This window comes from Tamandua tetradactyla, chromosome 15, assembly GCF_023851605.1.
Source record: "Tamandua tetradactyla isolate mTamTet1 chromosome 15, mTamTet1.pri, whole genome shotgun sequence".
In the NCBI taxonomy this organism is placed as follows: domain Eukaryota; kingdom Metazoa; phylum Chordata; class Mammalia; order Pilosa; family Myrmecophagidae; genus Tamandua; species Tamandua tetradactyla.
Genome location: NC_135341.1, coordinates 41,694,878 through 41,839,056, shown reverse-complemented (window position 1 = coordinate 41,839,056; position 144,179 = coordinate 41,694,878). Strand labels below are relative to the sequence as shown.

Here is a 144,179-nt window from a genome sequence, read left to right as displayed (position 1 = left end):
TTCCTCTGTGTAGGGGTCCATATTCTATGCTGAACATATTGGCCAGGAAATACCAGCTCTTTTCTTAAGATGCAAATAGTCCACTTTGGTGCTTCTCACTGAGGCTTCAACATCATCTGGGGATACGTTAAAATCCAGGTGTCTGGGCCCCAGCCCTAGAATTGCCAGCTTTGGGGTGAACCCAAGCACCTGCGTTTTGCATAAGTCTCCCGTGACTGTGACTGAAAATCACAGGAACAACCTGTTTGGAGACTGATGTACAAAAGGCGTGTGTGTGTGTGTGTGTGTGTGTGCGCGTGTATGGTGGGTGGGTAGGTGGTGGAAGGGGCTGGCCATGCCCTTGGTGCTTGAGCTGAGTGGTGGGGAACAAGTTGGTGGGACTGGTGAAAGGAGAAAGAAGAGTGTGTGCCCAGCCCCCGGCCCCTGTCACAGTCCCGAGAGTGGGTGAGCAGGGGAGAGCCCAGGGTGCTTCTGAAGCATCTCTTGTGATGCCAGGTGTGGCCCTAGCCAGTGGACGGGGGACAAGTGGAAGTGAGGCCTGCAGGAGGACCGGGGGTGAGGAGAGCCTCAGGATCCATGTGGCCGCTCCTGATAGAAAAGCAGCCACAGAAGGTGGCCAGAAGTGGGTAGGATGGCCACGTGGTGGGGGCGGGGATGGGGGTCATGGGCCCTCAGAACAGGGGACCTGAAGAGTGACCTTCCAATAATATGCTTCAGGAATCCGTGGCATATTGTGGACACTATGGAATTCAGAATTCACTTGTTCCGTTATTTTTTCTGTGCATTAAGCATCTCCTATGTGCCAGGAACTGGGCTAGGCATATTTTAAAAAGTTCTACTGACAGCAAAACTTTGGACATTATTTGGTTAACAGGTTAAAAAGATAAATGCCACATTCAAAAGAAAGCAAATGTAAAGAGGGAGACAGGGCCCCTCCCCATGTTCCAGAGAGCAGGAGGGAGCACTGGAAAGGCCTTTCCTTCATCTTCCTCCCCAGGGGTCCGGGATCTTTATAAAGAACTGCCTGGGGCCTGCAGGAGGGAGGGAGGGATGGGGGTTGGGGCGGGGGTGGGTCCCCAACAGCAGGGAATGCTGAGGACAGTGAGGGCAGCATGAGGGCTTCTTGACTCCTAGCCCAGGGTCGTACAACATGCCCCTTGGGGGTCCCCTCCCTCCTCCCTTCCAACGGCTGTTAGTATATTGGTCCTTAGCCAGTCCCTGGGAGACCCTTGGTACAAATGACAAAAGGTGCATCCTTTGAGTTGACAAGTTATAGAAAGACCTGGGGGGAGAAAGCATGGGCTTCATATGGGCCCCTGCTTGGCCCCTCAGTTGGGTGCCCTTGTGCAGTGCCCAGTGTGCACAACCGCACATGGCACCCCATGCTGGTGCACGTGGCTGGGTCTTGATGCTGTGACCCTACTGAGACAGAGCCCCGTTGTGATGCACACATGGCCCTGCAAGGCTAGTTTGCTAGCCCAAGCCCTCCCTGCTTTCTCATCTGGGTGTTGTTTTTCTCATACTTGATAAGTTACATCACCATTTTCTATCCCATTACTGTGAAAAGTATGTTTCTTGCCCCCCACCCCCACCCCTCCACCGTTTGTTGCCTGCATTTCCTTTGCAAAGTCAGCTCGGGTGGATAAAGGCTGTGATCTCGCCCCCTGTGAATGTGGGCCTTACCTGGGCACAGCTAAATGGGCCAGAGAAGCGTCCCCCCCCCCCACACACACCTCTGAGGACAGCCCTTCCTGAAGCTCCCGTGGTTTCGGAAAGACTGGGGTCCTCTCGCACAGCTCCCTCTATTCACATACAGAAATGTTTCCCCACCTGCCTCCGCCTCGCCTCGTGCACAATGCGGGCTCCCAACAAGGGCACCTGTGCTCAGAGGACTGCTCAGGTTAGGAGTGCGTGCTCTCCCGGAGGAGGGTAGGGGCCGGGCTTTGGAGCCCCGTGGACCTGGGCTCCAGGCCAGCCCTGCCAGCCACTGCTCTGTGATCTGAGGCAAGTTGCCTAAGCCTGGCCTCAGCTTCCTCATCTATGCAGCGGTGGTGGTGTGGACCCATTCCCCGTGTCAGAGGGCTGATGATGAGCATCAGATGTGAGGGCAGGTGGAAAGGTGCAGCCCAGGGTCCAGCCTGCAGGGGATGCTCCATAAAAACCAGCAGCCGGGTCCCCTCCTTGCTCCCATTGTTGGAACTGAGGCGGGTAGGCACCCTGCACCAGGCACTCAGTCCTTACCAGGGTCTTTTGAGACGGGGCTGTGATTAGCATGTTTTTCAGGTGAGAAAACTGAATTTAGGGACCTCCTTGCTCCCAGTCACCCACTCCTGGGCTGCCCTGTTGTGCCGCTTGGCCCGGCTGGAGCGCCCACCCTGCCACTCAGAGTCTTGCTCCTCCAACCTGGGGAGGGGGACCTGTGGGGCGTCAGAGGCCCCCTGGTCCTGCTTCCTGTGCTCTGCTCTCCTTTGGAGCTCAGTGGGGGGTGTTTAGGAGTCACTGAAAAGTCTGCCCCCACCTCCCACTGCACCCCTACCAAATCCCAGCCCCATCTGACCCCCCAGCAACAATCCCAAACAATCGCAGTACAGGGCTCCCTCTAGTACGAGCAAGTGAAGGATGGGCCCCCCTGGAAAAGGAGAATCAGCAGCGATTAGTGAGACTACCACCAGCTGGACAGAGAGCGAAGGCCAAGATTTCGAGGGGAGTCCTTTCCCCTCGCCTCTCCGTGGCTGCCGGGAGGGAGGCCCCTCCCCACTCAGTGCCTGCCCCGCCCCAATCCCTATGGCCTTCCTCATATGTTTGTGATTGTCTCCATTTCCCCCTGACTTCATCCCAGATGTGGTGAGCCCTAAGATGTTTGAGGAGCTCAAAAGCCAGCTGGACAGCCTGGCCCAGGAGGTAGCCCTGTTGAAGGAGCAACAGGCCCTGCAGACGGGTGAGTGCTTCCCAAGGGGGTGAGGGGATGCACGGTGCCTCTTTGGGTGATCAGAGAGAGGGGCTCAGGTGGATGGGTGGGCAGCAAACTGGTGCCGGGGCCCAGGCCTCCATAGGCCGGTCCACCTGGGCCTATTCCTCTCAGGGAGATCCTCTGACATGTGTCTGCAAACCGCACCCAGGTGTGCACAGTCAAGTCTCTGGCCACAGCTGGGTGGTTGGAAGTGGGAATGTCCCAAGAGGACACAAGACTCTCCGACAAGAATCTGCCACAGCCCACTGGAAGCCTGAGGCCCGAGGGTGCTCCAGGGAGCAGGGGTAGCGAAGTTTCCAGGGGGGAGCCTCTGCTCCGTTACCTCCTGCAACCCTGCAGGTCACGTTAGCTTCACACCTGCCCTGTGTGGCAGCAACTTTCCTGATGCTGACTCACTTGGTCCTCATAATTAAGCTGAGGCAGGACTTATCAATCCTAATTTTAAAGACGGGGAAACTGAGGCATAGAGCAATCCTGTACTTTGCCCATGCTCAACCAGCTGGTTAGCAGCAGAGCAAGATTTGAACAGACAGCCTGCCCCATGCTGTGTTGGGTGTTGAGAGAGCTGGACTTCATGCTCCCTGTTTCAGTATTAACCAGCTGAGGGAGGCTGGACAAAATCACGCAGCCATGGAGTCCGGGTCGCAGAAGGCCATGGCCAGCTGCCCCCAGCATTGCCTGGCCAGCCCACCAGGCAACTTATTCTCCTGTCGGTCATATTCCTTTTTTATTGTCTCCATTCTGCGTATACCTCAAACTCACCTACCCCTACAACCCCTTGCCCTCCAGCCCCTGGGGAGCACAGAATACCCGCAGGATTACTTCCACGTAGTTTGCCAGTACCTGCGCTGTTCTAAGTATTGTATGTTAGCAGCAGCCGGTGCAGGGGATCCATCACCGCATCCCACCCCATTTTCCACCCAGAGCCTAAATACTTTGCCCTCTGCTGTGCTCCCTCCTAAACCCTCGGCCAGGAATACCCTCAGCTCCTCCTTAGAAAATCGACAAACCTCCTTGAACCCACTCCCACCTTCTCACCCTCTGACCACAAGGTGCACCCTCTCCCCAGCCCTCCCCTCCCTTTCCTGCCTCCTCAGGAACCTCACCCAGTCAGAGATCCTCTCTCTTCCAGCATTCACAGATCCTCAGGCCTCCTCCCTCTTCAAAAGAAAAACCTCTGTGGAGGGCTCATCCTCTCCTCGCCACATACTGAAAAGAGCTGTGGGTACACACGGTCACCATTCTCTCCCCTCCCACTCAATCCCTGGCCCACTTCAGGCTGGCTTCTACTCTCTTTGATGCACCCAAAGGTTCATTTGGGCCCCCACCCCTGGCCTCCGTGCCACCAACTCCCATGACTTACTTCTCACCAGCATCTGCTCGTGACGCCCAGTTCTCCCTTCTTGAAACACTCCATCCTGGGCCTCGATGGCCCCGGATGCTTTCGTTCATTTTCCCGTTGCCTGGCCATCCTTTCTCAGCTTTCCTGCAGGTTCATCTTTCTCCACCTGGTCATGAAGTTTTGTAGTAACCCAAGGCTTTGTCCTAAGACTTCTTCTCCCTCTACTCTAAGCTGGTCTTCCCAGATCTTATTTCCATGTCTGGCTTCCATTGTTTTCCACAGACCCGTCATCCCTAAGTTTGCATCTCTGTGGAGCTGCAGGATGTCTCTTCCCCACTTCCTCCTAGATATCTCAGAAGCAGCTCAAATTCAAACTATTCAAGGTCAAATTCATGACCTTCCTTCTCAAACTGGGCTGCTTCCAGCATCTGTCATCCACCCTGTTATGAAAGTCAGAAACCTGGGTCAGCCTTGCAGGGCCAGGACTAGGGTGAGGAGAGGGCGGTGTTCACTCCCAGGTGCCAACCCCACACTTGCTTACCCTGGAGGGTGAGTGCCACCTGGAATTCATGCCCCAGGTGCCTCATTTGCCTCACTTTGATCCCAGCCCTGCAGCCCTGACACATCTTCCTTCATCCTCCAAATCCAAGTACTACCAAGCCCAGCTGAGTTTCCTTCCTAATTTTTCTCAAATCCATCTATTGCTCTCCATTTCTACCATAACCATCCTAATCTAATTGACAATTCTCTTTCTGAAAGTGGACTGTTACAAAAGCCTAAAAATCTAATTGACATTCCTGGATCTATTCTTTTAGAAAAAATCATCTTTAAAAATATAATTTGGATCACGCTTTTCCCCCATCTTAACTCTCTCAATGGCTTACCTCTTTGCTTTTAGTATAAAGTTGGATAAGGTGCTGCATGGTTTGGCCCATTCTGGCTCTTTCCCCTTTGTTCGCTGAGCTCCAGCAACACCGGTCATCCTTCTGTCCTCTAAAGTGCCACAGTCAGTCCCTCCCGTCATAGGGCCTTTGCACATGATCTTGTCAGCCTGAATCACTCCCCCAGAACCCACCTAATAAACGCCTCTAGCATCACCTTCTTGGGGTGCTGGTGGGGGGAGGTTATCTCTGATCCACTATCTGAATCCCCTGTCTGGTTATAAGTTCTCACAGAACCATGTTCTTTCCTTCATCATATTTATCAGATTTATCCCAGTTTTAAATGATGTACTCATGTGTTGATTTATGCCTGCCTTCCCTACCCAGTATGAGCTCCATGAACACAAGGACCATACTTGCTTTTGATGGTCACTGTCTCTCCCATCACTCTGCCTGGGACAGTGCCTGCCACATACCAATGCTCAATAAATTTCTGTTAAAGAAAGGAAAGGAGGAACAGGGAAAAGGAGAGCGGGAGAGAGGACAAACACATGACAACTCTGGACATCTTGCTTAACATGGCAGGTGTGAGAGTGGGGAGGACTCTAGAAAGGGAGGGTATACCAGGGATGTTTTTGGCTTCAAGTAAAGAAAACATAACAATGGCTAAATAAAACATGAGTCTGGACGCAGGTAGCTGTGAGCTTTTGCTCAGTAGTGTCATCTCGTGGTCCCAAGGTGGCTGTCCCAGCTGCAGGCATTATGACTGCCTTCAAAGCAAGAAGGAAGAAGGGCGGCCCACTTATCAGGAAAGCAAAGGTCTTCCACTTACATCCTATTGACAAGAACTCTACCATATGGCTACCTGTAGCTTCAAGGGAATGCAAAGATGCAGCTTTTCTAGCCCCTGTAGTGGAGACAGACAAGGGAGAGGGGTCTGGGAAGGGCAGCTGGTTGGGTCAGCCAACAGAGTCTGCCACAGAGGGAATGTTTAGAGTGAGCACTATGCTACGCTAGGACTCAATTTCCTCAGATGTAAAGTGGAAGGGCACAGGGATAGACTGGCAGGGTAAGCTCTAAGTTCCCTCTCATATCTAAGCTATGTGTTTGTGCAAAGTTAATGCAACCCAGAGGCCACTTGCCCCTGGAGGTGGGGTGGAGTGGTGTGGGCCTCCTTGCCCGATGTGGTATGTGGAAACCCAAAGCACCTCCTTCCGTGTCTGCTGATTCCCGGGAAGTTCATGGTTACCTTAGAGATTATCTTCCTTTCATCGTCCTCTCCAACCCCATTAATCACCTTGTCAATAAACCCACCCAAAGCATTTCTGAGCTCTGTTGACCTAACCAAAGGGATGAGGGAATCAGGGATTGGGGGAGGGTTGGGTTATTCTGCTCCACGCACAGCCTCCCTCCACCTGCCCTTTCCCTCCCCCAGTCAGCAAACATGTGAAGTACCCACCCAATACATCTCTGCCAGGCATAAGGGAGGCAGGGGACTTAGCCTGCACCCTGCTTTCCAGAGCCTCATAGATACATGGAATTGATCTGTTCAGTTGAGCCTTTGAAGGATGTGCAGGAATTACAGACGATAAAGAGGGATTCTGAGTAGAGGGTATGGCAGAAGGTAGGGAGGTGGGCATGCATGAATCAACAAGATCATGAATAGTTGCAGAAAGAAAATGTTGGTAATGATAACTTAATGATAAATAACATTCACTGAGGACTATGGACGTATTAGAGGGAGTGTTGCAGCTGGGGTTCCTGAGTAGCAAGCCTAAAATGGAATTTAGCTGGCATGCAGTTTATTAGGGAGTACCCTTGGGATCAGCACCCCTGGAAGGGAAAGGAAAGAAGAAAGCAGGAGTAGGCAGAGAGAGCAGCCAAGCTGCACAACAATCTCAATGAAAACCTTAGCCGAGCGCAGACAGTGAGCTGATGATAGGGTGATGATAGTCTGGAGTTGGGGCAACAGGGCTGGTGGGCCAGACTGTGAGTGCAGGTTGCCCTGGGAAGTGGCCCTGAGAAGGGCTCCCTCCACTGAGGCCATCCCTGAAATAAGCTGACAGCAGAGGATGTCTTCCTTTTCCTTTGGCACTCCCAACAGCTAGGGTAGAAAGTTTGCATCCTCAAAAAGGGAGTCGACAGCAAGTCTCAGTGTCTGGGGCAGGAAGGAAGGGCAGTGCAGGAGAAGCTCAGATAAGCTACAGGATAGCACGAGGAACGGCCTCCTGACTTGGGGCGCAGCGTGTAGGAAAGGATGCCCCTGGAATGCTTTCAGTTTACACTTCCAGGATGTCAGATGCCCACAGGAGCACGGGGGTGTTACCCCTTCCATATTTCTGGAGTGAATGCGTGAGATGACGGATGGCAAGGTGGAGTGCAGGCTCACCCCTAACATTTTCAGGGTATTTCTTATAAATCAAGCTAAAAAACAAAGTAAAAACATGTTCTAGCCTCTGCCACCCCCCTCCCCCAAATTGATCAAATAAACCTTCATCACAACCTGTGAGCCAAGGTACAAATTGAGAATTCTTGGACTCCTCAGAGTTCCATGCCTGCAGAGCTGGCCCCATAGCCTGTCCCATTCAGTTACCATCTCCCTCTGTCTGAGAAGCCTTGCAGTCTAAGCTCCATCCTCACACTCTACACCTCAGCCAATCCTCTGGAGCAGCCGTGGGGAGCCTGCTTGGGTCTCTTGGGCAGGGAATCTGGGTCTCAGGTATCTGTGGGCCCAGCAGACTGTTTTTCCTTAGGGAGGGGTGTGGTCAGAGGAAAGTCAGAGTGGTTGGCTCCAGTTGGGCTCCCTGGAAAGCTGACTGGGGGGTGGAATCATTAGGACATTTATTAGGGAAAGCCCTCGGTCCACACCTGTGGAGGGGAAGCAAGCAGGAGTGGGCACAGGGTTGGAGTAGTTGCAGTGTAGGCCCAATGGGGCTGGGGAGCTAGAAGGCCCCTTCAGAATTATCCAGCCTTGGGCAGAGATGATCCAGCTTTACTCTTCCACATCCTCGGGCACCGGATGGGGCTGCCCTGGGAGAGTGCCCTTTGGACTTTGGACTAGGCAGCTCTGCAGCCAACAGGGCTGACCTCACTCCCAGCAGCTGCTGACCACCAAGACCTCCATTGAATACCCCTCAGCAGGGTCAAAGTGGTGGCATGGTCAGGACCTCTCTGGCCTGGGTTAGGGGCTGTCCTGGACCCCTGGGATGGACTGGGTGGGATGCAGGATGGTGGGTCGGTGGAGGAGATTGGCTCTTTGGCTCCTGAACCCCAGGGGTCTTCACTGATGGCCATTTCTTCTCCCTCCCTTTCAGTCTGCCTGAAGGGCACCAAGGTGCACATGAAGTGCTTTCTGGCCTTCACCCAGGCTAAGACCTTCCACGAAGCGAGCGAGGACTGCATCTCGCGCGGGGGCACCCTGGGGACCCCGCAGACCGGCAACGAGAACGATGCCCTCTACGAGTACCTGCGCCAGAGCGTGGGCGACGAGGCCGAGATCTGGCTGGGGCTCAACGACATGGCGGTGGAGGGCTCCTGGGTGGACATGACCGGCGGCGTCATCGCCTACAAGAACTGGGAGACGGAGATCACCGCGCAGCCGGACGGCGGCAAGGCGGAGAACTGCGCCGCCCTGTCCGGCACGGCCGCGGGCAAGTGGTTCGACAAGCGCTGCCGCGACAAGCTGCCCTACATCTGCCAGTTCGGCATCGTGTAGCCCGGGCCAGGGGACCGTGGAGGAGGGAGGGAAGGCGGGCCCGGAGGCAGGGCGGGGAGGACCTTCCAGCCCCGGCCCCTCGCTCCACGCCCTGGCACCCTCCGCGCACCCGGAGCCTCCTTATGCAAATAAAGTAGCTTCCGGAGAGTCACTGTGGTCTGTGCTGGTCCGCGGCGGCGGGGAGACTCCCAGGCGCCAGGTCCGAAAGCCCTAGGGGGGCATGTATAGAAGGAGGCACGCTGGGCATACGCCCTCACACCACCAACGGATGCTGGACGGGAAGAAAGAGACGGGGACTAAGGAGAGGGAGGAGGAAAAGAAAAAGTGAGAACTCTGGCCTTTTTTTTTTTTTTAAATTATTTTCACATAATTTCATAACATTTTTCCATATTTTTTTCTGAACCATTTGAAAATAAATTGCAGACGTGATGTCCCTATTGCCCCCAATACTTCAGCATGCATTTCCAGAAAACAAGGGCATTTTCTTTCTTTCTTTTTTTTTTTTTTTTTTTGCATGGGCAGGTACCCGGAATCGAAACCCGGGTCTCCAGCATGGCAGGCAAGAACTCTACCTGCTGAGCCACTGTGGCCCACCCCAAGGCCATTTCTTAGTAAGCACAGCACTGTAATCAAAATAGGGAAATTAACACTGATACAACCAAACTACACAGACCTTATTAAAGTTTCTAGGTTTCTTTTCATAGAATCTGCTTCCATCTGTTTGAACCCCAGCTCCAGGGGAGGAGGCACCCCATCCCTTGCCCCCTCCTGTTGTGAGATGTGCTGGAATGGCGGTTCCTGCTGCTGGGGGGTCATGGGGTTCAGAGCAGAGGTTGCCCACAGGAATTCAGGCAGATAAGCCCACCCCTGCTTCGCCAGTGCACCCTGGGGACTGGTCTAGGAACCAAATCTGACAGGTGCCCGACTAGTGTGTTCCAGTTTCTTCCCCTCTTCATAGAAAGCCGCCTGTTCCTTGTTAGCAATAACAGCTACTATTCGTTGAGTCCACTATATTGCAGGAACTTTAAGTATGATGTCTTATTTAATCCTATCTACCCAGGACAAGATGTGTTATTATTCCCATTTTAGAGAAAAGGAAGTCAAGGCTCAGCGGACTTAAGGACTTCCCTCTGTTACTCATCAGGAAGTAGCAGAGCCAGGCATTAACTCAAGGGCGCTGGTCTTTCCACAACCACTGAAATGCTTGCTTTACATTACTGGAACTTTCCTGAAATAAAACATCAGAGAGGTGACCTAGTAATCCCCAGAGGCAATTGGCTAGTCCCCCAGTTTCCTGGCCCATTCAATCATGTAGATCCAGCCCTAATGACACCTCCTCGGGAAATCTTTATCCCATCCACCACGGCCATCTCTGCGTTTGGACTTCTGCAGCACATTTTCCTTCTTGGGTATCCTTTAGTGTGTCTTGTCTTCTGTAAGAAATTGATGATAGATTTTTTTTTTAATATTTTTAATTATTTTTATTTTTTTACATGGGCAGGCACCGGGAATCGAACCCGGGTCCTCTGGCATGGCAGGCAAGCGTTCTTGCCGCTGAGCCACCGTGGCCCACCCATGATAGGTTTGATGAGGATAGCATGGGCCAGGGAAAGCAGCTTGCTGTTGCAGTAATGAATTGGGCTCATAGTTCATACCAGGCTGTTTGCTCGACATCGTCACAGAAAGCACCTTGTGTAATTCAACAATTACGGGAGGAGTTGGTGAGGTTCAATTTGTAGGTGAGGAAACAGAGACTTAGAGGTTGATCAATTTCTTCATGGTGGTCCAGTTAGTGAGAGGCAAAGCTGAGATTCAAATCTAGGTGTTGTTAACTCTTAGTCTTGGGCCCTTTTTACCCCACATTCCGCTTTCTAGCAGGATAAAAGTGGCCAAGGATTATTCAAAGTCCCGGTAGTGGTGACTGCCAACAAGAGAGCATCCATGCTTCTGTGTGTGAACACGGGTTCTGGTGGAGAGGCAGCTGCTGTGGTACCCCTTGGACAGGCAGCGAGTACTGCCCACCTTCCAACAGCAGGTGGCAGTGTGAGCAAAAGAACTGTTACCTACGTTTTAGTCACTAATGCGCTTATATTTGAGACACACAAACTTACAGACTTCAAACTGGAGCACACCTATCCTTGTCCATATTTTAAATTTTGACATTTTATTCATCATGGATTTGTTCTGCATTAATTTTGATTTAAAAAATATTACTTTCAAATATTATTTATCTTTACTGAATTTTTTGGCATCCCCTTAAATTTTGTACCCCAGATGACTGCCCCACTCACCTTACTGGCCTCACCTTCATCCTAGCCCAGTTTGGAGGTACCCATGAATTTTCCAAGGGGAATAGGAATAATGATAGTCTTAAGGGGCTCACTTTCTAAATCCTCAACCTTTATCTTAGTCTCTACTGGAATTGACCTGCTTGAGCACAGGCCTGGGGTTGAGGCCTCCTTTCCTATCTCCTCTTTCTCAATCACCATTTTCCTTCTTTAAAAAAAGAAAAGCTGATTCTTATCCATCTGTGCATTGCGCTGGTGTGTAAAAAGCTTTGGGGGTGCCAAACGGACAATGTGAAATATTGATTTAAGTGTGGAGAAGTGAAAGACTGGGTAAAAAAAAAATCCTTCAGAAAATACAGTGATTTCCAGTTCTTTGCTTTTAACAGCCTAATCTTTAGCCTGGTAGATATGTAAAATAATTTTCAATAATGAGCATTTTTGTTCTGTAGCTTAGAAGTTCAAGTATTGTGACAACACTATAACAACTTCTTTCAGTCTCCTCCACTTACTTCTCTGAATAACTCTAAAAATAAAGGATAGGAATAATTTTGATGCCAAACCCTACTTCAGGTTAGTATGCATGAATCAATTGAAAAAAAAAACCCATCCATCTGATTAAGAGATTCATGTTTAAATGTGTTTATAAAAATATGTAATATATTTGTGATATTTTGATCAATTGTGTACTAACAATAATTGTGTTGGGGGAATGCAAGCAAAATAAGTTTGAAGAGCACCGGCCAAAACCCTTTCTCTGAGAAAGTGCTGATTCAGCATTTGAAAGGTGAGACCCACTGAGCAAAAGCAGGTGGTTCTGTCAAGGAGGCACTTCTCTCTCCCTGTCCCCTGTGGTCCTCGCTAATGTTCTGGAGCCATGTGCTCGGACCCTAGTGGAGCCTTGCTCTCTCCTCTTCCCATCGCCTCTGCTGCTCCTCTTCCTCTTCCTTTCACATCTAGCCATTCCTTCAGCCTTCCCCATCTTTGCCCATCCCAGGCAACGAGAGGTGGAGGGAGAAGTACAGATGGAAACACCCAGTGTAGTGAGGGTGTGCCCTGGGAGACCTGGAGCACTGGCTATGGCACTCGGAGCAGGCAGCTGCAGCATCTCAGCCCCCAGTTCCTTCATGTGCAAAATGAGGTTTCAACTAGGTCTAAGACTTCTAAATTCAGGATTCTACCTATCCATAGGAATGGTTTTATAGAATCTTTTCCAGTTGAGAAAGCTGGTGGTTGTTTCCTCTGTCCAGGCAAGTTTCATCCCCTGCATTGCCCATCTCTTTTTCTGCAGTGCTAACAGATTTTTGCTCTCTCTCTCTCTCTCTAATCTTAGACCTGTACAAATCCAGATGCCTGGTGGACAATGCCACCTACAGGTACTCAGGCACCTAAGTCAACATGTTCAAAAGGGAAATCAGTGTCTTCCACTCAAGTCTGCTCTTCTTTCTGAGTTTACCATCTCCACGGGAGGTCCCCATCTACCCAGACACCCAAGCCCTAAACCTGTGAGGATCACAGCACTTCAGTGTTTGTCACACTTGAGATCTAAATAGTCATGAGGGCTCCATGATTTTACCTCTGTGGTAGCCAATTTCATGTGTCAACTTGGCTAGGTTACTGTGCCCAGTTGTTTGCTCAAGCAAGTAATGGCCTGATTGTTATTCTGAAGATGGATTTAAATTATTAAGCACTTGAGTGCATCTATGGGTGATTATACCTATGGGTGATTACAACTACAATCAACAAAGGAGATTGCCTCCAGCAAGTAGAGTCTCCTCATCCAATCAGCTGAAGGGAGAATGGAAGATTTCAGCAATGAGAGAGAAGAGTTCCTATCTCGACTTCAGCCACCCAGCTTCTCCTGAGGAACTCAATGTCACTTTCACTGGAGCTTTCAACTTGCGGCTTCTCTTGGGAATTCAATTTCACCTTCATTGAGTTTCCAACTTGTGGCTTGCCTTATGGAATCTGGATTTGGTAATCTCCACCATCATGTGAGCCAATTCTTGTAATAAATCTCTTTATATTTACACATATGAATATGTGTGTGTGTGTGTGTGTGTGTATGCCAGTTCTGTTTCTCTGGACAATTCTAACACAATCTTCCAATTAACTCTCCAATCTGTCCCCTCCTCTCTAGTTCCACTGCTACTGGGCCTAAGTCTCTTGTTTCAACCAACGCAACAGTACCCTTCCTGGTCTCCCTACCTTTTCTCATGTCTCTTCCACCCACCCTAAAAAACAACCTGTAGTACATAACAGTAGTTGTATGGTAGAGAAGGGCTGGTTCAAGCCTTAGAGTTGGACCATGGAATATGATCTGAGGGATGTCAACCCTTCCTCCCATACACACAACACACATGACACACACATCTCTGCTTCATCTGAAAACATTTTCTCAGTTGTGTGTCCCTGATGCCTTAAATCTCCAGCTGATCACTCCCCTCTGCCCCCTATTTTTGGTTTTGGCAATCAATTTCTTTTCTTTTTCTTATTATTTTTTAAAATTTCCCTTTAAAATACGGAAGACTTCACGAATTTGCGTTTGCTCAGGGGCTATGCTAATCTTCTCTCCAATTCTAGTATATGTGTCGCTGAAGCAAGTTCCAATTTCTTTTCTTTAAAAAAAATGCTATTGTGGTAACATACAGCTATACATAACAAAATTTCTATTTTAACAATTTTTTTTTAGTATTTAGTTCACTGGCATTAACAGATAATTCTTCCTTTGATTTTTACTGTGCTAAGAGAAAATGGAGATATTAATAAAAACAGAGAAAAACTAACCAAGTTTAATCTTACTTAACATGTGCTGGACAGCGACCCAGAAGCCCCTTATTGCTCGGCAACAACCCAGAAGTTATCTCATTTAGAATTCATAATAACCTAAAAGGGAGGTACTACAGAGAGGTTGATTTTTCTGAGAACACTCAGTGATGGGGCTGGACTTCCAGGGCAGGTCTGTTGAGCTCCAAAGTCCACATGCCATCTGCTATAAACTGAGTCCTTCTGAATATGGAAGAAAGTTTTCATAAGTTTCATGATGTGATTGTACAGCTGATTGGCATGGAGGTAATGAAAAAGGAAGCTTTGTTTAAAAAAAGGAGTTGACAGAGAGGTGTATTGGGGTGTGTTTGTAACTGGCTGGGGTGGGGGCAGGGGGAGTGATCCTTTAAAACACATTTTGCTTTTTCTCAAATTTTCATGAGCTATTTCTGAGGCCTACTGTTAGGTTCTACTTCTCTGCTTTTCATGGATGACTCATTTAAGAGCATGATTTATCGATGCTTCTCTCAAGCTAAAATTCATGACACAACCTACAAAACAACTAACCATTTTTCCACTAGAATGCACTGTTGTTTCAGGCAATGTGAGAATGTTGAGAACACAGTCAGGCGCAACATCTCAGATTAATCCAATCTTCAGATGAAGAAACAGGAACAGAGGACATTAAGTGATCAGCCAAGAATATGCAGCATGTTAGCGAATGAACCCAAGAATTTCACTTTCCTTATAAGAAATCCGCTTCATGCAAATTCAAGTTTACCATCCCTTTACATAGCTAACTGGTTAGTACTAAGTGCCTACCATGTGCTGAGCACTCCACCAGGATTCTGTCTCAAAGCACTAGCAGGACACCTGGCATTTTAAGGAACTCCAGGACAAAGGGCGGGGCCTGGTTTTGTCCCTCAGAGCACCTCTCCTGTTTTGCAATGTAAATTGGGAAATACTAATAGGAAAATATGTTTCAGATGAACAAATGCAAGCCAAACAGCTGGGTCCAGGTTAAATTTGGAAATTAAGATTTTCTTCAGTTAATCACCAAGTTTAACCAGGAAACCTGAAACCAGGTCTAAGTTATTAATGTCAATGACACAGGGTCAGGAAGAAACCCTAGAAATCCCAGCTTAATCACTTTCTAGTCCTATGGCCTTGGGAAGTCACATGCTCTGAATTGTGGTCTCTTCATCTGCACGATTTGAAATGGGAGAATGGAGCAAAAAAGCCAAGATTACAGACAGAGAAGCTGAAGACAAATTTCATGGCCTCACATGTCAGCCATGGCTGCCTTGTCTGTGATAACCATAGTCTCTTCAAATCACATGTGAATTATTCTCTCCAAGTTTTGGAGAAGCTGGCAAAATCACTGGGAACTGGTAGTTTCTCCAGTTGATCTCAATGTGAGGTGTAGAGAACTGCTGGCTTAGGTGAAGTCAATTGCCTATTAGCTTATCCTATTAGGATTATAGAAGAAACCCATCAACTGGAGACCAAGTCCTTCAATGGCTGGCCTTAGTCTGAAATTCTAACTACTGAGCAGTAGTACCATGCACTATACTCAGGACTGGCTAAAATCAGATTGGTTATTGTTTTATATTAACTTTGAGAAGAAGGAAAGGTTGAATTTGAGGGACATGGTATAACAAGTTAATTATCAGTAGGAAGTAGGTGGCTGTATCAGTTAGGATTAGGTTTGACTGCATTTAATGGAAAATCTAAAACAATAGCTTAAACAAGATAAAAGTCCAGAGACAGATAATCTAATGCTGGGATGGCATCTCCATGATCACAAAGGATCAAGCTTCCTTTCATATTTCTGTGGTATTATCCTAGGATGGGGCTTCCATCTTTGATGCTACTTTATGGTCTATAATGGCTGCTGGAGCTCCAGCCATTATATCCACATTCCAGGCATGAAATAAGAGTAAAGGGAAAATGGGCCAAAAAGGTCTAGTCAAATTCTTTTAAGGAGCCTTTCTTTTTTCTAACATCTTGTAAGCTAGAATTTGGTCAAATGCCTAGCTGCAAGGAAGGCTAAGTGCAACCTTTTAGATTGGTACCTGACAACTCAAATAAAATTAAACTTCTTTAAGGAAGAAGAGTTAAATGGCTTTTGGGTAGGCAACTAGCAGTTTATAACATGGAGCCACTGCAGACCCAAAGCCTGAATGTGGGAGAGAGTTAGAAGATAGGGGGCTGAAAAAGGAAAAGATCTTGTAGAAGGAATGATGACTTGTTCACCTGATTCCCCAAAACCTGCTGTGATGAATCTCTCTGTAGGAGAAACTTGTTTTCAACTGAGTAGCTGGGTCAAGTGCTAGTTCCTTTTCAACAAATTCCAAGTCCCTGGGCCATGGTGTCTTGTCCTTTGTTTTGGCTCAGTCCTCTCATAGGCTAGCCCTCTTTTTGGAGAGCCTGTACTTAGAAGGGTACTATGCCCCATGTGCCTTCCTGCCTGCCTATTCCTATGTGATGGAATAACAGCTCGCTGGCCCTGAGTCAAAAACCACAGAGCAAACCTTTGTCAGACCTTCCTCCAACTCTGCAAAGACTTCTCTGACTCCCCTGGTTGCACCCAGAATCAGTTATGATCCCATACAGATCCCAAACAGAATCTGCTCTACCCATTAGATGTTGGTAGCATCCCTGCCCCAGTAGTGATGATCAAAAATGTCTCCAGACATTGTCGGATGTTCCCTCGGAGGCAAAATCACTCCCAGCTGAGAAGATAAGAACCACTTAGTGATACCTAAGAAGTCCCTCACAAAAAGGTATTGTGCAAAAACAGACAGTACAGGCAGACCTTTGTTGGTTTGGTGCTTCAAATTCCAATTCTGTCATTTAAATGGATATATAAATAAACCATATTTGCCAAATCAGGACACACGACTTAACAAAGGCCTTTTTTTTTTTTAAACTCATGTGAATTTATTCATTAGCTATAGACAGTTTAAATCACATTTATACAGGTTTTTCTCCTGCTCTTTTCTCCCTTTATCCTTTATAGGCTTTTACTTTGACAAGTCTCTTGCATGTCTAATCCTTTCTTGGTCTCTGCTTCAAGAGGACCTGAACTGACTCCAGTGATCAAAAATAGAGTGGTACTGGCCATTGCAGAAACATATGACTGTAGTGGCCATGAAGTGTGCCAAGTGGCCATGGAGGCTGCCACTCAGATCACTTTAAAAGAACCTGCTGCAGGGAGCAGAGTTGACTGACAGCTTCAGCTGCCACCCCTAGGGATGCTGAGACCACTCTCTTCCTGGCTACCTTAGGCAACAACCAAGCATGGGAGGGGCCCTGGTGCTGAACCAACTCTCTAATGGGAAACTTTAGCTTGGGGATACCCAAAAGTCTTGACAAGCCTTTCTCAGAAGTATAGTGAGGTCTGAGGTTCTTCTTACCCAGTTCCTTCTTTCCTTCTCTTTTCATAGTTATCTGACCTGTAACACAGACTAAAGACTCACCCTGCCTGCTCTTGTCCCTTGAAACTTTGAACCTTCACAGTTGTATTCCCCAACAATTTTCGTGTACTTCTAATTCCATCTTATAGTCTGTTTTTCAGAGAACCAAACAAGTAATAAATTCCTTTGCTAATAAAATTATATAAAATACAGTATTTAGCAAAACTATATCCAAGGCAACTGAGTAAATATATTACTTAAAATCAGGGCTGTATCAGAAAACTGTAATGTACAACCACCCTATCTATGTTTTCCTCAGACAATTCTCCTAAGAATGGACTGCAAGTCTGATCATCTTTACCCCAATGGAAAGTTATGAAACTTGGGTACACAGCAGGCTGGGAACTTGAGGCTCAATCAAGTCTTTGCCTTCGTAGTGATATAGAGAAAAGGAGTCCTTGAGAGCTAGGAGTGGGCCTGGCGCTCCAAAGTTGGTTGCAATATTCTCCTGTTGAACATCGTCAATCTCACAAATTACCAACATCAGACAAGGTCCCACAAAAACAAGACTATTCTATAATCATGTATGAGCACAGAAAAAAACAAAATCACTGGGTAAACCGCAAAAAGTCACCAAACATCCTCCAGCTAACACAAGTGACTATTTCTTTATCAGTCACAGTTTTAGGCCTGCTGCACATTTCCACCTGCTATATAAAAATTAAGATAAATAATCAAAGAATTGCCTCTGCTTCCCAAAAGCATCCAACTAGAACAAATTCCTGCCTCTTTGAGAATTCTCCCAAATCACCTAACACAAGCCCAAACTCTTTTTTAAGTCCCTTCTAATACCCTTTTACCCCATGTTTTCCCATAGTATACAGACTCCCTCATTGCAACAATTCAAAACAGCCAACTTTGTCTGACTACAGGTAAGTCCCTGACAGCCTCTGGCTCCAGGGCACAGACAAGTAGGTGGTCGATCCTATCCAGTTCCATGACTTCAGCTTCTGAGTCTGCCTCCAAGGTGCTGGATTCTTCCTAAGACTGGAAAAGAGCAGAAATTAAAGACTCTAAGACAGTGAATAGAAAAAGGGAGAAAGAGAAAAAAAATTCAGTACCAACAGCTGAGGCATAGGCAAATCTCCTCACTCAAGTTCCACTTCTGATTCTAGTTATGCTGTGACTGTGAACAAGTCACACTGATTCTTCATCAGTGTGTAAAGTAGAAACACACTTAAATCTCCATAGGACTGAAAAATAAGTTTTAAATGAGTCAAGGATGACTGAGCATATGAAAACTACTTGCATGGATAGGAGAAACTGGCAGGTTTGAGGGAAAGATAGAAGTATGGAAAATAAGAGGAGGAAATGAATTGAGAGAGTGAAAAACGAATCATTTCAAGGAGAAGAAAAGCTAAGAACATCAGAGTTGGAAATAGGGTGGCAGTACACCAGTTAGGAAAACCAATGCTTCTAGAAGGGACTGGACCTAAAAGTACTTTAAACTCAAAGAGGAGAAACGAAAAAGGTTAGAAAAGTTTTCTAATCTTCTTACCTGGGCAAGTTAGTTTGTGCGGCATGGAGGCTGCATTTGAACGCTCCTGACCCTATGACTTTTAAGCCATGCTATCCTATCACACTGAATACAATTTTTAGCTGTGTACTTTAAAAAAAATTGAGAAATCTTCACACACATACAGTCCATACATGGTGTACCATCAATGGCTTACAATATCATCAAATGTGGTGTATTCATTACCATGATCATTTTTAGAACACCTGCATCATTCCAGAAAAAGAAAAAAGAAAAACTCATACCTCCCATACCCCTTATTCCTCCGTCTCATTGACCACCAGTATTTCAATCTACCCAGTTTATTTTTTTTTACCATTTTCTTTCTTTCTTTCTTTTTTAAACTCATCTGTCTATAATCCTGCATAAAAGGAGTGGCAGACAGGTTTTCACAAGCACAGCCACACTGTAAAAGCTGTATCGTTATATAATCGTCTTCAAAAATCAAGCTACTGGAACATGAGCTGTGCACTTTTATACTGCGGGAGGAACTGAGGACCCGCTTGGGTTAATGCTCCAAAAAAGTGCCAGAATCGTGATGGGAGGATCGGGGTGAGGGGCATCTGACAGAATAAACCGTTTTTGCTCTCAGTGGTAAAAATGTTAAGCAGAAACTCACTTGGCAATTCCTTGGCACAGTTTCAAGAATAAACGGGGCTCGTTCTCCACCCCACTTTGCCCTAGCTGTTGAGGTCCTAGCAGAGTCTTCACTTACATACTGCAAGCATCAAACCCGGCTTTAAGGAGCTTCTGCGCACTGATTAAGGGCTGAAGGTTCCCCACTACCGAGCCCAGGAGACCTTTGAAGGTGGGCGATTTTCCACACGGAGGCCGCCGTGGATTAGCCCTTGGGAGTAATTCCTCGGGAGTAATCCACGCAAGGCCAAACCTACGGTCTCCCCCTCCCCGTGCAGTTCCACCGCGTGGGCCTGGGACGTGAGGGAGGCCGGTCGTGCGGGACTGGCTCCCGACTCCCGAGGGGGAGGCCGCAGTTCGGGCCGCCCAGCCGCCCCCTCTTCGCTCACGGCATCTGCCCCGGCCCCTCAGCAACTGCACAGCAAGAGCGCCACGCGCCTCCAGCACTCCAGCACCGACGCTCCGAGCAAGCGCAGCCCGCCGCGTTTTCCCAGGCTGCCGCGGGGCTCCTCCCGCGCGCCTGTATCGCCGCCCTCGGCCATCGCGAGACTATCGGGAGCGGGAGACAAACGGCCAGGAGCGCCCCAGTCTCCGGCTGCTGCCCCCGCCCCTCGGCGCGCGCCACCCCTGCCCAGGCCAGGGCCTTCCTCTCCATCAGCTCTCCTCAGGCAGCGTGGCTTTTCCCCCCCCGTCTCTGGCCAGCGCATCTTTTGGCCTGTTGTTCACTCCCTGGCCCAGTTTTAGCCTAGTTTCAAGTCAGTGTTTGGAAATGGGAAGCAAGGTTGAAAGGAGGGGCAGCTGGTGTGAAAATGGGCTTCAAGATGTGCCTCGTTGTCCCTTGTGGGAGGAGATGGAGGTAAGGCCGGGATGAATCTGGCCTTGGGGCTTTTGTCTAACAGCCTGCGACTGAAGCTTTACCTTATAAACTAGAAACAAGCTCTGGGAGAGATTGGGGCCTGAGGTTAACCAGAATCTTTGGATGGGCCTTTTGTTTTGGGTTGCCGTATTTTGGGTAGCCCTTGAAGATGCCTGAGAGAGTGATGTCCCCTGAGCACCAGCAGTCCTTTATTTAATGTTCCCCTTGGGGCAAGAGTTCTTCCGTGGAATTTTCTAGAAGAATTTTGACCAACTGAGGAGACAAAGCTCGTTGACCTCCTCCTCCCCTTTCCTCCCTCCATCGCCTATGCAGCATCTCACTGACTGTTGAGAGAGGGGTCAAGCACAGTGGGCAGTTTGCCCTGTGGAAACTCAACCCTAGCATGCCCATGATCTTCAAAAACCTTCTCCTTTACTCTTTAGATCCTCAAGGAACTTGGGAAAGGGGACCCAGAAAAATACCTATTCGGAAACTTGAGTTGGAACTAAAACATCTAAGACATGCACACTGCTCTTAGCTATGATGAGATAGATCATAAATATCCCAGAGTATGTTGTGTGACAGTGCTACCCTTCTCAAATGAGTTTGTTTGGTTCCTTATATTTGCCTCTGGCCCTGATGTGGAGTTCCTTCAAATGAGAAAATATTAGGTTGCTGTTCCTAAAGAAACAGTAGTTCCCTGCAGAAATTTGGGCTCAGTCTCTTACAGGAGCAAAATATATAACCTTTAAGCTGCTCAGAACTTGCAATCCCAAGGACAGTGATAGAATGTAGGTTTTTCTTTTTCAGTATTTAAAATAAAAGTTATTCCTTAAAGAATATTGCTGAGAAATCATTACAATATGTTTTAATTTATAGATTGATGTAGCTTGTTTGTAAATATAAATAACTTGCAATATAGTCTGTTGCTTTGGGAGATAGAGCTAGGAACAAAAACTCAGAATTGGGAAAACTGAATAAAAACTGACAAAGAACCCTCATCACATCTTTTTTTTTAATTAGAGAAGCTGTGAGTTCTCTAACAATCACACATGAAATACTGGATTCCCATATACCACCCTATTATTGACACCTTGCCTTGATGTGGTACATTTGTTACAATTTGATGAAAGCACATTTTTATAATTGTACTGTTAGCTGTAGTCCATGGTTTCACTTTGGGTTTACTGTTTGTATAGTTCCATGGATTTTAAAAAGTTTTTATTCTAGTACCATATATCTAACCTGTCATTTCCCTTTTAGCTGTTATATATGTTATATATATTCAGATATATATTTCAGTGCTGTTATGTTTCACAATGTTGAACAACTATCATCTACATCCATTACCAAAACATTTCCATCGTTCTGACTACTGCCCTTCCAGTCACAGCTCCACATTTCATTCTGCTTTCTGGTTTAGGGTACAAAGAAAGCATTGAATGGAATCGAGATATCTAGCACCTAACTTTGGTTTCTGTTTCTATACATGCTTGCTGAATGAATGAGTGAATGTTAGCATCTAAGACTTGTAATCCACTCCCTCTTCCACTGTGTCTGGATCTTCACAGCATCTTACATGGCAATATTTTCTTTCCCATCACCACTTAGCACAGAGTCTTGCGTATATTAAGTGTTCAGTAAGAGAAAATTGAAATAACTGAATGGGATAGCTGACAGAATAAATGCCACACTATTTAGTGCTATCAGCACTAAAATTCTTCATATAGACCAAAGCAGAGGTGATGCCATGTTTAATTATTATTCAACTCTTGGCGAGGAACTGAAGGCAAATAGAAATATCATCTTAATCCATCTTGCTTGCAGCAAGTGTAAAATTTTCATCTTAAAAACAATGTCCCCGGTCTGGAGAAAATAAATTAGATTAATTTTTTTTTAACACCAAAGACAAAGGCTTTATTATCTCAAAAGATAATAAAGGATCTTGTTATCCGTGTTATTTAAGAAAAACGTAATTGAAAATACAGACTTTATCCTAGAATGGAATGATTTGACACTAGAGTTTTAATAAGAGATTATTAAAATCTTCCACTTATCAGTCCTTATCAAACTGGCTCCATAGCTTCCCTTAGCCTTCTGTTTTCTAACATTCCCAGGGATATAGACCTGAACAAAGCAAAGTCCCTGCATACGTAAAGCCAACATGGCTAGTGCGGGGGGGTGTAACAATTCTTTAGCTGGCTCAAGCCCCAGTCTAGCTAATTTGAATTTTCTTACACTATTTGGGGACAAGATTCTGCTTAGACCTTTGGAGGGTGCTCTAGAAGAGTACTCTACATGGGGTCCCCTAGTTTCTCCACCTAGTCTTCCTGGCCCTTCCCATGAGCCTTTTTCAGTTGTCTCTATACCTCGGGTCCCTATCCCTTCCCTTGGTAAAGATCACTGTTCCCATGGGATAAGGAAGCTTCCCCTGTGACTCATTGTAGCTGAACATCAGTAGTGTCTTTCTCTGTTCAGTTTTCTCCCTGCAGCAGAGGGGAAGCCAGCCCCAGAGCACTGAGTGGGTGACAGTGAGGAGCGGAAGTGGTGGATGCCTCAGATCCATTTTGTTACTTCTCTCTTGATGGTGGTAGCTGGTTTTAGAAAAACACTCATCCCACAAGAGGTTCTTTTTTTCTTTTTCTGAATAACCATAATATACAGTAAATGTATAGCCAATGGGGAAAAAGGTGGTAGAGTAAAATGGCAAAGTAGATACAAAACTGGTTTATGTCCTATAGGGCAATAAAACCATAGCCTTTGACTTCATCTTTTCTATCAGGGTTCATTTGCATCTCTATCTGATAGAAATTATTGCAAGTTAACATCTACTTTTACAGAAAGGTCCCAGTTAACAGTTAAGTTAAACAAAAGTTTCATTTCCCTAGAGCATCAAATTACCCCTAGGTGAGCTTGTTTTAGACAGTGCTGTGGGTGACTCTGAAAGGACATTCAGTCATCATTTTGCCTTCTTTCCCAGTTTTGACTGGTTTTTCTTAAAATGATTGACTATATGTCTGCAAAATAATAACGAAGTTTAATTAGACCGAAGGAATGAGTGCCTATTCTGTGGCCTGTTGAGATGTAGCAGATTATATCACCACTAGCATATAAATCCTCTCTATCCCCAGATTTCCCCTTAATAACTTGGGCAGGGGGGATTGCTGATGTCTCAGTATAAGCCACCAAACTGGTATTCTGATGAATGAGGTATTTTTGCAGCCCCTTTCATGATGTCTTTCTGAAATAGAATGGAAAGGGCTGTTGCTTACGAATGTTCAGCTTTCTGGGAACTTAGGGATCTCAGAGTAAAAGGACTGATTCATTCTGTTCTCTTCTGACGATTTTAAATCGTGCTTTTTTTGACCCTTTCTTGACTTTACTTTGATGTATCAAAGCAAAAAAAACCAAAAACCAAAAAACAACAAAAAAACCCAAGCAAACAGAAAAACAAAACAGGCCTGGGACTGAGTCATAATAATCCCCATATCAAAGGCCTAGGAAAACACCTACTCTAAAGCTCTGTTGGGCCTAAACCATTGGGATCATGGAAATACTTAGTAAAAAGATCAGCGGCCAGTCAGAAGTTTTACAAATATACCTAGGAGTGATACGGTGTAGTGGAAGGGCGCTGGTCTGGGAAGCAGAGTTTGCATTAACATCTACTTTTACAGAAAGTAGGTCCCAGTTAAGTCAGCCTCCCACTTCCTTACTGTGAGGCCATAGGCAAAACCACAAATTTTGTGGATTTCCTCATTTTCACTGAAGAAAGAGGAACAGGAGGTGAATAAGATGAAGCTTCAGAAGAAAAAATTCATCCTGCTATAATACTTACCTCATAGGGTACTTAGCTCACAGAATTGACTCAGTTCAGCATTTATTGAGTTTGTTGTTCTACGTCAGACACATAAAGCCAAATGTTTGTGAAAATGCTTAAAAATCAGAAGAGAATGTGTGTTAGTGATCACTCTATCGGCGCTCTTGAGATCAAAGACCTATGGGAATAAGCCACACTGCCCCCTGCAGGCTGGCCTCCTGGGTGGCTGCAGGGGCCTGAAGTAGCACCCTTGATGGGAGGGTGGGGAGCAGTCGTGGAGATGGGAGTGGAGGAAGGAGACTTAACCCAGGCATATCAAATGATCCTACCTGTGCTCAGACAGCAAACAAGCTTTGGCAACACTGTGGGTGGCAGGCAGCCAAGCAATTAGTATCATGTGAAAAGAAAAAGATCAGGATGAAATTGGCTCTTTTTGGTACCCTGAGACATGAGCCAGCCCAGGGTCCAAAGTACAGACTGAATCCAAGTGTTGGGCAGAGTAGCTGTTTTACTTGCTCCCACAGAACCATTGACTTGGATTTGGGCTAAAAATATTTTTCCCCCTTCAAATTACATAGTAACCACAAAACGATTTTGCACGTAGCTCCTCACACATGCTAGACTTCTCTCCCTGAACTTTAAGGAACAGTCAAACCCCTCAAAACCCGAACCCCTAGGATTATGATCAGAGTGGATTCCAGCCCCTCCAGCCTGGATCCTTGAGAGGTCATATCTCAATTTCCTGGGCAACATGAAGAATACAAGAAATCATTTCACTAGCTCGTGCTGGGACTTCTTTTTCCTGATGGAGGAAACCCAACACCTCCTCTCCTAGGGCTGACCTCAGGCCCTGAGAACATCATGGGATTATCAACATCTAAAAGTTGAAACAGGAGGTTGGTGGAGGAGTTACCAGGTGGAGGTGTGGAAGAAGCTTTCAGCAGGTTTTGAGCAGTGTTTCTGCTGCCATACCTTCTGATCTGTTTCAGCCATTAGCTTCTCTCTCTGGGAGTAACTAGGGATTAATCAAGTCAAACTGGTCACACCACTGGGGGTGAAATGTTGGGAGGAGAGGCTTAAAGTCTCTGAAAAACAAAGGACTCAGTAGAGGCAGGTAGAGACTTGTTTGGGACATTTAATAATCATAAAATCTTTAGTTTTAACAAGTTTCAAAAAGAATTTTTCATTTTCATTTTATTTTAAAATGAGATATATTCTCAAAGTTCAAATTCAAAATTACAAAAGGGTATACAGTGAAATGTTTTCCAGCCACACAGTTTTCTTTCTTGATGGAAAACACTGTTGACAGTTTCTATTTAAACAAGCTTTTTTCAAACTTCTTTTTTAAAATTTCCAAATGCTTAGAAGCTATTTAGAGATATTGACTTTCCTCTGGCTTAACTCTACTTTGAAGAAGAAGAGTTGTGCTTATGAGACTCTTTAAAGGGGTAGTGCAGTTTGTCCAGCCCCTTGTCATTGAGTTATCTTTTTTGGGGAGGAGAGAGGGAGAAAAGTCTAGACAGTTGCTATGGTTACTTCGTGTCACTGTGCTGGGAATGCTGCTGGGTGGCCATCTTAGTCTCATCCCTTCACTGTCTCAAACACCTTATTTCCAGTGGGGTCCATACTGTCATCTCTGACCCAGGGACACTGGTCAGATAGACCCAAATGCCCAGGGCTACCTCAGACGTAGCAGCCAAATATCTTCTTATTACATTGAAGCACTGTTATCAAAAGAGACCCTGCAATTTCCTGTTCCCAGATTGTTGAGCTTCACACGGCTTACACTGTGACCATGATGATGTTTCAGGGACATCTCTTTCTAGGGTTGGAGAAAAGCTAGAGGATCATATGCCAGCTTGCTGGAGCTGGCAGCTAAATGAGTTTGGAGAGGATTAGAAGGACAGCATCATCAAATCTGACACAATTAGCTAGAGAACTGCCAACTCCCAGAAAAAGACAGCCAGTTTGTTGAAGACAAGGAGACCAAGCCAAAATAAGCAGACTGTTGGTGATATTTTTTTCCTCTTGAATACATTTCAGAAAAGTAATGTACGTCATCTCCTCTGACCCTTGCAATCACTTCTTTGGCTGGGTGCTAGAATTCACATTTTACAGTTGAGGAAATTTAGGCCCAGAAAAGTTAGTTTGCTTGTTAGGTCCCATGGCTGGTACTTCACAGCTGCCTCAAAGGCATCCCAAGGTTTAATATACTTATCTTTGTGTTTAAACTTCCTGGACTGCTCTTCCTATCCCCATTCACAATGGTGCGTGAGTGTTCTGTGGCTTCTTCTATGGGTTTGTTGCTCAACACAAGGCCCATTCCTCATCAGCACAGATTCTTTCAAAGACTAGCCCCCTCCCCAAAAGGTTCTCTGAGGCCCTTCAACAAGCAGCAGCTGGCGATTGTGGCACAGCTGGATTATGAAGTGGGTTCATTCTGGACCACCATTCTCTTGCTCCAGGCCCCAGAGTCTTCATCTGCAAGAGTGTTGTCCTGTGTTACAACAGGCCTAAGGAGGGGATAATGACATTTGTCAGTTTTTGTTGTCTAATATCCATTCCCATTTCCTAATCTACTCCCATTTTATTTATTAGGGTAGTGTAGTAGGCATTTACCACTACCTGCCTCCTGCTGTGGATGCTGAAGGGTCAGAACTTTCCTGTCCCCACACTGGTATAGCCAGGGGTGGGTCCTATGACTTGGGTTCAGCTAGTTAGACAGTGTCTTGTGGATTTGGGTTTTTGAGTAAATGGGCTGAGGAGACAGGGACTACAGGACTCATTATTATTAATATGACAGCAGGCTCAGTGGACATTTCCTATGTTAAAGTATAAATAATAAAAAAAAAGTTAAAAAGATGACTCATACAAAATGAGAGCATCAGTCACAGATTTTATTCAACTTATTAACGAGGGAACCAGTAGGATGATAAAACTGGTTCCAAGAGCATTTGAGGAACTGGGATAAGTACACTAAAATAAGTTTTTTTTTTTTAATTGGACACAAATTTGGTTAATATCCTATAGGACAAGAAAACCGTAGATTACTTTCCTATCAAAATGTCACATAGATGTAATTCCAATTTTTAAAAAGTTGAAGGGGAAAAAAGCCACTTCAAAGATTCTTATAGTGTCTTTTTTTAAAAATAATTTTATTGATAAATGTTCATATACTACATTTCATACATAGTATACAATCAGTGGCTTACAATATCACCACTTAGTTGTGTATTCATCACCATGATCACTTTTTAGAACATTTGCATCACTCCAGAAAAAGAAATAAAAAGAAAAAAAGAAAAAGCTCATACATGCTATACCCCTTACCCCTCCTTCTCATTGACCACGAGTATTTTCATCTACCCAATTTATTTTGCCCTTTGTCTCCCCTATTATTTATTTATTTTTATCCATTTTTTTTTTAAAACTCATCTGTCCATACTCTGGATAAAAGGAGCATCAGACACAAGGTTTTCACAATCCTATAGTCAGAGTGTAAAAGCTATATAGTTATACAATCATCTTCAAGAATCAAGGCTACTGGAATTCAGCTCAACAGTTTCAGGCACTCCCTCCAGCCACTCCAATACACCATGAACTAAAAAGGGATATCTATATAATGCATAAAAATAACCTCCAGGATAACCTCTTGACTCTGAAATCTCTCAGCCACTGACACTTTTGTCTCATTTCTCCCTTCTCCATTTTGGTCAAGAAGTCTTTTTCAATCCCATGATGCTGGGTCCTGGCTTATCCTAGGATTTCTGTGGATGATTTACCAGGGAGATTTATACCCCTGCGAGTCATATCCCATGTGGCAAGGAGGGCAGTGAGTTCACCTGCCAAGTTGGCTTAGAGAGAGAGAGGCCACATCTGAACAACAAAAAAAGAAGGTGTCTTGGGGTGACTCGTAGGCCTTTTTTTTAAGTAGGCATAACCTCTTTTTTGCAGAAATAAGTTTCATAGGGGGCAAACCCCAAGATCGAGAGCTTGTCCTATTGATTTGTTTGTCCCCACTGCTTGTGAGAATATCAGAAATTCTCCAAAATAGTGTAGTTGAATATTTCTTCCTTTCTCCCTAGTCTCCCAAGGGGACTTTGCAAATACTTCCTTATTCACTGCCCAAATTACTCTGGAATATATTGGGGCATCATGCTAACCTGGACAAATCAACAAAGTCTCATGTCCTATTCAAGATTCCATGTAATTATGGTGTTCCACTAAACTGGCCGTACAAGTTAAATTAGGAAATGCACTCCTCAAAATATAGATTTTGTACCAAATCTCTCTCTCTTTGGTCTCATAAAGAAGTTGAAGTTTTAAAATATGAATGATACCATCCTTTACCCTGTATTCTGATTTACCTTACTCCTATCCAGATCAATTTCATTCATACCTCTAATCGAAGTCTGATCACTTTTTCAACAGTTCCTGTGTGGGGTACTGCTGACTTTCACAACTTCAGAGCACTAACTCTGAGTCTCAGGTGTCACGTAAATATCCACAGTTTCTGGGAACATATAGGGTCATTTTTTTTTTTTTTTTTCTGCAGGCAGGCACTGCAAATCGCACCCAGGTCTCTGGCCTGGCAGGCGAGAACTCGGCCTGCTGAGCCACCGTTGCCTGCCCTAGGGTCATTTTTAAGTGGTAAAATTTTGGAAAAGTGACTGGCCTCAGGCAAACGGTAGGATAAGGGGCCCTAACCCTGCATCCAGATAGCAGTTTGGTTTCAAGATCCCAGCAGAAGGGTTGGTCTGAGCCAGAAAATAAAACTGATTTTCTCCTCTCTGAGAAGTAGTCCCTAATTCACATTTGCAAGTTGGGTTGGTAATGTTGAGCCCTAGAGGAGCACCAGTGGTCCTGAATCTATGTCCAAGTAGCTTCAGCCTTTATCCCAGCAACCACACTCGCCAGCACCTGAGTTAACTTCAGACTAGGAAGGAATTCCTGGCTGGGCCGTTTTGTTAAGGTCTGGGTTCCAGTCTCAGAGATTCTGGTTCTGTAATTCTGTATGAAATGCAAGAATTTGCATTTTACATAAGTACCCTAGGTTATTTGGATGTGCATTGGAGAAACCACACTTTGAGAGCCTGGGCCATGGAATGTCACATTATCTAGTGTAGAGTAGATATATTCATAGAGGCCAGAGGGACAAATATTGCACTCAAGGAAGGCTTAAAGAGGCCTGGAATTTCAACAGACACAGGGCCAGCTCAAAACTGGGGGGGCAGGGATGTGGACCTTCTTGGCAACACGGGACAGAAATCTAGAATGAGCTAGAACTCAGCATCAAGGGATTGAGAAAATCTTCTCAACCAAAAGGGGGAAGAGTGAAATGAGACCAAATAAAGTGTCGGTGGCTGAGAGATTCCAAACAGAGTCGAGAGGGTATCCTGGAGGTTATTCTTATGCATTAAATAGATATCACCTGTTTAGTTAAGGTGTCATGGAGAGGCTAGAGGGAACTGCCTGAAAATGTGGAGCTGTGGATTTAAAAATATCCATGTTTCTTAGAGGCAACTGTATGATGATATGGCTGTCGAAGTGTGGCTGTGTGGTTGTGAGAGCCTTGTGTCTGATGCTCCTTTTGTCTACCTTATCGAAAGACAAGTAAAACATATGGATTAAAAATAAATAAATAATAGGGGGAACAAATGTTAAATAAATTTAGTAGATTGAAATGCTGGTGATCGGTGAAGGAGAGGGGTATGGGGTATGGTACGTATGAATTTTTTTCTGCTTTCTTTTTATTGCTTTTTCTGAATTGATGCAGATGTTCTAAGAAGTGATCAAGATGATGAATACACAACTATGTGATGATTGTGTGAGTTATTGATTATATAACAAGAATGGAATGATCATATGATAAGAATGTTTGTGTTTGTATGTGGTTATGTATCATAAATTAAAAAAAACTGGGGGGAAATGAAGATGAACTCAGTATTATGAACATCTACATATATCCCACATGGATGAATAATTCCAATTAGCTTATTCATTGTTCAAATGAGCTCAATTGGGTTACACGATGGCCCTCATTGAAGCCTGCCAGAAAAATGCTCATTTCATATTTGAAAAAAAAATTAAATGTCAAATGATGTTCAATATTTTTCACTAGTGTGTAAAGACAGGATAAAACTATTTAAAACACACAGTAGCTTTTAGAGTGGCCTCTAAATCAGCTTAGGAAAGTAATGGGATGGGGAAATCTCTTTAGGGGCTTTTAAACTGATGAGGCAGGCAACCGAGAAAAAACCAGCCTGATGCAAATGTGTTTGAATGAAGAAAATCTAGCCATCTAAACAAATGTGATCTCTCCATTATGCTGGAAACAAATGCTGTAAGGTTTTGAGCAATGGAATTCACAAGCTTATTTAAAAACAAGCAAATAAACATATAAGCAACTGGGACTGAAACAAAGATGTGAAGTTGCCTACTCAAGATTCATTTTCTCTTTCTTTTTCAGTAAGAGACCTTTACATTGCCAGTCACTGGCATGCCCAGCTAATTTTTCATTTGTCTTTAAAGACAGAGATGAAGTATAAACCTCACATTGGGCCAGGCCTCTGAGAAAGCTCTTTAAAGTGGGATTTTTTACTCAGCTGAGAGGTAGGTGTCCTTTAGCCCCATCTCCTTTATTCCTTCCTGGAATGAATATGTGATGACTGGAGTTCTGGCAACCATATTGAGACCATGATGAGGCAACGCTGATGATAGAAGCCATACCCAGATGGTGAGGGAGAAAAGAAGCCAAGGTTCCACTCCTGAATGTTATTTATGTGAGAAAATAGAACCCTATCTTGTTTTAAGCTACAATTACTTTTATTACATCAACCTGAACCTATCTATGTGCCAGATACTGTTCCAGGTACTGGGGATGCAATGGTAAGCAAACACACCAATGGTTACTGCCTCGTGGAGTTTATAATTTAGTTGAAACACTAAACAAAAGCCAGATAAATAAACAAAATATATGGTTTGTAGATGGTAGGATAAGTACTTAGGAGTATAAAATAAAGCAGAAAAGGTGGGTGTAAAGAGTTGAATTTGGGGTAATGCTTGAATTTTGGAGACTGTGGTCAGGAAAGTCACATGGGATTTCAATTAGGTATTAAAGTAAGATTTGTGTAAAGACTTAAATCAGATAAGGGAGAGAGCCAAGGGTATATCTGGTGGAAGAACATTTCAGGCAGAAGGAATAGCAAGTACAAAGGTTGTGAGACTATAGCATTCAAGGAATGGCCAAGGAGCTGGTGTGGGTAGATTGTTGAGAGGATACATGGTAGGAGCTGAGGTTAGAGAGGTGATGGGGTGAGGTCTTGCAGGACCTCACAGACCATAGGAAGGGCTTTGGATTCTACTCTGAGTGAGATGGAGCCATGGAAGGGTTTTGGGCAAGGGAGTTGCAAAATCTGCCTTATATATTTACAGGATCAGGGTGGTTATTTTCTTGAGATGAGACTGAAGAGAGCACAGGTGGAAGCATGGAAACCAGTTAGGAGGCAACTTGCATCATCTAGGTGAGAAATGACAATGGGTTGGACCAAGTGAAAGCAGTGGAGGAGGGGAGAAGGGCTTGGATTGTGGATATAAGGAAGAGCCAGTATGATCTTCTGGTGGGAAGGATATGGGATGTGAGAGAAAGAAGAGAGTCAAGGAGGACTCCAAAGATTTTGGTCTGAGCAACTGTTTGCATGCCTCTGGAGTGTTAGCTGAGGATGCCTCAGTGTGGCACTGTTTTAAACATTTTTATTGTGAAATATAGTATAATTATATTGTGAATATAATCTACATACAAAAAGGCAATAAATTTCAAAGTACATTGTAACAAGTAGTTATAGAACAGATTTCGAAGTTCGGTATGGGGTTCAGTACTAACATTTCAGGTTTTTCCTTCTACCTGCTCCGAGATACCGGAGACTTAAATATCAATATAATGATTCAGTAGTCATATTCATTTGTTAAATCCTATTTTCTCTGTTATAATTTCTCCCTTCTCCTTTGATCCTTCTCCCAATCTTTAGGGGTATTTGGCCTATGTGCATTTGAAATTTTTCATGTTGGAAAAGGGTGTCGACAATATGGGGTAAGGGAAAGAAACTAGTTGATATTCTTGGAGAGGCTGGCCCCTCTGGGTTTCAGGATTTATCTGGCCTAGAATCATCTGGAGGTTGTAGGTTTCTGTAAACTAATCTTAGTGCGTGAAACATGTAGAATCTCAGATAGAGCCCTAGGTTTTCTTTAGGATTAATAGGAAGAGTATTGGTTGGGGTTTGGGAAACTGTGGCAATTAGCAATATCTAGCTGAAGGCAGCGTAAGAGTAGCCTCCAGAATAGCCTCTCAACTCTGTTTGAACTCTCTTAGCCCCTGATATCTTATTTTGTTACATTTCTTTCCCCCCTTTTAGTCAGGTAGGCATTGTCAATCCCACAATGCCAAGGCCAGGCTCATCCCTGGGAGTCATGTCCCACGTTGTCAGGGAGACTTTCACCTCTGAATGTCATGTCCCATGTAGGAGGGAGGGTAATGATTTTCCTCGCATCTTTGGGCTTAGAGAGAGTGAGAGGAATGTGACATTGTTTTGATAGTGGTCCCAGAAACCGCTATCAAACAATAGCGGTTTTGATAGCGGTCCCAGAAACCACACAGGTGTAAATGTAACTCCTCTCCTCTTTGGGAGCAGGAGTCCATCAGAGGCTGTTCCTCCAGCAGGAGACAGAAGATTTTGTTCTTAGGACCCAACCTAAAGGCACAGGATTCAGAGTGAGGTTGTCACATGATGAACAAAGAATGGTGGAAAGGCGGGGGTCTATGTGGCATAATACAGAAATCAGGGTGAGTGACAGGGATGAGCCAAAGTTGGGTCCAATATTATTGACCTAGGTGACTGGAAGCACCAAAACATTTTAGAGCTGCAAATGACCTTAGAAGATTTAATCTTGTGTAGCCATTTGAAAAAATCGAGGACTGGAAGAGAACCCAACTCACATAGCTAGTTAGGGCCAACAAATGAACTCACATTAAAGGGGAAGAAGATTTGGGGCAAGAAGTTGAGGCAATAATACAAGGAATTTGCCTCTGTAGTCTTCAGATTTGGGATACCACTGGAATATAGGGGTTGATAAACCCACTGGGAGGTTGACAATGTGGGCCCAGAGCTCAAGAAGTATCAGCTAACATTTGGGACACTGTCCTCATAGAGAATGCACTTGGAACACCTTGGGGCTGTATACAAGAAGAGAAGGCCAGGAGGTGGGAAGCTGACCTTGAGGCCTGAGAATAGGATCCAGCAGAAGGTGCAGTGAGTGGTGGGATGCAACCTAGGTGTGGATGTGGTCAAGGGAAAAGTGCTGATCAGTGCAGAGTCACTTGGTTCTGCTCTCCTACCCACTGTAGCATATTAAAGATGGCTGGAAATTCTTGACACCTCTCCCGTAGATATATAGGAATCTGTTTCTTCCCCTTACATCTAGGCAGGCTCTGTGACTAATGCATCCATAGAAGAGAACCGAAGTGATGCTGTGTCAGGTTTCAGAACCAGGCCTTGAGACTGGCATCTCTGACTCTGGGAACACTCATTCTTGGCACAGAGCCAGCATATTGTGAACAAACCCCAAAAGACTGTGGGGTGGTCCAAGTGGAGAGGAAGCAAAGCTGCCAGCCAACAGCTAGCACGAACTTGCCAGCTGTATGAATGAGCCATTCTGCAAGTGTATTCTTCAGCCATTGAGCTGCCCCACTGATGCCACATGATGAGGACATAAGCCATCCCTGCTAGGCCCTGCTCAAATTGCAGATTTGTGAGCAAAATAAATGACTGCTCTTATTTTAAGTCACTAAGTTTTGGGGTGGTTGGTTATGCAACAACATTCATTCTCCTAGGAGCATTCAATGATGTACTTGGGTTTCCTCTTCAAGTGTATTGTGGATGGTGGGAGCTTCCCTCTCCCACCACCCTCCCTTTGCCTCTGCTTTGGCTACAATGAACAGACTTGAGTTACAGCTTAACTTCAGTCAGTCGCTCAGTGGGCTTCAGCCTCTATGGGATTAGGTTGGGAGTGGTGACACAGGGGGCTGATTTTGCCTCAACAAGAACAGAACAGAATGTGCTTTGGCCTCTGAATCGGACCTATTGGCAAATGGCTTCCATTCCTTCTGCCTGAACATAGTGAAAATTGAACATGAGTGGTATCGAGACTTCAAGACTGTCATTTTTATTTCATGAAAAATAAAAACAAAACCATCTTTCACACAATGTCTGGAATCAAATGAAGCAAGAGAGAGCTCACGGCCCAAAGCCCAGCTTCCCGTATCATGAACATGTGGAGAAGATAGCATCTGCTGAGCACACGTTAAGCCTGTCACAGTAAACAACTGGGAAATTGGGGCCTCAGCTGAATGAGGGGACAAGTAGCCGAAGCACTGAAACAACCCGAGGCCCATTTTTTTTTTGTACATTTGTTTATTTTAAAAAAGCATAGGAAATGGATAAAACGTCACCCAGAAAGTATCAACAATAAATAAATTATTTCTGGTTAAGCATTCCAGACCCACATAAACCGGTCCTCTAAGCTTTGCCAAGGTTATGTCCAATGGACTTACAATCATCCCCCTTGACTCTTCCTTGAAACTTTTCCCTCGCATGCAAAATGGCTCCAGCAATAGATAACAATCCTGTCTAAGCTGGGCTTTCTCACAGTTACAAAGGATGGGAGCTGCCGAGGCATCACTCTGTGCTGGTACACTGTAGGCCTCAACAAATGACACTTGACTAGCTTCCAGTAACCCTGAAATATTTACATAAGAGGGGTCTGGTCTTTGAAGAAAAGAGCTAGGGGTACATCAAGTTTGGACTTCTTTACTGAGGCAGATCTTCAGAAAACATCAGACATGTATCTTCAGGAAACCTCTTCCCGAGGTGTTAGGAAGACAGTAACTTGGCCAGCAGTTTTGAGCTCTCAGTTAAAAGAAAATGGCCACCTGAAGCCCTTGTGAGTTATAGTGATATGTCTGAGGGATGGCCGACCCAAAGATGGCAGACCACCAGAGTGGACCTCAGAAGAGGCCAGGAGGTTGGGAAAGGGAGAATGGAGGCCCAGGGCTGAAACTGTGATTTTAAAAGATGAAATTTCAGCTGAGGGAAAGATGGAGGGAAGGGCCATGAGCCAAGGAATGCAGGTGGCCTCTAGAAACTGGAAAAAGCAAGGAAAGACCCTCCCCTAGGGCCTCCAGAAGGAACACAGTCCTGCCAATACCTTGATTTTAGTCTAGCGAAACTCATTTAGGACTTCTGACCTCTAGAATTCAAAGATAATACATTTGTGGTGTTTAGGCCACCAAATGTGTGGTAATTTGTTATAGTAGCCCTAGGAAACTAATACAGGGGGCCACTTTCTGGTGTAATTTTAAACTCTTTCAGAGGATGAAAATATACTCTAAATTTCTGTTTAAATGTCAAAGTACTGCTACAATTGGCAAAACCACACATGACAACTCAAAAAAATTTTCTTATTTCTAGGGCAAAAGGTCAATGGGACTCAAGGTGAATTTCTGCAGTGGGATAGCTGCATACAGTATGAGAGAACAGGGAAGTCTCTTATCAAAGCAGACATGCATCAAGGCCTTTTCTGGTTGGACAGATTACAGATTATTCCCACCTCCCAAGGGGCAAGCATATTTTTATCTTGCAGTTACTAGAACTCAAAATCCAGCTATCTAAACTGGTTATCACAGTGGTCACTAAAGGCAGGCAAAAAGAGCTGCATGGCCATACATTCTACCTCTTAAATACACAGGACCACTAAATAAATAAAAATAACAAAAGGCACATTGTCATTTTCATCCAGACACCCAATGAGAGCAGGGACCTTGGGTGGACTCCCAGGACCTGGAATTGTTGCACTGAATGGGGCATGCCTCTGCTTGTCATTCCAGATTCAGGGGCTATTGCAGCCCTGTGCTGGGCAACTGATGCCTCTCTCCTCTCATTACGTCTGGTTTACAACAGAACCTGAGCTTAGAAGGACATGAACTGGATAATCATATCCAGATCAGAATTCATCGTGTTCCACATCTCATTATCAGAATGAGATATCCTGGAAATCAGAAGTTGGTGGTGTTCAGGAACACCTCCTGCAGTTCCTTCTGCGTAATTCCTCTTCTTTAGGGTCTCTGGTTAGGAACACTAAGGGAGTTTCAGTGCCCTAATCTATGCATCTCGGGAAAGTCTTTGGGGATGGCTCCAAGTTATTCTGCTGATTCTGCTGGCTCCTGCGTGTCCAGCAAGGGAATGTCTGTGTTCCCATTGCCTACATTCTCCTTGTTGGGGTGGGAGAAGGTGTATGGTTCACTCTCAGGCTCAGAAGGGAAGCAAGGGGGCCCCTCATCTGTGGTCAGCTTTGCTGTCGGGGCCCTGGAGCATATGGGGGGTGGGGAGGGAGGGCAGTCCCCTAGGGGGCCCTGGAAGGGCCGGTAGGTATCCACTTCCGGCTGGAGGAAGGACCCACTGGAATCCTGCAGCAGGTGCCCATACACCATGGTATCTTCAATGACTGCGTACACATGGGAGTCATTGTCCTTCCGTCCTTTCTGGAACTTTTTTGGCTGTCTAGGTATCTGGGTATTGACGTTGCCATTGTAGATACCTATGGCAGGGCCCTTGTTTGTCTTCTTTTTCCTATAGGGAGAGAGGAAATAAGACAGAGAAGTCAGAAAGAAGGCGATCTTAGATGTGTCCCATTTATACAGCCCTGCCAGAACTTAGATTTTTCAGTGTTCTGACTGCATCTCCCCAGACTCCCTCAAATCACTTAGCAATTGAAACCAATACTACTATCCTTAGTGAGCGTTTAGAAAGGACCAGTTTTTGTCTTCAGTTATCAAGGTGGAAACCAAGAGAAAACGGCTGGTAGAGAGTGGTTTAAGAGGGTACCTTTAGCACTCTCTCTGCTCAAATTTGTCTTGGATGGCAGACATGCAGTAACCAATGGTGGAGATGTCTGACAACTGTTTCCCCCTCTTTCTTAACAGAAATGGCTGGTGTCCCAACCACATCAAGCTCAGGCATGCACAAATCAATCTTCTGGGACTTTTGGTACTTCCTACAGCTGATGTTTCATCTCTTCTTTTGCAGTGGTAAAAGTCCTGACCCTCTAAATTTCAAATGATAATATACATGACTCAAGAGGGAAGCTTGATTTTAGATTTTAGCTTGAGTAGAGGGAGATTAGAGTAGAAGTCAGCATCAGCAGAGGAACACAGTTCTTTTAGCATTAACCTCCAACAGAGCAAACTGCTAAAAAGGAGATAAAATTCAGGCTGTGGTGCCAGAGTGCCTCAATAACACCATTAATGTTTGGTTTTTAATGTTCCTTGCAACCTGGATGTGGCTGGGCATTAATACTCCCTGCCATGGAAAACAAAGGCTTCACCCTCCATCTCTGAGAACCAAATAGCAGGTGAAGCTGACTAGCAATTCAAATGGAAGACATTAGCTCAATTAGCACGATGGACCACATAATATACAGACTGTCAGTTCACTAATTGTGGACAGGCTCTTGTACTTTTCTGAAATAAAAAATAAATCTAGTACATTTAGCTTGTAACACTGAGTCATTAGCCAGGATGATGGGCTTCAAAGGCCCTGTAATGGATATTCCCATGATGCCTTGCTTGTCCCCACTGTCGCTCTTCTCATGTTACACTGAAATTGCTTATTTACTTGCCTTGCCTCTTTCTCCCCCTGCACTACCCATAAATTGTAAGTTCTGTAGAAAAGACTGCCTTATTCACTGTTGTACCTCTAGTACCTAGCATGTTACCTAGTACCCAGTAGACCTTCAGAAAATGCATGTTTAATGAACAAGTTGTTGACATTGTTTCACTTCATTCTCACAGTAGAACTCTGTCCATCCTCCCTCACCAACTTGTGGATGGACTTTATGCAAACCTGCCAACCAGCAACCTCACCCACAGCAAGGCTGGGACTGCAGCTTCTCGGGCAGTAATGGGGCAGTTTAGAGATGGATTCCCTCCTGATGAGGGAGCTGGGGCCCGGCATCAGTGCCACATTTTCAGATCTGGGTGGCACATTCTGTTCAGCCCAGAAAAGAAAGTTTCCTGAAAGAAACACTAAAATGATGTTTTAAAGAAGTTCCTTGTTGTACTGTAGACAGTGTGTTAAGAAACTTGAGGAGAACAAGGTGGGACAACATGAATTCGTTTTCCTCAAGGAAATATGTGATGTATGTACAATGGCATTTCTCAGAGAAAAAGACTCTCCCTGGATGTGCTGCAAGCTGGTCCATCATTGCCAGTGGAGACATTTTTAGACAGTCTCATTACGGATCAGGAATTTCAGTCGTTTGTTCAGGGCCATAGTTAATAAAAAAATGCTTTGTTTTGTTTTTTAAAGGCTTTTTGGAAGGTCAAATCATGCAAAAGAAAACAGATTTTCACCCTCCCCCATGGTTTTAATCAGAAGTCGGATCAGAATGTATAAAATCTAGTGGTAGCATGAACTCTCTTTAAAAAGGTCAACAACTTCCTCTCATAAACCAGAAGCCGTCATTCTGAGGGGGTGGAAGGTGAGACTGAGTTAACTGGGTCTTCCTTCCTTTCATCCATAGTGCCAGCTCTTTGGTGCTTGTCTAGAGTTTACTGAATGAGCATAAAACAGACAGTGTGGTTAAGAAATTTGAGGAGAACAAGCCGGGAAAATGTGCATTCATTTTCCTCAAGGTGACAGAGTGAGTGGTTTCAGAGACCTGGTCTGGCAGGCCCTATGTGAGCTTTTTCCTGCCAAGATCTTCCCTGCGGTTATTACAGTCTAATGAGCAAACATCGTAAATGATTCACAGGGGACTTGTGCTGAGGCAGCTGTATGACAAACTGTAGGCAAAATGTCACAGCACTTTTTCCTCTATGTATGGGATTTCTTTTCCCTTTCAGCATAACTTACATCTGGCAACATTATTTAATGTTGATCTTTGGGGGAGAAGTAGGAAGCAAGCAAACCAAGTCAATAATTAATAATACATCTGGTCTGTGTGATCTGAAGAGAGTCAAATCGGTTAAAGACAGTTTGAGAAATTCTACCTACTTCTTTTTCACAAAGAAAATGATGAGTCCGAGGGCAAACAGCAGTAAGGCTCCACCTCCCACCACTGAGATGATGATGACAGTCAGGTCTGTGAGTAGAGACACAAGGGAGAGAGATGAGGAGACTTGTGGGGTGAGGCCAAAAATGATCTTGTCAGTCCCCGAAGATGGCTGCCATCAATTCCTTCCCTCCCTCTATGCACATGCTACTCCTCACCTTAAGAGGAGTCCATTTCTCTTCTTGAATTTGGGTTGCTCATTGGAATGTGGCTACGCCATTTCTGGGCCTAACCTTTAAGAGTCCAGGCAGCTTGAATTTTCGCTCTAGGTAGAAGCCAGCCACCATAGAAGACGTCTGACTCTGCTGAGACCACCATGCTATGAGGAAGCCCAAGCCAGCTATGTGGAGATTCAATGAGGGGAAAAAAACCCAAGGAACCCAGTTGAAAGTCAGCACCAAGGCCCTGGACATATGACCTCAGTTGAACCATCCCAGCCAGACTCTCGCTGTCTGAGGCATCTGGCTGAGGCTCAGATATCTTAGAATAGAGATCAGCCATCTAACTTTGCCTCACCCAAATTCCTGACCCTTGGAACTGTGAGTAAATAAAATGGTTATTGTCTTAAACCACTACATTTTGGGGTAGTTTGTTATGCAGCAATAGATAAGGAAATAAACTGGGGGGGCCTAGCAGATATACTCTTAAGGCTACTCCTGGCCTACATTACTTGGTTTTGTTCTCTTTTGCCATGGCCTGTCTTGGAGAAGAGAAGAGCAGAGTATAGAACAAAGCAAAGAGCAAAAAGTCAGAAATGAAGGCATTGAGGGAAGGGTTGTTTCATTTATGCTGTCCTTTTCTGACTATTATACAAAGGAAACAGGAAAAAACAATCAGAGAGCCCTGTACCAAACAGGGATTTAGGAATTCTTGCTTGTTCATCAAGAAAACAAAAGATGAGGTTGAGAGAAAAGGAATAGAAAAAAAATGACAGAAAATAAATGTAAGAGAGGAGCAAAACTGAAAGTACGAGAGCTTTTCACTTGTTTTGGTTCTTTTGGTTCCCACCAATTCTCTTGCTAACCTGCTCTGATGTCCAGAAAGGGAAGGGAACAGAAGAAATAATTTTCATGGTCCCTTCCGCCTCCAACACTCTGATGCTTTTTGTGTTCACCTCTGAAACAAGGCCACACCATGAATTGTTCTACCACACATGCTAACTGGAATAGGGCAATTTCCTTTCTTGAAAACTCTTCAGTGGATCCTGCAACTTAAAGGATAAAGGCAAGCTCCTCCTTCTGGCTCTGAGACCTGCCACTAAAGGCATCTCATGGGTTTATTTAGTCCATGAAAGTACCACTACCATGTATCTGTTGTCACACTTTCAGGTCCCTACATTTAATTCACTGACACCAAATCCCTATTCATACTTCCATGAAGTAGTTATCACTACTCTCTACAGATGAGGATGCTAAGATTATGGGAGTGAATAGACTTCCTTATACCAGAGGGGGATTAATAGTAAAGGATGGTGGTAGACTGACCTCAAAAATACCCTGGTTCCCCCCCTCCCTAAACTGTGTCCTTTACTCTGTGCTCCATAGTGCCTTTCATCAAGAGGTGGGAGAATCAAGGCTGCCCATGTGACTTGTTCTGGCCAAAAGAGCCGTAGAAGGGATCGTGTGTCAGGTCCTACCCTTAAGAAACTAGAGACCCTGCATGCTTCCAGTTTCTCTTGGATATCTCCATTTCTTCTATGACAACAAACTCAGACTGGAAGATAAGAGACCTTGTGGAGGACAGCCAAGTATACCCAGTTGTCCTAGCTGATTTTGACTGAGCCCAGAGAGTGAGAGCACCCAGCAAAGTTACCTAGCCAATCTATGGCTGCCTGCATGTAAGCTTAGTTCAGTCCAGAACTGCCCAGCCAATCTTTGAGCAATAATAAATGGTTGTTTTTAAGTCATTAAGTGCTAGAGTAACTTGTTATGCAGCATTAGTAATATAATAGCTGACTGACCAATACAAGGACAGTCAGAACTCAAATCCACGTTTGTTCACTCCCTGGCTTGCTCCTCACCCCTCAGCTCCCAATTTTCTGTCCACCATGATCCCTGAAACACTTTGAAGGCCCTTACCCATTGTCCTTGGGGTGAGTGTGACCCAGAATAGCAGGTCCAGCTGCTTGCTGCTCATGGGGCTGCAGTTGGAGATGTTGACCCAGAAACTGTGATGGTGGAAGCTTGGCTTGGGGAGCACGTCCTCCTCCAGGCTGAAGATCTCCTCAGCATTGGTCCGCTGCTCCTGGATGATCATGAATGCACGCCCCGTCTGGCACACCACGCCAGTCCGCTCCTTGGAGAAGGTCAGGCAGGCCACCTGGTTGGCTGGCACGCTGACATTCCAAGACACTGAGGTGAGGGGTGGCATGCCCCGGTCCCAGTTAGGGGTCCTCAGGTAGACCTTGTTTTTTGTGTCCGGAGTCACTGTGAAAATGCTTTCCTCTGCAGGAAAGAAAGGGAATCCAGATAGATGTTTCACTCAGTCAAAATGGAGGGAAACACAGGGAGCCCAGAATAAGAATGAGAGCCTTTAATCCTGTCTAGCTTAATGTAATGCCTGGATAAATCCTACAGTATATTAAGCAGATAATCAAAAAGTATAAGTAAAGTCCCTCAAGGGATGGAAGAAAAATTATGGAACTATTAAAATTCACCACCAGGGAAACTCCTGATACTTTGCCAAACACTAGGGACACCCAAATTAATAGGCCAAGGCCTTGATTTTAAGGCTTGTTCTTGTGAAGCTTATGCATGTAGCAGAGAAGCTTACCCTACCTATAGGTATGTTAAGAGTCACCTCTGGAGGACCTCTGTTATGGCTCAGATGTGACCTCTCTCTCTCTAAGCCCAGCTCTGCAAGTGAAATCATTGCCTTCCCCTCTGTGTGGAATATGACATCCAGGGATGAAAGTCTCCCTGGAGGCATGGGAGATGACTCTCAGGGATGGGCCTGGCCCTGGCACTGTGGGATCAACAAGCCATCTTGACCAAAAGGGGGAAAAGAAGTGTAACAAATAAGGTATCAGTGGCTGAGAGAGTTAAAATAGAGTTGAGAGGCTACACTGGAGGTCACTCTTACACATGCTTCAGTTAGAAACTACTACCTATCATAACTTGCCAAATCCTAACCAAAACCATTCTTGCCAATCTTAAAGAATACCTAGGGCATTATATAAGATTCTTCAAAGGTTCTCTGCACTAGGGTAACTCTCCAAAACTTACAACCTCCAGATGCGTCCCTGGATCAGATAAGTCATGAAATGCAGAGGGGCCAGCCTCTCCAGAACAACAACTAGTTCCATCTCCCTATTCCATATTATCGACAGCCCCTTCCAACATGGAAAAGTTAGAGTGGACACAGCCCAAATATCCCTAAAGAGTGGGATAGAAAGATCAAAAGTGATGGTAGAGTTATACAGAGAAGATCAGGTTTAACAAATGAGTATGAGTGCTGAATCATTATACTGGTATTTCTTTTAGCCTCCAGTACCTTAGAGCGGCTAGAAATAAAAACTTAAAATTGTGGTATTGCAACCCATATCAAACGTTGAAATCTGTTCTACAACTAATTGTTGCAATGTACTTTGAAATTTTTGCTTTAATGTATATATGTAATTTAAAGAGAAGGAGTATGACAGAGAAGATAGGATTTAACAAATAAGTATGGCTGCCGATATTTCTGTTGGTCTCCAGTATCTTGGAGCAGCTAGAAGAAAAAATGAAAAATTATGGAACTGTAACCAATACCAAGCTTTAAAATCTGTTCTATAACTACTTGTTAAAATGTATTTGGAAATTTATTGCTTTTTTGTATATACAGTTCACAATAAAAAAAAAGTTAAAAAATGGAGGGAAAAGTGGTAGAGGAGACAACATTGAACTGTCCAAGAGAACTTGCTGCGATGGCTGAAATGTTCTCTATCTACACAGTCCAAAATGGTTGCCACAAACCATGTCTACCGAACACTTGAAACGTGACTGGTGTGACTGAGGAACTGAATTTTTTACTTTTGTTTAATATTAGTTTAAACTTAAATAACCACATGTAGTCAGTGGCTACTGCATACTGGTTACTGCTGTATTACAAGCACTTGTCAAACTAAGTGCTCAGTTCTTTTGAAAAAGTGACAGAACCCAAATATGCAAGTTTGCCAAACCAGTGGTTATCTCTGCTTCTTTTCAGAAATGGCCTTGACATGGTTAACTCTCATTCGATGCTCTTACTCAATGGCGGGACTGGTGTATACTGGTTTCAGTTTCAGAGATTAAAAAAAAAAAAAAAGCAACCCCCCCCCCCCCCAAAAAAAAACAAACAACCAAAAAAAACAACCCAACCGTTTAAAGTTCTGGGAAGAATTCTAGAATAATAAATCTGAAAGGGCCATGTCAACTAATTCATTCCTTATCTTCAGGTGAGATAAAAACCCAACATTTTTCACTGATGAGAATGTGTCTTATTTTCAGACTCCTCAGAAGAAGTTTCTTTGGTAACCTTGGAGATACCAGGCAGCCTGAACTGACCTCAATCTTATGGCCAAAGATTCTTCTCCCTCCCACTCATGCCTCTGAGCACCAAAGTATGAAATAAATCTCAAATAAGGTCTCAGTTAATTTAAAAATGACCTCTAACTTAATGCACCTGCTCTTTGAGCAAATTCTAATGGTAACCGGGACATTTTTAAACAAACCATGTAGATTTCACCACATTTCCTGCCTCCAAACACTGAAGACCATATATTAGCCTCCGTGGAGGACAGGCCCTCCTGCTCTCCCCATCTTCCTTTCTCTGGGCTCTCCACACAGCATTCTGAATTGTTCACAGAGTCAAAAAAATGTCTGCATAGGCTTTTTATGTCACTACCTTAAAAATCCATGACTCGGGAATATTTGGTTATTTTCCACTTATACATTGTCTGCTTCCAAGTTTTTATTTTAATTAAAAAATATTTTTCTTGGACAGTTGTAGGTTTATAGAAAACTCATTCAGAAATACAGAGTTCCCATATACCCCTACCCCCAATTTCCCCCCCCTTTTTTTTAACACTTTGCATTAGTGTAGTTATCAATGTTACAATTGATGAAAAATATTATTTATTATTAGCTATTGCCCATAGTTTATATTAGAATTTACTATGTTGTAAGTTCTGTGGTTTAAAAAATTTCTATTCTAGTAACATAGATACAGTCCATAATTCCCCCCTTTAACACATTTGATTATATAATGCAGTAGCATTAATTGCATTCACAATATTGTGCTATCATCACCTCCATCTATTACCAAAACTATTCTATCCTGTCAAACAGAAACTCTCTGCCAATTAAGTATTAACTCCTCATTCCCTATCCCCACCCCAGCTCCCAGTAACCGGTATTCTAGTTTCTTACTCTCTGAATTTGCTTATTCTGTTTATTTCATAATAGTAAAAACTTACAATATTTGTCTTTTTTGTGTCTGGCTTATTTCATTAAGACAACTTTAATGTCTTCAAGGTTCATCCATGTTTTGCAAAATTTCATATGGATATACCATTTTATTTATCCATTCATCTGTTGATGGACACTTAGGATACTTCTAGTTTTTGGTCATTATGAATAATACCACTATGAAGACTGGGATGCAAGTATCTGTCCGAGTCCCTGCTTTCAAATCTTTTGGGTATATACCTAGAAATGGGATTGCCAGGTCTTATGGTAAAACTTAACTTTCTAAGGAACTGCCAAACTGACTTCCACAGTGGCTGCACCATTTAAAAATTCCCAGCAATGATGAGTGAGTGTTCCTATTTCTCCACATCCTTTCTAACATTCGCTATTTCCCATTTTTTAAAAAGTAACAGTTTTAGTGAGCTAAAATGAAATGGTACTGGGGGTGCAAGGGTACTTCAGTGGTAAAACTCTTGCCTGCCATGTAGGAGTCCCAGGTTCGATTCCTAGCCCATGCACTTTCCAAACAAACACATGAAAAACCAACGAAACAAAAACTCAGCAAATGGTGCTACAACAAAGGGGATACTCACATGGAAAAAGAAAGAAATGTGGCTCCTGCCATTCAGCATACAAAAAAAGAGAGAGAGAGAGAGAGAGAGAAATGGTATCTCATTGTGGTGGTTTCCTAATGGATGATGATGTTGAACATCTTTTTATGTGCTTTTTGATCATTGCATATCTTCTTTGGAGAAATGTGCATTCGAGACTTTTATCCATTTAAAAAATTAGGTTGTTTATCTTTTTGTTGTTGAGTTGTAGGACTTATTTATATATTCTGGATATTAACCCTTATTGGATATGTGGTTTACAATATTTTCTCTCATTCTGTAGGTTGTCTTTTTAACTTTCATGATAAGCCCTTTGATGCACAAGATTTTTAATTTTGATGAAGTCCCATTTATCTATTTTTTCATTCATTGCTCATACTTTTGGTGTAAAATCTAAAAATCCACTGTATATGACAAGGTCCTGAAGATATTTCCTTCTGTTTTCTTATAAGAATTTTATAGAATTAGCTCTTATATATAGGACTTTGATGCATTTCGAATTAATTTTTTTATATGGTGAGAGGTAGGGATCCATATTCGTTCTTTTGCATGTAGATTTCTAGTTGTCTCAGCATTTGCTGAAGAGACTATTCCTTCCTTGTTGCATTGACTTGACAGCCTTTTTGAATCAACTGGCCATAGATGTGTAGATTTAACTCTGAACTCTCAATTCTATTCCATTGGTCTATATGTCTATCCTTATATCAGTATCAATACCACACTGTTTTAATTACTTTAGCTTTGTAGTAAGTTTTGAAATATGGAAGTGTAAGTCCTCCAACTTTGTTCTTTTTCTGATTGTTTTGACTATTTGGGGCCCCTTGCAATTCCATATGAATTTAAGGATGAACTATTCCATTTCTGCAAAAAAAAAAAAAAAAATTGCTGGAATTTTCATGGGGATTGCATTAGGCAGAATTGACATCTTAACAATATTAAGTCATCCAAATCCATGAACATGGTATGTCTTTCCACTTATCTAGATCTTCTTTAATTTCTTTCAGTAATGTTTATAGTTTTCAGTGTACAGTTTATTTACCTCCTTGGCTAACTTTATTCCTAGGTATTTTATTCTCTTAGATGTTATCGTAAATAGAGTTGTTTTTGTGATTTACTTTAACGATAGTTCACTACTGATGTATAGGCACTCAACTGACTTCTCCGTGTTCATCTTGTATCCTGCAACTCTGCAACTTTGCTGATTTCATTTGTTATTTCAAGTAGCCTTCTTTGGGATTTTCTATATATAGGATCATGTCATCTACAATTTTGGATAATTTGACTTTTTTTAGTTTGCATGCCTTTTCTTTCTTTCTTCTGCCTGATAGCTCTGGCTAGAACTTCCAATACAACGTTGAATAATAGCTGTGACAACAGGCATCCTTGTCTTGTTCCTGATCTTAGGGGGAAAACTTTCAGTCTTTTGCTGTTGAGTATGGTATTTGCTCAGGGTTTTTCATAAATGTCCTTTATCATGTTGAGAAAGTTTCTGCTATCCCCAGTTTTCTTAGTGTTTTTTATCATGGAAGGATGTTGGATTTTATCAAATGTTTTTGCTGCATCAATTGAGATGATCATGTGGTTTTCTTCCTTTATTCTACCAATGTGATGTATTACATTGATTGAGTTCCTTATATTGAGCCATCCTTGCATTCCTGAAACAAATCCCACTTTGTCATGGTATACAAGCCTTTTAGTATACTGCTGCATTTGGTTTGCCAGTCCTTTGCTGAGGATTTTTCCATCTATACTCATAGGGAATTTGGTCTGAAATTTTCTTTTCCTACGCTTCCTTTATCTGGCTTTTGTAATGCTAGACTCATAGAAGGAGACAGGGGACAATCCCAACTCTTCTATTTTTGGAAGAATTTGAGAAAGATTGGTGTCAAATCTTCTTTAAATGTCTGGTAGAATTCAACAGTGAAACCTCTGATGCTGGACTTCTCTTTATTGGGTAGAACTATTGGGTAGTTTTTGATGACTGATTCAATCTTTTTATTTATTCTAGACCTTAAGAAATTTTCTATTTCTTTTTGTGTCACATTAGGTCATTTTTGTGTTTCTAAGAATTTTTCCATTTCATCTAGGTTGTCTAATTTGTTGGTGTACAGTTGCTCATGCTACACTCTTATAATCCTTTTTTACTTCCAAGGTTGGTGGTAATGTTCCCAGTTTCATTTCTTGATTTTAGCTATTTGTGTCTTCTCTCTTTTTTTCTACATCAGTGTGGCTAAAAGTTTGTTGATTTTATTGTCTTTCAAAAACCAAATTTTGGATCTGTTGATTTGATCACTTCTGTGTCATCTATTTCATTTTTCTCTGCTCTAATCTTAACTATTTCCTTCCATCTGTTAACTCTGTATTTAGTTTACTCTTCTTGTCCTTGTTTCTCTGGTTGTGAAGTTAGGTTATTGATATGTGATATTTCTTACTTTTTAATGTAGGCATTTGGAGCTATAAATTTCTGTTTGGGTACTGCCTTCATTGCATCCCATAAGTGTTGGTATGTTGTGTATTTGTTTTTGTTCATCTCAAGTTATCTTCTAATTTCTCTTGTGATTTTTAATTTGACCCATTGGATGTTTAATATTGTTTGTTTAATTCCCACATATTTATAAAGTTTCCTGTTTCTCTTCTATTATTGATTTCTAGCTTTACTCCAATGTGGTCTGAGATGATATTTTGCATAATTTCAACATTTAAAAATTTACTAACATAGGATTAGTAGTCTGACATATGGTCTATCCTGGAAAATGTTTTTGTGTGCTTGAGAAGAATGTGTAATAGGTGGAGTGTCCTATGTATTAGTACTAACTAATACATAGTATTAGTTACTATGTATTAGTTACTTACTAGTATTAGTTAATACTAGTTGGTATTAGTACTAACTAGTACTAATGGGTTAATATTGTTGTTCAGTCAAGTCCTCTAAGTCCATTTATTTTCTTAGATGTTCTAGCAATTACTGAAAGTAGTGTATTGAAACCTCTAATTACTTTTGGAGAACTATCTGTTTCTCTCTTCAATTCTGTCAATTTTTACTTCATATATTCTGGGGCTCTAGTGAGGTACAGATATGTTTATAATCATTATATCTTCTTGATGGACTGAACCTTTTATCAATATATAATATCCTTCTTTATCTCTCTAGTAATCCTTTCTGACTTAAATTCTTTCTTGCCTGAGAATAATATAGCCAGTCCAGCCCTCTCTCTCTCTCTCTTTTTTTTTTTTTGTCATGAACAGGCTTTGGGTATTGAACCCAGGTCTCCGGCATGGTAGGTGAGAACTCTGCCACTGAGCCACTGTTGCCTGCCCTCCCGCTCTCTTTTGATAACTGTTTTCAAGGGATATATAGTTTTCACTCTTTTACTTTCAACAACTTTGTGTCTTTATACCAAAAGTGAGTCTCTTGCAGACAGCATATAGATAGATCAAAGTTTTTTCATTCAATCTGCCAATCTCTGCCTTTTAATAGGAAAGTTTAATCCATTGACATTTAAGGTAATAACTGTTAAAAAGAATTTACTTCTGCCATTTAGCTATTTGTTTTCTTTATGTATTGTATGTTTTTTGTTCCTCAATAACATTATTACTGCCTTTTTTCATATTTATTCCTTTTTTGTAGTGTACCATTTTAATTCCCTTCTTTGCTTTTCTCCGTGCTTTTTGGTTATTTTTGTAGTAGTTCTCTTTGTAAATACAATGAACATCTTAACTAATAACAATAATTTAATTAGTATACAAACTTTTTACTCCTATATATCTCCAGACCTCCCCCATTATAGTGTTATTGTGTCAGATGACATCTTCATTCATTGTCTACCCATGAACATAGATGCATAATATCATTTTACACATTTGCCTCGTAAGTAATATAGGAAGGAAGAAGCATTAACAAACCAAAATTACAGTAACACAGGATTTTCTACTTTCCTATGTAGTTACCTTTACAGATATTCTTTATTTCTTCTTCTGGCTTAGAGTTACTATCTGGAGTTCTTTTATTTCAGCCTGAAGGATTTTCTTTAACATTTCTTGTACAGAAGGTCTTCTGGCAATGAACTCTTTCAGGTATTGTTTACCTATAAATTAATTTCTCTTTCATTTTAGAAAGATATATCTGCTAGATATAGAATTCTTGGTTTACAGTTCTCTTCTGTAAGGACATTACATATGCCATCCCACTGTCTTTTGGATTCCATGGTTTCTGATGAGAAATTTGCTGTTAATCTTATTGGGGATCTTTATATGTGACAAGTCACTTCTCCCTTGCTGCTTTCAAAATCCTCTCTTTGTCTTTGGAATTTGACAATTTAGCTCTATTATGTCTTGGTGTAGATCTTTAAGAGTCTGTCTTGCTTGGAGTTCATTGAGTTTGCTGGATGTATATATTCATATCTGTCATCAGATTTGGGAAGTTTTCCACCATTATGTGCTCAAAAACTTTTTCTATCTTTCTCTTTATTGTTCTGCTGGGTCTCCTATGATGTATATGTTGGTATGCTTCATAGTGTCCTCCACAGGTCTATCAGGTTCTGTTGATTTTTCTTTATTATTATTTCTTTCTGTTCCTCATACTGGATAATTTCTATTGTCTTATCTTCACGTTTGCTGAGCCTTCTACCTGTCAAAATCTGATGCTGAATCTGCTTAATGAGTTTTTAATTTCAGTTACTATACTTAAAAAAATATTTTTATTGAGATGTCTTCATACACACATAGTCCATCCAAAAAATACAGTGGCTCACAATATAATCACATAGTTGTGTGTTAATCACCATGATCATTTTTAGAACATTTGCATCACTCCATAAGAAGAAATAAAAAGAAAAAACTTATACATACCATACCCCTTATTCCTCCCTCTCATTGACCATTAGTATTTCAATCTGCCCATTCCCCGTTTTTTTTACCCCTTATCCCTACCCCTCTATTATTTACTTGTTTTTTTCTCTCATCAATTCTGGATGTCCTGGATAAAAGGAGCATCAGATACAAGGTTTTCACAATTACATGGTCACACTGTAAAAGCTATACAGTTATACAGCTGTCTTCAAGAATCAAGGCTACTGGAACACAGTTCAACAGTTTCAGGTACTTCCCTCTACCCACTCCAACATACCATAAACTAAAAAGGGATATCTATATAATGCATAAGAATAACCTCCAGGATAACCTCTCGACTCTATCTAAAATCTCTCAGCCACTGAACTTTATTTTGTCTCACTTCTCTTTTCCCAAGAAAGCAATCTTTCTCAATCTCATATGCCAAATCCTGGTTCATCCTGGGAGTCATGTCCCATGTAGTGGGAAGGGTCAATTACTGTATTTGTAGCTCCAAAATTTCTGTTGCTTCCTTTTTATAATTTCTATATCTTTACTTTGTTCAGACAACATTTTACTAATTTCCTTTGTATATGGACTACTTTAGTTCATTGAACATATATAAGATGGTTGACATAAAGTCTTTGACTAATAGTTCCAATGTATGAACTTCCTCAGGGATGGTTTCTGGAAAAATTCTTTTCTTCCTATAAATGTGTCACACTTTTGCTGTTTCTTTGTATCTTTTGTAATTTTTTGTTGAAAACGGAATATTCTGAGTTTTATGGTGTTGTAACTCTGGAAATCAAGTTCTCCCACTTCTTTGGGATTGCAAGGATTTATTGTTGCTGTTTTGTGGAGGACTGGAGCCATTAATTTGTGACTTTTCCAAACTATTATTGTTCCCAAAAAGGGAATGGAAAGTGTCAAGGAGAAAAAAAACAGGTATTGCTTCTGTAAGAATCCTCTGCCACTTCTTCTAGTGACCTGTGATCAAACCACATGCCCCAGATTTTAGAGAACTAGGTCCTTAGAGCCCACCCTGGCTCCAGCAAGCTGCATTAGTAGCCCAGGCTATGGCTTCCACTACTGTCTGTCACATGGCTGAGGGATGGAGGTGGCAGTTGTTGCATGGAGGGTGAAATTTACTGGTATTAACCACAATTTACCAGCCTCTTTCTCTTGCTCTTCCCTGGATGCTGCACAGTGTTCTACTAGGCTCCAGAGTTTTCAAACAGTTAATTCAGACAGTTCCTGCCAGTGCATAGTTGCTTTTGATGGAGGGACTGATTCCCGGAGCTTCCTACTCCACCACCTTCCCATAATCCTCTCTATTCCTACCATTTTAAAACCTTGTTTTCTTGATTTGGCACTTGCCAAGCTATTGCAATCCTTTAACTGTTTTGAGAAAATGACTCTATTGGTTTTTGCTAGTTTTTCAAGCATTTTGTAGGAGAATACCTTGGAGCGTATCATGCTGTCATTCTTATCAATTGGAGTCCAAAAGAGTTTTGAATTTGATTATTTGTTCTGCTGCCTACCAACCATCACCTCCCACTGTCAGGAAGATCTTTCTAACCTCTGAATTCCATGCTAAGTTAATGGTAAAGTTTGGATTAGGACTTACCATTTTCCAAATTTCTTGCATGAGGACCAGCCCACTTACCTATCCCTTCTCTCCAAACTGCCAACTTAATTACAGTGATCACAAAACCAAACTAAAATGAAGGCCCAAACTAGAAACACTAAGGAATCATGAAAATGGGGCGAAAGGAAAAATCCCTTACCTTTGAAATATGGTATAAATGACACAGTCAGGCCCTGCCTGGAGACTTCTTGGTGGTAGTTGGGGGCAAAGATGCGGAGGGTCACTGAGATGTTCTGTTTCACCTGTATTTGCTCAATGGAGCCTCCAGGGCAGAAGGAGCCAAAGTAAAGGTCTTGAATGGCGCTGGCCATGAGGTAGCTGTAGCTGGTGTTGCAGGCCCTCTCATGGGTGTGCTGCAGCAGCTTCTGAGCTGGCACCAGCATCAGGCTGAACTTGTCCTTAGGCACCAGCAGTTTCCAGGAGAAGTCATGCAGCTGCACAGGCAACTGGAGGATGTCTCTGGGCACCTGGAGTGAGTAGGGCTTCCTGTAGCAGTACCGGTTCTCAGGGCAGCCTAGAAAAGAGGGGCTTGTGGTACCCAAGTGAAAAGGAGAGACCAGAAAAGCATCCCCCCCATCTTTCAAGTCAGCCCGAGGCTGGACATCTGTATCCTTTTCCCTTTGGTCTCACCTCTCTCACCCTGGCTCCTGGATGCTTCTTTTCTTGTGCTCCCTCCCACTCTCTCATATTCTAACTGTCTACTCAATTGGCAGACACACCTCTTGGGAGTACAGATGGTTGAAATTTCTTCTTTTTTGCTCACATTCTCCCTTCTGTGTGTTTGTGTCTTAGAAGCTAAGTGCTATGTAGATAGAAATGTTGCCCAGTGCTCCAAACTGTGGGCACACAGTTCTGTGTGATAGTTTTGGAGTAATGAAAATGTTCGAATGCTCTTAACTCTCTTTCCGGTTCTGCCACTTCCTAACGAGGTGTCCTCAGGCAGCCTACTCTGCCTCTTGTGGCCTCAGTTCCTGCATTTATCAGGTAGACTCTTAAGAGCACCCATGTCAGTGACAGTGGATACAGGTAGTCCAGAATGGAGGTGAATATTGGTTTTTCTGCCCTTCATTCATCAGACATTTATTAAGTAACTGGTACACATCTCCAGGGGCTGAGGGGATAAAAATGGAACAAGCCAAAGATCTTCACCTCAAAGATCTTGGTCTTTGTGAGAAAAGACAAGTGGGCAGTGAGTGAGGAATGTGAGGCCTAGGGTCAGAAGAGGAGCGGAAAAGCTACCCAGAAGAGTGGATTTCACAAGAGGAAGCCTGGAAGGATGACAGAGGAGACATAATGCATGGATGTGAAGAAGTGCAACTCCTTGGGAAGCACAGCTCTTCCAAAGAACACACGTACTGACCGAGGTGACCTGGGAATGTTTCTCTACTTTGCTCCCTTTGCCTCTTGGTTGTTCTTGCCCATCCTGCACTGCACAACCTACCCAATGAACCCCACTGGGAAGACAGGCTAGGCTGGGGAGAACGGCCCATGGCCCAGGACAGGTACATGAATGGGGCGTACTTATGATCTTTTCTGCATTCATCCAGAGGCGTGTGAGATCATCACAAAGGAAGGAGATCCTGTGTTTGGCACCAGAGGCAAGGGTCAAGTTGGTGCTGCAGGTCCGAGACTCCAGACACACAAAGCAGCCTGGGACAAACCTGCGACTCTGCTTGATGGGCTGCAGCTCGATCGTGAGTGACATGGCCTGCTCATTACTCAAGTCAACGAGGTAGGTTTTGTCTGAAAAAATAAATAGATTGGCAGCAAACACATAAAATGGCAAAATTTAGTACAAGACCCTGTTTGGCAAAGTGAGATCCTTCAGGACTCCTGTCTGCCTATAGAAGCTTTTAACAACCAGCAAGAACTGGCAGAATCATCTTTCTGAAAGCTTCAGAAAACAGTTAAAACTGCAATAATAGAGTGAATTATGATTCTTGAAAAAGGCCATTTAATAGTGGTAGGATAGTAATGCCCAGATACATCCCAGAGTATATTAAGTAACTAATCAAAAAGTATTGGCAAAGACCCTTGAGGGATGAGAGAAAAAACATGCAACTATTAAACTTTGCCACCAGGGAAACCCCTGACACTGTGCCAAACATTGGGGATTCACCAGTCAATAGGCCAAGCACTTGATCTTGAGGCTTGCACTTGTGAAGTGTCTGACTCTGGCACTGTGGAGTCAACAATGCCATCCTCACCAAAAGGGAGAAAAGAAGTATAAGAAATAAGGTATCAGTGTCTGAGAGAGTTCAAATAAAGTTGAGAGGCTACTCTTGGAGGTCACTCTTATACAAGTTTCGGTTAGACATTGCTACCTACCATAATTTGCCAAACCCCAACCAAAACCATTCCTCCCAATCCTAAAGAACACTTAGGGCATTATAAAAGATTCTACAAAGATTCCATGCACTAGGGTAACTTTACAGAAACCTACAACCTCCAGATGGGTCCCTGGACCAGATAAGTCGTGAAATGCAGAGGACCAGCCTCTCCAGAACATCAACTAGTTCCATCCCCCTATCCTATATGCTTGACAGCCCCTTCCAACATGAAAAAGTTAGAATGGGCATATCCCAAATACCCATGAAAAGTGGGAGAAAGACCAAAGGTGATGGTGGAGTTATACAGAGAAGGTAGGGTTTAACAAACAAGTATGATTGTGAATCATTATATTGATATTTCTTTTAGTCTGTGGTATCTTAGAGCAACTAGAAGTAAAAACCTAAAATTGTGGAATTGTAACCCATACCAAACTCTGAAATCTGTTCTACAACTAATTGTTGCACTGCGCTTTGCAATTTATTGCTTTTTAGTATATATATTATTTTTCACAAAAAGGAAAAAAAAATTATTCTAGCCTCCAGGGTTTTGGTGCAGATAGAAGGAAAAATCTGAAAATCTGTTGTGGAATGGTAACCCACAACAAACCCTGAAATCTGTTCTGTATCTACTTATTGAAGTGTACTTTGAAAATCATTGCTTTTTTTCCCCTTTTCTTTGTACATATGTTGCCTTTAACAATAAAAAACTTAAAAAAAAAATCAATGGGATGGCTAATGACATAAAAGAGATTAAGAAGACCCTAGAAGCATAAAGAGGAACTTGAAAGAATAAACAGAAAACTAGCAGATATCACAGAGATTAAAAATGCTGTGGACCAAATAAAAAATATAATAGGGGTGCACGGGTGGTTCGGTGGTAGAATGCTCACCTTCCATGCGGGAGATCTGGGTTCAATTTCTGGATCATGAACCCTGTCCCCCCATACGAGAAAAACACAACAGCAGATCTGAAGAGGCAGAAGACAGAATAAGCAAACTAGAGGACAGGACAACTGATTTCAAATACACAAAAGAACGAATGGCAAAAATGATGAAAACATTTGAATTGTATCTCAGGGAAACGATGGACAAAACAAAGCATACAAATATAAGAATCATCGATGTCCCAAAAGGAAAAAGTAAAGACTAGGAAGATAAGTTGAGGATATACTGGGGGAAAACTTCCCAACTCTTATAAAAGACATAAATATGCAAATCAAAGAAGCCCAATGAACCCCAAATAGAAAAAATCCAAATAGGCCTACCCCAAAACACATACTAATCAGTCTGTCAAATGTTGAAGAGCAGCAGAAAATCCTGAAAATGGCAAGAGAAGAACAATCTGCTACATACAAGGGAAACCATATAACACTGAGTTCAGACTACTCAACTGGCATTATGGAGGCGAGAAGGCAGAGGTATATAATATATTTAAGATCCTGAAAGAGAAAGGCTTCCAGCCAAGAATTCTAAACCCAGTCAAACTGTCCTTTAAAACTGAGAGACAGATTAAAATTTTCAACATTTTAAACAAAGGATGAGAGAATTTGTCAACAAGAGAACATCTTGAAAGAATTACTAAAGGGAGTTCTGTCAACTGAAAAAAAAAGGACAGGAGAGGGAGGTCTGGAGTAGGGTACAGAATTGAAGAGTACCAGTAAGGGTAACTAAAAGGATAAAAAGAGAAAGAGGAAAAAGAATATATATATCTGACAAACAAAATCCAAAGGAGAAGATGGTGGATTCAAGAAACGTGTTTTCATTAATAACTTTGAATGTTAACAGACTAAATTTACCAATTAAAAGATACAGATTGGCAGAATGGATTAAGAGATATAATCCAGCTATATGCTGCTTACAAGAGACTCATTGTAGTAAGTAGACTGAAAGCGAAAGGATGGAAAAAGCTGTTCCACGCAAGCTGTAATCAAAAGAAAGCAGGGGTAGCTATACTAATATCAGACAAAATAGACAAAATGTAAAGACAGCACATGAGAGAAAGAAGGAAACTATATATTAATAAAAGGGACAACTCACTAAGAAGAAATAACAGGCATAAATGTTTATGTTCCCTATCAAGGCGCTCCAAAGTACATGAAAAAAACACTGGCAAAACTGAAGGGAGCGACAGATGTTTCAACAATAATAGGAGACTTCAATACACCACTCTCCTCTATATAGAGAGCAACCAGACAGCGGATCAACAAGGAAATAGAAAACTTAGACTTTCTGATAAATGAATTAGACTTAACAGACATTGTTCTAGTTTGCTAGCTGCCGGAATGCAACACACCAGAGACGGATTGGCTTTTAATAAAAGGGGATTTATTTTGTTGGTTCTTCAGAGGAAAGGCAACTAACTTTCCACTGAGGTTCTTTCTTACGTGGAAGGCACAGGATGGTCTCTGCTGGTCTTCTCTCCAGGCCCCTGGGTTCCAACAACTTTCCCCTGGGTGACTTCTTTCTGCATCTCCAAGGGCCTGGGCTGAGCTGCGAGTGCTGAGATGAGGAATGCCGAGCTGCTTAGCAGTGCTACGTAGCAATCTCTCATTTAAGCACCAGCCAATTAAGTCAAACGTCACTCATTGCAGCAGACACGCCTCCTAGCCGACTGCAGATGTAATTAGCAACAGATGAGATTCACCTACCAGTGGCTCATGTCCACAGCAACAGAACTAGGTGCCTTCACCTGGCCAAGTTGACAACTGAACCTAACTACCACATGTTCTGATAAATGAATTAGACTTAATAGACATATATAAGTCATTACACCCCAAAACACCAGGATATACATTCTTCTTTATTGCACATGGAACATTCTCCAGGATAGATCATATGCTGGGGGCACAAAACCGGTCTTTATAAATTTAAAAACATTGAAATTATTCAAAGCACTTTCTCTGACCACAATAGAATGAAACTGGAAATCAATAGCGACCAAAGAACAAGAACTTTCACAAATATATGGGGATCAAATAATACACTCTTAAATAACTACTGGGTCAAAGAAGAAATTGTTAGAGAAATCAGTAGCTATCTGGAGATGAATGAAAATGAGATTACAACATATCAGAACTATGGGATATGGCAAAAGCTGTGTTAAGAGGGAAATTTATTGCCCTAAATGCCTACATTAAAACCAAAGAAAGAACAAAAATCAAGGACTTAACTGCTCACCTGGAGGAACCTGAGAAAGAATAGCAAACTAATCCCAAAGCACATACAAGAGAAATAACAAAGATTAAAGCAGAGTTAAATGAATGCGAGAACAAAAGAACAATAGAATCAATAAAACTAAAAGGTGGTTCTTTGAGAAAATCAATAAAATTGATAGACCACTAGCAAGGCTGACAAAGAAAAAAAGAGAGAGGATGCAAATAAACAAAATAAACAAAATGAGTAGAGGGTCGTTACCACAGACCCTGAAGAAATAAAAGAAATCATAATCACAGTATGAACAACTATACGCCTACAAACTAGACAACTTAGATGAAATGGGCAAATTTCTAGAAACACATGAATAAGCTACACTGACTCAAGAAGAAACAGATCTCAACAAACCAATCACTAGTAAAGAGATTCAATCAGTCATCAAAAATCTTCCTAAAAGGAAAAACCCAGGGCCAGATGGCTTCACAGGGGAATTTTATCAAACATTCCAAAAAGAACTAACACCAATCCTGCTCAAACTTTTCCAAAAAATTGAGGAAAAAGGAACACTACCTAACTCATTTTATGAAGCTAACATCACTTTAATACCAAAACTGGGTAAAGATGCTATAAGAAAAGAAAACTACAGGCCAATCTCCCTAATGAACATAGATGCAAAAATTCTCAACATAAAATACTAGACTCCAAAAAGACATTAAACGAATTATACACCATGACCAAGTGGGGTTTATACCAGGAATGCAAGAATGATTCAACACAAGAAAATCAATTAAGGTAATACAGCACATCAACAAATCATAAGGGAAAAACCACATGATCATTTCAATTGATGCTGAAAAAGCATTTGACAAAATTCAACATCCTTTCCTGATAAAAATACTTCAAAAGTAGGAATCAAAGGTAACTTCCTCAATATGATAAAGAGCATATGTGAAAAACCCATAGCCAGCATTGTATTCAGTGGTGAGAGATTGAAAGCTTTCCCCCTAAGATGGTGAATGAGAAAGGATGCCCTCCGTCACCACTATTGTTCAATATTGTACTAGAAGTTCTAGTTAGATCAATCAGGCAGGACAAAGAAATAAAAGGCATCCAAATTGGAAAGGAAGACATAAAACTTTCATTATTTGCAGATGACATGATAGCATACTTGGAAAATTCTGAGAAATCCATAACAAAGTTACTTGAGCTAATAAACAAATTCAGCAAGGTGGTGGGATATAAAATTAATGTGCAAAAATCAGTAACGTTTCTATACATAAGCAATGGCTTGAGGAGTCAATTAAGGAAAAAAATCCATTCAAAATAGCAACTAAAACAATTAAGTATCTAGGAATGAACTTAACTAAGGATGTAAAGGTCTTATACACAGAAAAGTAGATAACATTGCTAAAAGAAATCAAAGATCTAAAAGATGGAAAGACATTCCCTGTTCATGGACAGGAAGGTTAAACGTAGTTAAGATGTCAATTCTACCCAAATTGATCTAGAGATTCAATGCAGTACCAATCAAAATTCCAACAACCTATTTTGAAGACTTGGAAAAGCTAGTTACCAAATTCATCTAGAAGAGAAAGAGACCCCAAACAGCTAAAAGCATCCTTAAAAAAAGAGAATGAAGTGGGAGCATTATATTTATTATAAAGCCACAGTGGTCAAAACAGTATGGCATTGGCACAAAGATAGAGGTATTGACCAATGGAATCGAATCAAGAGTGTAGAAATAGACCACCAAATCTATGGTCAACTGATCTTCAACAAGGCCCCCAAATCTACTGAACTGGGACAAAATAGTCTTTTCAATAAATGGGCACAGGAGAAATGGATACCAATGGCCAAAAGAATGAAAGAGGACCTTTATCTTATTTCTTTACAAAAGTTAACTCAAAGTAGTTCAAACACCTAAATGTAAGAACCAGTACCATAAGGTTCCTAGAAGAAAATATAGGGAAGTATCTTCAAGACCTAGTAATAGGAGGTAGCATCCTAAACTTTACACCCAAAGCAGAAGGAACAAAAGAAAAAAATAGATAAATGGGAACTCCTCGAAATCAAATGCTTTTGCGCCTCAAAAGACTTTGTCAAAAAGGTGAAGAGGCAGCCCACTCAATGGGAGAAAATATTTGGAAATCACAAATTGGATAAAGGTTTGATATCCTGTATACATAAAGAAATCATACAATTCAACAACAAAAGAAGAAACAACCCAATTATAAAATGGACTAAAGATACAAATAGGCATTTTTCTGAAGAGCAAATACAGATGGCTAAAAAGTACATGAAGAAATGCTCATTTTCATAAGGGAAACGCAGATCAAGACTACAATGAGATACCACCTCACACCTATAAGAATGGCTGCTATTAAACAGGAAACTACAAATGTTGGATAGGATGTAGAGAAGTTGGGACACTTATGCACTGCTGGTAGGAATGTATAATGATATAGCAGCTATGGAAAACAATTTGGGGGTTTCTTAGGAAACCAAACATCAAGTTGCCCTATGATCCGGCAATAGCACTAGTTGGTATATACGCAGAAGAGCTGAAAGTAGTGACACAAACAGAAATTTGAACATCAATGTACATAGCAGCATTACTTACAATTGCCAAAAGTGAAAACAATCCAAATGTCCATCAACAGATGAATGGATTAACAAAATGTGGTATATACATTTGATGGAATATTAGGCAGCAGTAAGATGAAATGATGTCCTGAGGCACGTAACAAGTTGGATGAGCCCTGAGGACATAATGCTGAGTGAAATAAGCTAGACCCCAAAGGACAGATACTGCATGATTCCATTTTTACGACCATGGTAAAGGTAATGCAGAGGCTTATAATAAAGAATACAGGGACCTAGAGATACACAGAGGCTAGAGATGGTTGAACAGTTAGCTAATGAGGTTGAATTTAGATGTAAGGGAATAGATAAAAGTACAGGCGGTTCACTAGTGGGTCTATAAGTAATATTACCAAATTGAAGGTGAACAAGATCGAAAGGGGTTGTATAGACCCATGTGTCCTATTGATTAACATTACAAATATAAATAAGTTCTTGCATTATTGCAAAGATATGAATCTTGTATAAAGAGTATATAAGTTCGGGGCATAGGGGGAAAATTGCTATTGCATGCTGTGTGCTATGTTTAATAGGAGAACATCAGCAGTACCATGGCAGCACCAGGGGTAAATAATGGGGGGAAGGACAAGACTTAAAGGGAGGTTTGGTTTTCCTATTTGGTGAGGATGTATTTATTGGTTATCTTCTCTTGGGAACAATGAAATTACCTAAAATTGAGTGTTGATGGACTTTCGACTTTGGACATTATACATGGTGCCCAATGAACAGAGATGGCTGAAGGATGCACTGACTGAGAAGTAGACTGGCGAATGATGGTGTATACATATGATCGAATATTGTGCTGCTACAAAAAGAAATAAAATTGTGAGGTATGCATCATTGTAAATGAACCTGTGGGACATCTGGTGAAGCAAAATAAGCCAGAAACAAAACAGTAAATATTGTATGGTTTCCTTTAGAAAATACTAATAAGAAAACAGGGGCCTAGATTGTAAGCTCTTATTACAGTCACATTTAGCCTGGAGTGGTAATTTTTACTTCTGGGGCTGGAGGGGCTATTTTATATATTTATAACTGGTATTTAGAGATAAGAACAAAGTCAATCAGATCAGGATTAAGGTAATTCAGAATACAGGAGTAAGGAAGACATTGTCTGTATTTTAGAACCTCGTCTACTCTTTCAGACCAAAGGAAGAATGGTTCATTTTGTCCAGAACCTAAATTTTCTGTAGCACATAACCTTAACTCAACCTGTCTGGATAAATCATTTAAACAATCCAAACACAGGAAGCCCAGAATAAGAAAGAGGGACTTTAATCCTGTATAGCTTGATGTAATGCCTGGATAAATCCCAGGGCATATCAAGCAGATAATCAAAAGGTATTGGCAAAGACCCTTGAGGGATGGGAGAAAAATTGTGGAACTATTAAACTTTACCACTGGGGAAACCCCTGATACTGTGTCAAACATTAGGGACACTCAAATCAGTAGGCCAAGCCCTTGATCTCGAGGCTTGCTTTTTTTTTTTTTTTTTTTAATAGCTCAGATGCAGCTTCATTCAGTGTTTTAACATGATTACTTTACAATTAGGTATTATTGTGCTGTCCATTTTTGAGTTTTTGTATCTAGTCCTGTTACACCGTCTGTATCCCTTCAACTCCAATTGGCCATTATCTTACCCTGTTTCTACCTCCTGCTGGACTCTGTTATCAATGACATATTCCAAATTTATTCTCGAATGTCTGTTCACATCAGTGGGACCATACAGTATTTGTCCTTTAGTTTTTGGCTAGACTCACTCAGCATAATGTTCTCTAGGTCTATCCATGTTATTACATGCTTCATAAGTTTATCCTGTCTTAAAGCTGCATAGTATTCCATCGTATGTATATACCACAGTTTGTTTAGCCACTCTTCTGTTGATGGAGATTTCGGCTGTTTCCATCTCTTTGCAATTGTAAATAACGCTGCTATAAACATTGGTGTGCAAATGTCCGTTTGTGTCTTTGCCCTTAAGTCCTTTGAGTATATTCCCAACGATGGTATTGCTGGGTCGTATGGCAATTCTATATTCAGCTTTTTGAGGAACCGCCAAACTGCCTTCCACAGTGGTTGTACCATTTGACATTCCCACCAACAGTGGATAAGTGTGCCTCTTTCTCCGCATCCTCTCCAGCACTTGTCATTTTCTGTTTTGTTGATAATGGCCATTCTGGTGGGTGTGAGATGATATCTCATTGTGGTTTTGATTTGCATTTCTCTAATGGCCAGGGACATTGAGCATCTCTTCATGTGCCTCTTGGCCATTTGTATTTCCTCTTCTGATAGGTGTCTGTTCAAGTCTTTTTCCCATTTTGTAATTGGGTTGGCTGTCTTTTTGTTGTTGAGATGAACAATCTCTTTATAAATTCTGGATACTAGACCTTTATCTGATATATCATTTCCAAATATTGTCTCCCATTGTGAAGGCTGTCTTTCTACTTTCTTGGTGACGTTCTTTGATGCACAAAAGTGTTTAATTTTGAGGAGTTCCCATTTATTTATTTCCTTCTTCAGTGTTCTTGCTTTAGGTTTAAGGTCCATAAAACTGCCTCCAGTTGTAAGATCCATAAGATATCTCCCAACATTTTCCTCTAACTGTTTTATGGTCTTAGACCTAATGTTTAGATCTTTGATCCATTTTGAGTTAACTTTTGTATAGGGTGTGAGAGATGGGCCTTCTTTCATTCTTTTGCATATGGATATCCAGTTCTCTAAGCACCATTTATTGAAGAGACTGTTCTGTCCCAGGTGAGTTGGCTTGACTGCCTTATCAAAGATCAAATGTCCATAGATGAGAGGGTCTATATCTGAGCACTCTATTCGATTCCATTGGTCGATATATCTATCTTTATGCCAATACCATGCTGTTTTGACCACTGTGGCTTCATAATATGTTGAGGCTTGCTTTTGTGAAGGTTATGTATGTAGCAGAGAAGCTTAGCCTACCAATAGTTATGCCTAAGAGTTACTTCCAGAGGACCTTTTTTTGCTCAGAAGTGGCCTCACTCTCTCTAAGCCCAACTCTGCAAGTGAAACCCTTGCCCTCCCCCTTATGTGGGACATGACATCCAAGGGTGAAAGTCTCCCTGGGGCATGGGAGATGACTCCCAGGGATAAGCCTGACCCTGCCACTATGGGATCAACAATGTCATCCTGACCAAAAGGGAGAAAAGAAGTGTAACAAATAAGGTATCAGTGGCTGAGAGAGTTCAAATAGAGTTGAGGGGCTACTCTAGAGGTCACTCTTACACAAGCTTCGATTAGACATTGCTACCTATCATAGCTTACCAAACCCCAACCAAAACTATTCCTGCCAATCCTAAAGAACACCTAGGGTATTACATAAGATTCTACAAAAGTTCCATGCACTAGGGTAACTCTTCAGAAACCTACCACCTCCAGATGGGTTCCTGGACCAGATAAGTCATGAAATGCAGAGGGGCGAGCCCTTCCAGAACATCAACTAGTTCTATCCCCCATCCCATATGATCAACAGCCCCTTCCAACGTTAAATAGTTAGAATGGGCATATCCCAAATACCCCTAAAGAGTGGGAGAAAGACCAAAGGTGATGGTGGAGTTGCAGAGAGAAGTTAGGGTTTAATAAACAAGCATGATTGTTGAATCATTACACTGGTATTTCTTTTAGTCTCCAGTGTCTTAGAGCAGCTAGAAATGAAAACCTAAAATTATAGAATTGTAACCCATACGAAACTCTGAAATCTGTTCTACAACTAATTGTCGTGCTTTGAACAACTGTGCTTTTGAATAATTGATGTGCTTTGAAATTTATTGTTCTTTGTATATATGATATTTTTCACAGAAAAAGAAAAAAAGTCGATTTGTGATGATAAATGCAGAGCTATATGATGATACTGTGAACAACTGATTGTATACTTTGGATGATTACATGGTATGTGAATATATATCAATAAAGAAATATACAGCAGTATATATATATATCTGACAATAGGTGCCATAAAGAAAGTTAGAGGACAAGAGACACACTGGGAGAAAATATTTGGCATGTATAAAGGAAACCAAGCGTTCATATCCTGAGTACATAAAAAACTCTGACAAATGAACAAGAGAAAGCAATAATAACTCAAAAAATATGCAAAGGGAAATTAAGCAGTTCAGAGAATAGGAATTACAAATATCCAAATATCCAAAATATGGAAAGTTCTTAATGTCACTAGTAATTAGAGAAGAGCAAATTGGAAGTGTTACAATTTCCTCCCAATCAGGTGGGGGAGACTCAGAAAGCCTGGTAATGCCAAGTGCTGGGGAGTTTATGAGGAAAGCAGGCCCTCTCTCACACTGCCAGTGAGTGTGGAAGATCTTGTTTTAGCAACTTGGAGATTACTATAAAAATGAAAACTTGGCATCCCTGTGAAGCCAGCAACATGCCCTAGTGAGAAACGCCTAATATGGTGGAAAGTGAGAAACCATCAAATACAGGAGAAATTAAATAAACTATGTAATATTCATAAATGGTATAATATGCAGTAGTTAAAAGGAATGAGAGAGATCTAAATATACAGACATAAAAACCACCAAGATATACAGTACAGCAAATTGTAGAACAATATATAAAGTATGATACCATAAATATTATAAAATTTCTTCATAAAACTTATTTCCACATGTACATATGTATACATGTGAAAAGAAAAAGGATCTGGAGAGAAATACAAGACTACAATTGTAGTTACTGCAGAGTGGGGTCTGGAGGTGGGGATAGAGTAGGTGGGGGTCTGTACAGTGTGAATTTTTACAAAGAAATATTCATATATTTCTTGAATAATTGAAAAAATTGCTCAAGTATGGCCATTTTAAGTGGTTTCTACAATTTCATCATTTGAAATGAGGTTCTTATGGGCAATTTTTCATGTTTAATTTTCTTTATTTGCTATTTTTCCCAGGATAGTTCTAGAAGGGGTCATGGTATTGAATAGGAATATTTTTTCAACTGTTTAGACTAGATTGCCAAATTGCTTTATAAAAGACTTTATAATGTCATTACCAGGAGACTGTGCCCTATAGCCCCCCCTGGAAACCAACTTTTATTGAATTGCTTTTTAACTTCATTCTGCTTTTATTGAAAGACACAAATTAACGAGGTGCCCGTGCTAGGTGGTGAGAGGCCGTTGCAGTTTAAGGGTGACAACAATCCCGTCCTTGGCCTCCTTCCCTATAGCTCCAGCGAGGAAATTCAATTCCATGCTGGAGAGCTGTTTCCCACGAGGGCCTGCCAGCTTCCTCCTTCCTGGTAATGAGAACTATGTAGTTAATAGAATTTCTCCTTTTGAGCCAGATGCCAGGGAGCTAAGTGTCTATAGTGCTTTACTCAGAGATGTGACCTGTCCAAAGCTGCAGTAAATATTCTAATGTTGCTAACTTAAATACGATTTGATTTAGAAAACAGATTCTAAATCTCCTGCTGCTGCGTTCAGCTTATTGCTTCCTGTCCTTTAAAATTCACCTTCACTGTTACTCCAGGAAACCCTTCCCACTCCACCCCCATGCCAGGCTGCATTACAGCTCCTTGTCAGGTGCTTTTGCAGCCCCAGGCCACCTCAAAACTCACCCACCCACTGCAGCCAGTTCCCGCCCCCTTCTTCCCTCCTTTGTACGTTATCAAAGTTATACATGCACATAGTTTGCTTAAAGCAGAGTTTTTCGATCTTGACACTGCTGATATGGTGGACCAGATAATTCCCTGTTGTGGAGGTTGCACTGCACAGTGTGACAGCCATGGATGGCCTTGACCCACTCAATGCTGGTAGCACCGTCCCATCCCCTAAGAATTGGTACAACCAGAAATGTCTCCAGACATTGTCAAAGGGTTCCTGGGGGGTAGTAGTGGGGGTGTCAAAACTGCTCCTGGTTGAGAACCACTGGTTTAAAGAGTCAGTTTTTTGTCTTTTTTTGGCATGGGCAGGCTCTGGGAAGTGAACCTGAGTCTCTGATATGGCAGGCGAGAACTCTGTCACTGAGTCGCCATTGCCTGCCCTAAAGAGTCAAATAGTTTTACAAGGTTTATTATTAAAACAGAAAACCCTCCCCATGTTTCCAACACTCCCCTAAAATTCCTTCCAACTATTTTAGTAGATTCTATTTTTAGTTACCTGCACATTGCTCAGTAACATGCTTCTATTGCTAATTCTTGATTTTTCAGTTTCAGACATTTTCTATTGGCTTCCTGCTAAGGAAAATTTGGATTTCTCCTTCCTCTATGCCCACTCCCCACGATACTACACATTTACCCACACCACTCACACTTCCAGTTCCCCCATCTTCCCAATAGCTACCTCTTATTTTTAGTTAGATCTTTATTCTGTGTTTACATTATCATGACAATGTAAAAACAATATTAATATGGAGTATAAATAATCATACTATGTGGTATACCATAAGTACTTTTCCTTTCCTGCACAGCATTTTGTTTTCGCTGCAGTTAATTATCGTCATTTTTATCATTTCAAGTTTTTATTCCCTTATCAGAAATTCAATTCCTGAACACTCCCCTATATGCATAAATTTCCTTTCAATATATTTGAGAATATTAGATATTTCATCAACTTTTATCTTTCTGAAGATGTTTCTCCAGAGCTTTCTCAGCTGCTCTAGCCTAGAGGGGGCTGCTCTCTACCCCTGCCACGTAGGTGGGTCTCCTTTGGTTGTCATCTGGGATTTGCTTTGCTTCTCTCTTGGATTAAATTTTAGGTTTCCTGGAGCCCACATTTTTCTTTCTCTTTATGGATTTTACTTCCTGTTTAGGTGGATCGTAGCTTCTAGGAGCTTCTTGAGAAAGCGTGTATGGAGGTCAACTTTTGGCGAACTTGTGGGCCTGAAAATGTCTTTATTACTTTCATACTTAATTGTTAGGCTTGGTATAGAACTCTAGGTAGAAATCATATGATGGGTGCTGAAGTTTCTGCTTGAAAGCGACTGACTTAACTTCTGCTCACATTTCATTGGCCAAAGCAAAGACACACACCACCTCTGCAGTCAGTGGGGTAGGAAGTCTAAGCCTCCCTTAGGAGGCGTGGTAAATATTTTATAACAAAATACAAGTAGCCTAATAGTTTGCTATCACCCCTATTTTACAGACAGGGAAACTGAGTCTAGGAAATGGTGGGATTAGGATTCAAGCCCACATTTTTCTGAGGACAAAGCCTGTGCCTGCTACCTTCTGGGACTTGAGCTTCCTCTTCTCCAGCCTGGTGGCTGCACTGAGTACACAAGCACTTGTGTGAGACCTGTCTTCCATGTGGTAGGTGCGTTTGGATGGAGCACCTGGCTCTCGAGCTACCGTGGACAAGGTGTTGCCTCCTGAGACAGGGCAACAAAGATTCATGGAGGGCCTGGAATGTGCTGGAAAACGTGGCTGGGAGTTTAGTGGGACACAGACATGCAGATGGACAAATACAACATAGGGTAAGATGAACACAAACCATCCATGTGTGCACTCTTGAGGTCATGGCTTTTGGTCTGGGCAGTTGTTTCCTGTTCAGGGGACAAAGGAGGGTGAAGTTAGGGGCAAGAGGCCATGGCCTGGGCTCAGGAGGAGCAGAAGGGGAGGACTGAGCGGTGAACGGGCCCCAGGAGAGTTTCCTCTGATACTTGTGGGAATACTTTTGAAGAACCATCACCTCCCAGATTCTACTTCCTCATCTCCAGGGCTAGGGAAGAGCAGATGCAGCCCCTAGAGCGCCTCCTGTGGCAATGAGGGACATGTTGCACTCAGTGTAGACGGGGCTTTTGAGAAGGGCAGTTTGCAGACTCAACCAACAGTCTCACTTTGACAATCCTTCCAGCCCAAGGTTCACTGTCTCTCCAGGAAGACCCCACAACCCATCACAGAAACTCCTCTGCGAAGTGACTTCCTGCACTCTGCAAGCCTTATCTCTCTTCTAGAATACAATCTAATCTCTGAGGACAAGAGCTATGCCTTTTTTCAGACTTGTAACCCTTCTTTGACCAAAACCCAAAAGGATAATTAAGAGTGCTTATGAGCTGCCAGGCATGGTGCTACATCATTTCACCCTCATGCATTCCTAGAGGATGATCATGTCATTTCAACTTTTACAGTAAGGAATCGAATCACAGAGAGGCTAAGTGATTTGCCTATGGTCACGCAGTAAATGGGGAGACTGGGATTCAAATCCCTGCAGGCCAATTTCGGAGTAGGTACCCTCATTGGTCGATAGTGCTGCCTGCAAACAAACCCACTTCCCCTTTTGAATGAATGATGTCAAGAATGGATAAAAAATATGGGAGCATAGGACTGGCTTCCTTGGGCCCTTGGGAAATTTGGGATCTATTCCGGGTTTCAAAGGGTCAAGATGGAGCTGTCCAGAAATCGGAGCTCTTGGGGAGTCCAGCCCAACCTAATTTTTTTTTTCTTAACGTTTTCTGTTGTAAAATATAATATATATACAAAGAAAAAAATAAAAAGCAGTAATTTTCAAAGTATACTCCAACAAACAGCTACAGAACAGATTTCACCGTTTGGTATGGGTTACCATTCCAGTTCCAGGTTTTCCCTTCTAGCTGCTCCAAAACACTGGAGACTAAAAGAAATATCAATATAGTGATTCAGCAGTCATAGTCATTTGTTAAATCCTATTTTCTCTGCTATAACTCCTCTTCCTCTGTTGATCCTTCTCCCATTCGATAAGGATCTCTAGATATGAGATCTAGACCCTGCTTTCATTAAAAACACCTTAGCACCCTGAATGTGAGCTCTTGTCTGCTCCCTATCGTGCCGGAATAGAACCTCAGACCAGGTGTGCACCAAATGAGCCCGCCTCACTGCCTAGCAACCCGCCTCCTGAAACGATTACAGGTCCAGAATCCATGTTTTCCAGAAGTGACAGATAAAAACAAGAAGTGAGCCTGACCCCAAGCAGGGAAGGACAGAAGGTGCTGGAGGAGGAGGAGGAGGAGGAGGGCAAAGGAAATGAAACTTACTGCTTTCATTTTGCGGATGTTGGACCAAAACTTGAAACCGCAGCCGGAGGATCCCGGGATTTTGGGAATCTTGGTCACAGCCCTGCAGGGAGAGGTTGAAGTTCCCAGCCATGTTTCCGGGCTGCTTATCCTCTAGCTTAAATACCTCGGGGTTGGTGGTAGAGCCTGGGATGTAGTATTCAACCCGCTCCTCCTTCTTCTCGCAGTTGGAGACGCTGAAGTTGAGGAAGGAGACGCTGGCCCGCAGGTGCGCAGGCACGCCGAACTGCCAGGTCATGAGCTCGTCCTCGGGGAAGCCTGCCGGGTAGTTGGGCGACATCAGGGTGGCGGAGCCTTCGTCCTCAAACACAGACTCGATAATGCACAGGCCTGTAGGGAACAGAACCCAAACCGGAGAGAATAAGGGGTGATCAGACCCTGCCCTGGTTGTCCACGGCTGAGGGGCAGGGAGGTCAGAGAATAAAATAATGAGGGTTTCACATCCTGAGCAGCAGGTGTGGACATGTTCGTACACACCCGAGGCAGTGCTTGGTCGTAAGGTCATGCGACACGTGTGCGAGTGGGTGTTTAATAACCTACTCACCAGAAAAAGAGACAGCCCGAATTTCTAGCGTCTGCAACCCTCAGTGGTATAAATACTCTCCCTGCCCCTTGCCAGGCTAATTTCAAGACATCCACATGATGTGACTGAGTGTGGAGTTGGGAAGAGAAGCCCATTATATGGCACCATTATATGGTATTTCTACCATATGACATGATAGACATAAATAACTGCAAGAGCATATGTGTTAGATTCAGTTGTCAACTTGGCCAGGTGAGCACACCTAGTTCTGTTGCTGAGGACACAAGCCAATGGTACGTGAACCTCATCTATTGCCAATTACATCTGCAGTCAGCTAGGAGGCGTGTCTGCTGCAATGATTGATGCTTGACTTAATTGGTTCGTGCTTAAATGAGAGAAGGCAATGTAGCACAGCTTAGCAGCTCGGCATTCCTCATCTCAGCACTAGCAGCTCAGCCCAGGCCTTTGGAGATGCAGAAAGAAGTCACCCAGGGGAAAGTTGTTGGAACCCAGGGGCCTGGAGAGAAGACCAGCAGAGACCATCCTGTGCCTTCCACGTAAGAAAGAACCTCAGTGGAAAGTTAGCTGCCTTTCCTCTGAAGAACCAACAAAATAAATCCCCTTTTATTAAAAGCCAATCCGTCTCTGCTGTGTTGCATTCCGGCAGCTAGCAAACCAGAACAGCACACATAAGAGTAAAATGTATCCAATTAATTAGGAAGGGATGAGTTTTGAGTATTTATTACCTTCATTTCTAATATAATTTAATTTTTTGTAATGGCTCTGTTTAACAACCGCTTGCAAAATTCCTAAGTATTTAACCGTTGGCTCTCACGAGCCAGTGAGCCAGCTCTAGCACACCGCTGATGCAGATATAGAAAATGTGAAAGAGACACAAAACAGAGACAAGGAAATTAGAAATAGAGCAACTGCGGTGGGTCTGTAGCACCAAACCCATTTCATTCTGTGAAAACAAACCTCACCTGCACACAAGACAAAGAAAAGAGAGCGGCCACTCTATTTGCTTAATAGCTGGGTTCACACTAGGAAACATGAAGCAAGATGCTTACAGTAGAGGGGAATCTTCCTTTACAGTTTTTAGGGTGAATCCTATAAAACCGCCAACATCTGAACATTTTTGGCCTTGGACAAGGGTCATTTTGTATGGACTAACTTAATCAAACAATGCGGAGTGGAATGGCACGCTCACGTTTTATAGATGACCGGTTTGCAATGCTGAAGCCAGACACGTTTCTGCTGTGGAACCATGGCAGGTGTAAGGCCATTTTCACTCCCTCTTGCATCTTGATCCGGGACACGGTGCCATTGCTGCAGAAGGTCCCGATGTTGACCGCGGTGGCGTCGATGCGGCCGCTGATGGAGTGAGTGACTCCGTCAGGGCAGCTCTCCCCGGGCCCAATCTGCCTCAGGCGAGGAACAGAGAACTGCAGCTCTAGACCGATGCTCTTGTGAGCCTTGACGTCCCAGATGTAAGTTCTGTTGAGGGCAGGCAACGATGATGTTGAGGGCTGAAGCTGAACTTCCCCAAAAGGACACGGGCCTGACATGCAGTCTGAAACACAGTCATAAAAGCACAAATGAGAGAAGGCTACACACTCCCTGCTCCTACCTCAGCCTCCTGCAGTAATACTTTGGGGTTTCTTGCCCAGATGCTCTTTATGAGGCTGTGTGCCCATTCCCCAACTGCTGCGCGTGGTGGCCAAAGGCCCACACATACCCCTCTCCGAGGAAGTGCCTTGGCTCATTTGCTTCATTTCCACCCCAAGGGATACAGCCAATAACTGCTCAGTACAGGGGGTGCTTCTAGTGATACAACCGCTGGGGGATCATGCTGAGGCTGGACTTCAGGCAAACTACATCTCAGCTTAGCTTCTTTCCTCGCTCTACCTTGCTTCTCTCATCTTCAGAGGGCACTCTTGATAAATGACTTACACAAAAATCCACATCTCAGGCTCTGCTTTTAGGGAACTGGACCTAAGATACCTCCTAACTACCATGTTTCCCATGATAAGCAATTGGAGCCCAGCTGGTTGGCTTCGAACCAGGCTTTCCTGGAAGCCAAGGGGAGGCCAGTTGCAAGAAAGGACTTGCTTTATAGAATATCCTACTTCCTAAGTTCTGAGAGAGAGCCTCAGTTTCACATTTTTTAGAGCACAAGGCCAAGATCTACCTTTTAAAACTGGTTTTCCCGTCAACACCCGCCTACACTTTGAGTGTACAACTCTCCTTGATAGCACAGTTATCTGCCTGCCCGGTGGTTTTAATGCTGGTGTTTTATTACCACTGCAGTTGATTAAAAAAAAATGTTATCAATGGATGATATCCTTTCATGTACTTTGTTTCCTGAGCCTTTTAAAATAAAACAAGAAACGTTTCTGCCAAGAAAACAATAAGAGGAAAGTGTGGAGGAAGTAATAGAAAACAAGCAACTGAATGCTAAAGGCTTTTGTTTTCTTGAACTTTGGTACAAATGTAATAATCTGTGAATCTTTATTGCTGCTCTATTGGGGTCTTCGACCAGTACTGACAACTTAGAGGGAATTGTGGGAAAATTGCAGAGATGTTTAGAACGCCTGAGCTCATCCCTGCCAAACCTTTCATTTTGCACAGCAGCCGTGGGGTCCGGGTGACTGGGGCTAGGGCTTGCAGTAAATCCACGGCAATCCCAGGATGAAGCCCAGGCTGTGTTCAGTCAATTTGCATTCTCACCAATGCACTGAGCTGCCTAAACAATAAAGCGGGGTTAGATACCTTGGGGATTAATGTGGCTAAAAATTAGACAGTGTGTATCATTAAAGACAAGACCTCTTTTTTAGGAATTCATAGAAACTTGGTTATTTATATCAAGCCACCTCTTTGTTTCAAAAACTGGCCTTGAGTAGCTTCACACCCACACTTCTGCGGTGCCCAGGACACCATCAGTTGGCCCCTGCTGGGGCAAGGGACTACACTCTTGTGGGATGACCTAACCCTCTTGAGGCAATCGTTCTCAACCCTGGTTTAACATTAGAATCAACTGGAGGATTTTAAAAATATACATCTGTCTGGACTTCCCCAAGAGATTCTGATTTAATTCCATACCAAGAACCTAGATTCAGAAAGCCCTATCTCCCAGTCTTGGCTCTGCCACCAGCCTGTGACACTGGGAGAGTTAGGTTATGGATGCAAGTTTTAATTTGCTGCTGAGAACTTTGGTTTTGGGGAAAAGCACACAGGAAAGAGTAGTTAAAATGATGGATATGCCTCCAAGCCTTTTCTTGCATCCCATCCAGTGACAAAAATTTTAAATAAACTAAAATGATCCTATCCAGAGGATGGAGAACTGTTATTTCTGAAGTGATTCAGAACTCATCTTCTCAGCACAGAGTTCTTCTTTCATTAACTTTAATGGAATTATGTGAGAAGGGATGAGAACAGAGATGTCAAACAATGTCAAGCTTTCAGAATGCTTTTTCTGGAAAGAATTTTAAAATGAGGGACAGAGAGAGCACTGGATTTGACTGCAGTGTCTAGATTTACTCTTTTTAAAATTAATATTTTCCCCATCATTTAAAAAATTGTGAGCATGGGTTTTTACTATATAGGAAACTCTACTGTGGTTTCCTTGGAGAGAGATGCTGATACATTCAAATGCCTGACTTGTGAGATATGCAATTTTTTTCCATTTTTCTTTCTCAAAATGGAAATCACTTTAGTGGTTTAACTGATTGTATAAGTAATACATGCTCATAAAAAAGACAGAATATTAAGTATAGGAGAATGAAAAGAAGAAAATGAATGTTATCTGTTTTGCCCACCGCTTAGAAATAGTAAAAGATTAACACTTGGCGCTTACACCTATGAACTTTGGACGTGAATGATTACATGTGTGTGATTGTGTGTACATTTGATAAAGTGGGATTGAGCTATATAAATTATTCTCCCACTACAATCTGCATTGTTTTAAAGTCAAATACACACACTTACTTTATTCTTTTGATAGTAACACACCATTTCATTGGATTCTTAAGTATAACAAAATTTTCCTCAGTTCTGCAAAAGTCTCATTGGGATTTTAATTGGAATTGAATTAAACTGATGCATTAATTTGGAGAGAATTGACACTGTGTTTTTCATCTGAGACCATGGCATAGCTCTTCATTTATTCAAATCTTCTATTTTCTCTTTCAGTAAAATTTCATATTTTGCTTCACATACATTCTATTATTTTTAATCCATAGAGTATTCTTAAATAAATAAATTTTTGTTTTTATTAGTAGCAGGATCCATTTACCAGTATACTTCCTAACTGGTTATGACTGACATGTATGGAAGCTATTAATCTGGGGATTTTTAGCAAGTTTTGGAACAACTTGCTGAATTCTTTTATTAATTCTAATAATTTTTTTTTATGTTGTGGGTGGATAACCACATCAATCTGCAAACAAAGATAATATTGCTTCTTACTCCAGAAATTTTACCCATTATATTTTCTTGTTTTATTGCCACATTAGAACCTCCAGAATAATAGTGACCAAAATAGCAAGTATGGAATCCTTATGTTGATCCCTGTTTTACTGATAAGATTTCTGTTTGACTGTTAAGTATGGTATTTGCTATCAGTCTCTAACAGAAATACTTTATTGGGTTAAGAATATACCCTTCTATTTCTAGTTTCCTAAGAGTCTTTTAAATACATTAAAAAAATCATCTATTCATATAATCTCATGTATTTTTTTTCCTATCTGACCTAATAATGCAAACCATTACATTCACTAATTTGCTAATATTGAAACATCCTTGCATTCTTCAAATGAACCTTCCCTGCTCTTATGTTATTCTCTTAATGTATTAAAAAATTGATATACTGATATTTTACTTAGAATATTTTTGTACTTGTATTCACAAAAGACTGGTCTATTTTTTTTTTTTTCTTTTAAAGCTTTGTAAGATTTTGACAGCTTTGTAAGATTTTCCCTGTAAAATGAACAGGGAAACTTCCCTTATTTCTGTGCCCTAGAACAGGACTCATTACCACATGGACTGAATCCAGCCAGCTACCTGTCACTGTAAATGAAGTTCCACTGGAACACAGCCATGCCCGTGTGTTTACTTATTGTCTACGGTTGATTTCACGTTACAACAGCAGGGTGGAGTAGCTGTAGCAGAGCCCATCTGTCACAGAAAGTCTAGGATATTTACTATCTGGCTTTTTACAGAAAAAGTTTGCCAACCCTCCTCTAGAATGGTTTAAATTTTATAGGAATTATTTGTCCTTGAGGTTTTATAGAAGTTACCTATAAAACTGTCTCTAAAATAACCCCTGTTACCCCTTATCTTGGACATTTTTTCCAACCTTCTCCTTGGTTGTTTCAAGTTTCCTACCTTTCTGTAAGTCAATTTCAGCACATGAAATTTTTCCTAAAAATCATTCATTTTATTCAGCTTTTCACATTTATTTACATAATGTTATAGTCTCATACAATCTTAGAAATTGCCTCTCTATGTTATTAAATTCACTTTCTTGAATAGTCATTTACTACTTTTAATATTGTGGGTTTGTGTTTTCTCTGTTTTTTGTTTTTTCCATCAGACTATAGTCTGAGATTTGTCTGTTTAATCTGTGTTTTCAGAAAACCTAGTCTTGGCTCTATTTAGCAAATATAATTTTTAAAACTGAATTTCTTGCTTTTTTTTTTTTTTACTTAAAATTTAACCTTTATCTTGATTTGGTTGCCTCATTCAATTATTTCCCCTTAAAGGCAAGGAATTCTCTCTGAGTATGACTTTGATTAGATTCCAAGAAATACTCTCATCTTTGTTAACAAATCTCTTAATTTCTGTTTGGCAAGTCTGCCTTAAAAATGACTGGAAGTTTATAAATTTAATTTTCTCTGCCTTGTTTATTATTTACTATCTCAATCTCTTATCCACAATCAAATGATGGATAATAATACCAAATAGGTATAGTTTATTAAATTCAATCCGTGATTTTATTTCATTCTCACAACCACCCTGTTGGTTGGTATGATGACCCTTATTTTTCAGACTAGAATCAACTAAGGCACCGAGTGGCAAAGTGGTTCATACACAGTCATGTGATTAAGTCACATGACCAGCAGTGCTGGAGCTTGAAACTGAACCCGGGTCCATCTGTCTCCAAGGCTGCTGCTTTTTCCATTGTGTCTCGTGGACTCATTTCTCCACTTGCATCTCCTCAAACTTCTGATTCATCTGTCCTCTAGGACCCAGGCTGTCTTGTTTAATTATAGATAAAATTTATCGATAAAATTTATCGATAAATTTTATAGGTAGTTCCTATAAAACCTAAACCATTCTAGAGGAAGGTTGGCAAAGTTGCTCCACATCAGCCCAACATTTTTAGCTCATCAGACGGAGCCCACAGACCTGAAGGTTCGTAGCTTATGGATCTTGCCTTGTTGAGGGACAAGGTAGCCTTGCGGTTAAGGGCTAGACCCTGGAGCCGGCTCATGTCCTGTTCTGTTACTTATTAGCTGTGCCATCTTGGGTAAGTTATTTACTTCCTTTGTGAGCTTCTCATAGGGCTATTTTGAAGATGAAACAATTTACCCAAAACTGTGACTGGCCACGGGAGGGTGTAATAAAGAGAGTGCAGAGTTTGAGAACAAATCTTACCTCTTTCAGCTTTAAAGACTGGCTTAGCACGGGAAAGAGAGGCAGGAAGGTATAGAGACGTTAAAGTTATTGTCAAACAGTTTACGCGTGCATACTCACCAATATTCTTCTGGATCTCTGCGACAAAGTGATGCTCTGGATTCTGGCAGCTAAAGGCAAGGGTTATTCTTTCTCCAGAATTGATGGTCAACTTGGGTAAAAATCTTTTAGAAACGAGGATATAGCAGGGCTTCCCTGGCAGGGTTGGCGTCCTGGGCTTGATGAGAACTGTAATGTTGCTTCCAGGTGGCAGAGCGATCTCAAAGGCATCTGAAGAAAGGAAAAAAACCATGAAGTGAGTAGGATGATCTATGGCTGCAAACCTGGTGCAGGAAGGATGCTTCCCTCTGATGCCTTTGTTCCTTCCTTCCTTATCTGAGAGGTGGGATGGTGCAAAATGACAGCTCTGAGTGTGCCAACAGCAAAGAAGCAGGCTGTACCTGGCTTGGCATTGACATGTGCTTCCTATTAATTGTTACTCGTTAATTTTCCTAGAAATTAAAAACGTTATCCCATACCCTAGATCTCTTGGGCAGTGTATTTTAGAAACCCCACCTGTGAAGTATTAAATAACAATCAGAGAAGCTGCCACACCTCTTCTCATCTGCCTGTAGAACAAAGTCCACACACAGAAACCATCCATCCATAGAGACACATTTATCTGCAAATAGCTGCTGTTTCCTGCCCAGGACACTCTGTATATATGCCCAATACAGACACGTAATAGGTGCTAGGAAAACTTACAGAAATCAGATCTCAAGATACTGTGTCAATGAACTTGGAGAGAAAACTTAGAATCAATAACACTAATACCTCAGGCTGGCGTTCCACAAACAAATCTGAACAAACAATAACAAGCAAGTGACATGAGGTGGTCATCCAACAGAGATGTCAAACAAGCACAGGTGGGGCCCTGATTCATGGAATAAGCCCCATTTCCCCACCTGCTCCCTTTGCTTTGTTTTATGGATTTTTAAGTTCTCTCAGATCAAAGAGGGAGAGTTACTTTTCTCCTTAGTAGCCACTACCCCTGCCCTAACTTGTGTCCTGACTATGTGTCTCTGGGCAGCCCTGAGCCTGGGAGAAGCAGATGCGGTGTGCAAAGGAAACCAAAGGGGTTTGTGACACTCGTGGGGCCGCAGCTGGTGGCTCTGTCACACTGTGTTCTGCACCAAAGAGACGGTCAGTACCTGTCATGGCACCTGCACATAGAAGGTCCTCAAGGAGCCTTTGGGGAATGACTGAATGAATGAATGAATGGATAGTAATCTAAACAAAAGCATCTTTGTTTTCTGGCTATGCTTCTTTTCTTCCTTTTTAAGATTTACCTTTTTAAAAATTACTTAAGATTTCCTTTTTAATAATCTTTATTGAGGTAGAATTTACATACAATAAAAGAGACCCACCCATTTTAAGAGTTTAGACAAATATATACCTGTATGAGCTCATCAAAATCAATTTATCACCCTCCAAAGTTCCCTGAGCACCCGTTTGGACTCAATTTCCCACTTGCACTCTGGTGTCAGAAAACTACTCTGATGGATTGGATTAGGTGCCCCAATTTAGACATGTTCTTAATTCTTAATCTGCATTCCTGTGGGTGTGATGAACCCACCGCAAATAGAGGTCTTGAAGAATGAGGCTGGGTCTTAATCTGGATTACCAGAATGCTTTTTAAGCAGAAGAAACTCAGACATAGTCAGAGGAGGCCACAGGGAGAAGGTGGAAGAGAAAGGAGAGGACATTGCCATGAGGTGAGGCAGGGATACAAGCCAAGAAACCCCAAGGACTGTGGCCAGCCAGAATGCTACTGGCCCGGGAGGAAGCACGCTTTCTAGTCTACTCCTTGATTTGGCCTGGTCTGGCCTTGGAAATCATGAGCCAATAAACTCCTGTTGGTTAAACTCAGCCAGGGTGTAGTAAGTGTCACAGCAGCCTGGCAAGCTAAGACAACTACCAATTAGTTTTGCCCGATCTAGATCTTCATGTAAAGGGAATTGTACAGTCCATTCTCTTTTGCACCTGGACTCTTTTGCTCAGCAAAATGTTTGTGAGATTCATCCATCTCATTGCACGGATCAATAGTTCGCTCCTTTTTATTGCTGAGTAGCATCCCATTATCTGGATATAACACAGTTTATTTATCCATTCACCCGTTGAGTGACATTTGAGTTCTTTCTAGTTTTTTATTTGCTTTATCTTATAATTTTCCAAGAACTGCTAGCCTGTTCAAGAGCTGTATCCATTTCTCCTTTACAGGATGAGAGTATCTACATCCCCATAGCCTCTGCAGCTGTGTGCGGTCAAACGTTCGAATTTTTGTCAACTTCTTGCCCTCGCTCTCACTCCCTTGTTCACTTGGCTGTAGCCCCACGGGCCAACAGCTCTTTATAGAGTAAGGAAATTACTCTCTCACCTGTAATATTTCCTCCAGTTTATCATTTGCCTTTCTCCCTCCCTTAGGATGTTTTCAGGTGAGAACTTGACCCATTTGGGGGCCTCTGTCAAATGAGGGCATTGGGTAAGGATAACTCTCAACTCCCTGCCAGCGCTGAGTCTATCACCAGTTTCCAGGTAAGTAGGAAGCAGCTCTGAAAGGGTCAGCATTCCCAACTGCTGCCTGGCACTGACACATCTCTCAGGGCCCCGGCACAGCCAGCTTGGGGACTTTGTACCCACTCTAGTTTCTGACTGATGGCACTGTGTTACTTGTCCACTTTTCCACAGCGCCCGTGATCAGAACATGGGCTCCTGCAGGAGGGGTGAAGGGACTTGCCCATGTTGTCGGCCATAGCCTGGGAGCCCAGCGCTGTGCCTGGTGCGCACGTGCGGGCATAAATTTAGAAGCCCCAAATGACTTCCAGCACATCCAAACCCCCGTGCTCTTGTCCTTGCTGGATTTAGTCTCTCACAGACACACCGCTACTCATGTGCTGCAGTTTGGGCTAATAAATCTTCGCCCTGAGCCTTTTAATTAACAGCTCCCAGAAAGAGATTCTCTGAGGCGGAAGTTTGTTTATGCAGATGCTTCCTCTTGAAGCCATGTAGCCATTTACAATCTTCTGAGGTAAACCTGAGGGCTGAGGAGGAGTTCTTTAAGACTTCAAATTAAAATTAAATCCAGGTATATGTCAGCAAGCCAGCTGTCAGATTCATGTCCAGGCTGTATATTACAACCTTTGTGATCTTCTGTGAGCATAAAAATGCCTAACCATGTTCTTTGCCAAAGTGTCTGGGGGGTGCCCAGTCTCTGCAACGCAATCTCCTGGGCCTCCAACCTTCTGTCTCCAAGTCAGCCGTACTCTCTACCACGTGAAGCTGTATCCAGTCTCTGCACGGCCTGGCCAGCTAGTTACGAATTTCTTTCTCTTTCTCACTTCTCGTTCCATTTACTTTTTTGTTTTGACCTAGGGATTATTTACAAATCCCTGACTCTAAGATTCTTCTTTTAGAATTAAGTGTTGGTCTAGAGGGAACACTTAGCACCTCACTGGTGCCTGGGCTGGGGCAGGGGGATCGAGTGCAAAGGACACCAGGATGAGGGAACTATTCCAGTTCTTGATTATGGTGGTGATTACATGTTGTACATAAATACCAGAATTCATCACTGTGCACTTAAAGTGGGTGAAGTTGATCAGATGTAAGTTATACTTTAATAAACAAAGAAGAAAAAACTTAAGTTAAATATTATGTTTCTACACAAAGTAGGCACTTAATATATATTTCTTTTTTGGGGGGCAGGGGATTTTTTAACTTTGCGTTTTGAAATAATTTCAAACTCATCAGGACAGTTACAACAGTAATACATATCCCATACAGAAATCTCCACATAGCACCAATCCAGATACCCAGATTGACCAACTTCTAGCATTTTTTTTTTCTATATCATTCCAACTGTCTATCCATCTAGCCATCCATCCATCCATCATCTATTTATTCATTTATCTGTGTGGTCCAGTGCAGGATCATGTATTGCATTACAATGATTTCACTATCCTTGTTTCTCTAGTCTTTCTCTCTCGTTTGTAAACTGCGGAAACATACATACAACATACAGTGTTCCATCTCAGCCACTCCCAAGCAAACAATTCACATCCACAACGGGATTAATCACATCCACAACGTTGTGCTATGCTCACCACCCATCCATTACCAGAGTGTTCCCATCACCCCAAACAGAAACCCTGCACCCATTATGGATGGCATAGGATTAACTCTTCATTCTCCACACCCCACCCCTGGAAACCTGCACGGTACATTTGTCTATGAATTTGTGTATTCTTCTTAAAGCGAATCATATAATATCTACCCCTTTGTGTCTGACTTATTTCATTCAGCACAATGTTTCCAAGGTTCATCCATGTTGTAGTATGTTATCAGAAATTCATTCTTACTTATGACTGAATTATATATTGTACATATGTACCATGTTTTATTTATCCATTCATCTGTCTATAGACATTTGGGCTGTTTCCACCTTTTGGATATTGTGAATAATGCTGCTGTGAACATTTGGCTACAAATATCTGTCCATATCTCTACATTCAGTTCTTTTGAGTATATACCTAGAATGGAATTGCTGTGACATATGGTAACTCTATGTTTAAGTTGTTGGAAACCACCAAACTTTTCCATAGTGGCTGCACCATTTCATAGTCCCACCGACACTGCACTATGGTTCCTATTTCTCTGCATCCTTGTCAGCATTTTACGTATATATGTATATTTAATAATAGCCGTTCTAGTGGATGTGAAGTGGTATCTCATGGTTCTGATTTGCATTTCCATAATGGCTACAGATGAGCCTCTTTTCATGTATTTAAAAGCACAGGTGAGGGTGAGAGAGAGTGATGCAGCCACACACATATCTGAAATATGGATTCTTCCTCCTGTCCCCCACCAATCCCACCACTGTAAAGGCGCTTCTCTCAGTGTAATAAAATAAAAGTAGTAGAGTGACCCTAATACAGGAGTAAATTAACTAGTTAGCTCATTAAAAAAAAAATTTTTTTTTTTTTTTAAAACATAACATACAAACACGAACATTCTTACCATACGATCATTCCATTCTTGGTATATAATCAATAACTCACGATATCATTACATAGTTGTATATTCATCACTATGAGCACCTCTCAGAACATTTGCATCAACCCAGAAAAAGAAATAAAAAGAAAAAAGAAAAACTTCATACATACCACACCCCCCTCCCTGATCACCAGTGTTTCAATTTGCTAAACTTATTTTAACATTTGTTCTCCCAATTATTTATTTATTTTTAATTCATATGTTTTACTCATCTGTTGACAAGGTAGATGAAAGGAGCATCAGACACAAGGTTTTCACAATCACACAGTCACACTGAGAAAGCTCTATCAGTATACAATCATCTTCAAGAAACATGGCTACTGGAACACAGCTCTACATTTTCAGGCACTTCCCTCCAGCCTCTCCATTACATCTTGACTAACAAGGTGGTATCTATTTAATGCTTAAGAATAACCTCCAGGATAACCTCTCCACTCTGTTTGGAATCCTCAGCCACTGACACTTTATTTTGTCTCATTTCACTCTTCCCCCTTTTGGTGTGGAAGGTTTTCTCAAACCCTTGATGCTGAGCCCCCGTAGTAAGCTCATTTTACCATAAATGCTGAGAGTTTGAGAATGACATTTTTGCACATTTTTCTTCTTCCCCACTCATCATCATTAATCCTTTCTTGCATACATCCCTGAAATCGGGAACACCAACACTTGAAACAAATCTCAGCACTCCCCCTGTTCCCCCACCCCCACCAGGCACATCTGAGCACTTGATAAATGTACTGCAGTTTAAAGAAAATGGATACGGTGTTCTCTTCTTCAATACTTCTTTCCTTTGTCCTCCCCTTAGTGTGTCATTGGTCTAATACTTCAGATGATCTGTTAACCTCAGTTCACAGGAACTCAGACAACGATCCAGATTCTGGTGGGATTACAAGGCCTTTCGGCATAAAAGAAACCCCAACAAACCTCCCTTCCAGCAGCCTGTGGGCTCCCAGGCTGGTGAAGCCCCAAATTGAGCTGGTGAGTCACAGCTCTCTTCTTCAGCTTCCCTCTTCCCGGCCTCTCCTTATTAGGTCAATTCTGCTAGTTTCTGCCTCACCTCTTGCTTCCTAAGTGGGAATTTCCAATTGTTTTAATCACCGTTCATCATGACACACAGGAAATTATACAAGCATCCCTGCTGTTTCTTCTCCCCGCCATCCCATTTCCTTGCAATTCTAGATTGTAGCAAGGGGAGACAAACGCAAGGAAGGGAATTCCAATAGGTAAACACCAGGGAAATATTTTCTCCCAGGTTTGTCAAATACCAGTTTAAAGGGTTGACAAATGTGATTAATTTTTTTAGACAGATCAGAGCCAGCGGACTGTATTCTGGGTATGGCCTCCCGGGCAGGGCTCACGTCTTCTTCACTCTCCCTGTTCAACACAGAGTAACTGAGCGCCTCCCAGCCCTGGACTGGGCCAAGCCTGGGCACCAGGAGATGACATGTGATGCCCTCGAGGGTCACCCCGGATGGCGAAGGAGATAGAGGCGGAAACCAAGAAGTGTAACTATGAATCAGCGTGGCACCTTCAGTAAAGACAGGCTCATCAGTCACAGCCAGCAAGCGAGAGTCAGATTTCAAATTCCAATGCAAGCCCCTAAGGGGAAAATCACTTAATCAAAGTCCCCCTTGTCCTCCCTTAGGAAGGTGCCACATTGCAGACCAACATCCCTTTCTCAACAAGTCCCTAGGGCTGGTGTTTCCTCCACTGACACCAGACCAGATAAAGTCGCAGCGTGCTTCCAGGGGCCAGGTTTGGGAAATATGCCTCATTCAACTGTGAGTGCTCCTTTGGAGCTCGGGGTGCTCCCACCACTAGAGCCTGAGGAAGCATCACCAGCAGGTTCATGCTTCACCTCACATCCACCTGGAGGCTTGCTCATTCCACTTAAGTTATTTCTTCCCACCTTTATTCCCTGCAGGGAGCAATTGCTGGGTTCATGTTAGTTTAAATGTGCATTTGCGTGTCTGTCTGCCCTGCCAGACAAGTCAGCAACTTGAGGGCACCCAGGAAGTTCAAAGTACACTGAAGAGTATGAACTAACTATGAGGGGGCTGCAGCCAAGGAGAGCTTCACACAAGGGGCACAACTTAAGGTGGGTCTTAAAAGAGGAATAGGAGCTGCCTGCCAAGGGACACTTAGGTGGGGACCGGGAAGGAGAGGTGGAGGGAAGAGCAGGTGCAGAGAAACAGAGGCATGAAGAAATGGCTTCAACAAGGAGTTTAGTATGGTTAGAGGGCAAGGGAAATGTGGGCAGAGGACGCTGGAGATGGTGTACAAGTTGTGCAACGTGTTGACTCATGTGACTCTGGCACCTTTTTGAGGCTTAGAGAAGTGAACTGAGTTTGCTCCGCTGAGGCAGCAGCAGGGCCCTTCTGGTTCAGCCTTGGCACCCCTGCCCTCCTCCGCGCCTCCCCCCCCGCCCCCCCGAGAATACCATGTGAAGCTGCCTTCTTAGAAGGTGCCAAGCCAGATCAAGGGGAATGTTTGAATTTGCTGAAGCTGCCAGAATACCATCTACCAGAAATGGAACGGCTTTTAAAAGCAGAGTTTATTAAGTTGCAAGTTTATAGTTCTAAGGCTGTGAAAATAACCAGCCTAAGGCATCCAGGGAAAGATACCTTGATTCAAGAAAGTTCGATGGGTCAAGAACACCTCTGTCAGCTGGAAAGGCACATGGTGACATCTGCTAGCTTTCTCTCCTCATTTCATAAGGCTTCCCAAAGGGTGTTTTCCTTCTGCATCTCCAAAGGTCTCTGGCTGTGTGGCTCTGTTGGCTCTTTCCAAAAAGGCTCCCTCTTATAGGGCTCCAGTAAGCAACTCCATATTGAATGGGTGGAGACACATCTTCGTGGAAACCATCTAATCAAAAGTTACCACCCACAATTGGGTGGTTCACATCTCCATGGAAACAATAAAAATGTTCCCACCCAGAAAAAATATGGAACTATTAAACTTTACCAACGGTGAAACCCCTGATACTGTGCCAAACATTAGGGACACCCAAATCAATAGTCCATGCCCTTGATTTTGAGGCTTGCTCTTGTGAAGCTTATGTATGTAGTGGAGAAGCTTAGTCTACCTAAAGGTATACCTAAGAGTTACTTCCAGAGGACCTCTTTTGTTGCCTCACTCTTTCTATGCCCAACTCTGCAAGTGAAATCATTGCCCTCAACAAATGTGATAATAAATTTAGTAGATTGAAATGCTAGTGATCAATGAAAGGGAGGGGTAAGGGGTACAGTATAAATGAATTTTTTTCTGTTTTCTTTTTATTTCTTTTTCTGAATTGATGCAAATGTTCTAAGAAATGATCATGATGATGAATATACAAAAATAAAGAAAGAAAGAAAAATCATTGCCCTCCCCACTAAGTGGGACATGACATCCAGGGGTGAAAATCTCCCTGGAGGCATCAGAGATGACTCCCAGGGATGAATCTGGCCCTGGCACCATGGGGTCAACAATGCCATCCTAACCAAACAGGGGTAAAAAGTGTAACAAATAAGATATCAGTCGCTGAGAGAGTTCAAATAGAGTTGGGAGGCTACTCTGGAGGTTGCTCTTACACATGCTTCAGTTAGACACTGCTACCTACCATAACTTGCCAAGCCCCAACCAAAACCATTCCTGCCAATCCTAAAGAACACCTAGGGCAATATATAAGATTCTATAAAAATTATATAACTAGGGTAACTCTCCAGAAACCTACAACCTCCTGATGGGTCCCTGGACCAGATAAGTCCTGAAATGCAGAGGGGCCAGCCTTTCCAGAACATCAACTAGTTCCATCTCCTTACCCCTTCCAATATGAAAAGTTAGAATGGCTACAGCCCAAATACATGTAAAGAGTGGGAGAAAGATCAAAGCTGACAGTGGAGTCATACAGAGAAGGTAGGGTTTAACAAATGAGTATGAATGCTGAATCATTATAATGATATTCCTTTCAGTCTCCAGTATCTTAAAGCAGCTAGAAGTAAAAACCTAAAATTGTGGAATTGTAACCCCTACCAAACTCTGAAATCTATCCTACAACTAATTGTTGTGCTGTGCTTTAAAATTTATTGCTTTTTTCTATATATGTTATTTGTCACAATAAAAGAAAAAAAGTCAATTGTGATGATAAAAAAAAATATTTATTCCTTCTAACCTCCCATGTTCTGGAGCAGCTGGAAGGAAAAATCTGAGAGGATCATATGTCCACGACAAACCCTGGGATCTGTCCTGTAACTACTTGTTGAAGAGTGCTTTGGTAAAACTATTACCCTTTTCTTTCTTTGCTTTGTATATATGTTATATTAGACAATAAGAAAAGTTAAAAAAAAAAAAAGATCCCACCCAGCAATACTGAATGAGGACTAAAGAACATGGCTTTCTTGGGGTACATGACAGTTTTTTCACCGGCACAGGGAGTAACTGCTGCTGCCATTTTTATTAAGTGAATGGAGTCGTTGACTGACACCAAGGATTACCACCAGTACAACCGGTTTCAATGGGGCTGCTGTGGGAGGGGATGTCAGACTGCCACACTACTAAACTCAGCGTCTTCCTAATCCATGGATCTGGGGCAGCGAGGCCTGAAGGCAGTGGAGGGACAACTGGTTTAGGCACCCTAAGTCCACCAGCTATTGACTTGGCCAGGTCCATTTTACAGACTGGTAAACTGAGGTGTCTCATCCACGACAGGAAGACCACTACTCTGCCTACCTGGAAATAGTTAATTTCCCACATTCACATAATGAAGAACCAGAACACAAGTTCCTGTTTCAGGGAATAATCAGTCTCTCTTGGTCAGGAGGGTCTTGGGATCCAGACACAAGGCCTGCTTAAATAACAACAGAGAACACTTAGTAAGTACTTAATATGTGCCAGGCTCTATGTCTACATTTGATATGCATTATGAATCTCCACAACCACCCCCTAGGGTAGGTTTTAATAACTAACTCCATTTTACAGACAAAGAAACTGAGGCTCAGAGGGGTGAAATAATGTGCCCAGGCACACCTGATTAGTAAGAGGCAGAGCAGGGTTTGATGTGAGCAGTCTGATTCCAGTGCCCAGGGTGTGATAAATGACTGCTCGTCGGAACTAGCTCTGCCCAAGAAACTCTACACAATGACCGGGAACTTTTGATGAGAATGGTTTGTTTTTGCCATCAAAGTCAATCAAGATAGATTAAAATATTTCTGAGCTGCTGGCTCTCCAGGGAGTTTCCAGGACATAAAAAGGGAAAGCTGTATTTGTTTATGAACTCAAATCCTTCTTCATTTCAGCATGATTTGAAAGTGTAGTTTGAATTTAAACTTAAGACTTGAGGTTCCCAGGAATCTGCAATGGTTTGGAACATGCCTCTTTGGTTTAATTTTTTGGCAGCATCTTGAGGCAAGGACCTGGGAAAGAGAAATTGGCATGGGTTAGCTGCTCATGGTTCCACGGCCAGGAGAGGTTTGCTTGGGGGGTTGTGGGCAGGAGAGGTTACTGAGGCTGAGTTGGTGGCAAAAGAAATGCAGCCATGATTCTGGAACAGAGCACAAGGAGTGAAAAGTGAGTGCCAGACCTTGATGGAAAAGCATCCTACAGAAGTCCTGACCTGTGGACTCACTTCTTGAGGTTGCCATAGTCACAATCATGGGTAAAATCGGATGCAAGTTTAGGCGAATATTCCAAATTCCCATCCACCAGCCTATCTTTTTAACAGGGGCGAGTTAACCTCAACAGGGTCTTTGCTGGGAAATGCTTCCTCCCGGAGCAGAGACTCCCCCCACCCCACCTGTCCTCGGCATCTGAGCTGTGGAGCTCCTTGTCCCCTGGTTTGGAAATCAAGCAGGCCCTAGCAAGGCCCACTAACCTACAAACTATCACACTCCCCTACCCACTACTGAGCCTAGTCCCCAGGCTGACTTGGGAGGAAGCAGCCTGCTGAGGCAGCAAGGCAAATACTCTCATTCTCTTTCTCAGAAGTAAAGGGACACGGAATGAGGGCGGCCTACAAGTCATTTCCAGAAAGAAGCCAGGGTAAGTTGCGGCAGTCAGGCCAAGCTGGGGGAATGCTTCTGGCTTCTGTTGGAGGTGTGGAGGAAGGGGTAAGTGGCTAGATAGGTGACCATCCCATTCCCTAGCCCTCAATACCATGCATATCTCCTAAAAGAATATGCTGTGTCCTAGATGGCTGCAAGAACTCATCTGCCATTCCACAATTATAGCTTCACAGGCTCTCCAAAGGAGAGGGCCACATCTTAAGCCTACACAACTAAGCGCTGTAATCACAGTAAATCCCCAGGGGGGGTGGGATCATAGGTCCACTAGTTATAGATAAAGGACCCGGGGTATTTAGTGCAAACTTTTACCTGGTGTGGGACTGGGACACAGGGTTGTGCCTGAGGAAGTCAGCACAAGGAAGTAGGGAAAGGACGTAAGGACATGAACAATGCAAGTGGAAGGCCTAAAGACAACTTGGTTTTGCAATTTTGCTGAAGGTAGACACTGACCGGGTCCCTCAGGCCAGATGCTGTCATGTAGCGATGAACAAGAGCCTCAGCTTCCAGGTCACATCCAGAGACTCCAGGGCTCAAAGGATAGTTCCCATCCCTCTCAGTGAAAGGGACTCTCAGCTCACTTTAAAATGATCATAGAGGACAGTAATATAGAGTTCAAATAGCAGTGTTAAAAAAGCAATGTATTTCTGGTTAGTCCAGAATTGTTCATAAAAACAGGAAACTGTTGTGTCCATCAATTCTTACTCTTCATTCCCAAACTCCTTAGGAAAGAAAATTACATGCAATGATGCAAGCTATCCATTTCCTGAAGCAACTGGATCATCCCCCAATCTGATCAACTGTCTGTAGGGCTTGTGCTTTGAATTATCTCTCTAAAAAGGAGGTGGGTTTGTATGAAACTGTTCAAATCCTTTTGTTCTACCTTTCCCTTTTATGATCAAAGACACATGGCTATCCATATTAGAAAGGTGGTTAGAGACCCACAACCAGGGTGTCGTCACGGTCTGGGCCACAGTCCAGAGCAAAATAGACACATCTATGCGTACATCCCTCCTCTGGGACTGTGACCATTGTAAGGCTCCTTTCCAATCCAAGACAGAGATTTTAGCTTTTAATGGCGGATTGAACCAAATGGCATTGGGCTGGAGGAATGATTTCAAAGAGGACCTCAAAGGTAGAAGTAGCTGCATAGTAACATACTCTCAACAAGTGAATTGTAGAAGGAGACAACAAATATATGTCAGTTTATGATTACTGTAAATAATTCAGGAGGGATGTGAACTGTAAAACAAAACAACAAATATATGTCAGTTATGACACTGTAATTCATGATGACATGCTAAAATGTCACAGGGCCATCTCCTATCACATCAGCATTTTATGAAGCGTTAAAAAGGTTCATTTTGTCAGACCTTGAAGTGTGAGTCAAGATGATGATGCAGGTCACTTGAGGATCATGAGGAGGGACAGAGAAGAATCAAAAGAGTAGATTAAACAACCAATCAGTGTGACAAAAGTCTTTAGTACCCATTGGTCCAACCTTGCCATTGGAGATTAAGTAGTTGTTTGACTTCTTGTGATAAAAATTAATCAGGGATGGTTAAACAAGAATCCAAACACAAAAGACCACAATTCTACTGATTTCAAGCTCAAGAAGATAAAACTAATCTTTGCTAATGTAAGGCAGAACAGTGACCCTCCAAGGGACAGGTACTAACTAGGAAGGGGCAAGAGGTAAACTTCTGGGGTACTGGAAAATCCCAGTCTTAATCGGGGTGATGATTACTAGATATACACACAGGTACACACAGGCATACATACACACACCTATATGTATGTGAATATGCCTATATATGCAAAATTCAAGCTGTGCACTTAATTTATGCACTTCATTGTATGTCTCAATAAAAAGACTTCCTTAACTCAGAAAAACTACCATCAACTATCAGAAACCTTCTCTGGAAATCCAGAAGATCATCCGTCCCTCTGTCCCTTTGGGCATGCACCAGTACCTCTGAGTCCCTCTTAATGCCTGCCAAGTGCAGGACATTGAGATCTCATCCACAAATGACCCAAAGTCTCTCTGCCTTCAAGGTACTAGGATCTTGCCAAGCTTCACAGTTTTTGCTGTCACCGATGGTGCTTGCACAACTCTGAAGATGAGAAGAAAAACCAGTTGGCTTCTGATTTAAGTGTTCCTCACCCCTGGTCTGATTCCCAAAGTGTAGTGGGCTGGTGCTGGGGGTTGGAGACGTGTCTGCAGCTGGCCTATGGGCATTGTCCTCCGGCCTTGTGGAATGAGGGGCCCAGGAGTGTGTCAAGCCTTCCTCTTTGATGCGCAAAGAAGTAGTGTGTTGGAACTGCAAACACTAGTGCATTTACGGAGCAAGCATAACGCGTGCTGTACCTTAAGCTGAGTGCTAATCTTTAATTTGAATAGCAATGAAATAATGAGCAAAACAACTACAACTCAAATTCATATATGCACATAAAAATCCCTTTGAGAGAAGAAGAAATTTTTCTTTAAACAAAAAATGATGTCAGCAAAAAGAAAACTCAAAAGATGGCTAAAGCTTATGAAAAATAAGAGGGAGCATTTACTAGACAAGAAAAAAAACTGGTTAGAACTATCCCCAGCCTGTCAGCCTCTTGCACTCAATGGACCTCTATTTTCTCCATCTCTCTGCGCTACAGGCTGAACAACAGTTTCCAGCTTAGGCAAGTATAGCTGCTGCAAGAAATGTCCTGACAGGATTGCATTCTTTGGTGATTAAGAGCAATATGAAAGGTTTTTACTTGTCTGAATATAAGCCATAAGCTGGTTAGATAAAAAATAAGTTTAGTTTAAAATGGGCTTTCCCAGAAAGTTCTATCAGCCTGTTTCTACCTTATCCTTCAAAAGATAATATTAGATACAAGAGTGGGGCTGGGAGAAGGGAGGAGTAGGGAAATGTTTCATTATCAAAACATTCACTTTTGATTTAGTTGAGCCAGCAGCTCTGAAAATCCAATCAAAGGACTGGGCAGGAGAGGAGGTTCTATGAAGACAGAGACCCATTCTGGAGGCGATTGGAATATTGGCCCCTATCACTCTGCCTAATGAGAGTGACATTTCCTGTCTTGTGTGTCCAGACGCTTCAGCCACTCTCTAGCTCACGCATGGCTGGGCCACTCTGGACAGGTTACCTTACCTCTAGGCTTAGGTCTTTCATTTGTCACATTTGGTTAAAATATCAATGGTGTGGGACTTTTGCAAGTATTGGAATGAGATCATATATGAAAAGCCCAGCAAATGGGACTGAGCATATGGCAGCCCCTTAACTAATGGTGGCCACTATCATTGCCATTCCTACAGCTAGGACAAAACCCCAAGCCACTGAATTCTAAGATAACTTCCAGTGACCCACACCCTAGTCTAATCTCCTCCCCTTGAATGTGGGAGGGGCCCTGAATATGATGGGATGTCACTCACATGATTAGGGAATGTCATATGGCACAGGTGACCCTAAGAAAGGATTACCCTGGGTAGGCCTGACTTGACCAGGGGGAGCCTTAAAAGAGAAGGAGCTTTTCTTGGAGAAAGAGATTCAAAGTGTGAAAGGGATTCAACATGAGGCTAATTCTCTGTAGTGGATTTAGATGGTCGAGGAGGCCACATGGCAAGGAAGCTGAGTGGCCTCTAAGAGCTAAGAGTGGCCCCTGGCTGACAGCCAGCAAAGGAATGGGGACCTCAGACCTACAGCCACAAGAAGTGAATTGTTTTACAACCATGTGATCTTGGAAGAGGAAGCCAAGCTCCAAGGAGAACACAGCCTGGACAACATCTTGATTTTAGCCTTGTGAAACCCTGAGCAAAGAACCCATTATTCTGCAGCTGGACTCCGACCTACAGAGAACTGTGAGCTAATAAAACAGTAATTTTTTTTTGAAGTGTTGTTTTAAGCCACTAAGTTTGTGGCAATTTGTTAAGCAACAATAGAAAACTAAGACAGATCCCATAATCAGATGGGGTACTGGGCAGGTAAAGGTAGTGTGTTTTTTGTAGGACCTGCTGAGCTGCTCAAACAAAGGACTTGGGACAAGTATAAGGTATTGTTTGGGACACTGAGCCTCCTCTCCTGAGTTTGGTAACAACAACTATAAGTCTAATACATTGCATTTACTGTAAAATTTGTATCCAAATGCTGGAAAGTGACAAGAGGTAGGCAGAAGAGGTCAGAGAGAAGGTGATGCCATGGCCAAAAGAGTTGATGGCTGGTTATCTCAGCTCACTCTGAGGACTGAGAAAGAGCAAGAGGAGGGACCCAGGCAGAAACCAGAAATCAAGGAGAGATACAGTGACTTTTGAAATCCGGAGTTCAGAAGTGTTAGGCTGTGGAGGGGCTGGCCATGGCAGAGGGCTGGCAGGAGGTGGCTTCTGGAAATGATGGCAGATAGTTAGCAGACCCCATTTGGTTAGCATCTGCCACGTGCTGGGAACTTTCTACACATTTCTCATAGGTAAACTGTCTAAAATTCACAGCTGGGAATACATACCCAAGATTGCTGGACTCCAAAGCCCATGTACTTTTTGCTTCTCTAAATGTCCATCCTCAAAGTCACAGGCCACTAGGCAACCTGGATCCAAATGTTCACCTGGACCACAGCTAGGGAGAAACAGTGGCCAAAGAGACTCGTCTGGCTTATACCACTCACCACCACCAATATGGAGAGAAGTGCTCGTGTTTTCCTTTCCAAGCACCCATTATGAATATCCATCCTGCCCTTCACCCCAGTAAGGAGGTTTCTGAGATCACAGAAAATGTTCCAGTGGAAGGACTAGCCATCCAAGACAATACCTAGTGTGGGCTCCTCCCTTGGCCTGTAATCTTGCTTCTCAGAGCCTCCTCTAACTCCTCATTAGTGACAAGACCTGGCCAGCCAGGAATGGAATCTGGTCATCTGTCTCATCTCTGATGTCTTTACCAACTCACTCACTGCCTTTGCTTACGATACTCTGGCAGCAGTCTATACTCTGCCTTTTATTGTCTGAAGGCTGACAAATAGCTGACTCACCATCTGCTTCTTTGCTGCAAATGGAAAGACAGACTGCAGCCCCTGCTTACTGCAGCCAAGGTAAGAGAATCAGTGGACATTCTGAATGTTAACCTCCATTGAATGCCAACTGAGAGAAGGATGAAATTGGTCTTTTGGGGGTCTTGGGTCTACCAGTTTTTTAACTGCGAATATCCAACCTCTGATCAATGGGGGGGGGGGGGGTGCAGGGGACATGACTGAGGAGTGTGTTTGCATCAGCTACCAGGTTTGGGAAGCCAACTGGGAATGTATCCTCTGTTTAAAGCTTTATTTTAGGGACTAGGGATTAGAACCGACCTTCCCCTTGCCCCCATTTTTTTTTGTCTTTTTGTTGTTTGTTCTCAGCAATAGGAAAAAAGGCCCCACACAGCCCGAGATGGGGAATAAGTCTTTGAATGAAATCTCACAAATGACCATAGACCAGGTCAAAAAAGTGATTCCATCAGGCAAACCAAGCAGTCCAGGTTGAAACAGATCAGCACATCCCACGAGGAGATCTTTAAGACCAGACAGGAGCATGTCTACCACACCCAAAGGAGCCAGGCCAGCCGCTGGAGGTGTGATGTCAATGAGGCTGGCCATTCTGGGGGGTGTCCAGCAGGCATAATGCCTGCATTTGTCATTTGTCATATTAACAAAGAGCTACAATGGAAGGTGTTATGTGAAATCCGATAGTGCTGGTGCTGGGACTAGCTAGCAGCTTGGGAAAGTTACACCTAAAATTTAGGAAGATCAAAAACTAAAATGGGGGACCAAGAATGCTGACATGGTTGAGCATGGTTGAGGTGCCTGGTTCCAAAGCACCGAGTGTTGGTGAGTCAAAGAAAAGCAGATTGTTGCTTCTGATAGAGAAAGAGAGATTATGGTCAGAGTACTTTTCCTTTTGCAAAGAAAGAGGAGAATAGTAACAAAACTCAGTTAGAAAATTCCAGAGCATGGAGGCATTTAATCTTCATTCCACCCAATTCTGCTTTGCTTCTGTGGCTGGTTTCCAATTATAAATCAAGACTTGAAGCCTTACTCTGAATTACATCTTTCCAGACAGGGGACCACTTAGCCAGTCATCATTTGAAGATGCAGCAGATTCCTTTTTAAGTATCAAAACAATGCTATGGGATTACCAGTAATCAATAACAGAGTCATATTTCTTCTCCAGAATAAGGCCAATCTTAAGGTTTTGTTACGACGTCCCACAGGTCTTAAATGCTTAGGCCATCCTGTCTTCCTCCTCATTTTTCCTGCCTACAGAAGCTATATACACCAACCTTTAATTGCAATTCTTATACATGCACCTTTTGCTGCGCTTATCACACTGGACAATGTCATAAATTCAAATGTCTTCAGAGGCCTGGGCAACTAATATAAATGAGAGACACAATACAGCAAAGAGGGTCTTTGTTGAATCAGAAGGTGAAAACTCTAGTAAATACTTTGTAACTGCTTTTTTCAAAGCACAGCAAATATAACTGTTCCAAGCTTCTAGACCACATGTTTGAATCTCTTCTAAATGGTAAGCCCCTTGAAGGTATGGGACTGGTATTTCTCACTACTGTGTGCCTAGCATCTCGCACAGAAAATCTGGTGAATCTGGTACCAAAAATGACCCAGGACTGTACTAGATCTTTTTAAGTCATTCTAGACAAAAATCAATTCTCTAGCTCTTCTCAGTGCTGGGCCCCAAACACCAGATAGGGGGAACTGCAGCCAGTTGCTCTTCAAGAAAAGTTGCTCCAAGTGGAGAAGGCAGCTTTTGTTCATCAGTTCCCTGATTCCTAATGACCTAATACTGCAATTCTATCCCATCTACACAAACAAATTCTTGCAGGAAGAACCTTAGACTTTATTGAAAGATTGGCTCTACACTTCAGAAATCTGTTTTGAAATTAACAAAACTATTGATAGCTATGCTTATACCTGGCTTCTTTTTTCTTTTTTTTTTTAAATGACAAAAACATCCTGAGGAGATGCAGTGGGTTGATGGAAATGTTCCATCATGCATTGACAGGATTCATCAAACTGTACAATTGAGACTGGTGAATTTTATGATATACATTATACCTTAATGAAGGTGAAAAATGCTTTTTACAGTTAGATACATAATGCATGCATCACAAAGTTAAAAAAAAAGAATTGAACAGTAAAATGTCTTCCTTTTAACCTTGAATCCAGTTGTTACCAGAGGCAGCCATTGTTTCCAGTTTCTTGGGTGTCTTTCCAGAGACATCTCTGAATATACAAGTATATATCTATATATCACTTCTTTTCATTTCTTTCTTTTTTGATTTTATAAAGAGGATTTATTAAGTTAGAAGTTACAATTCTAAGGCTGTGAAAATGTCCAAATTAAGACACTAACAGGAGGATACCTTCACTCAAGAAAGGCTGATTGAGTCTGGAGTTTGTCTATCACATGACGTTCTATTTTGCTAGCTGCCAGAATGCAATATACCAGAAATGGACTGGCTTTTAAAAAGGGTAATTTATTAAATTGTTAGTTTACAGTTCTAAAACTGTGAAAATGTCCAAAATAAAGCAAGGATATGGAAATATCCAATCTAAGGCATCCAGGGAAAGATACCTTGGTTCAAGAAGGCTGGTGAAATTGAGGGTTTCTCTCTCAACTGGAAAGGCACATGGTGAACATAGCTATGTCTGCTAGTTTTCTCTCCAGACTTCTTGTTTCATGAAGCTCCCCCAGGGTCAGTTTTCATCTCCAAAGGACTATAGCTGCCTGGGCTTTCATGGTTCTCCTGGTTCTGTTGTGGCTCTTAAGCTTTTTCCAAAATACTTTCTCTTTTAAAGGATTCCAGTAAGGTAATCAAAACCCACCTGGAATGGGTGGAGTCACATCTCCATCTAATCCAAAAGTTAATACCCACAAATGGGTGTGTCACATCTCCATGGAGATAATCTAATTAAAAGATTCCAATCTACATTATTGAATAGGGATTAAAAGAAAGGGTTGCGCCCACAAGATTGGATCAGGATTAAAGCATGGATTTTCTAGGGTACACAATCCTTTCAAACCAGCACACATGGGAAGGCACATGGCAACATCTGCTGTCCTTCTCTCTAGGCTTCTGGTTTCAAAGAGCTCTCTCAGCATCTCCAAGCATCTATGTCTGAGCTTTCTCCAAAACAGCCTCCTCCTAAAGGATTCCAATAAGGTAATTAAGACCCACCTTAAATGGGAAGGGTCACATCTCCATGGAAACAACCTAATCAAATGATCTCACCCACAAATAAGTCTACCTCCACAAAACTGGATTAGGGTTAAAAGAGCATTTTTCTGGGGTACATAACAGTTTCAAACCAGCATACATATAGATAAATGGAACTGAACTGAGAGTTTAGAAATAGACCCTCTCATCTATGGCCAACTGATTTTTTTAAACTTGTTTTACTGTAAAATGTAACATATATACAAAGCAAAGAAAGAAAAAGCAATAATTTTCAAAACACTTCAACTAGTAGTTACAGTTCAGATCACCAGAGTTTATCATGGGCTACCATTCCACCATCTCAGATTTTTCCTTCCAGCTGCTGCAAAACTTTGGAGGCTAGCAGGAATATTAATACAGTGATTCAGCAGTCATACTCATTTGTTAAATCCTATTTTCTCAGTTATATGTTCTCTTTTTCTTTTGATCCTTCTCCCAATTTATAGAGATCTTTAGGCAATTCCCATTCTGCTTTTTCATGTTGAAAAGGAGTGTTGACACTAAAGGATAGGGGGATGTAATTAATTGATACTCTTGGAGAGGCTGGTCCCTCTGGGTTTCAGGATTTATCTGACTTAGGAACCCTCTGGAAATCATAGGTTTCAGGAAAGCAAACTTAGAGCATGAAATTTTTTAGAGTTCAAGCATGAGGTGTTCTTGAGTTAACAGGAGTGTTGTTGGTTGGGGTTTAGCAAACCATGGCAATTAGCACAATCTAACTGAAGCTTGCAAAAGACTAGCCTCCAGAATAGCCTCTTGACTCTACTTGATCTCTCTTAGCCACCGATGCCTTATGTTATTACATTTCTTTTTCCCCTTTTGATTCAAAAGATGTCAATCTCACAGTGCCAGGGCCAGACTCATCCCCAGGAGTCATGTCCCACGTTGTCAGGGAGATTTTCACCCCCAAATGTCATGCCCCAAGTAGGGAGGAGGGTGATGATTTTCCTTGCAGAGTTGGGCTTAGAGAGAGAGAGAGGCCACATCTGAGCAACAAAAAAGTTTCCTGGAAGCAACTCTTAGGTCTCATTATAGGTAGTTTTAGCTTCTCCACTATAGAAATAAGTTCTATAAGGGTAAGCCTCAAAACCAAGGGCTTGGCCTATTTTTCTTGGGCATCCCCAATGGTTGAGAGGGTACCCAGGTTTCCCAGATAGGAAAGTTTTAATAGTTCCATATATATATATATTTTTCCTTCAGACCCTCAAAGGACTCTACCAATACCTTTTAATTATCAGTCCACCATAGTCTGACATATCGGACTATGAGATATATCCTGGTATTACATTAAGCTATACAGAATTAGAAGGCATCATTCCTGTTCTGGACTCCAGGAGTTTGAGTTGTTTAAATGAACTTTCCAGACAGGTTGATTTAGATTATGTTTACAGAAAATTTAGGTTCTACACACAACCAACCTCTCTGTCTTTGGTCTCATATAGTAGGTGAAGGTCTAGAGTCCATACACTACCACCTTTCATCCTGTATTTACCCAGATTGGCCTGACCTCTGCCTCAGTTACTTTGTTATTATATATAGCTATGCTAACTTTCAGGGCTGCAGCACTCCATTTCTGGGTCTTCGGTGTCACAGAGTTACTCAGAGTTCCAGGGAAATATTAACTGATACACATATAACTCAGTGTCTTAGAATCTAGAAATAAATTTACAACTTCAGACCGTGTGTGACATCTATACACAATATTTACAATGTAGGCTTCAATTTTCTTATAAGTATTTTCTGAGAGAGACCTTAACATATTTGTTCTTTTGTTTCTGGCTTATTATGCATAACACATTGTCCCCAAGATTAATTCAGTTCATTGTGTGCCTTTCCACATCATTCTTGTTTGTAGCCACATTATATTCCATCAGATAAATGTATCACAGCTCGCCATTTTGCTTCTCAGTCATTGTACCCTTTGGCTCCCTCCATCTATTGGATAATGTCCAAAATAAATAAACCATGTCTGAGAGTATCCTTTTCATGTCATATCATTTCATTTTGCCAAAAGGTAGCATGCCACTCCCGCTGTTCTAAACCTCGTCTTTTCCTCTCCACATGAAGGCTATTTCATGCCAGTATATAGACAGCACCTCATTCTTTTAAATGGCTACCCAGAATACCACTGTTTGGATGTGCCATAATTTAACTATCTTCTGATGATGGACATTTGGGTTGTTTCCAGTGTCCAGCTACCGAGGCAAGGAGGAGAAAATGCTAGCATACAGTTTGAGGCTGTCACAGGGATACACACCTTCCTTGTCTTCCTGGTTCCTGGCTGGCTCTTGGGTTGTATTCCCCAGTATCAGAGACTTAGGGGACTGCTGCAAGATGACCTAAGCACTCCTTACACTTTTGAAAAATGTCTTCTATGCTCAAACAAGTTGGGAACTTGCCTCTGTCAGATTTAGCCCAAGAGTGAGGTGCCTGATAAGATTGTCAGCAGTTTCCAAGCCAATTCAGTAATAAATCTCCATCTCTCAGTGGGGATTAAAGGTGGAGGCCCTGGCAGGCTCCATGGGGATCCAGTTCTGGTTTCATGGCCTGGCACACTCCAGCCCTGTCTTGGATTATGGCAGCTGTTCACAAAGACAGGGCGTTATCATTTGTTTCTCAAGCGTAACTGCACATGATATTTAAGTTATATGAAACTGGTCTGGTCAGTTCCTTGGGTAACAAGAAGTTCATGAGCATGTAAGTGTTTACCTGCAAACAATTTTAAAATATTTCTTATGTTTTTCAGAACAATTTCTTGCATGGGCCTTCCAATCCAGCAGCTCCACTTCTAGGAATTTCCCCCACAGATCTCCTAGATACCCAAAGTTGCTGGTGCTGGACATTAACTGAAGTCCAGCACGAATAACCAAAACCTGAAAACATCTACATGTCTCCCAGCAGGGAAGTGGTACACAGACTAGGCCCTGGCATTTTTGCCCAGGTTGTTCTTTGAAAATCTCAATGTTTTTCCTGGGCCCAACTCAAACAATCCATGTAACAGCAATCCTCACTAGCTGAAGGATTTGTTTCAGACCAGATGCGGTGCTGAGTGATTTACACATGTGATTTCATCCAATCCTAAAGCCAAACCTAGAGATGCTGCCGGTACCACTGAGTCCTAAAGAGGTTAAGTTATATGCCCAAAGTCGGCCAGTTAACACGTGGTAGGGTCATTTGAACCCAGCTCTGCTCAACTCCAAAGCTTATCAGAGCAAAGCTGTTTCCAAAAAGCTAGAAAGGCACCGGTGGGCCTGGTTAGATCTTTGGCTCCAGACCTTCCATTTCTCTGTCCCTTCTCCATCCACCAGTTTCAGGAATCTGAGCCCTTGGGGATGCACAGTCCAAAATGGTGAAGGCAGCAGTGAGCAAGAACTCAGAAGCCAACAGTGAGTGAGAGGCTGGATCAGAGATGCTCCCAGGCCCAATTCTGGTAAGACTTCTGAACAGGGCATTCAGCAGTGGGGATGGCCCATCACCACAGGCTAAATTCTCCTGAGACAGAGTTCCTGATGCCCAGCAGAGCCTGGACATCCAGGAAGAGTAGTAGCATGTAATAACCCTTCCCTCTCTACTGCCTGGCCTTCAGTGCCTCTCTCTCTACCGTGGCCAGTGTGCCACTTGCATGGGGGTTTTGTCCTTGACCCAGTCCACGAGGAGCCATGAGCCCCCACCACCTATGCATTCGCCATGTGGTCCCAGGACCTGCTGACCAAATATCTGTGTGCTGTTCTCAGGTTTAACATCCTTGCAGCCAAATATCCTTGTTTGAAACAGTCTGATGTTCCCGCCTCCAGATCAGTTCCAGAAGATAAGGCATCTCATTGCATGAATCCGGCACATACCTGGACATATGTCATCCCCATGTAGCTCCCAGCTGGACCACCACATCGCAGGAGCCTCCTCCTGGCCCCAAGTGTTCTGTGATTCTGTAGACGGCCAAGCGGGCAGTCACAAAAACAAAGACCACAGCCTGACTTAAACTCCATGTGATCAGAGAGCTGAGGAAACTCTAATTTCTAGAGACTTTCTTTATCACCCCAGACAAAGGCAGCAGATTGGCCCCTTGTATATTTCTGCAGAAATGGCACATTTCACCTAGAACGCTTTGATCTTCTGTCATGGTGGGTAGATGTGTTTGCACTTTCTTTAAAACAAAGTCACACCATCTGTGCTCATGGAACGGTTGAAAAAAATTTTTTAAGACATTTCCAAATTTAATATGGAAGGATGTAGGCATTCTGAGGTGAGGACTTTAATGGTCTCACGTACATGTCACAGAGCTGCAGAATGGATGGCTGTCAGCTGAGGGCAATGTCAAGTTCTTGTCATTATCACTACTGTGCCCAATAACCTGTCTTTCACATCTGAGGATACTACTGAGCCCCATCATGAAGCCAGGTGTTTTTCATTTAAATACTTCCTTCCAGTCTGTTTTCCCTAGGCTCACGTGAGATACAGACGGAAAGGTAACAAGAAAACATAACACATCATACGATTCATGCACACTGCTTTACAGCCTGCTTTGTTCACAGCATCATGTTCTCTGTCATAATGTTCCCCATCACTTTCTGGTTATCCCTCTTAAATGTTTCTGGGAGTGGGGTTGCATTCTTGCAAAACCAGCCACCTCTCGCCCCCAGCCCCCCAGTGACACATTTAATGGGACCAAGCAGAGACTTATGGGCATGTTCTATGCAGTAGTGATGCCAGGCCTTGCTGTGAGGCAGAGAACCAGGACCACTGGGGAGGTTGTTCCCACCCTCTGCAGGGACCGAGCAAGCTGTGGTCCCCATATGACAATCCACATTTTTTATTTGCTACTTTTTCAGCTCTCCCAAAATTTGAGCCGCACATGCAGCCCCTGAGACTGTGTTCCTCTCCTCCTCCACTTCTATCTTATTTGTCTCAGATGTGGAGCTCAGAGATCCAGACTTTAGTCCTTCCTGACCCTGCCACCTTCTAACAGTGTGACCTAAAGGAGCCACCTAACTTCTATAGGATTGTTCCCTCTCCTGGAAGGAGTTGGTATGAGGGTTGACCCTGGATGATACAGGCGTTCAGTACCTGCCTCGTTACTGTCCATTTGTTTATTCCGTGGATGTTTATTAAGAGCCTGCTAAGTGCTCTTGGTGGATGGATATGAATCTGTCAGAGCAGGTTCACCAGATCACAGGCCTCCCAGGAGGTCCAAAAATCAGCTCTAGGAGGTCCAAAACTCAGCTCATAAAACACTAGGGCGTCTCGAAGGTTCCTCTGCACAGTCCAAACTTCTAAATTAAAGTTGGAAATGTGAAGCCAAGAGGTCAGGCCATTTTTCCAAGCCATAAAGCTAACTGTTGACAAGACTCGAGGTTGGAGCCTGATCCTTTTATTTGGTGTGCTCACTGTTCTGCCCACTGTCTTGCCAACTGGACAACGCCAGCTTTTTCCTGAGTTCACAGCAAGCCCCCACATTCCCAGCCTTCCTTCCAGCCTGGTGGGGCCATGCATCCAAGTTCCAGCCAAAGGACTGGGAGTAGAAGGGATGTGGACCACCTCCATTTCTGCCCCATAAAATCCTCCCAGGTGAGAGCCCACGTGCTCTTTTTTGTCCTACCAGCTTGATATAGAGGAACACAGAAGCCACATGCTGCAGATGGCAGAGCCAGAAAGCAGAAAGGAGCCTAGGTCCCTGTATCACTGCCTGGAGAAGATCCCCTGCTTCGGACCTTATATAAACAAGAAATAACTGTCTGTTGTGCTGGAGGTATCATGCATGTTTGGGCTTGTGTGTTACAGCAGCTAGTGCCACCTAAACTATGAGACTCATCAAAAGTCAGTAACAACTAATCCCTCATTATTGTAAGCCCGAGGAGCCCCCACAGCGCAGGCCTGCCTTAAAGCTCCTCGATACACAGTGTTTATGGCATTCTAAGCACTTAAGCAAAAGTAAATATTTGAATGGAAATGCAAAAAATTTCTCTCACCTAAAGTTTGTGATTAATTTTAACTGGAAGGGCTTATAAGCCTGTGCTCTGGAACATGACTGTCCAGGTTTACCAAAAGTACCACCGCTTACTAGCCATGACCTTGGGCAAGTTGCTTAACCTCTTTCCTATGCACGTTCCTCCAGCTGTTCTTTGAAACTTTCTGTACAAACCCTTTGACCCAGTAATTCCTCCTCCAGGAATTTTGCTTACGGATAAACTTGTCCACATGCCCACCACTGTTAACTGCAAAGATGGTCACTGAGGGCTATTTATAGTAACAAAAGACTGGAAACAACACATCAATAAGGGGCTGGCTAAATAATGACAGCACAGTGTTCCCAAGCCAAGGGATAGTATGTAGCTGTCAAAAAAGAAATGGGACAGTATGTTCTGATATGGACTGAACAGCAAAGTGGATTGTTTACTTAAAAAAAGAGAGAGCAATGCACATGGTACGTATACTATATTCTCTAATATGCTTCCATTTGTGTGAAAAAGGGGGGTGGGCATATACCTATCAACTTACATCTGCACAGAATAGCTCTGGAACGATGCCCAGGAAACTGTGGCTGCCTTTGGGAGATGGTCTGGGGTTGGAGATAGGAATTTAACCTTTCTCTGCCTGCCCCTTTATACTATTTGATTTTGTTACCATGTACATGTATTATTTTTTTCCAAACACAGTTTATACTTGTTTGAATATTAAAGACACATATTCATTCCCAGGACAAATATGAACGCAGCATTCAGAAATGTTGGCTGAATTTTTTAAATGAAAGAAAAAAAATTCCAGAATGCAGTCCCGACCGCCAGTGTCTAACAAACAGGGTCTGCAGGGTGCAGTGTCGGGTTCTGCGTCTGGGGGTGAGACTCCCTGGGGAGGCATCTCAGCCTCACCACCTACCTGCTGGGTAACCCTGGGCAAGTTATTCTACCTCCCTGTGCCTTCACTCCGCACGTTAAAGAGGACAGAGGGCTGAGTGACATGCAGGCCTATCCCAAGAAAATGGTTTAGTTTTTATTACTCCAACCTTGTAGGATTTATGTTTCTTCCATGAAAGTTTTTTGGGGGCCATGTCAAAAAATGTCTATTTAGGAAATGTATATTTATATCTGTAAATGCAGCCCACACATTTTAAATGATGTGCACAAAGACTCCTCTTACATCCCAGATATAACAGATAGAGTGTCAGAGTCAAGGTGGTGTCAAGGGTCAACAAGGGCATATGTAGCACATTACTGCATAGGAATCAGCTGTCTGTGAACAACCATGTAAATGGTTTTGCAATCCGTAAGGGATGGCTTAAGGTATTTTATATTTAATAGGATTGATTAATTATGTATACATAGCTTCCTGTGTTTCCATTATGCTTTTGGAAACCACCAGGGTTTGGGGCTGTTGTGAAATGCCTTACAATTTTTTCCATTTGAAACAATTGAGACATGGGGCCTTGATTGGTGATTTCATGCAGTATGTCCGGTTTTCAGAATGGATTACTGATGCTAAGTGGGAGATACCTACGTGTAAAGTACTCAGAAGAGCGCCTGACACACAAAGCAAATGCTCAACATGTGTGAGGGATTACAAGTAGCATAGTAGTCAGTAATTTAAAAAGCCGATGGAAGGCATACAAACCCAGGGCTACAGAGAGGCGAGAGAGGGAACTCAGCTCTCCTTGCCTGTTTGTCTAGAATGTTGTTTGCTGTGAGGGAGAAGGTGATGGGCTCATTACAAGGTGTGAAAAGTGGTTTGAAATAATATGATTATGGGATGATTGTTATGGGATAACAACAATTTAGAATGATCACTGAAGGATAGGAATTTTTCTTAGTCATCCAGGTGGCAAGAATTTGCCATGGGCCCCACAAATCAGAAGTCTGGTCCTCCCCAATGCCCCACCCACTTTGACCTCAATCAGGGAGGTGGCCAGGAAACTATGTCCCCTCCACTGCCCACCAACGTGTGTCCTCCAAATCCAGGTCAGCTCTGCTGGGCAAACACACAAGCGAAGCCCCCGTTATAAGCCCAGGGATTCAGGTTTTGTTCTATTTTGGTGAAACAAAACAAAACAAAACAACACTTTAGTTCCTGTTGGACTATTAGTGTCCACCAGCTGAGGTGCTCCCAAGACGCTTGAATATTCACTAACATGGTTCAGTGTTTGCTGAAGCAGGAGGAAAACACCTTTTCCATAGAAGCTAAGGAAACAGCAATGTTGACAACCTGGGGTGAAGATGGGGAAAAGGGCACTCGTACACTGCCGGCAGGAATGTACACCCGGACAAGCCCTCCACGGGACAACATGGAAATATGCATCCAAAGCCCTCAGATTCTTAACCTTTTCAATCCAGCAATTCCACTTCCAGAATTCTAGCCAAAAGAAATAGTCAAGGCTGTGAAGGACAACATAGGCAGAGGAACTCATCCTCAGGTAGATCAAAATGGGATAATCCCTCTTACGCAACTTCAACTTTATAACCCAGGCAACATGATAATAACGTTTTCCCATGTCATTAGATAGTCGCCGGCTATGTACTTGTCATTCTTTTCACTGAATAGGCCTTTCAAAATTGATAGAAGGAGTCCCCTATTCTTCGATGTCTTCAAAATGGAAGCAACCTAAATGTCCAACAATCGGGGATTGGTTAAAGCCGTATAGTGGGATGATCCCATTCTGGTTTTACACACACACACACACACCAATAAGTCTGTACACAAAATTATCAAGATGGCTCATTCACAGATGATTGCTTTTCAGTTTGCTTATATCTATTGCCAATTTTTCAACAGTAAATATATATTATTTAAAACATTTTAACTTCCTTCCCCCACTTTGACGGTCAGGGAGAAAGCTGGGAAGAGCATGTGTGTTGGTGGTAGGGGTACAGCCATCACAGATGAAACAGCTGCATTTGAGGCTCCCCGAGGCTGATGAGGGGGTAGAGGACACGTCTTTACGACTGGCAGAGCTGCTGTGTCCTCTGACTTCCAGGTCCTGCAACTCTGATGGTTTGTACGTTGGGCTGGCGTGGGGGCTTCAGATCGTCCCAGTTACACATTCCAGACAACAGCCAGCAGCTCCCCATTTGGATGTGAAGAATGATGCACGCACACACTCAGGGTGAGTGAACACATCATTCGATCTGTCTGCTCACATTTTTTGGCAAGAAACAATGGCAGCAAGAACGTGGTCACTCTGTGTGAATGTGAAAACCTTGTGTCTGGTGCTCCTTTTATCTAGGGTATGGACAGATGAGTAAAACATATGGATAAAAAAGAAAGAAATAATAGGGGGAACTGAGGTTAAAACAAATTGAGTAGATTGAAATGCAAGTGGTCAATGAGAGGGTTGGGTAAGTGGATATGGTATGCATAAGTTTTTAATTTTTTACTTCTTTTGCTGGAGTGATGCAAATGTTAAAAAAAATAATCATGGTGAATATACAACCGTGATGATATTGTGAGCCATTGATTGTACACCATGTACAGAATGTTTGTATGTTAAGTTTTTACAATGAAATACATAACAACAACAACAAAGAACGGGGTCACTGACCCAGACTCTTATATATGAGCAGTTCTTAGGAGGCAACGAAGAGGTTTTAACAAAGCTATGATTCCAAGTCAATCAGCCCATCACTCCTGGAACGAGGAAACGGTGAGAATACCAAACTCATACAAACACACCACACTAAGATGCAAACATTGCTTCAGCTAAGCAGTAGACAGTCCATTTTCTCTCTGTCAAGCCTTTGTTAGAAGAGTTCAGGAATTTCTAAAACACACCCACTGTGCCAGGGCTCTGGCTTTCTCCGGGAGTTAGGCAAAGGCCTCCACCTTTTAGAACTACCCCAAGTTTCCAGGCAAAGCAGGTGCACTCAGCAACTGCTGCAGCCACAAAGGCATAAGCCTGGCCAGCTGGTGAGACCACTGGAAGGAATTAAGGAAAGTGAATCGGGAGGGCCCTAGGCTTCCTCCTGTTTGTACACTGCACCCTAAGGCATGGCTCAGACAGACAAGAACTTCCTGGAAGGAAGAGGCTCCACGGGAGTGACTGGAAACCAAAATGGCAGCCTCCCAAGGCCATGGGGAGAACTCAGACATGGAACGGACTTCCACTCTGGACTGGCTGTCATTCTTGTCCTAAGTATGTACCATATTCTCACCTGAGGAGTTCTCAGCTGTTAGCTCCCACAGCCAAGAAACACCTCAAACAACCTCCAGAATTTCAATGCTGCTTCCAGGTGCGGTGCACACACATTTTCCCCCCTCTTTTCACCCACTTAAGTCAGTCTTTATTTTTTTCATTAGATGAAATCTTGGCAATTCAGTCGTAAACAATTATCATAAATACGTACACAATGCTTTAAATGAGGTATTTTATTATATAATTATATGTCACCTGACGTTACTGGAGAAAGGAACCAGGAAGCGTTCCCCTGTGGGGTTGGTGATGATGGCAGTCACCGGGACTGCAGGAAGAAACCTCACGGGCTTAGTTTAAGTCCTTATTCTAATTTACCTTATTACACCTGCACACCACACAAACGCGCAGCCCAAGTGCATCCAAGACCCAAATCGCTTTCTGGCAAACTCTATTTACAAGACATAAAACCTGTTCTACTCTCAGGAGAGGGAGGCCCCACGGCAAGTTCTTACAGGAAGAAACCAGGTTATTTACGTTGTTCCTACTTCCAGGGCCCGCAGGGCGCGTCTTCGCCGCCACAGGAGACGACCCCCTGCCCTCCAGCCGGAATAACTCACGATTCCCACCATCCCTCGGGCACCCACCCCTCTGTCCTCAAAGTCACCAAGCACAGGTGTGAGGGGTGGATGTCCAGCCTCGGCAGCACAAATGCCTAAGGGCCTGCCGGAGCTGGCGCTTTCATTTTCGGATTAATGAGCCCGAACTTCAGGAGCGCGGGAATGGGGCTTGCCGACGAGGAAAGAGGCGATCTAAAGGGAAATCAGGACGTCTAACCACGGTTTTCGTGCACCTTCTCCCTGGCAAAGGCGAGGAGGTTGAGGGTTTGTAGGTAGAAGACCGCCCACTCCCTTTTCCCCTGCCTGGACGTCCCCAAGAATTCCAGTGAAACCTCCCGAGAGCGCGGCGCGCCACTTCGGGCAGGTCTCCCGCGCTCTGCTTCGGCGCGCTCCCCTTTACTCCTCGCTCAGTGCCGGGATCAGCCCCGGACCCTTGGGATCCCGCTCGGGGCCTCACCCACGTGTGGCAACCTGCGCCAGGGCCCGCGAGCTCTGAACCCAGGAGGGCACGGCCACCACGCCCGACGAGGCGCGCTCCGGGGTCGGGCTGTCCCGGGGACCCTCGCCCTCCGCGTATCGCGACCGCGCCGCTACCGCTGCCGGCGACCCCCACCCGTCCCCCCAACCCCACCAACATCTCTCCACCCCACTTCCATTGCCAGCGCCCGCTCTCGGGCCTCTCCGCCACTCAGCGCCGCTGGCGTCCGAGGCACAGCAACTTACCCGCCGCGCCGAGCAGCAAGACCCCCAGCAGTGCAATTGTGAATTCGCGGGTCAGGCCGGCCATGGCTCCGGGGCGCCTCGGCCTCGGTGGGGAAGGCGATTCTGGTCCGTGGCTCGGGACGGAGGCCGCGGGCGCCCGAGCCTGGCACCCACCGCGCTGCACTGGGCCCGGGCTCACTCACCTGCGCGCAGGCGGGCGGGCTGGGGCTCCGCCCTGTGCTGAGGAACCCAAGGTGATCAGGCTGGTCCCTCCTCCCCTTCCTGCCTCAGCACCCGCCTCTCCTGCCCTGCCCAGTCCCTGCCTTCCCGGTCCTAACCCTCTCTCCGCAGGCTCACGGTGATGGGATGTCTTGTCTAAAGGTCTCGGTCTAAATGTGCCGCGGTCGCCTTTGGAGGAACCGGGTTGCCTTCTCTTCACTGTCCAGGACAGGAAGGAGGCCACGGTGAGCCCAGTTTAGGAGGGGAATCGTGCTGTGGCTCACTCAAGCCCTGGCTTCCTCCCCTCTTCCTTCTGCTACCTGACTTGCCCCAGAGGCTCACTGGATTTCAAAGCCAGTGCAGTGGTTGGTCTTTGCAGGGCTGTGGGCCCGAAGTCTACCCAAGGGACTCCACCTACCGTATTTCTAGCCCTCATAGCAACTCTTCCACATTATGGATGAGATAGATTTACTGAGTTATGCAATCCGACCAAAGGCACCAGGCCAGTTAGTAGACTACAGAGGTGGGATTAGACCGCCCAGGATGAGCTTTCCATAAAACAGAGTTGCTGTGTTGAATTTTTGAAGAACAAATGAATGACTGAATGAATGTATGAGGATGGAAAGAGCCAAGAGAAGTAAACTAAACAGGCCCATGGAGACCTTCCCTTGAGTTGTGAGTGGAGTTGTACGTGCTGCCTGACACAATCAAGACAAAAATTGGGCTATAAAGTCAGTGATGTCAGGCTCCACTCCCTCCTCGCAGCTGCAGGGGTGCAGCCTGCGTCTGGCTTCCAAGGTCTTTGGCCCTTCTCTGCCCTGTAAGCCACACCCCAAGTCCAGGAAGAGGCGGTGAATGGTTCGGGAGCTTTTCAGCCAGCAGAAAGACTCCTTGGGCCACCCAGAGCTGTTTGCCCATAGGTAGCCAGAGGCTGGGCCAGGGTCCCCTGGACCAACCTGGAAGTGCTGGATGGGTGGCAGAGCACATGGAAGAGCATCAGTTTGCACTCCAGCCTCAACTTCTGTTTAATTCCTATGCAGATTGTCCTATGTCACCAGGGGTGAGAAATCATCTCTAAGCAGCTTCATCCCCTTCCTTCTATGTATCTTCAGCGATGAGAATACTGCCCTCAAGAAGCCCTCAGTCCAGCAGGGGAGGCAGAGCCGTCCAGACTGGAGGTGTGATCCTGCCACCTTCCCAACCTATGAAAAGGCCTGGTCTGTGACCAAGAGAGGACTTGTAGTTCATCTCCTTGACCATTTCTCTTAGAGGACAGATAGAAGAGGTAAGCAGATCTATAGAGTAGAACAAGGATGAGAAAAGAAGGGAGCCCACTGGCTCTCTCCACTGAATTGAAAACACTTTCGTTAAGGGAAAGATATCTTGAGAAAAATCTAAAAACTCTTTTAAAATGTTCAACCCATCCAGGAGAATAAGAGCAGATGCTATCTGTGTTCCTAATTCTAAGCAGGCATAGATACCCCAGCATCTTTTCCTAGCATCCATAACACCATTGTTTCCCACATACAATAGTAATAATAATAATAATAATAATAATAATAATAGACTGGCAGTGCATTAAATCCAAAATATCAGAAATATTCCTTGATAAATTTAAGCCTAAGGAACAAGTTATTTCAGTATTCTCTCATTTCTCCAAAGTTTGCTTAACTGGCCCCCTTGGGATGGTTGACACCAACCTCCTGAAAATGGTGTGGCAGCCAGTAATTCCTAAATGTGAAGGATAAACCATGGTGCCTGACAGTGGCAGCAAAGAGAGGAGGATGAGAAAAGTAGGAAGGGACTTCTTCATTCTTTGCGTGACAAACCAACCATGTAGTTGAAGTCAAGGTATACTGAAATAATCTCTTTGTTCTTGGGGTGGAATGTGAGAAGCATTGCCAAGATATGAACCTGTTTTGCATTTTAAAAACGTGAATGAATGGAAGGAGTCTATTTTAAAAGGTTATTTCTGAACTGGAGGAAATCCAGGTAGCAACAGGCTGTAGCTAGAGAAAAATGATGATTGTCAGATAACTCTTTATAATTTTTATTCCTGCTAAAACCTGACAAAGGTACAAACCAGGAATTAAAAAAAAAAAAAAAAAAAGGCAGGGAGATCAGAAAGAAGACAATAGTAAAACCATCTTGGAAGCTGGAAAGCAGATGAGTAACCCTCTCTACTTAGAGCAGAACCCTAAACCAAAAGTGGGGGAAATTGAGAAACAGTATGATTTACACTCTGGAATCCTTAGAATGCCCAGGAACTGACAACACAAGGTATTCTGGAACTGGGGGTAGAGGGTAGGGTGGGTGGAGGAGGCCTAAAACAAAGAAAGCTGTTTGGAAAGTACTGTAGTTAGACTCCTGGAGCTCTCTTCCATTCTTCCTGGTTGGGCAACTGCCCCTCCTCCACCCCAGCAGAAATCTGAAGTATTGTTCTTCTGGGGAGGTTAAGAGAGAAGGCTCTGGATTGAGGGGTGCCAGGCACAGCAGAAGGCCTAGGAATCATTCTCAAAATAAGTAGACAAGGGAATATATGGGTTCTGAAAAATGAGATCCCCAACCCACTGGCCCATCTTGCCTCACAGAATGTGATAGAGAGGGTTTTATCATCCAGACTGGAGATGGAAAGAGTCTTCTTCTGGGGGAACCTGACCAGTCAACAGGAAAGCTCTAAAGATATGTTCTTTCATCCCCATCAATAGGCAATCAGACCACATGAGGCTGCCAATTGGTAAGCCCTGCCAAATCAGCTTTTCAGTCTCTCACTTTTAAATGTGACCAGACAATCAGGGTTTGGGGACATCTGAAGAAAGCTTCATCATGATAGAGTAAAATTCAACCAATCACACAAACAGAAACAACAACAACAATCTGGAGAAGACCGACTATGTAAGGAGAAGAAAACAAAGCAAAGCAAAACAAAACTATTACGAATTTCCTTACAGAGGTAACAGACAATATTGTATCTATGAAGCAGGAACAAGAGTTTATAAAAAAGGAATATTTAGGGAACCACAAAGGAGTTCTTAGAAATTAAAAAAAAAATTATCACAGACATTAAAAGATAAATAGAAGGGTTGGAAGTTCTCCCAGAAAGTAGAGCAAAAAGACAAAGATTTGGAAATTAGAAGAAAATTAAGAAAATTGGAATATCCAACATCCAAATAATTGGTTTCCTAAAAAGAGAGAGCTGATAAAACACGGGAAAGACCTCATCAGTGACATAATTCAAGAAATTCAAGTGACATGAATTTCGAGATTTAAAGGTCCATGGAATGTCCAGCACAGTAGATAAACTAGGCCCACATCAAAGCATATCATGGTGAAATTTCAGAAGCCTATGAACAAGAAGAAGTTCTATTACATCTAGAGACAGAAATGAGTCTCATATACAGAACAAAAATCAGAATGGCTTTGGATTTCTCAACAGCAACACTGGAAGCTGGAAGACAATGAAGAAATACCTTCAAGATTCTGAAAGAAAAGAATTTCCAACTTAAAATTCTATATCCAGCTGAACTACCAATTAAGTGAAAAGGTAGAAATAGGGCACTTTGGGAGCTGTAATCTGGAGAGAAGGAAAAAAAGGCCTTCCACCCACCATTTCTCAGAAAAATACTGGAGAATGTATTCAACTAAAATGAGAAATATGTGAAACACAAGGAGTAGTGGGATCCAGGTTTATGAGGCCTAAACTTAGTCACTTTTGGGGATCCTTTTTAAGAAAGATGACGCAAAACTATAAATAGAAAATCATATGTAGAAAGTGATTATCTATTCTGAGTGAGGGAAAAAATAGAACAAATGACAAAGTTGAAAAATTGAAAAATGCCACATTCCCCAAATCCAGAAAAATAGCATAATATCTTTACTATTAACTGCCTGGTACATCTCTATGCCATTCATTTTTTCAAGCATTTTGCTTCATTGGTGTGTATACTAGTTCAGCTGTACCTGCCAGACTTTATCAGGACTGAATAATCAGATAAGTTAAGATACTAACCTGATTTGTTGGATTTGCATTAAATTTGTGACTTCACACACAGATGCACCCATGTTCATACAACCACTACAGGTTTGTGCCCTACAAATATGGGAATTCTTGCAAATTTTAGTTGTGCAATGTCTGTTAAATTAAAAGAAAAAATACCATGGTAAATTTATAATAGTATATGATGCATTATCAATTTGTTTTTACAAAAAAGTCCTTCATTTTTTATAAGACATGTATAAGAACAGAATCTACTGCTTAAAATTTTATACTTTTAATAACTATAAGAGTTTTCCATAGATTAGCTTTTGATTTTGTACATTTCAAACTTTATTCTTCCTCCTCCATTTTCCATAAACTTCTGATGTTGGGCATTGGAGGTCAGGCCCATAATATTATACACTTTCTGGACTTTCTCTCCTGGTCATCTCACCTGGTGAGCCAGCTTAGTGAGTGAGAGTATTCCTGGAAGCCATTACTACAATATGATGGCCAGCAATGACTTAACTAAACCTGAAAGTGAACATGAATAACATTTATATATACTGCCAAGCCCCAATTAAATGTATCTCCAGTTTGACATTCCTTAGCCAGATCCCAAAATGTCCACCACCACTCAGTGCTGCATTGCATATGGGGAAGGAGGATGGGAAGGGCATGAGAGGAAGATCGTTTGTGCAGTTAAAATATGCGCCTCTGCTGGCAGTGCTAAAAGGGAAATTTATTGTCCTAAATGCCTGTATCAAAAAAGAAAAAAGAGCAAAAATTGAGGAAGTAACTGCTTCCTTGGAAGAACTAGAGGAAGAACAGCAAACTAACCTCAAAGCAAACAAAAGGAAAGAAATAACAAAGATTAGAGCAGAAATGAATGAAATTGAGAACATGAAAACAATCAAGAAATGAATAAAACCAGGAGATGGTTCTATGAGAAAATGAATGAGATTGATGGACTCTTAGCAAGATTGACAAAAAGAAGAAGAGAGAGGATGCAAATAAATAAAATAAAAAATGGAAGAGGAGACATACCTACTGACCCCGCAGAAATAAAGGAGGTAATGAGAGGATACTATGAACAACTTTATGCTAATAAACTAGAAAATGTAGATGAAATGGACAACTTCCTAGAAAGGCATGAACAACCAACACTGGCTCAAGAAGAAATACACAACCTCAACAAACCAATAACAAGTAAAGAAATTGAATTCATCATTAAGAAGCTCCCAAAAGAGAAAAGTCTAGGACCAGATGGCTTCACATGTGTTTTCACCAAGCATTCAAGAAAGAATTATTGCCAATCCTGCTCAAACTCTTCAAAAAAATTGAAGAGGAGAGAAGGCTACCTAACTCATTCTATGAAGCCAACATCACCCTCATACCAAAACCAGACAAAGATACTACAAGAAAAGAAAATTACAGACCAATCTCTTTAATGAATATATATGCAAAAATCCTCAACAAAATTCTTGCAAATCGAATTCAGCAGCACATTAGAAGTATTATACACCATGACCAAGTATGATTCATCCCAGATATGCAAGGATGGTTTAACATAAGGAAATTAATTAATGTAATACACCATATCAACAAATCAAAGCAGAAAAACCACATGATCATCTGGATTGATGCAGAAAAGGCATTTGACAAAATTCAACATCCTTTCTTGTTGAAAACACTTCAAAGGTTAGGAATAAGAAGGGAACTTCCTCAACATGGTAAAGGGAATAAAGAAAAACTCAAAGCTAACATCATTCTCAATGGGAAAAAACTGAAAACATTCCCTCTGAGATCAGGAATAAGACAAGGATGTCCACTATCACCATTGTTATTCAACATTGTGCTGGAAGTTCTAGCCAGAGCAATTAGAGAGGAAAAAGAAATACACAGCATCAAAATTGGAAAGGAAGAAGTAAAACTCTCACCGTTTGCAGATGATATGATATTATATATCAAAAACCCCCCAAAATCCACAGCAAAACTACTAGAGCTAATAAATGAGTATGGCAAACTGGCAGGTTACAAGATCAACACTCAAAAATCTGTAGTGTTTCTATACACTAGTAATGAACAATCTTAGGGGGAAATCAAGAAAAAATCCATTCACAATTGCAACCAAAAGAATAAAATATTTAGAAAAAAATTCTTAGTTAAATTAAAATACAAAAGACCTATACAATGAAAACTACAAGAAATTGCTAAAAGAAATCACAGAAGACCTAAATAAATGGAAGGGTATACAATGTTCATGGATTGGAAGACTAAATATAGTTAAGATGTCAAGTCTACCTAAATTGATGTATAGATTCAATGCAATACCAATCAAAATCTCAAAAACTTACTTTCCAGAAATAGAAAAACCAATAACCAAATTTATCTGGAAGGGCAGGGTGCCCCAAATAGCTAAAAATATCCTGAGAAAGAAAAATGAAGTAAGAGGTCTCACATTACCTGACTTTAAGGCATATTATGATGCTACAGTGATCAAAATAGCATGGTACTGGCATAAAGATAGATATACTGACCAATGGAATTGAATAGGGTGTTAAATATAGACCCCCTCATCTATGGAGAACTGATCATTGATAAGGCAGTCAAGCCAACTCACCTGGGACAGAACAGTCTCTTCAGTAAATGGTGTTTGGAGAACTGGGTATCCAAATGCCAAAGAATGAAAGAGATCCATATCTCACACCCTATACAAAAATGAACTCAAAATGGATCAAAGACCTAAACATTATATGTAAGACCATAAAACTTTTAGAAGAAAATGTAGGGAGATATCTTATAAATCTTATAATAGGAGGTAGTTTCCTAGATTGTACACTCAAAGCACAAGTATTGAAGAAAGAAAGAAAGAAATGGAAACTCTTCAAAATTAAACACTTTTGTGCATCAAAGAACTTTACCAAGAAAGTAAAAAGACAGCCTTCGCAATGGGAGACAGTATTTGGAAATGATATATCAGATAAGGGTCTAGTATCCAGAATATATAGAGATTGTTCAACTCAACAACAAAAAGACAACCAACCCAATTACAAAATGGGCAAAAGACTTGAACAGACACTTCTCAGAAGAGGAAATACAAATGGCCAAAAGGCACACGAAAAGATGCTCAGCTTCCCTGGCTATTAGGGAAATGCAAATCAAAACCACAATGAGATATCATTTCACACACACCAGAATGGCCATTATCAATAAAACAGAAAATGACAAGTGCTGGAGAGGATGTGGAGAAAGAGGCACACTTATCCACTGTTGGTGGGAATGTCAAATGGTACAACCACTGTGGAAGGCAGTTTGGTGGTTCCTCAGGAAGCTAAGAATAGAATTGCCATGTGACCCGGAAATACCATTGCTAGGTATCTACTCAGAGGACATGAGGGTAAGGACTACAAATGGACATTTGCACACCAATGTCTATAGCAGCATTATTTATAATTGCCAAGAGATGGAAACAGATCAAATGTTCATCAACAGATGAGTGACTAAACAAGCTGTGGTATATATATACAATGGAATATTAATGCAGCTGTAAGACAGAATAAAGTTATGAAATATGTAACAACATGGATAGAACTTGAGGATGTTATACTGAGTGAGATTAGCCAGAAACAAAAGGACAAATACTGTATGGTCTCACTGATATGAACTAACATTAGTGAATGAACTTGGAGAATTTCAGTTAAGAACAGAGATCATCAGGAGATAGAAAAAGGTTGATATTGGGTAATTGGAGCGGAAGAGATACAGATTGTGCAACAGGACTGATTGTAAAAATTCAGAAATGGTTAGTAAAATATTACCTATCTGTAGTACAATAATGTTAGTGCACTGAATGAAGCTGAATGTGAGAATGATAGGAGGAGGGCTGGGGGCACAAATGAAACCAGAAGGAAAGATAAACGATAAAGACTGAGATGGTGTAATCTAGGAATGCCTAGAGTGTACGGTGATAGTGACTAAATGTACAAGTTAAAAAATGTTTTTGCATGAAGAAGAACATAGGAATGTCAATATTGCAGGGTGTTGAAAATAGATGGTAATTCAATTTTAAAACTTTAACTTATGTGTGAGACTAAAGGAAAAAAATGTTTATTTGGTATAAAATTTATATTTTGACTAGTACATCTCCTAATTAACTTATATGGATAGTTTAATTGAACACCATAAGTACATGGAACCTTAAATAGGGCATGAGGTTTTGTAGGTTTGTCCAGGGTGTTGCCCTGATAATCCCAGAGTGAGTTGAACAGTGGATAAAAAAATATTTCCAAAGTCCCCTCGGGGGAAAGGTGAGAAAGGGGGAAAATCTTCCCCATTTGTAGAAGGGCTGATATTCTCCCATGCAGTGAGGACAACAAAATCAATAGGCTGAACCCTCAATCTTGGGGTTTGTTCATATAAAATTTATCCTCACAAAGGATAGGCTAAACCTTCTTAAAATTAGGCCTAAGAGTCACCCCCAGAGAACCTCTTTTATTGCTTGGATGTGGCCTGTCTCCCAGCCAACATGCCAAGCAAACTCACTGCCCTCTCCCTCTCTATGTGGGACATGACTCCCAGGGGTGTAAACCTTCCTGGCAATGTGGGACAGAAATCCTAGAATGAAGGGGACTAAGCATCAAGGGATTAAGAAAATCTTCTTGACTGAAAAGGGGAAGAGTGAGATGAAACAAAATAAAGTGTCAGTGGCTGAGAGATTTCAAAGTCGAAAGGTTTTCCTGGAGTTTATTCTTATGCATTATATAGATATCACCTTTTTAGTTTAAGGTGTATTAGAGAGGCTAGAGGGAAGCCCCTGAAACTGTAGAGCTGTGTTCCAGTAGCCATATTTCTTTAAGATGATTGTATAATGATATAGCTTTTGCAAAGTGACTGTGTGATTGTGAATACCTTGTTCTGATGCTACTTTTATCAATGGTATGGACAGATGAGTAAAAAATATGGATTAAAAATAAACAAATAATAGGGGGAGCAAATGTTAAAATAAATTGGGTAGAGGGAAATCCTAGTGGTCAATTAGAGAGAGGGGTAAGGGGTATGGTATGTATGAGTTTTTTCTTTTATCTTTTTATTTCTTTTTCTGGAGTGTTGTAAATGTTCTGAGAAATGATCATGGTGATGAATATACAACTATGTGATGATATTGTGAGCCACTGATTGCACACCAAGTGTGGAATGTTCATACATTAAGACTGTTCATGTGTGTTGATTGGTTTTATAATAAAGATTTTAAAAAATACAAAAAAAAAGTGCCTTTGCAAATTTCACAAAAACATATAGCAGGTGTTTTGCTTTGCTAAAGCTGCCAGAATGCAATATACCAGAAATGGAATGGCTTTTGAAAAGGGAATTTATTAAGCTGCAAGTTCATAGTTCTAAGGCTATGAAAATGTCCAAACTAAGGCATCCAGGAAAAAATTCCTTGACCCAAGAAAGAGCTTATGACATATGGAGTTCCTCTCTCAGCTGGGAAGACACAAGGCAATATCTGTTAGATTTCTCTCCTGGCTTCTTCAAACAGCTTCCCTGGAGGTGTTTCCTTTCTGCATCTCCAAAAGTCTCTGGCTGTGTGGGCTCTGAAGCTTTTTCCAAAATGGTTCCCTCTTAAAGGACTCTTTTGAGTGTCCCACTTTGAATGGTAGAGACACATCTCCATGGAAGCCATCTAATCAAAAGGTCCCATCCACAATTGGGCAGGTCACATCTCCATGGGAAGAAGTTAATAAAAAATATCCCACCCTGCACTGTTGAATCAGGATTAAAGAACATGGCTTTTCTGGGGTACACAGCTGTTTCAAACCGGCATACCAGGTGAGCACAGCCCTTGAAAGGGGCCTGAGCAAGTGACATTTGAGCTTTCTTAGCTTTATAGTGCATCTGCTCCTGGACACAGGAAGTCCAAGATCCAGCCAGGAGAGAGACAAGGAACTCCCAGGGTGAAGTGCATCAGGTTCACAGAGCAGCTAGTATAGACTGGGCCATGTTGTAACACATATGGCTAAGAATGGCAGGGACACTGCCTTCTGTAGCCGCCCCTCTCTCCTGAGTAGACAGGTGGACAGAGTCAATGGAACTATTGCTTTTATTCATTTGATCCTGAAATAATATTGGTATTTGACTGAGACACACATAGTCCACAGATCAGCATATGTGTTCTCTAGACACAATCGAGCCACACACAGCTAAGTAACCATTGAGAAGGAGTCTGAGTCCTTGGCAGCATGGAGTGACACAGAAGCATCTACCTGGATTTTTTTATATGCAAGAAGAATAAACTGCTCTCTTTGTAAAGCATTTATTATTTGGGGCTTCCAGTCACTTGTAACTGAACCTAATTATAAGGCAAGCACAGGAGAATTTTCTGATACTGTGGAATTTATAAGGAAGAGTAGACCCAAGTGACTCACTGCACAAAGGAACTAACCAGGGTAGATGGAATGGCTCAACAACTGTGAATGTGGGCTCCACTGTCAGATGTTCTAGATTTAAATACGGCTCTGCCTCCTTGTCAGCTTGTGCAACTCATTTTTATATGCCTCAGTTTCCTCATTCATGAACTGGAGCTATGAGAGGGCACCATACAAAGGGTCATATACATTAAGATACTTAAAGTCACCATTCAAAGCTCACATACATTAAGATTTTAGTACAGTGGGTGGCATGTAGTCAGTATCCAGTCTAGTAAACTGAGAGTGACTTTCCCATTGGGATCAGCTTGGTGGAGATGGAAGTTAAACAAGTACAGGGAAAGATCTCAAAAGAGAAGTTCTTCACCTTCTTTTTCAAATATAAAAGTATCAGCTCCCCAAGTCAGGAGAGTATCTGTTTGATTCATCACAGTGTTTTTGAGCTGGAAACAATGCTTGGTATTTAGTTGGTGCTCAACAAATAGTTGTGGGATGAATTCACTCATCTAGCCAATGTATGCATGGATGGCTAATAGGGCAAGCTGAGCCTCATGAGCTCCTTGGAACTTGTGACCCTTGAAAAGACACATGTGCAGCTAATTTTAAAAAGGAGTTGGAAAGGTGCATGGATAGTTCAGTGGTTAGAATGCTCGTCTTCCATTTGAGAGACCTGGATTTGATTCCCAGACCATGCACCCCCCCCGCCCCCCCCCCAAAAAAGGGAGGCCAGGCCCCTGGCTTCCAGAATGAGGCCATTTTGGCCCGTGCTGGGCATTGGGCAATCTGGCAGTGACTTCAGCCTTGTGGGATGGGCCAGTGGGCTGGTGGGCTGGGCCTTTGTTTAGTCTCAGCAGAGCCTGAAAGGAACATCTGTCTGAATTGGGCAGCTTCTCTGAGAATTTGCTTTGCAGGTGATTAAAAACCAGTTCACAAAGTTGAGTGTGCTGGTTTGAAAGGATGTATGGACCCTAGAAAAGCCACGTTTTAATCAAAATCCCATTTCGTAAAGGCAGAATAATCTCTATTCAATACTGTATGTAATTAGATCATCTCCGTGGAGATGTAACCAAATCAAGAGTGGTTGTTAAACTGGATTAGGTGACGACATGTCTCCACCCATTTGGGTGGGTCTTGACTAGTTTCTGAAGTCCTATAAAAGAGGAAACGTTTTGGAGAATAAAGGAGATTCAGAGAGAGCAGAACAGAACAACATAGCCACGAGAAGCAGAGTCCACCAGCCAGCGACTTTTGGAGATGAAAAAGGAACATGCCTCCCAGGGAGTTTTATAAAACTGGAGGCCAGAAGAAGAAGCGAGCAGATGATGCCATGCTTGCATTATGCCCTTCCAGATGAAAGAGGAACCCTGACCATATTCACCATGTGCCTTTCCAGATGAGAGAGAAACTCTGTGTTCACCATGTGCCCTTCCACTTGAGAAAGAAACCCTGAACTTCATTGGCCTTCTTGAACCAAGGTATCTTTCCCTGGATGCCTTAGATTGGATATTTCTATAGACTTGCTTTAATTGGGATATTTTCTCGGCCTTAGAACTGTAAACTAGCAACTTATCAAATTTCCCCTTTTTAAAAGCCATTCTGGTTCTGGTATATTGCATTCCAGCAGCTAGCAAACTAGAACATCGAGTTTCTTTCAGTGCATGCACAGTTCTTAGTGCTACTGCACCACCAGTTACTGTATGAGATAGAAAATAGCTCAGTCACAGTTTTGGCAGAGGCCCTTTCACGGGCCTTTCATGAGCCTTGAAATGGAGGAGTATGCCACGGTTTTAAGATGAGATGGGAGTTCCTTGGGAATGACTTACTTTGCCAACTAATTTGGCCCAGGGGTAACCACGTGGTTCATTTTCAGTCTTAGGATGAGTAAAACAAATAAGGACAATCCTCAAGGAGTACAAGTCATGCTGCTAACCCAAGACTGAGTTGTCTTTGTTCCGCTTGACTCAGACCTCGGCAGCAGGCAGTGGAGTGACTTCTGTGGTCACTCAAATTGACCTGAGCCCCAACAATCCAAGCAAACTATCACCTCCCCACATCATGCCACCTAAGATGTCAGCTAAAATGTCAGGGGCAAAAAGAGAGGAAACGTGGAGTTGGAGGCAGAGCTCTCCGCTCTTCCTTTCTTGTGGTTGTGCAACAGGTTCTCTGTAAGTCACTTGCCCACACAGGGCAAAGAAACCCAGGCCCTGCCCATCCCAGAGACTGCTCCACCCCTGGATATGACCCATCCCCACGTCAGCACCCTGCTTGCCCGCTTTACTTCTTTCATTCCTATGATTTTCTTTGGAGTTTGGAAGGAAAACAGACTTTATAATGCTTTCGGGGTTTTTCTTCCCCCCAAGAGAGGGAATTAAATCATAGACCATTGAGCTGGAAGCCTCAGAGCTCATCTGGTTGTCACCTTTCTGATGGATGGAGGTCCACAGAGATGAAGTGAAGTAGTCAGGGCATATTGAGGGTCAGAGGCAGGAGACAAGTCTCCATCCTGGAGCCCATGAGCAATTGCTCTTAAAATTCCTGTTCTCAACCTTGCCAGGTCATCAGACTCCTCGCACCCTCCCCCTCCACTCACTGTGCTGCCACCCAGCTCTGACACTCAGCTCTTTGCAGCTTAGCTTCAACCCCCATTGCTCTGTGGGATATTTTCTTCCAAGAATGGCCAAAGCCCCCTCCCCTTGGTTACACCATATCTGGAACCTGGTGATGGTAAGATGCTTCAGAACGAGGAGGGCATTGGGGAAGGCCTACAGGCAGAGATTTTTGAGACCTACTGCTGGCCTAGACTGATCAGGCCCACCATATATTTGGGGGTAGCTGGGTTTACCAAGCAATGCTGAAGCCATTGGTCACTGCCTTTGCTTAGGCCATCCCTTTGCTGGAGTGCCGTCTCAACCTACCTTCATTGTCTTACCCAAATCCAATCCATATCCTTGGGTTGGCTCAAACATGCCCCTTTGGTGCACTAATCCAGGCAAATGTGGGTTCTATCACTCCTTGATGTGCTTGCATTAGGGTGAAGGGTACACTGTCCTGCCAGCTGGCCAGTGCAAGAGCCACTCGAGTCAGAGACAGTGGGGGAACTGAGCCCAGCCTCATTTCCTCTGTCATTGGGATATTTTTCTCCTATGTAAAACTTCAAACATACACAAAAGTAGAGAAAATAGGATGATGCACATTATTACACATCATTGCCCATTATCCAACTTCAACTTGTGGTCAGTCCTGTCCACTTTTTCCACTTTCTGTTTTTTGGTTTTTTTTTTTTTTTTTTTGGCATGGGCAGGCTCTGGGAATCCAATTTGGGTCTCCAACCTGGCAGGCGAGAATTCTGCCACTGAGCCACCATTGATTGCACTGCCCCACTGTTTTATTTTGAAGCAAATCTCAGACATTGTATCTTTTCATCTACAAATATTTCAGCATGTATCTCTAATATATTAGGACTCTTCTTAATAGCACAATACCATAATCATACCTACAAATAAATGAATGATGACTCTAATAGCATCAAATATCCCATCAGTACTCAAATCTTCAATTTTCTTGTAAATGCCATTTTTTAACAGTTTAATTTGACTCAGGATCCAAATAGGTTCATATATTGCAATTGGTTGCTATGTCTTTTTTAGAATAAAAGTTCACTTTGAAATAACTATATTTTCAGAAAAGTTGCAAAGCCGGTATAGAGAATTCCCATGTACTTTTCACCTAGGTTCCTCTAATGTGGTCGTCGTACATTACCGTGGTACATTAACCCAAACTAAGAAATGACTATTGATACACTACTCACTAAACTCCAAACGTTATTTGATTTCATCAGTTTTTCTACCACTAATGTCCTTTTCCTACTCCAGGATCCCATTCAGGATACTACCTTCCATTTAGTTGTCATGTCTCCTTTGGCTCCTCCAATCTGTGACAGTTTCTCAGTCTTTCCTTGTTTTTCATGATGATGTTTAGTTTGATGAGTGCTCATCAGGTGTTTTGTAGAATGTCCCCTCTATTTGAGTTTGCCTGATATTTTTATCATGATTAGATTGGGTTAAGAATCTTTGGAAAGAGTCTTCCTGTTACATCATATCAGGACTTCACAATTTCCCTACTAGTTCATTGGTGCTGCCAACCTCCACCACTGGTTAAGATGGTGTCTGCCTGGTTTCTGCACTGCAACATTATCCTTTGTCCGTCTTTCATACTCTATTCTTTGGAAGTGAATCACTAAATCCATGATATGTCTTTTAAATATATTTTAATTTATAGATTGCCTCCCTGTCCTATTTTTTTCTCCCATATGGCTATTTATTGAAGAAACTGGGCCTTTTGCATTGTTTTCTGCAGTCTGGTGTCATTTAGCATGTCCTCTGCTCTCCGTATTTCCTATAAAATGGCTGTTGGCTCTAAAGGCATGATCTGGTTCAGGTTGACTTCTTCAGGAGGACTACTTCGCCAGTGGGGTTGTGGACTTCTGTCAGGAGTCAGCTGTGGTCTGGTTGCCTCTTTTTTATGACGTCAGCAGCTACTGATGCTCAGTGTGCTGCCTCAATTCTATCAACATCTTTATGTTCCTTCAGGAGTTATCAAGGTAATTTCCTAAAGGAAGACAGTTCATTTTCTACCCTCATCACACACACTATATTTTAGCAAACTAAAGATACTACCCATGTATGAAACACCATTATTCTATATGCCACTAAGAAAGAAAAATCACCACAAATTAATTCATCACATGATGCTTTCTTATCACATGGAGTGTCTACATTGCCAGTACAATTTTGAGGCCAGCAGAAAAATACTAAGGACAAGTTTGCACTTTTCTTTGTAATTAAATTCCTAATTATGTTTTCCTCAATTGAACCACATTTTGCTAGAAGTCAAGACAAAGTCAGTGTGGGAAGCCCCTGACAGTTTGATGTTTGATGTGTTGATGATGGTCCTGGGCAGCAGTGCATCCCCCGCTTTGCTTGCGCTACTTTGATGCTTCTTTCATCTATTCCAGTGGATTCAGTTGTTTTCCTCTGCCTTCCCGTGCATTGCTTGCCATGTAGTCAGCTCTCCTTTGGCATGAGTTTCAGTAACAAAACACACCTTATACTAATTCTATTTCTTTTACTTTCATTCTTAGATATCATAACCATAAGCACTTGGTTGTAACTTTGCAAAAAAATATGGAACTGCAGTCATTCCTCTAATAACAAATATTTGTTACTCTACTATTAAGTGTAGACCCCATGTGCTGTTTCTATGCCTTTCTGTGCCCACGCCGACATTTTTTGCTTCAGTGCTGAATCATACTGTAATCTTTAAAAAAAATTATTTCTAAAGGTAATTAAACTCCATACATGTAGAATCAACCATGCACTTACTTCAGTTGAAGGTGACGGCAATACGAAGAGTTTGGACCACATATGAACATGTACAGTGACAGCTATGTCAGGACTGCTGCTGGTGGGCCACACTGAAAGGCAGGCCTCAATTGCAGAGATGTTAACATTTTTTAAAAAATACGCATCTTAGAATCAATGAACTTTAGAGTTTTCTGGTTATGTGGCTGGCAAGAATTCTTTTTTATTTACCTGGATGACTTCTCCAAAGGAACTTAGCTTAGTTCCTATGCAGTTAAATATTTTAAACATATTTGTTGTAGAAATAAGCCAACAGTAAGTCAATGTAAATTTGTTGAGCATTTACCAGGAATCAGGTCTGACTGGAATAAGCATTTGAAAACCCAAACCAACTCCCTTTCATTAAAATGTTTCCATGTGGGTGGGCCACGGTGGCTCAGCACTCAGAGTTCTTACCTGCCATGCTGGAGACCTGGGTTCGATTCCTGGTACCTGTCCATGCAAAAAACAAACAGAAGCTTCCACATTCTTATCACAAATCTAGAGCTAACTCTACTCAAATTGAAATCTCCTATTGCTATGTCAGCGGCCTTTTAAAAATTTCTTTTCCACTTCAGTAATAAATAGACCTAATCATCCATCTTAGAGTTTTCCTGAAGAGTCTTGATTTAAAGCATACCCATTTTCAGGTCACCTGAATGGAGTTTTGGTTGAGAAAACCTCAGCATGTTAATTACAACCCTCTGATTCATTTTCCTCTGTGGGCTTCTGGCATTTCAGCCAGAAAATTCACCTGAACCACCAAAGGTTCAAGTCAGAATGTGGTTTCCAGCACAGTCTTTTCTCACCCCAACCCCCTCCACCCAAATGGCAAAGATCATTTCCTGGGAATTTTCGTCCCTCCCTCCCTCCCTTCCTTCCTTCTTTCTTCTTCTCTTCCTTCCTTTTTCTCCCTATTTCTTTCTCTCTTCCTCTTTCTTCCTCCATTCCTTCCTTTCATTAATAGACTTTATTTTTAGAACAATTTTGGATTTACAGAAATAACCGAGCAGATAGTAAAGCATTCCCATATTCTCCCTGTACCTCTCCCCCTGTGTGCCCTGTTATTACCATCTTACATTAGTATGGTCTATTGGTTATAATTAATGAACCAATATTATACATTACTCTTAACTAAAGTCCATAGTTTACTCAGATTTTTCTTGTTTTTACCTAATGTCCTTTTTCTCTTCCAGGACCCCCTCCAGGACAGCACATTACATTTAGTTGTCCTGTCTCCTTAAGATTCCTTTCAGCTGTGACAGTTTCTCAGCGCCTCTTTGTTTTTGATGAGCTTAACAGTTTTGAGGAGTGCTGGCCAGGTGTTTTGTAGGAGGCTCCTTTATTGGGATTTGCCTCATGCTTTTCTCATGATTAGACTGGGGTTATGGGTTTGGGGGAGGAACACCACAGAGGTGGAGTGATCTCATCATGCTTTGTCAAGGGTACAAACCATCAACATGACTTAGAGCTGCTGATGGTGATGCTGGTCTCCAGGCTGAGGTAGTGCTTGTCAGCTTTCTCCATGTGTTCTAGTCTGCTAGCCGCTGGAATGCAATATACCAGAAACAGAATGGCTTTTAAAAGGGGGAATTTAATGAGTTGCTAGTTTACAGTTCTAAGGCCAAGAATATGTCCCAATCACAGCAAGTCTATAGAAATGTCCAATCAAAGGCATCCAGGGAAAGATACGGTGGTTCAAGAAGGCCGATGACGTTCAACGTTTCTCTCTCAGCTGGAAGGGCACATAGCGAACATGGTGGCATCTGCTGGCTTTCTCGTGGCTCTACCAAAAAAGAGACTCTCTCCAAAATGTTTCCTCTTTTAAAGGATTCCAGCAAGCAACTCCATCTTCAGTGGGTGGAGACACACCTCCATGGAAATCATCTAATCAAAAGTTACCACCCACTATTGGGTGGGTCACATCTTCATGGAAACAATCAAAATGCTTCCACCCAGCAATATTGAATGAGGATCAAAGGGCATGGCTTTTCTGGGGTCCCCCACAGATTCACACCAGCACACCACGATAAATTTCCTTCCCCCTTTCCATACTGCACTTTGTGGAAGGAAGTTGCTGTGTGCAGTTATGTTCTCCCTCTCTTAGGGTGAAGATTGGATTCTTTTTCTTAAGGTGTCTTCTCTGGTGTCTCTTTCCATCTCTTCTGCCTTCTCTTGACCTCATCTCAGTTTCCTTCAAAAAACTTTCTGAGGTCCTGCTTCCAGTATGTGTTTGCACTTTATCTCCTCAGAATTAAATACTCCCAGGGGTTTTTTTTTTGTGTGTGTGTGTGTGTGTGTGTCTTTTTTTTTTGGCACAATCCCCAAGCTCCTCTTTTCCTTAAAGCAGCTTTTTTTCTGAGTTGATGCCACAGAACGCCCCTTCCTTGAGATGCTCTGTTTAAAAAGCATCTGTGGATCAATGTTCGTGTGAAGACCTCATTCCTTACCTCTCCTGATAAGTTCATAGCACACATGAGCATATTCAAAGCTGACAAGTCCTGCAGGAAGGAGGCCTGTTGAACTCAAAAGATTTCCCCAATGTATTTCACCTCAAAAGCCTTTTACCACATTTCATTGATTCAGAGACACTCATTTTCCCTCACATTTTAACATCTCTGAATTTGGGATGTATCTTATAGCTGATTTGATAAGAAAACAATATGTTATAGTCTTTCTTAGAGATCCCTGCAATAGTGGGGTACCTTGCAATCAATAGTATCTTAGATTTGAAGAAATACGGCACTCAGGCCTTATCTATAGATATTCTTCAGAACCAGCAATAAGTGTAAACTGCATTAAGAAGCTCAGCCTGCCAGCTCCTCAACTTTAGTCATGAGCCGAGATGCACAGAGAAGGCTGCCTCAGCTGCTCTGCTTTCCACAACAACTCTCAAGAACATTCATTTATGTAATGAGTGAATTTTAAAGACGGCCAGATTTGCAGAGTCAATTTATACAAATTGAGCATGGCCATGATAAAAAGATATTTAAGGGGTGCACAGGTAGTTTAGGTAGAACTCTCTCTCAATGTAGTTTAGGTAGGTCTCTCAATGTGGGAGACCCGGGTTCAATTCCCAGCCCATGCACTCCCCCACCCCCCCCAAAAATTCAACAAATGGCACTGTGATAGCAGGATATTCACATGGAAAAGAATGAAATGAGATGCCCCTACCACACAGCATACAAAAAAAAAGATATTTAAGATGTCACATATCATATAATTCATACCTTCCAGACCTTTCCAAGTTCACTCTAAGCCATTAAAAACATGTGTTTTATGAGATATATATATATTTTAAAAACTAACAGCTTTTTTGAGATATAATTCACATGCCATAAATGTACAGTTAAATGTACAATTCAGTGGTTTTTAGTATTTTCATAAATTTGCACATCAGCACCCCACCACTATCTAATTCTAGAACATTTTCATCACTCTATGGGCTGTTTAATTTTTCTTTCTCATATTGTTTGCATTTTTCAAATAACACAATATATATGAAGGATCAGAGACTCGTTCCAAAGGAAGTGCTGAGAAATAGAAGTGGTAAAAACAAGAAAACATTTGGGAGAGAAACTCAATCTTTACTACACCCAGGGTGGGTCGAGGGAGCTGGGGGCAAACTACATCAGTGACGCTGTTTCTTTCTTCTGGGAGTGGTGATTCCATCTCCCGGGAGTCCGAAACTTGGTGTGTGGCAGGCCAGTATGGAAAGGAGGGCACTGAAGCCCACCTCACGTTTGGGTAGAAGACGCAGAGGGTCTCTAGGTCAAGCGAGGTGGTCGTCCCAGTGCTTCCGGAGGCCCGCCCAGGGCATCTGCAATGGCGTGTTGTTCTGGGCAGACCCTGGGAGGGACCCCCATAGGGGAGGTGCCCTGAGACGAGTGAGTCCTGGTGTCAGGCAGGCCTGGGTCTGCACCCCAGTTCCACCAACAACGTGCCATGTGACTCTGGCCAAGTGACTTTACAGCTCTGAGCCTCAGTTTCCTTATCTGTAATGTGCTTATCACAGAAACTGTTTTTGCAGCATTGTGATGAGGATTTGTAGAGTACAGATGGGACCCAGGCTGCTAGCACACGCTATCACTCGGTACCTGGTGGCATCATGAATATCGATGGAGGGACCCTAAGATGCTTAAATAGAGCAACGAGGGGCTGGAATGGACTTCAAGGCCATGAAGCTCTTTACCCAGGACAGAGCCAGTTTGGGTATTTATTTTGTGTCCAAAGGGCAGTTCTTTTGAGATGAAACTAGAATTCTTGTTTGTATAGATCTAGCCATGGCTTGGATGTTCCAGGAAGGGAGCTTTTAGCTTAGTTCAAGGAAGAGCTGTTTGTCAAGAGAGTAATTGGGCGTGGAGCAGGTCATCTCCTGAGGCAATGAAAATTCTACAATGGATGCTGGGTTACTGCCACTGGAGGCTATATCTTTTGCATAGACGATACTTTCTGGCTCTGAGATGCAGAAACTCAGTAGGACATGACCAGTTGGGGCTATCTCTGGGCCAAGCTGGGAGACCTCTGAGGTCTCTCTCTGGGCAATCCCAACCCTGGACCACTCAGTCACCTACCAGTCCTTGCTGTGTCCCAGCCCTTGGAGAGGACAGCCCAGACCCCCACCATAAACACTCTCACTGCTTTGGTGTTGGCTCTCAGCCATCACAGAGGGAATCACCAAAACTAATTTGTCCTGAAGCCTAACAGACTGAGAGGGGCTCCCAGCTGTTATCCACCACACCCTTACATCCCAAAATTAATATGAAAGGGAAACAGCCACCCTTCCACCTTATTGTCCCACAAGGAAAATCCTGCCAGGAAGTGGATCTCAAACTGAGCTGCGTGCATCAGAATTACCTGGAGAGTTTCAAAATTACAGATACCTGGGCCCCACTCCCAGACAGTCTGATTTAATTGGGGTGGGTGGGGGCATGGTCGGGGAGAGGTAGATTTTAAAAAGTTCCTCATTTTGTTTGAATTGCTAGTGATCAGTGAAAGCCAGGGGTAAGGGGTATGGTAGGTATAATCGTGGGGTTTTTTCCTGTTTTTGTCTCATTTCCTTTTCTGTTGTCTTTTTATTTCTTTTTCTGAATGGATGCAAATGTTCTAAGAAATGATGAATACGCAACTAAATGATGACTTTGTGAATTACAGATTATGTTAACGTTTTATTTTGTGTGTTAAAATATTTTCAATAACAAACAAATTGAAATAAAATAACAATAAAACAAAAATAAAATAAAACAAATAAACATAAATTTGGAAAAAAAAAAGTTCCTCAGATGATTCTAACATGAGTAAGGTGAGACCCAGGGTGCTGGAGTAATGCCCTTGCATCTACCCACTTGAGGTTCCACTCAGAGACCAGAGACTGTAGCTTTTCTCTCTTCGGGGTGCAGGTGTCTAACGTTCCCCTGTGAGCTGTGCTCCAGGGCCTCACGCTCCACCCATTGCTGGCACAGCTACGACTGAATGGCAAGACCAGTCTCCTTCAAAAGTGATGCCTCAAAAAAGATGACATTGTGAGCCATTGATTGAATACCATATATGAAATGTTTGTATGCTAAGAATGATCATGTTGGTATGTTGTTTTGGTTTGCCAATTAAAAAAAAAAAGGAGTGATGTCTTCATAAGCTCCCTTTGGCCTTAGGTGGACGCCCCGTCCTCGGATCAGCTTTGTCAGTGTGAGATGCGTTAGTGTCCTTTAGGGCACACGCTTCCCATCCCTGCTCCAGTACCAGCTGGCTGTGTGATCTTGAGCAAGTAAATTAACCTCTTGGTGCTTCAGTTTCTTCACTGATAAACTGGGGACAAATAATGCATCTATTTGTGTTGTTGTGAGGATCAAATGGGATATCACACATGAAGCACAGCCCACCATGCCAGGCCCTGAGCGAGCACTCTAAAGCATGAGCTTTCATTATAAAGACAAGATTTTGATCTCTGTTTCTGGAGTCATTTTTCGGGAATAAACAAAGACTTGGAAATACTGAACAGTTGGATCCCGCCTGCCTTTAGGAGGCAGTAGGTAAGAGGTCAGAAGAGGAATTTTTTTAGCACATCCGGGTCAGTCCGGCCTTTGCTTGCTCCTTGTTTCTGACCCCAACAGGAAGGAGGTGAGGAGAGAGCAAGAAAACCACCACTACTCCCACCACCTGCCAGCCCAGCCTCTTGAGAGGGGAGCTTGCATCAAAATGGTGGGCAGAAGAGTCAAAAGCAGTGGAGTTCAGGCCCCGGGAGACAGCTCTTCTTCAAGGGTCCTCTCTTCCTCCCATCATGTGCACCGCCTAGGGCAGGATTTCCTGCTCACCCCACGCCCTCCCACACTTCTCCTCTCCTCTCCCCAGTACGCAACGCTTCGGGCAATGATGTGCCTCAAGACCTTTGCTAAGAACATCTGGACACCGTAAACAAGCCACAAGATAAAGAACTTAGTTAACTAGCAAACTGAAGGGTGGACCGCTCCAAATATCCACCACCCACAGGACAATGTGTCTAGTCTTCTTTTCCTTTAAAAACCCTCACCTGGAAATGCTAGGACAAGACACCATTTGGATTGTTACCTGAATCTCTACTCCCCGAACTGCAATTCTAAAATCCCGAATAACTTCCTTGATTGCCTGGCAGTTTCATTTGGTATTTCTTAGTTAACACCTGTCATGCACCATACGACCTCTTCGGTGAACAGAACTCTTCATGTCTGTGTAAAACCAAGTACCCATCCTCGTCTGTGGGCGCCAGCGCTGGGTGACTGCAAGGCCCTCTGCTGCTTTCCCAGTCCTGATTGCACTCTTTCCACCCCCACCTCTCTCTCTTTGTGTCTATATTTGGCAGTTTATTTTTCTACAAATGATAGCGCCTTATCACCCTGTTCTGCCTGTTGGGGCTTTTTTTCAACGTAAGGTTCTTGGTATTTCCATGTCTGTACATATGAAGCAGCATCAACCGTATTTAATGGCTTGTGCCTGATTGTTCCATGCCCCTCACTCCTTCTGCTCTACCCCCACCCCAGCCTCGCCCCCAGTGAGCCTGGATCAGGTAGAAAACAAACAGCAACGAGGACAACTCAGACGTAGCGATTGCGAAGTTTGTTTGCCTTTTTTAGAATAACAAAGTACATTTTACTAAAACATAAGATTTACCAAGTGTCCAGACAAGCCATACAAAATGGTCAAAAGCTTCTTTTTTTTATTAATGGAATTTTATTGAGATATAGTCACCTACCACAGTTTCATCACATAGTGTGCATTCATCACCACATCAATTTTAGAACATTTTCCTTACTCCAAAAAAAGAAATAAAAACGAAAACCTGAAACGCCTAATACCTCCCCACCCCCATTATTGACCCCTAGCTTTGATGTGGTTCCTTTGTTACTGTTGATGAAAGAATATTAAGATATTACCGTTAACTCTAGCCCATAGTTTGCAACAGGTACATTTCCCCCCATATCCCACTCTCTTATTATTAGCTCCTTGTTCACGAAGGAGCTTTCACATATTTGTACAGTTAGTCACAGTCATTGTCCACAAGATTCTCTATGTTTTGAAGGGAGGATTCTGCACTCGCATGCAGAGTCACAATGTTATTTTATAAAATAGAGAGGGCTGGGATATTTGTTGAACATTACCATCTTGTCCATTTACAGCATCTAAAACAATTTAGACTTGGCGAGAGGTGTATGCTAGAGAACAACTAGTTAGCTCCTTTTAACCAATGCATTTAATTAAATCACCATAATTGTTGTGCCTCTTGGGGCTTTTTTCCACATATTTAGAGTCTTGATCTTTCCATGTCTGTACATATGAAGCAGCATCAACTGTGCTTAATGGCTTAAAATAAAACTATCTCCCTCCTCAAAAATAAAAATAAAACAAAGAAAAACATCCGCACCCCTGCAGCTCCTTTCATGAAAGGAATGACTCCTTTCATTCACGGTGCTCTATACTTAAACCACCATGGGGAAAATGAATAAAAGCAGGAGAGGAGGGCCACTGCTTTTAAATATTTTGCAACCATCCAGATGACACTTCTAGACTCTGCTCCTGCTTTACAACAGTGAATCAGGACAAGACAGAATTTGTTAATGTGCATCTAATCACCAAAGGACTGAAGATGTCTAGGCTTTTTATTCTTTAATGTTTCTAAGGCTGTGCTTATTAAATGCAAACAAAAAATGGAGAAGTCTTGGCAGAGCCCAAGCGATGCACCCTTGACAATCAGATCTATTTAAACATTCCTCGTAGCATATAACCTAGTTCCTGCTCTAGCTGTTTCTCTGGTTTGGGCTTCCTTGGTCTTCCACTGCCTGGCTCCATCACTTGCTAATGGGTCACCATTAACACTGCCGATCTGCAGTGCTGGGGGCCACTTATCTTTCAGGATCCCTAAGCATATTTTTCCCAACTTGTCTACATTAGGGTGATAAATTTTGATCATGGAGCAAACTTTCAGGGCTGCCACGAGGTAGCGTTCTAGAAGGAACAGTTCAAGTTCAAAAATCCCTCCTTCCAAGGGGGAATCTTGGGGACCAGCAAGGACCCCATGAAAATAATGGGAATTGCTCTTGTCTGGTTCTGCTTTAACACCGGGAACTGGTTCTGCCAGCAAACACTGGGTTTCCTTGATAATCCTGCAGGGCAGCCGTCCGGTCAGCAACTGCGAGAAACTTTTAACGAAGGCCAGTGTCTGAAGGTGTGGCAGTGGAAGGGAACCAGCCCAGGTCTGTGCAGCCCCCAGGGCCAACACCCGCTGCTCTCATTTCGGATGTTACTAGATCCGGAGGGGCTGTGTGACCTGCCCAAGGCACAGGGCAGAGGTGAAGCCATCCTAGAACCAGGGGCTCTAACTCCCAATCAGGGCTCTTTCCACCCAGCTGGCTTTGATTGCCAACAAAACGAAGCACAACACAAACACCCTTGGTGCTTTAAATTCCATTCATGAGTCAAAGGGAAAGTTTTAAACTAATCTTTCACACAATCAAGACCAATTAGTCAACTCTTCTGAGTTTCCATAATTTTTCTATTTACCCAACTTACAAATTACTTTTTAAGTCAACTTGCAAATTTATTCCTGGCAAACATTTTTTAAAAGCAAAAAAATTGGAAACAGTTTAAGTGTCCTCAAATAGGATAATGGGAGAGTAAATGAGGATTCATCTCCTCAACGGGACATTATGCGTTTCTTAAACTTGATATTTACAAAGAGTTTGCAATAAATCGGAAAATACTTAACTATTATGTTCACGGGAAATTATGATCTCCAATTTATTTCGAGTATTATCTCCAATAATAAAACTCTGTATTATTTAGAGTTGACTCACCCATGCACTGAAACAAACAGAAAACCCCCTAAACTTACATAAGGGAAAATGGATTGGAAAGAAATATACCAACATGTTAATGAGGATGATTATCTTTGGGTATGTGAAATATGGGTGATTTTTACCCACTTCTTTTCTAATTTTCCCACACTAATCGTCTATTAGTTTCGTAAGAACAATAACATCAACTACAATAATCACAGTTTAAAATCAGAGGTCACTGCAACAATTTGACAATGTATAACCAGAGCCAGAAATATGGCAACCTCTGACCCAGTCATTTTTCTCCTGGGACTCTGTCCTGAGGACATAATTCTCCTTTTGGAAAAACTCCTAAGTGGGAAGATGTTCCCTGTAGGGAAAAACTGGAAACCACCTACATGGTAAACAGTGGAATCGTGATTAAATAAAATATGGTCCATCCACTTGACAGAACATTATGTGTTTATTAACAAAGAAAAATAGGACAAAATCATGCACCGTGATATTAAATGGAAAAATCAGGATTCCCAAGTAAATGTAGAGTATGATCATAACAGGTTAAAGAAATGTTGTAGACTTTTGATAAAAGACTTAAGATGAACAGATGGTGTGGGATTATGGGTAATTATTTTTTTCTGTTCTTGAAAATCTGACACTTTCTGTAATGTATTTATCTTGCTTATATAGTTAAAAAAAAAAAAAGTAACAGTTCATCTGGGAAGTCATTTCTAAACCATTTGTACCCAAAACCACAACCCATAGGGAAAGGCTGGTAGGGAGAAAACCTGGATTCTGGCAGTAGAACATGAGGGAAAGTTTAATCAATGAGGGACTGATGAAGTCTGAGTAATTAGAGCCAGTGCCGATTAAGCAATGAGCAGGTAAAAACATTCTGCAGGGGCCCTGCAGGGGTTGCGGTGGGGAATGGAGATATACAGAGTAAAGGGCTCACAGTTCAGTGAAAATCACTCCTCACAGGTCAACAGACCAGGTCCAGCATGGACGAAGTCTTCCCCTGGGAGAGAACTGTGGTTATAGGTCCTCAGGCTGATGGCAGCATCCAGGCAGAATGAAGAGGGGGGAGCACCCTGGAATAGGACCCTGGGACCAGGGTTCCGGGAAGGGCACTGCCAACCTTTAAGCAAGTGTGCTGGGTCTATGATTTGGTGCTGCTCTTTGCTCCAGGAATTCTCTTCCTCATCCTCCAGGGTGTGGTCAAAATGCCTTCCCCTCTGTGAGGATTTCCTTTCCTTCTCCCTGGACTGCACATCCACTTTTCTGTGTGTCCACAGCACAATGCTTGCAATCCAGTTCAGAACAGATTTTGTTTTATCTGCAAGTACATAAAAGAGTCTGACTGCTAAGGATGTGCTCGGCTACATGTTGCCGAGTTGTGTTAAGTCTGTCCTCCATGGATGATTCTTCAGTTGGCCTGAACTGGGGTGAGGGTGTTGGACCTTTTAACCTCACAGTGACCAGCTGTTGAATGCTGCTGCCCTTGTGCAGGGGGCCTGATTTTGGACAAGGCGGCTCTTTGCAGCTGAGGACAAGTTCAGAGAGGGGTCATCAGAAGAGGAGAGCAATCTATCTGGGCAGTGCAACAGCAGCATCCCCTGCAGTTCATCACTTGCACAGTGTGGGTTCAGTAGCTTTATACCATAAATTCTGGAAGCAGCTCCTTGGCTTCCACTTCTGGGGCAGCAAGCTCCTTGTACTTGTCACAGATGGCCACCCTTCACTCAGGGTCATCCTGGTGTTGCTGGTGTCCTATCATGCCAAACTCAGCAGTATCCCTTGCTTTAGGTCCACTCTGAACTTGGAAAAAAGGTCCCTCTGTGGGGTCTTGAGGAAACCGTAGGCCTCACTGATGATGTCCAGTATTCTCAAGGACATGGTTACTGTGGACTTCTTGTCCAGACTCTCACTGTTCAGCTTGTGTGGCAGCAGCTGTGACATCTAGAACTTCTTCACCCTCTTGGAGAGCTTGACATCGTTAATGCATCTGTGATCCAGGACACAGCCCTCGCCACCCCACAGCCCCAGCTGGGATCTCAAGGAATAGTAAATGGGGATGGGCATGGTCTCCACACACTCCTGCTGTCCATTCCTGGAGTTGATCTTGAACTTACACCCAGGGAACACAGGAACAGATGCCCTCCCACTGCAACTCTGTACAGGGCATTGCTGTGAGCCTGGAGAGGCAGAGTGTCTGCAGTCACACAGCTCACCCATGCTGGCCTGCATGTCCTGGCCTGTACCCCCTCCCCAACCCTGGCCCTGATACTTCTCCACTTTGCCCCAACTTGATTCCTTCTTTCCTTGGCCTCCACCCCAGAGTGTGCTCCTGGGCATGTGCCTTTTGTAATGGGTCTGTAATGATGTACAGGATCCTGTATTGGTGGACCATATTCGCTGTAAGTCCTTCTGAAGCACTGTGGACAAGAAAGGTAACCCATGCCCAGAGTGTGGATCAATTCCAACCCAGGTGAATTACTGCTTCTTCTAGGGCGGAAGGGGCTAAAATAGTCAACTTGCCACCCAGAGGTTGGTTAGTCTGCTCAAGAGAGGCCATCATTTCAAGGGTCCAGTGTTGGTCTCTGCAACTGGTCGGTGAGACATTTGTTAGCTGCAGGAGCTAGCTCAACCTTGAAATGTGGGAATGTGTGCCCTCTAGTCCTCACATGGATCCATCCCTGATGCTGTGACTACTCTGTTCATGTCCCCACTGTGGACAATGACAGGCTCCTTGGTGGCTTAGTGCTTCTTCTGTGTAGGATGCTCTCTGGTGGGCATTGTCATGGGACACGAGGATCTTCTCACTCCATGCTCCCTGCCAGAGGTTCCTCCATGTGCCTCTGCCCCAGCCTTGTCCCATTCTTCCACTTTTTTCTTTTCCAGACCCCTGATGAACCAGCCAACCATTCCCTACTGCTCACAGGCCTGGATAAGTTCTAATTCTCTATTAGCTGTTCTTTCTCAAGTATTCATTCATTGACCATTTATTGAGCATCTATTGTGCCAGATGTTGGAGAGTTCACTGAGATTTACCACATGATTTCCACAGGGCGAAAACTTCACACTTACGAACACAGGAGGAACATCTCTGCATAGAAGCTTAACAGGGAGTAAATACTTTCACAGTTGGGCCAGAGCTAGAGCTAGGAAGGACAACCTGGCCACACAAGTATCCTAAGACTTAACAACACAATCCTCATGTCAATTCTTTCTGCTGCTTTAATGATGGAGAGAAAAGAATGTTGCCCTAAAGCCACAGGAGTTCCATAGGGGAGGGCTGGGACCTTGGAACCAGCCACTCTTCCATTGGAATCCTGACGGTTCTATTAAAGGACTGTGTATCCTTGGGCAGTTTACAACACCTCTGAGTCTCCATTTTCTTCTCTATAAAATGGGCATAATGACACCTGCTTTGCAGGGCTGTTGTAAAGTATAAATAAACCACTTTGAAGCATGTAAGTGCCTGGCGTAGTTCCAGACACGGCTTTTCCTGAGTGGAAGTTTTTATTTTATCAAGAACTCTGCACCCTGTTCTTCCCTGGGGTTCTTTGTGTTTAGGGCTTTGGTGCTTTGGCTGAGCCCAGAATCAGGTTTTTGTGAGGTTGTCAAAATTGGGTCCTCCAGGGATGTGATTTTCCAGATTACTGGGAAGTCCCCCTGTCTACAAATGCATCTCCTTTTCTGGCCTCCCTGTGCTGGAAACTCCACTGTGATGGAGTCTTCCTTTTCATCTTGTCATTCCCTGGAAGCCCCTGTTTATTCATAAGTGTGAAGTTTTTGCCCTGTAGAAATCATGTGGTAAAACTCTGTGAACTCTCCAACATCTGGCACAGTAGATGCTCAATTAATGGTCATTGAATGAATATGTGAAAAAGAACAGCTATCACTTATTGCATATTACAAACCTTCCTCTCCTTTGTTATCTTAATTGGCCTTAACACCAAACTCAGATAATACACATCATAACTAACTTGCTTTGTGTTGCCCAAAGCACTTATTGGTCCTTCCAACAATCTTTCAACAACCTTGGAGAGTAAATCAGAGATTTCCCTGAAGTTATGCAGCTGAAAAAGGAGGAGCTGGGATTCGAACTCAGTACTCCTTGTGAAGAGATTCTTAGCTGGAGGCAGTCTGAGTTCTTAAGGCCAACATTAGGTTGCTTCACAAACTACATTATACCACTCTATAGGTGAGGTACGAGCAAGTCAGTTCACATCAATTAAAAGAAACATTGATTAAGAGCCTACTCTGTACCTTAATTGCCTGTCCACTTCATATCTACTCCAGTATCTCCAAATCCCAGCATGGTGCCTGGCACATGGAATTTTACATTAAGAGCTGATATCTCTATCTTTATCTTTAAATGCCTCCTCTACGGGTATGTATCTATCTAGCTAGCTAGCTATCTAATCTGTTTTCATTTCCTAGCTGCTAAAGCAAATAGCATACGGAGGGTTGCCTTAAACAAGGGGAATTTATTGGCTCACAGTTTTGAGGCTAGGAGAAGTCCAAAATTAAGGTGTCAGCAAGGTGATGCTTTCTCCCTGAGGGCTATGGCATTCTGTGCTGGCTGCCAGCAATCCTTGGTCCTTGGCTTTTTTGTCCCCTGGTGTTCTAGTTTGCTAGCTGATGGAATGCAACACACCAGAGACGGATTGGCTTTTAAATAAAGGGGATTTATTTTGTTGGTTCTTCAGAGGAAAGGCAGCTAACTTTCCACTGAGGTTCTTTCTTACGGGGAAGGCACAAGATGGTCTCTGCTGGTCTTCTCTCCAGGCCCCTGGGTTCCAACAACTTTCCCTGGGGTTACTTCTTTCTGGATCTCCAAAGGGCTGAGCTGCCAGTGCTGAGATGAGGAATGCCGAGCTGCTTAGGCTGTGCCACATTGCGCTCTCTCGTTTAAGCACCAGCCAATTAAGTCAAACCAGTCACTCATTGCAGCAGACACGCCTCCTAGCTGACTGCAGATGTAATTAGCAACAGATGAGGTTCACGTACCATTGGCTTATGTCCTCAGCAACAAGACTAGGTATGCTCACCTGGCCAAGTTGACAACTGAATCTAACTAATACACCTGGCAATGCAAGTGGTGTTGTCATCTCTTTTCTTTGCTGGGTTCTATTGACTTCTAGTGGCTTCTTCCTGCCATATCCTTAGCCTTATTGGATTAAGGCTCACCCCCATTCAGTTTGGACACGTTAACTAACAGCATCTTCAAAGGTCTTATTTACAAATGTGTTCACAGCCACAAGATCAGGGGCTAGGACCTGAACATGCCTTTTGTGGGGGATATGATTCAATCCCCCCAACCCAATTGATTAGTCAATCAATCTCTCTGCCTTGCCTGTCTATCTATCTCTCTGTCTGCCTGTCTGTTTGTCTATCTATCTATCTAATCTATTTATCGAAAGAGAGTTCATTATGTGCCAGGCCCTCTGTCAAGTGCTTTACATATAATTTATCTTATTTTCCCCTACAACAGCCATCTGAGGTGTCTCTGGCTCCATTTTACAGGTGAGAACATAAAGGAGAAGTTTAAAACTTCCCAAGGTGTTACGTTTGTTCAGTAGCAGAGGCTGGAACAGAGCCTAGGCCACATGGCTTCAGAGCGTGATCCCAAGCCCTTAACCATTACACCACACTGCCATGCACATAATATATGTTTAGGAAATGTTTCCAGAATGAAGCATGGAGAAGGCATTGCAGATAAGGTGAGCTGCCCCAGCCAAGGCACAAAGGATATGTTCGCAATTGCTGGAGCACAAAGTGTGAGAGGTCATGGGAAATAAGAATAGGGGTGAACAAGGAAGGGCTGTTGGGGGTGGGAATCCCATGAAAGTGAAAAGGCTGAATTCGTCTTCCTGACATTTCCAATGCTGCTTAGGGCACTGCCTCCAGCTGAGAACCTCTTCCCTGGGAGTCTGCAAGCTGGAACTTGAGGCTTCATTTGAAAGTTCACCTTTCCTCCCTGCCAGGGGCTTTGGGGTGCAGTGTTCAGGTGCCCACCATCACCACCAACCCCTTTTCAACACCAGGCTCCGTTCACAAGGGAGCAGGCTGCAGCATTGCCTCTAGCATTCTACCTGAAATGTTCTGGCTTTAGGAGTTGCCTCTTTGGAATGTATGTGGTCTTAGTAGTAAGCAGAAAAATGGGTCTAGGTTTCTGGGTTAGAAAAAACAAGCAAGTAGAAACTCCTTCCAAGCAGCCCAGAGTGGGGAGGCAGTAAAGTGCACTGTGCTGCCAGGAATGTGGCTTTGGAGTAACAGATCTGAGATAGATTCCCATCTCCACCACTTAGATTGCCTTGGGGCCTGGGCTGGTCTTTCAACCTCCTGGATACCCGATTTCCTCAGTTGTGACTTGGCATACAAAGTACTCCTGTTGCCAGCTGCACGATGCCTATGACAGCTCCTCTATGACACCGGGGATTCAAAGAGAGAAAGAGTTCACTGCTAAATCTGTGGCTGGCAGTCAGAGGGCTTCCTAATCCAAACGTCGGTCTCCAGCAGTCTAAGGAGTTAGGCTTTTTATGAATTCAAACAAGGGGAGATGGAGTTGTAACCATTACAACAGGAAGTAAAACAGCGCTGAGACTAGGCTGGAATAAACCATCACAATAGTAAGTATACACAGGGCTGAGACTAGTTCAGCGAGTTTCAGTAATTTCAATTACTAACTTTTGGCTCTTCTACAATGTAATAGAAGAAAAAAGCATCTGTATAATGATTCAGCAATCATAATGACTTACTATTTCTTAACTCTCAGTTACAGGTCCACTAACAGTAATCCTTGGCATGACTGTGGTGGAGCCATGCTTTGGCAGGACTACCCAGTGTGATCCCCCAGTGTGTGGGCTACCCAGTGTGCTTCTGCTCAGAGTCTCCCAGACGCTGGGTCAAGGATTTAAGTATAAGCAATTTATCAGGGGGGTTTTCCAGGATAACCCAGGAAGGGAGTGGGGAAAGCAGACTAGGAAAGGGAAGAAGCCCAGCTAGGGGGAGATTTCTGGTGGAACTGTGGCCTCAACCCGATCCTCTGTGGAGATTGGGACATCCAGTTGTTGGCCACAGGCTGTTGGGGTTGGGCTAGGGTGGGTGGGAAGTGGATGTGAAACTCCCAGGAACTTCCAGCGCTCCCAAATGAGAGGGGGCTCCAGTACTCAGGGGCAATTCTCTGAGAGCCCCAGGGGTTAGCCCTTAGCAGGAAAGCATATAGAAGCTGCAGAAGGATGCAGAGAGCTATAAAAAGATTCCAGGAGATTTAGGAGGGCATCCCCAACTATATGAACTCACATTTCCTCACTTAAATTCTAAGGGTCTTCCCCAAACCCAGGCAGCCGGGACCAGGGCCTAATGCCTTGCTAGGGAATCAAGTAGACTAAATATTGCCTTAAGTTTGAAAGCCTTTGTCAAGTGTAAGACTGAAGACCTTTGGAAGGAAATGTGATTTAGTTTCATTCCCCAAGAGAACTGGCTGGACCCCCTCCCTCTTCCCTCAGGGCACCCCAGTTGGTGGGATTTCACTTCAAGTTGGAGCTCTCTCCAGGATACGAGAACTAGGTAATAATGTCTTCCCTGTGCAGTCTGGGAAGCAGCCAGAAGGGACCAATGCTTTTATAGGGGTTCATGATTTTGCCCAAGAGTACAGAGCTGGTAAATAAAGCTGAGATTTGAACTCATACCTGCAGTGCTTGTGACTCTGTGATTGAGTAGCAAATTACCTCAAAACCTAGAGGCCTACCACTTAGAGGCTTAAGACTGACTGAGTGGTTTCTGTGGGTCAGGACTTAAGGAGTAATTTACAGAGTGGTTCTGGCTCAGGGTCTCTTGTGAGGTTGTGCTCAAGCAGCCAGGGCTGCAGCCACCTGAAGTCTTGACTGGGGGTGGGGGAACCAAATATAGAGCTGGCTCTAGGCACAGCTGGTGGTTGGGGGCCTCGGTTCCTTGCTGGCTATTGGCAAGAGGCTTCAGCTCCTCGCCCTGGGCTTTTTGTAGGGCTGCTCTGGTGTCCCTACAATATGGCACCTGGCTTCCCTCACAGCATGTGGTCCAAGAGAGAAAGCAAAGAGGAAGTCACAAAGCCTTTTCCATCCCAATCTGGTACAATACTGCCATATTCTACCTGCTAGAAGCAAGTCTCCACACTTAAAGGAGGGGAATTGGGCTCCATCTTTTGAAAGATGTATGGAAGCATTTATGGAATGTTTTAAACCACAGCAGTGCTGTACAGCTGCTCCCCACCCTGCAGGCATTCTTGGGATATGCCTCCATCTGCCTCCCAAGAGGGCTTTCTTCCACTTTCTAGCTATGTCTACCTTTCCCCAGGTCTAGAATGCTGCCAATTCCATCCTCCAAATCTCCTCTCTGCTTCTGTAGGCCTCTTGTTTCCACTTTCCCAGAGATGGACAATGAGATGCCCTGAGACTGGCATAGGTGGGACTTGGTCTCTCAGGATTTCACGTTGGCAGGAAAGGGCTTCACTGTTGTCCCATCGGCCGAGCAGTGCTTGGGGCAGAGGCAGAGTGTCCCTGCCCAAAAGAGCCATTCAAATAGGAGAACCCATGCCTCGTGAGAGGCTCAAGCCTGTGCAAAGGCTGATCCACGCCAACAACCTTTGATCTCAAAACTAAGAAGTCCTTGGCCTCATCGCCCCATTTATCCTTCCAGCGTATCTGTAAGTTGGGTGGGAAAGCGGAGGCAGAGACGGTTTTACTCGACCTAATTTCAAGGATGTTGAGCTGTGGCTAGAACACATGCCCAGCGGCAGTTGCTGTGAGCCTTCCGCCACTCCGGGCTCGGTGGTGGGCCGTGCTGCATAACCCGGCCTCACTGACCTCCAGCCACAGGGAGCGTAGCTGACCGTTACCGGCTCTCACGTCCATCCCTTGGTTTGTGCTGTGCTGCATAACCCGGCCTCACAGACCTCCAGCCACAGGGAGCGTAGCCCACCGTTACCGGCTCTCACATCCATCCCTTCGTTTGTGCTGAGGTCGCACTTCCCACCATCTGGTCTGTCAATGCTGGGTGCAGCAGGGATAGCCAGGCCAGCTCATCCCTGGGAGATAAAGGACTCCTCGGATGACTGGCTTTGACTCAGGGACACCCCAGTGATTTTGCTGAACCTTCCTTAAACAGCACAGCACTCTAGGATGCTCCCACTCAACCTACCTTTCTCCTCCACTTGGGGTTAGGGGCTGCCAGGTAAAGCACAGGACACTCAGTTAAATGTGAATTTCAGAGAAGTAAGTCATTTTTTAGTATAAGTATGTCCCAAATCTTGCATGTGCTATACTTATACTAAAAAATTATTTGCTTTTATTTTCAGATCAAATTTACCTAAGGGTATTTTTATTTGCTGAATCAGACAACCCTCCTTGGGGTTAGACTCAGTTTGAAGTCTACCCCGCATCCTCCCTATTGTTCTGCCACACAGGCCTCCCCCCACTCCCCCGTAGGACCCTCACATGTTTAATCCCTTCTGGCACCTGCTTCTCAGAGGACTCAGACTAACACTGCCAGGAGTGTGTGTGTGTATTGGGGATGGGGGTACAACGCGGGCAGACTCAACTTAAAAAGGTCTGGTGTCCTCAGTGCTGCCAGCTGGCATGATCCTGGGTGTGGGGCCCTCTTTTGTCACTCATGGGAGAAGCTGTGGGGGGAAGGGGTGCTACCCTTGTACAGTCCAACTTAGAATGCCGTTTCCAAGTGTAAGGAACTTCTAAGTCGGTTCTCCCCGTTTTAGGGTGCTCAGGAATTCCATAGGGTGTATAAGAGAAAATGCAGATTCCTGGGTCCCCGCAGAGATTACAGTTCTGTAGGTTTGGGAATAGGGTGAGCAGTTTTTGCACGTTCCACCGTTGAGTTTGAAATGGCCACAGGAAAAATAACTGCCAAAACACAACATTTGTAAAACTTTCCATAGATGTCATCGCCACGCTTGTTCAAGTTTCCCTCCAGGTGAAACAATTAATGAGACTTTAATAGCCAAGATGTCAAGGCCAAGAGAAAGCTTGCTTTCCTTTCTCCCCTCCACGTTTTTATTTTTGAAGTTTCTCTCTGGCTTGGGAAAATTTGCTAAGATTTGTGTCCTTGAGATCATATGATAGGCTTTCTTTTATTTGATAATGAGAGTGGCATAAATCAATTTTTCTCTTTCCTGCTGGGAAGGTCAGTGCATAATTTTAGTGTAAGTTGCAGGGAGTCTTTCTAAATGATTTCTGAAACTGTTACCTTCCTGCCCCAAGCAAACACACATGAACTTCATTACATGGTTCTTTTTCTTTCATCCTGGCCTTAATAATAGATTGTCTCTTGGTTTCTTTATAAGCACCAACCTCTTTCAGAAGTATGCAAAATACAAACCCTTACTCATCTGACTCCTGGGATCTGGAGGTGCTTCCAGATCCCAGGAGTCAGAGATCCCCAGGCGGGATTGCTTGCTCCTGGGCTTTTGTGCAGGGTAAAAGCAGAGGTTAAAGCCACAGAGAGGGTGGACCTCGGTAGCACAGCAAGCCGGGTGCCATTCTTAAAAGCAGACCTGGCTGGCTGGGTATCAGCTGTGAGGGTGGCAGTTTGGAATGGGTATTGGCAGATTATGATCCCAGGCAGGTGGGCTGAATCAGCAGGGAAGGAATGTGCTGACTCATCCAGGGCTCAGTTTCCCTTAGGGTAGAGAGCTGTCCTGGGGGTTGGGGAATCTGGGAAGACAAAGACAATGGAGTTTAGTATGAAGTTTGTGGGAACAGGAGGTCCAGACACAAAAGGTTCAAGCCCTATTTCATTCTGACATTCCACCACCAACCGTTTATTGAGGACTTTCTGAGCACAGTTTGACCCATCCCACCAAGCTCCTATCTGTGGGCCTGCCTTGGAGGACATCTGCCTTAGTTTGAAAGAATCAGAATTCCTTCTTTGCATTTCCCAGGCATTTCAAATGCCAGCTCTTCATCCACAGCCAGGGAACAGGGGTGAGGGGAAACCAGGTACGAAAGGTATAGGGATAGCGGCAGTGGGGCTCGAGTCCTAAGGTCTTCCCTCCTGTGACCTGGCATTGGTTTCTCTCACTTGGGCAGTACGATGGCTGGACATGCCGATAGAGGACCTGTGGTCTGTTACTTAGCAGCCCCAGTGTCTCCATGTGCCCAGCTGGGGTGCTGGTACAGAGCCACCTCCAGAATGGGTTAACAGGCCAGGTACGGGGCCAGAGCAACCCGCCTGTCTTTCTGACTGCATCATTTTCCTCCTCTTCATTAAGGGGCTATCAAAACAAGTTTTCTCACCAGCCCTATGGATATTTAATTTTTCTTTTAAATGGACTTCCAGTTCTGAGGGGTTGGAGCAAGGAAAGCAGAGGCTCAATTCTGAGTAAGCTCAGCTTAACTTCAGGAGGGGCCCTGCTCTGGTTTGCTAGTTGCCAGGTGTCATGGTTAGGGACAGGTGTCAACTTGGCCAAGTTGTGGTACCTGTTCATCTGATTGGGCAAGCGCTGGCCTGTCTGTTGCAATGAGGACATTTCATAGGATTAGGTCATGATCACGTCAGCTACATCCACAGCTGATTCCATTTGTAATCAGCCAAAGGGGAGTGTCTTCTGCAATTAGTGATGCTAAATCCAATCATGGGAAGCCTTTTAAGGAGGACTCAGAGGAGACAGGTTGCATTCCTGCTTTGGCTGGTGAGCCTCTCCTGTGGAGTTCATCCAGGCCATCCATTGGAGTCAT

At 43.0% G+C, this 144,179-nt stretch overlaps 2 protein-coding genes, 1 long non-coding RNA gene and 1 pseudogene across 4 annotated transcripts in view; 2 read left to right on the top strand and 2 right to left on the bottom strand.

Annotated features, from left to right (window-relative positions):
• Nucleotides 1-9,060, top strand: part of CLEC3B (C-type lectin domain family 3 member B) — an 11,395-nt gene extending 2,335 nt beyond the window's left edge. Inside the window, exons 2-3 of the mRNA XM_077129578.1 lie at nucleotides 2,840-2,938; nucleotides 8,509-9,060. Of these exons, the coding sequence (XP_076985693.1) occupies nucleotides 2,840-2,938; nucleotides 8,509-8,909 (500 nt within the window). The 3' untranslated portion in view covers nucleotides 8,910-9,060. The remainder of the gene's footprint in view (nucleotides 1-2,839; nucleotides 2,939-8,508) is intronic.
• A 25,414-nt stretch (nucleotides 9,061-34,474) lies between these two features.
• Nucleotides 34,475-107,338, bottom strand: CDCP1 (CUB domain containing protein 1). 2 transcript variants are annotated; one of them, XM_077129576.1, is made up of 9 exons: nucleotides 107,139-107,338; nucleotides 76,361-76,570; nucleotides 70,815-71,177; nucleotides 69,043-69,411; nucleotides 53,460-53,681; nucleotides 52,078-52,452; nucleotides 41,505-41,870; nucleotides 39,369-39,456; nucleotides 34,475-36,944 (listed from the first exon to the last, which is right to left on the bottom strand). In XM_077129576.1, exons 1-9 carry the CDS (start codon nucleotides 107,200-107,202, stop codon nucleotides 36,515-36,517), a joined length of 2,487 nt encoding a protein of 828 aa, XP_076985691.1. In that variant the 5' UTR covers nucleotides 107,203-107,338; the 3' UTR covers nucleotides 34,475-36,514. The 2 variants fall into 2 exon arrangements, with proteins under 2 accessions (XP_076985691.1, XP_076985692.1); XM_077129577.1 differs by lacking the exon at nucleotides 39,369-39,456 and having other exon boundaries at nucleotides 36,793-36,944.
• LOC143657314 (uncharacterized) lies at nucleotides 92,165-99,802 on the top strand. Its single transcript, XR_013162800.1, has 3 exons — nucleotides 92,165-92,499; nucleotides 98,990-99,111; nucleotides 99,476-99,802. It is a non-coding gene; the product is annotated as an uncharacterized LOC143657314 (long non-coding RNA).
• Nucleotides 107,339-131,369: 24,031 nt separating the features above from the next.
• On the bottom strand, nucleotides 131,370-134,400 carry LOC143656809 (ubiquitin-conjugating enzyme E2 N pseudogene; annotated as a pseudogene).
• Between the last annotated feature and the right edge of the window lie 9,779 nt (nucleotides 134,401-144,179).

Bases quoted from the DNA above. Each gene is read 5' to 3' on its own strand.
- CDCP1 (XM_077129576.1), bottom strand. From the start codon at position 107,202: ATGGCCGGCCTGACCCGCGAATTCACAATTGCACTGCTGGGGGTCTTG. The intron at 52,453-53,459 runs GTACGCCCCATT...CCTCTTTTCTAG, and splicing joins GAATGCAGAAAAGATCATAA to GCTGCCCTGAGAACCGGTAC. The intron at 39,457-41,504 runs GTAAGGGCCTTC...CTCTACTCACAG, and splicing joins ACTCACCCCAAGGACAATGG to ACCTGACTGTCATCATCATC.